The 114,832-nt window shown below is 44.3% G+C and overlaps 2 protein-coding genes across 3 annotated transcripts; both read right to left on the bottom strand.

Moving 5' to 3' along the window:
* Positions 1-1,393: 1,393 nt before the first annotated feature.
* TMEM222 (transmembrane protein 222) lies at positions 1,394-9,723 on the bottom strand. Its single transcript, XM_064281551.1, has 6 exons — positions 9,515-9,723; positions 6,023-6,107; positions 4,709-4,740; positions 3,115-3,211; positions 2,886-3,016; positions 1,394-1,504 (listed from the first exon to the last, which is right to left on the bottom strand). Exons 1-6 carry the CDS (start codon positions 9,706-9,708, stop codon positions 1,417-1,419), a joined length of 627 nt encoding a protein of 208 aa, XP_064137621.1. The 5' UTR covers positions 9,709-9,723; the 3' UTR covers positions 1,394-1,416.
* Positions 9,724-19,699: 9,976 nt separating this feature from the next.
* WDTC1 (WD and tetratricopeptide repeats 1) lies at positions 19,700-90,617 on the bottom strand. 2 transcript variants are annotated; one of them, XM_010595120.3, is made up of 17 exons: positions 90,239-90,617; positions 89,714-89,803; positions 69,793-69,940; positions 68,293-68,376; positions 40,394-40,440; positions 39,853-39,964; positions 36,875-37,062; positions 33,871-34,053; positions 32,955-33,049; positions 32,429-32,544; positions 30,760-30,835; positions 30,048-30,156; positions 29,089-29,262; positions 25,608-25,843; positions 23,967-24,141; positions 22,921-23,113; positions 19,700-21,767 (listed from the first exon to the last, which is right to left on the bottom strand). In XM_010595120.3, the coding sequence occupies exons 3-17, from the start codon at positions 69,838-69,840 to the stop codon at positions 21,570-21,572; spliced, it is 2,034 nt and encodes a 677-aa protein (XP_010593422.1). In that variant the 5' UTR covers positions 69,841-69,940; positions 89,714-89,803; positions 90,239-90,617; the 3' UTR covers positions 19,700-21,569. The 2 variants fall into 2 exon arrangements, with proteins under 2 accessions (XP_010593422.1, XP_010593421.1); XM_010595119.3 differs by lacking the exon at positions 89,714-89,803.
* Between the last annotated feature and the right edge of the window lie 24,215 nt (positions 90,618-114,832).

Raw genomic sequence — 114,832 nt, 5'->3', positions numbered from 1 at the left:
AGATAAAACCACTAGGGGCCAAGGGCTTTGCTTATCTCAGATTGTGCGCTCCTGGATGAGGGCCATGTGCGGGCTCTCTGGTTTGCCCAGTGAAAGCACAGGCTTGCTCAGCCCAACCCCCAATTCTACTGCCATGTTCTTCTTAAGAGGGAACATGGGAAGGGCTTCAATACTCACTTGCCTCAGGAGAAAGCTGTGCAATGGTGGATGGGGAACGAGAATGGTGGGGGATTCCCACAGCCTGGGCACAGGGGCAGGATGTACCTGAGGGATACTGATGTCTCTGAGCTCCAGGCACTGAGCGCAGACTCAACCATGACCCTGGCAACCAGCCCCCTTGCCTGCCAGGGGGTAGAGGTACCTACAAACACCAAGAAGATATACACAGAAGAAGGTAGGGCGCCACAAAGGGAGAAGACGACAGGGCACCATCCGGAGTCAAAACTCTTTATTGCCCCACCCAGGGAACCCCACAAAGGACTCTGGAGCAGGGAGTGTGGTGGGCAGCACAGGCCCCTTTTTGACAACTTGAAGGAGAGCTGTAGTCAGGTGGGCAGAACAGCCCCCTCCAGCTCCCTGATGGCACTGGCTGCTCTGACAGCCTCCCTGCACCTTGGACACAGGGGCGTCATCACCACCGTGAGGCCCACACCTGGGGCTGAGCCAAGTTTACATTACTCTGGCCTACAGGGGTCACTCTGGCACTTGGCAGCTCCACTCACCTCTCTGCCTGCCTGGAGGAGCCCAGGCCCCAAACTGCAGGGGGAGGTGGGCCCAAGGAGCTGGGAGGCCCTGGAGGAGTGGGAAGAGCGGGCTGCATGGGCTGGAAGACGCCAGGACAGAGGCACAAACTACCCCTAGTGCAGCTTCTGGCAAACATTGGGCGGCAAGTGGCATTCAGTCCCCCTTGACCATTTCAGAGGTCAATGGTGAAAGCCCCAGCCAGGGCCGTTTAACTTATGGAGACTGCTTAGTTCTGATCCCACTGCTGCCTTGTTTGGTGGGTCCAAATACCCTCCCCTCCCCGACACCGGGCACTGGGCCCAAGAATGACATCTGATGTGCCAGAGGGGCTGAGGTGGGAGGAGCCCAGCAGGCAGCGGCCCAGCTGGGGCAGAAGGGGCTCTATAGAAGAAGCTAAGGCCTTCCCAACAGACGAACAAGGAGGGTACCTTAAGGGCAGGGGTCACAAGCCCAGGGAGGAGAGGAGCGGCTAGTGAGACATAACAAACATCCCCATCCCATGCTCCTCCTCAGCCCCCATCCCACCCCACCTAGCCTAGAGCCCCTAGAACCCCAAGTCAAAACCAGGAGGCCCATCCCTGCTTTTCAGGGTGAGGAGAAAGATTCTGGAACTAAAAGGGGTGGCAGCTGCCTCCTCAGGAGCCTGGTGGGTCCGGGGCCACTAGGCAGCCATCACCGTAGGTTAAGGACTAGGCTGACGGTTAGGATGATGCCCAGGAGGAGGATGAAGGGCAGCCAGGTCTTCACGAAGGCCCCAAAGCTGACAGAGGAGGGAGGAGAGCATAGGTGGGAAAGGCCAGGTGAGCAGGTGTGCAGCCCCAAGGCCATCCATCCAGAGACCCATGACAGGGTTGCGGGAAGCCCCTGGAACCATTCCCACACCCCTACACTGGGCGGGGCCTGGCACTTACCATGGAGGATCACCAACCATGGTCCTGGGGAAGGGCCATTCCAGGCTCCCAGTGGAGATTTACTGACACTTCTCTGGGTGGTATAGGGGATGTGCTCACCTTTCCGGTCCTCAGTGGCTCCACCTAGAATCACTCCTGCCTCTGGGGAGAGGTCCCCAGCAAGAGGACCAGGAACCCCAGTTTGGGTGTGGAAGCCAGGAGTACCCTCTGCCCAATGCTGGAGCCAATGGGGCTGGAAGCCAGGGGCTCTGCCTAAGTCTCTGTGTGATTAGTTATGCTCTTGTCCTTCTAAACAATGAGGACTTAGGCCAACAAAACCAAACCAAACCCAGTGCCATCGAGTCGATTCCGACTCATAGCGACCCTATAGGACAGAGTAGAACTGCCCCACAGAGTTTCCAAGCAGTGCCTAACGGATCTGAACTGCTGACCCTTTGGTTAGCAGCCATAGCACTTAACCACTACGCCACTTAGGCCAGGGGACCTCTAAAAGCCCCCTAGGACTGAAAAGTCTCCTTTTCAGAAGCTTTTAAGGATGACAGCGGCTAGATGAAAACTTGGAGAAAGGCAGCTGGACCGGCCTGGGTATGAGCTGGCTCCCAAGTCTGGGCTCTGCTGTGGTCATGCTGTGGGGCCATAAGCTAGTCACTCAACCTCTCTGAGCTCTTCTTTACCTGTGAATTGGGACTAATGCCTTTGACCTCACAGGGCTATGGCTGCAAAGGTCCTCCTGGGCCACCACTGGGGTCTACCTGCCCAGAGCCCTGCCTCTGATGAAGGAGGCTTGGGAAGGGATCCCGTGTGGCCATCACCTCAGTGGTTAGATGACCTCACCATCCTGTGAAGACCCAGCTGTTCACTTTACTTGAACCCAGGGCTCTGTAGCTTCACAGCCTCCCTGAGGAGCTGGAATCATTGCCCCATGTTATAGAGGACAGTTTCAACTTAAGAGAGGCCATGCCAGTTACCCAAGAGCTCACAGTGAAAAAGTGACCGAGATGGATTTGGGACCCCAGTGAAGCCGGACTCCAAGTCCAGTGCTCCTTGCTTTCAGCACAGCCACCTCCCACTCTTTGAGGAACCTGGCTTATTGTCTTGGAAACTTCAAGTCTCTGACTGGCACCTGCTTCTTCCCTGCTGGCTGAAGGGCTCCAGAAATGGCCTTGCTTGGACCCTCAGATGAGCGCTCCAGCGGAAGGCAGCAGTGGACGACTGGGCAGGGCAGCTCACCTGACATACTTCCCATAGAGCAGGCAGGAGAAGCAGAGTGTCACCATGTTCCAGTTGGTGCTGTTGTTGTAGCGCATTAGGTTCAGGGCCAATGCCACGTGTGAGTGGCAGTTGTCACAGCAGAGATTGTGCTGGAGGTGCAGGAAGGGTTGGGTCAGGCTGGGCTGCAGGGAAACCTCCCGCCCTGGTTCTGGTTCTCAGGAGTGCCTGCCTGTCCCGGCCCACCTACCATGCGGTGCTTGTACTCCTCAGAGGCATCATGCACGGCCGTGTCCCACGCATTGGGCCCACTAGCGTATACCTGAGCTGGGTCCAACTTCCAGTACCTGAGGGGAGAGAGGGGTTCTGGGCACTACCTCTGCTCCCTTGTGGCCACTCAGTTCCACAAATGTTCCCTGACGCCTGCTCCTGCCAGGCCCCGAGCTCCATGCTGAGGCTGCAGATTAGGGAGAGAGTCACGTAGCAGACCCTGGAGAGGATATGGACCCACTAACTCTGTTGGGGGTTGTGAGAAGCCTTTCTGGAGGTGACACCTGAGTCTAGTCTGAAGGAAGAGGAGTTAGTCAGGCCCAGAGAAGGGGAGGGCAATTGTAGGCAGAGGAAACAGCTTGAATAAAGTGAGAGGCATAAAACTGTGCACTGTGTACCTGAACGTAGTGACTATGGACTACTGGGGGATTCAGAGGAAGAAACAAGGTGATGGAATGTTGGAGGTAAGGCTGGAGGTGCAGGTGGGGGCCGTGTCATAGGGGGACTTGAATGTCACACTAAGGAGTTTATTGTCAGCAAGCCTTCTCCCCAAGGTCTCCCTACAGCTTGTTGGGGTGAGTGGAAGACAAGATGGTAGAGCTAAAGCTCATAAACCTCTAGCTGCCTGAGAACTGCTCTTCTCAGCAACGGAGTGCCCCAAAGGGGCTCAGGCCAGGGAGTGTTGGGGTCAGAGCGCCCTCTGGCTGCTGTGCGGGGAATGGCTTGGCAAAGAAGTCTAGAGACCGGGTAACTGACCCAGTGAGACATGACAGTGGCTTGAACTGGGGCCACTCATAAGCTCCCACCTGGAAATGAGTGACCTTAAAACTGTTCTCAAAAAGCAACCTGGCAGCAAGCACCCAGCCCAGAGGCTCTGCCTGAGGAAGGGAGAGCAGGAATAGGGGTGCCTTCTCCAGGCTGCCTCTGCTACGTGGACACAACTCCTCCTTGGGTCCTGGGATGACATTTCCCTGTCTGTCCCTCCTGAGTGCTGCCACAGGCAAAGAGCACCTGATGCTGATCTGAGCATACTGATGACTGAGGCATTGTCACCAGGCCTGTGGCTGAGGTGGGTCTCCAAGACAGAAAAAATGAAGACCAAAAATCCCAAACCAAATCAGCAATAGCTCCCAGGTCCTCAACTGCTTTTGTGCTCTCCAACTAGAACTTTCCAGCAGAGAGGTCCACACAACCTTATACCCTAAATGGTCTGTTCTCCCCCCTGAGTACCAGGAGGAAGAGTCTAGGTTTTAGAGTGAGACAGACCTGGGTGTGGGTCCCAGCTCCACCACTTCCTAAATGCTGTCTTGACCATGTCGCTCCCCTTTCCTCACTGTTCCAAAGGAGCCAGAGCAAGGCCTAGACGGCCTGTAGGTGGAGGAGCTAGCCCATGGCCTGGCATGTGGTGGGCACTCGGTACAGGGTGGCTATGCTCTGGTGGATCCTAGCTGTTTCTCCCCTCCACACGGGTCCTCAGAGTGCTGACTCCTCCTGGGTCCCAGAAGGTCCTGCCTACTGCTCCAGGCAGGAGAAACCTAGCCCCAGGGCCAGTCACATGCGTGTTCATCACTTACTTGGCAGGTTTTCCAAAGGCCATGTTGTCTTCCTGTGAGGGACAAGAACAAAGGTCAGTGGGGAACCTGCATCCAGCTTGTAACACAGCCCTGGGCCAGTGGCTGAAGTGAAATGACTCAGAAGTGGGCCAGAGGCGTGGGCCCTGCCCTGGGGTTGGCGCTGTACTGAAGTGCCAGTGGCAGCTTTCCTGTGGGAATACAGCTGTGTGAGAGTACACAGGACACTGCACCAGGAGACCAAAGACCTGGGCTCTGGGTTCAGCTGCAACTGACCCTCTGCGTGGGATCCAGGTAATTCTCTGGGCCTTACAGTCTCAAAGTTCTGTGGTCAAGCTTCTCTGGTCTTTGATCACAGTGAGGCAGTTCCCTTTGTGGTGTAAATGCTGACAGCCCTGTGACCTCCCAATCCAACAATGGTGGCCAAGTGGAGCCTGTCTCTACGTTTGGGGTGCAGAAGCTATGTGACTGCCTTCAGAGTGGAACCGGGGGTGCTGGGCCTAGAGAGACTTCCTATGAGGGAGCATTTCGGCCAAGCCCTAGACTTGCCACGGTAAGATCTGGGGTGGCAGGAGCTATGCGGAGACAGATTCTGAGTACAGAATCAGGAAGGTCTTGGTGACAGAGCTGGTCAAAGATGACAGAAAAACAGAGCGCTATACGAAGTGTAATCTCCATTATCATAAAAGCAATGGGCATGAAAGCATTTTTAAGTAGCAAAGTGACAGACTTTGTAGTGTTAAGATGACCATGACGACGATTAACATCAACAGATCAGTGCCACCACACCCTCTGCTTCAGGCTCCGATGAAGATCAAGTGGCAACCTGGAAATGCTCAGGATGCAACACACCCACCTGCAGCAAGCCCACTGACCTCGTCTCAGTCACATCCCTGGGAATGCAAGCTGGCTTATTTTAGAAGCCCCTCCCCCTCCCTCCATGGTCACACCCAGGGAACCCCAGCAGCCTTCCCTTCCCCCAACCTGTGACTCCCACCTTCTGAAGGTCCAGAGATATAGTTCCTGGATGGTCTGACTCTCCACTCTTGCCTCTAACCCCTACCCATGTCTCAGTACCCCAAGGGCGGGGACAAAGGGCTGGGTCAGTTACTTAAGAATCCTGGCCACTCTGCCCTCCTGGCCTGTCCTGGAGGCAAGAGAAGGGGAAAGGGGTCAAACACTGGTGAGGGGAGAGGGACTGAGTGTTATCTGCATTCTCCTGGGTCTGAGGAGACAGGAAACCTGTCTGCAGGCAAGATGGGCCAGTCTTCTACTTAAGCCTTGAGATCCTCCACTGGGGGCAGACTGGGGACTCACCGAGACAAAGTAGGGGCCAGCGAAGTCCCGGATGACTCCTGTGGATGTGCAGATGCCCATGTGGCCAATGATGGGGAAAAACCACCTGTGAGAGGAAAGGGCAGGGGAGGAGCAGAGCTTAGGGGGTCTTTCAGCCTGGCAGACACTGGGGACACGCTATAGGAATATAATCTGGGTAGTGAGTGCTGTGATTACAGTTGGTCAGGGGAGCTGGGGAAGCACAGAAGAGCGTCAATTGCAAATTAACAGCACAATGAGATACCACTAAACTTCCACCAGAATGGCTGTTCCTAAAGGAACTGAGGAAATCTTGGTGGCGTAGCGCTACGATTGCTAACCAAGAGGTGAGCAGTTCATATCCACCAGGCACTCCTTGGAAACTCTACGGGGCAGTTCTACTCTGTCCTATAGCGTTGCTATGAGTTGGAATCGACTCGATGGCAATGGGTAAAGGAACTGAGGAAACCCTCGTGGTGCAGCAGTTAAGTGCTTTGGTCACTATGAGTCAGAACTGACTCGACGGCAATGGGTTTGGTTTTTGGGTTTAAAGGAACTGACAACACCAAGTGGAGGTGAAGATGCAAAGCAACCAGAATTCTCATTCACTCACTGCTGATAGGAGTATAAACTGTTTCTACCACTTCGGAAAAACAACTTGGCAATATACTCTCTGCCTCAGCAATTCCACTTCTGAGTATACAACAGACAGAAATGAGTTCACGTGTCCACCACAGCCATGCACAAGAATGCTCATAGCACCTTTATTCAAATTAGCAAGAAACGACATTTGTCAAAACTCAGTGAACTATACACTTAAAATGTACGTATGTAAATTATCTCAGTAAAGTTGATTAAAAAAATAACTAGAAACCATCCAAATGTCCAGCAACAAACCAAAAACCAAACCTGGTGCCATCGAGTCGATTCCAACTCATAGTGACCCTATAGGACCGAGCAGAACTGCCCCATAGGGTTTCCGGGGCTGTCATCTTTTATGGAAGCAGACTGCCACATCTTTCTCCCGTGAAGCAGTTGGTGGGTTTGGACTGCTGACCTTTTGATTAGCAGCTGAGTGCTTAACCACTGTGCCACCAGGGCTCCTTCTAACAATAAAATGAACAAATAAATTGTGGTACAATCAATGAAATACTACACAACAATGAAAAAGGACAAACTTCTGCACACAGCACGAGCTCTCAAAGACATAAGGCTGAGCGAAAGAAACCTCATGCAGGGGTATATAAGGAATGTTTCTGTTTATATGAAGTTCAGGAGAAGGCAAAACTCATCTCTGGGTTACCTTTGTGGTGGGCCTGACTAGGAAGGACACAGGATGCCCTTGGGGTAGTGGTGACATGAGTGCACACTTATGAAAAACCCACTGAGCTGTACACAAGATTTGTGCACTTTCTGTTACACCTCAAGTGAAAAAAAAAATAAGACGGGGTGGAGGACATTTAAACTAATCTGTGGTGGGGGTGGGGGTGTTCAGGTAAGGCTTGCCTGAGGAAGTGACGAGGAAACGGTATCTGCAAGGGTAGAGATTAGGAAAAAAGCATGATATATTCCAGGAACTAAAAGGTCAACTTATTTAGCATTTAAAAAAAAACAAATCTTAGATGGAGTACAATATGCAAAATACACAGGAACCCCAGATCTGTCGGCAAGGCCTGGGGGCCGCAGACTTGGCTCCAGTACGAAGAGGATTCACAGGGCCAGTCCTGGTCTCAAGGTCAAGAGGGTTGCCTCAGCGCAAGCACAAAGTACCCTGCTAGGGAGGTGAAGGTGGTCAGCAAAGACTTTTAACCTTGACCCTGTGAAAGGACAGGATATCAACAGACAGAAAACAAAACTCTGAAGCAGCCAAGTGTTGTATGTGTCTGGAGAATGGGAACATCTCAGCAACACCTGCACAGAAATGGGGTGTGAACTGCTCCTGGCCCAGCTGACTGGGCATCTTGGTGCTTCCAAGATGAACAGCAGAGGACCACTCCACAGATCTTGTTTTTTGAGTATGGGGAAAGGCCAAAGAGATCTTCACCAACAGGACAGACCGTTAGCAAAACCGATACATTCCTGACCATCCCTACCAGTTTCTATCACGTTAACATTTTATTTTCTTCATAGCAGTAATCACTATCAGAAGTTCTCTTACTAGTTTACTTGTTTACTGTCTACTTTCTTCCACCATGACTTAAACTTTTAAGAGTAAGGACCATATTTGTTTTATTCACCACTGTATATTCTCATCACTTGTAACTACTCTAGACACATAGGAGTCACTTGGCAAATGTGTTAAAAGAACACTAAATGAATTAATGAACTCTCTTTCGTAAAATTTTTATTTTTGAAGGACTCAGACTTGGATGCTGTCAAGAAAATGCATAAGCATTTGAAAACACAATAGAAGTATTTTAACTTAATACAAAAACTAAAATGATTTTAGGATGAGCAACATATAGGGCCAAAAATGATCCCTTCTCCATACCAACTCTTGGCTGTTTTCGATCGAAGGGGTATATTCCATCATGCGAGGAGGAATGAGATGTAGTCAAAAGACTGCAAGTTATGGAGTCAGAAGCCTGAATTTTAGGTGCCTTTGCTTATTTTTTTTTGCTTATTAGCCTTGTGAACCTGGTTAAAACACTTAATGGTACTGAAAGCTCAGCTTCATCAGAGAGAGGCTGTGAAATTAACAGAAAATGGGTGTGAAAGGGGTTGGCAAACCGTCCAGCACTGTAAGAAGTGGTTATTGCTGTCAGCTGTCAAGGATGAAGCAGGAGGGCAAACCAGCTCTCCAACCTGGGAGCTCCTCGCTAAAAGGTGGCAGCAGTACCTGAGTTATCTGCTTTCTCTCCTGACACGGGCTCCTGCCATAGCAAGGACTCTGGCCTGGGGGGGCAGACACCTGGAAGGCAGGTGGCCTAGGAAGCAAACACCCTAAACCCGCTTTGCGACTGAGATGGTGTGTGATTTCCAGCCTCATCAGATCTCTAGGGACCCTTCTAACGTTGACATCCCAGGAGGCCGTGTGGTCCCAACCAAACTCCCGCTCTCACTTCCAGACTCAGCATATGTCCTGCGTATAGTAAGTGATCAGTAAACACCTGCCCAATGAATGGATAAACCGATGAATGAATGAAGATGTCCTCAGTCGGAGGAAAGGGTTCCTCTTTTGTGTGTTCACAGCTCCTGAGCTTCCCTGCCAGCCCCGTTCCCGCCGGTCTACAATTGTCTTTCTCCCCCGCTAGACCAGGTGTCGTGTATGACGGGGAGGAGCGTGTCCCATCCGTCAGCTGAAACTGGCGCCGGGCAGGTGGCAAGGGTTCTGCAGGCTGGGCCGGGCCGGGGCCGGGGCCGGGGCCGGGCCGGGGAGAAGGCCCCCTGCGCGTCGGCGCGGGAGCGTGGCCCGGGGCCGCCCAACGACGCGGTGAGGGCCCCGGCTTTCCCCGGGCCCTCCGCGTCCCCAGGCTGACGTCGGAGGAGACTCACGTGAGCACCGGGATGGGAGTCCACACCACGCAGTAGGGAAAGCGGCTCCGCTCCACGTCCATGGCGCCACTACCCGGGCCGCGGATTTGCTTCATGTCCGTCTCGGCCGCCGTCGGCGCCTCCACTTCCGCCATCCCGGGCGGGAGCGGCGGCGGCGGCAACAGGAGCGGAGAACTCCCTTCCGCTTCCGCCATGGCAGCGCGCGCCCCGCTCAGGCCTGCCTGCTCCGGCGCCGCTCGCTCTGTGGCGTCACTTCCACGAGGTTGGGTCCGCCTCGCTTAGCCTTCCCCCGGGAATTGGAGCCGCGTGCCTTGGGCCCGGCCAGCCTTGCCCCCTCCCTACCCACCTTTAATGCCCCTTCTTAGCGAGGCTGCGGAAGGGTTCCCCTCAGGCAGCTCGCAGTCTAGCGCCGGAGACCGACAAAGAGCTCTTTGTAATTCAGTACGTTGAAGGGTTCTAAGAGGTGTGGTGGTGGTATAGCCGCTATTTATTGAGCGTATCTTGGGCGCCAGGCACTTGACAGGCATTGTCTTTAATCCCCATAAACTGGTTAGACGTGCGAATTAGATAGTTTTTCCAAGTTACAAGTGAAAAACTGAGGCTCAATAGGAGAGATGAGTGGCCATGGCTCAAACCCAAGTCTTCCTATCTCCCTTGCCCCTTTCATCCTGAAATCTCTCACAAGGTAGTGGTAGCAAAAAGGAAGGCCAGACTAAAATATTGTGTGGGTGTGTGTGTAGAATCGGGAGACTTGTCGGAAGATAAGATATTTGAGCTGAGTCTTGATGTTTGCCAGGTGGTGGTGTTGGGGGGAGAAGAGGGGGCTGGGTGCAGCCGTGCAAAGGCAGGAAGGCCCGCCAGAGCACAGTGTGCAGGGAGGTGTGAATATCATCCTGGCTGGAGTTACGCCTTAGATGTGATCCGAGCCCTTCATTGTACAAATGGGAAAACGGAGGCTCAGCGAAGTTAAGTAATTTTCTGAGATCACACACAACAGGCTTATGGAGAAGTCAGGCTTAAATCTTGGAGTCTTTGGGCTTTTTAAAGGATGCCAAGACAGACAAAGAAAATGGGGACCTGCTGGAGTGGGGAGGGGCAATGGTGGAGGCAGGAGGGAAGGCAGCAGGGAAAAATCCGGCCAGAGAAAGGTACAGACAAGTCCACTCAAGAAAGTGAGAGCTGTGTCTTTTATGGGAGGGTCTGTCTTCCATTGAATGAATTATCCTTCCAAAACACTGATTTGGGGAAAGCTGTCCTCTATTTTTGGCACCTAATATTTTAATGCATTTTTTCTTTTTTGGTATGTGTGTGTCTGCTGTGGAACTCTGAGATCCTTGACCTTAGTAGCTAGTACAGTTCCTGATGCAGAGCGTATGCCCACTATGTGTTTATTGATTTATTGAATAAACAAATGAATGGATATTTTATAAAATCTTTCCAGATATCACAGCTAAAAGTGATTCTAACTCACTCAAATTAAGCATGTTTGTACTTCCCCTGTGACTCATGTGTAGAGTGTGTGATCCTTGAAGGGCGGCAGCCAGCAGCCAGCATGGGGCTTGGATTAGATTGATGTATGGTATATATTTGTTGAATGAATAAGTTTCGTTACTTCTAGATTCAATCACTGTACTTATCTAATCTCCTTTTCTGGACCACAGGCTCCTGGGGAGGGCTGTGCCTTAGACATCCCTCTACCATCATTGTCAGCCCATAATTCTAGCACAGGGCAAGTGGGTGCTCGTTAAACAATTGTTATAGGTATGGATGAATAAACAGTCAAAGTAAGTTTCTTTCTCAGGGCCTGCCACAAATTCAGTAGGACTAACACAAATACCACATTTAATCTGATAATTTTCCATGACTTCCCATTGCATTTAGAGTAAAACAGATATCTTTCCATGGTCTACAAGGTCCTGCATCATCTGGACCCTACTCCTTTCTTATATGTTTGCTACACTGCAGCCACCCTGGCCTTTATTCAGTTCCCCTTACGTGCCATGCTTTTTCTCATACCCCAGGGACTTGGCACACACTATTTCCTCTGCCTAGAATGTCTCTCCCCACCTCCTTAAACTGGCTGACTCATCATCCTTCAAGTCTCAGCTTAAATGTCGCTTTCTCAGAGAGCCTTTCACTGCCTCTCAACATAAATTAGAGAGGCCCTGTTAATCTCCCTTTGAGCACCCTGTTCTTTTCCTTCATAGCACATTTGTAGCTGTGTCTTCTTTGACTCCCCCACTAGACTGGAAACTCTTTGAGGGTAGAGACTATATTTGTCTTGTTCGTTTCTGTAAACCCAATACCTAATATAGTGGTATTTGCTTAATATTTGTTAAACTGAATGAATGGCAAATATTTATAGACTTTCATATGGAGCCTTGGTGGTGCGGTGGTTAAGAGAGTGGCTGTTAACCAGAAAGTCGGCAGTTTGAATCCACCAGCCCTGCTTGGAAACCCTATGGAGCAGTTCTACTCTGTCCTGTAGGGTCGCTATGAGTCAGAATCGACTGGACGGCAACGGGTTGTTTCACATGCTGGCTACAGTCAGAGACAAGCAACTTAGCTTGTCACTTGTTAGCTTTAGGTGCCCCAAGCCTTTTTAAAGGACCTGTGGAGGTTGCTGGGCACAGTGCTCAGGCCCAAGGTCTGACTAGAGAGCCCCAGCTCCCCTCCCTATGGCCTGCATCATCCTAACCTTGTTCTGGGCAGCTGCAGAAGTGGGGCCATGAGAAGGGCCAGTTACCTGGAAGCACAAGCCAGCTCCTTCTCTGACTCCTCTGGGGCCTCCTTCCCAGGCTTGTCCCCTACCACAGCCCCTCACAGGAGCCCCTCTCACACACGTATCACCTTGGTTCTTTCACCCAATGTAACAGCCTTTCTGGTCTGTGTCCTTGTCTCCCCTGCTAGTGTTACCTTATCACCTATAAACAGATTGGAAATCTCCATCGAAGACTAACACTTTCTTCTAGCCTCAGAAGCTCACAGCGGGGTCCTGGAAAAAAGCTCCTTTTATGGAGGGCTTCGGGCAGGATTGATAGGGATCAGAGATACCGCCCCCCCCCCGCCCCCAGCACAGACACCAACCTAGAATAGGAATGACCATCTGGATCCACTTATGGGGTTGGAGGAAGGATGGCAGGCCTGGAACTGTCAAGCTGAGAAGGTTTCCTGGGTAAAATGCTTCTTGTTTGAAGGGTGACCCTGGGGCACATTCCCACTTGGTGGAAGTCAAGGTACCCCTCAATGGGCCCTGTGTACTAGTCTTCAGGGCTCACATGCCTCCTGTTTCAAACCATCCCATGCCTCATCTTAGCATTCAAGGCCCCTCATGGTTTGTTCTCACACTGTTTCCAGCCTCATCTGTCCTCGTACCCTGGGGACTTGCTTGGAGGTAGCCTCTCTGAGCTGTTGACCTTCAGAGGACAGGCCCTGCACTTCACACCTCCATGCCTTTGCTCACACCATTCCTTCAGTGGGAATGCCCTTGCCCTATCTGCCTACACCCCCCTCTCAAGGTTTCCAGCAAACGTTCGCTCCTCTTTGCTCTCAGAGCACGAAGCCTGTGTTTTGACCTATTGAATATTCATGTGTACTTGCATTAGCATTAGCTGTTTACATGTCTGTCTTCCTCAGGAGACTGTGAACTCCTTGAGAAGGGGACTGACTGGATCTATTGGTCCTTGTAGCTTGCACGGCACCAGGGAACATTGCTGGAGCTATTTGTTGACCGTAGATGGTCTCCTTGAGGGCTCTAAGGAAGAATTACCTCGATCAATAATCCAGAGAAACAGGGTCAAGCCAGGGACATCAGAGTCACAGGTTAGTGGAACTGCAGCGTGTGCTGAAGTGTGTCACCTTTGGGAGGGCAGTGTCCTGCCTTTCTGCTCAGCTCCCTCAGTATTGCCATCATTACCTTCTCTGGCTCCTGGAGACTGGGCCTCTCTCCACTAAGCCTCCTCTTCCAGGATGGGGTTCCAAAACCTTTCTGTGGTGGGGAGGGGGACCAGAATTGACCTTCTGACTCTTTAGACAACAGTATTCACAAAGCTATTTCCCTCTCCAGTCCCTTTTATAGAGGGGAAAACTTCCCAGGGTCATGGAAAGCACAGCTAGGACTAGAACCTAATTCTCCTATTTAGGAGTGGACAGTAAAGCATGATGGTTAAACATGTGAACTCACGAGTCCGCCAGCCAGTTCAGGGTTTGAACCTTGGCTCTGTCACACCTTGGGAAAGTAACTGACTTGTCAGGGTATCAGTTTCCTCATCTCAGAAATGGAAAATAAATCATACCTTACAGGGTCTTCGTGAGGTTCATTTGATAGGCTACACTTGAACAGAGCCTGGTCCATAATAAACGCTCAATGTTCACTATTATAGCAGTTAAAACCACACATACTATTGCAGGCCCCATCACCGCTCAGAAAGCACTGGTGGACATGATCTCACTGACTTGGAGCCTCATTACGGGGTATCATGACACCCATTTTACAGATGGGGAAAATGAGCCCAGAGAGATTCAGGGACTTCCCTGAAGTTTAAGGATATATTGGAGTACTGAATCCCGACATTGGACTGTCTCTGCTGAGGGCCCTGTTTAGGGCCAGTCTTGTTGTTAGCTGCTGTCAGCCCAACTCATGGCAACCCCATGCATAACAGGGTTGGACCATTGTGATCCACAGGTTTTCATTGCCTTGTATTTTGGAAGTAGACTGGCAGGCCTTTCTTTCAAGTCCACCTGAAGTCTAGAAGCTCCACTGAAACCTGTTCAGCATCATAGCAACACACAAGCCTCTACTATGGGTGGGTGGTGGCTGTGTTTGAGGTGCATTGGCCAGGAAGCGAGCCCAGGTCTCCCATGTGGAAGGCGAGAATTCTACCACTGAACTACCACTGCCCGCTAGGCCAGCCTGAGAGTATGTAAATCACCATATAATAGGTGCAAACTGTAGCCTCCTTGGGACTAAGATCTATTTTATATATATAAAAGAAACGGGCGGGGTGCAGAATGCAGAACAAGAGTGGCTCATACCTGCCATCCTGCCCCTCAGAACGCCTTCCTCCAGCCTGCCTCCCCTGCAAGACAGAGCTGTATCCCTAGGCCCGGCATAGAACCTGGCGCACGGCAGGGCACTCAGTGAATGATGGCAGAATGTACCGGGAAGGACTCAGACGTTTTAAAAATGAAATTCAACATTCAGGAACCATGCACAACCCTCATATTTGCTATTTCACATTCTCCAGACAATCTGGAGGCTCCAGGAGGGCAGAAACTGTGTCTGTTGCATTTTCATTAACCCAGGCCTGGCCTGGTACTTGGTACATACGAAGAACTCAAAAAGTATCATGACTTATTAAAAGAAAATGATTTTTAAAGAATTGGGCTAGGATCTGAGATCAGGGATCCAGTCCTGGCTTTTCCTCTAACTCACTAGGGGGTCCTTACGCAAGCCGATCCCTTTTGCCTGCCCCAGTTTATACAGTGTAGAGATAGGGCTAGACCAGTGGTTTTCAGTTCTGGCTGCACAGGAGAATGAATCTGGGGTGCTTTAAAATTATGGCTGCCTGGGCCCCATCCCAGGCCAATTTAAACAGAATGTCTGGGGTGGGGTTATTGGTAGTTTTTAAAGCATTTCAGGTGATTCTTATGTGCAACCAGGGCTGAGAACCTCTGAGCTACATGGTTCTGAGCTCTCATTGCCTTTTAAGCTCTGCAAACACATCTTAGCATGCTTCTAAATACATACACAGGCAGCAGGGCTCCTGAGGCCACACCTGCCCACCACAAACACAGGGGTCCCAAGTCCTAATGTCTGTTCTGCTACACATTCATTGTGCAGGCTTATCTGAGCCCCGCCCTCTTTATTAGTGGGGCTGGTGAGAGAACATTGGATGAGTCACAAATGTGAAAGTGCTTTAAAAATGGACCACCACTGATCTTTTTGTCTGTGTACCTTTGCCTTTTCTGGAATATCATATAGTTGGAATCACAGAGCATGTAGGCTTTTCGGACTGGCTTGTTTCACTAATATGCATTTATGATTCCTTCATTTTTTTTTGTGACTGGATAGCTCACTTCTTTTTATCACTAAATAATATTCCATTGTATGGGTGTACCAGTTTGTTTATCCATTCAGCTTTTGAAGGACATCTTGGGTACTTGTAGTTTATGTCACTTATGAATAAAGATTCTATAAACGTGTAGGTTTCTTTGTGGACTAATTTTTCAACTCTGGGTAAATACCTAGAAGCGCAACTGATGGATTGTACGGTAAGACATTGTTAAGCTTTGTAAGAAACTGCTAAATTGTCTTCCAAAGTGGCTATACCATTTTCCATTCCCACCAGTAATGCGGTAATGAGTTCCTGTTGCTGCACATCCTTGCTGGCAATAGTATTTGTCAGTTTTTAGTTTTAGCCATTCTAACAGGTGTGTAGGTGGTATCTGTTTTCATTTGCAGTTCCCTAATACACATATTTGCTATGTGTATATCTTCTTTGATGAAGTGTCTGTTCAGATCATTTGCCCATTTTTAAATTGGGGGTTTCTTTTTGGTACACTTTATTGTGCTTTAGGTGAAGGTTTTCAGAGCAAATGAGATTCCCGTTCAATAATTTATATACAAATTGTTCCATGACATTGGTTGTAACCCCTGCAATGTGTCAGCACTCCCCCCATTACCATTCATCTGGTTTTCCTGCCCCTTCCTGCCTTCTCATCTTTGCTTTTGGGCAGATGTTGCCCTTTTGGTCTCATATAGATGATTGTTCTAAAAAGCACTTTCCTCATAGGTGTTGTTTTGATTTTATAGACTTGTCTATTATTTGGGTAAAAGGTGATCTTTGGGAGTGGCTTCAGTTCCAAGTTAGAAAGGTGTCTAAGGGCCACAGTCTCAGGGGTTCCTCCCATCTCCATTGGATCAGTAGTAAGTCTGGTCTTTTTTATGAATTTGAGTTTTATTCTACATTTTTTTCCTCAATCTAACCGGGACCTTCTATGGTGATCCCAGTCAGAGTGGTTGGTAGTGGTTGCTGGGTACCATCTACTTCTATAGGTCCCAGGCTAGTGGAGGTTGTGGCTCCTATTTGTTTGTTTTCATATTGTTGCATTTTAAGAGGTTTATTTTTATTTCTTGGTATATTTTAGAAACAAATCCTTCATCAGATATGTATTTTGCCAATATTTTTTCCTAGTCTGTGGCTTGTATTTTCATTCTCTTAACAGTGTCTTTTGCAGAGCAGAATTTTTAATGACATTCAACTTGTCAATTTTTTCTTTCATGGATTGAGATTTTGGTGTTGTATCTAAAAACTCATTGCCAAACCCAAGTTCATCTAGATTTTCTCCTATATTATCTTCTAGTTTTATAGTTTCTATTTTACATTTAGGTCTATGATCCATTTTGAGTTAATTTTTGTGAAAGGTGAAGTCAGTGTCTAGATACATCTTTTGCATGTGGATGTCCAGTTGTCCTGGCATGATCTGTTGAGAAGACTATCCTTTCTTCGTTGAATTGCCCTTGCTCTTTTGTCAAAGATCAGTTGACCGTGTTTGTGTGGGTCTATTTCTGGACTTTTTATTCCATTCCACTGATTTACTTGTCTCTTTCACCAATACCACACTGTCTTGATTACTGTAGCATTATAGTAAGTCTTGAAGTCAGGCAGTGTCAGTTTCTGACCTGTTTTTCTTCAGTACTGTGTTGGCTATTCTGGGTTTTTGCCTTTGCATATAAACTTTAGAATACCTTTCTTGATAGCCACAAAATAATTTGCTGGCATTTTGATTGGGATTTGCACTGAATCTAGAGATCAAGCTGGAAAGAACTGACATCTTAACAATATTGAGCCTATCCATGGACATGAAATAACTCTCCATTTATTTTGATTTGCTTTGCTTTTTCATCATAGTTGTTTTCCTCATATATACCTTGTACATATTTTGTTAGATTTATTCCTAAGCACTTTTTGGGGGGGGGGTGCTAATGCAGGGATGAGCAGGTGGAGCACAGGGCATTTTTAGGTCAGTGAAACTATTCTGTATGACACTGCAATGGTGGACACATGACATTATGCACTTGTCAAAACCCACAGAACTATACTATACAGAGAATAAGCCCTAATGTAAACTGTGGACTTTAGTTAATAATGTTAATAAGATCAATATTGGTTCATCAGTTGTAACAAACATATTATGCAGGATGCTAAGGAGTCTTGGTGGTGCAGTGGTTAAAGTGTTTGGATGCCAACCAAAAGGTCTGCAGTTCAAATCCACCAGGGAGAAAGACGTGGCAGTCTTCTTCCATAAAGATTTACAGCCTTGGAAACCCTGTGGGGCAGTTCTGCTTTGTCCTATGGGGTCATTATTAGTTAGAATTGACTAGACGGCAATGGGTTTTTGGGTTTTATGCAAGATGTTAACAATAGGGGGAACAGTGAGGAGGAAAGAGAGAGTATATGAGAATGCTGTACTATCTGCTTAATTTTCTGTAAACCTAAAACTGGTTTAAGGTCTGTTAATTAAAAAAAAAAAAAGGCAACACCAACTCCAAATGAAAGGGAGCCTCTGGTGGTCTTACAATGGCTCCTCTGTGCCTGCAGGACCAAATCCATAGGCCATCCCGTCCTTTACAATCCAGCCAAATGGAATCACTCTGGGCCCCTGAAGGAATCCAGGACTTTGCACACACTACTCCCTTGGCCTGGAACATTGTCCCTTCCTTACCTGGTCTGGACATTTCTTGAAGAAGCTTTTTTTTTGCAAAGCTTTTAAGTTCCTTCAGTTTGGGAGCCCAGGTGAACTGTACACAGTAGCCGCTTCATAGCACCACCTATTGTGATTCTGGCAGAGCCTCTTTCCTGTCTGTCTCCTGTCCCGCATGACCACCTAGCTTTTTCCAAAGGTACAGACAGAAGAATCACAAAGTTTCATTAATGAAACTGTACTGAACCACAAGACCGAACCATATTTCCCACACTGTGCATGAAGACACCATAGGGCACCACAGCAAATTCACAGGAGGCACAATACCAAAACCCAAACCCACTGCTGTCGACTCCGACTCATAGTTGGATCCTATAGGACAGAGCAGACCTGCCCCACAGGGTTTCCAAGGAGCAGCTGAGTTCTTAACCACCTGTACCACCAGCGCTCCAGGGGCACAACATGGTATTTTAAATTTGAGAGATACTTAACATCTGCTGGCTACGGAGAGAAGTACTAGCTCAAGGTAGTTCAGTTTCATCATTAGGTTGAGCTACATTCCTTTAGATTATATTCATCTTTGAGAAACTGGGTTTTTGGTGCTGGTTTTGATGACAAGCAAGTGAAAGTCAACATGGCACAGGGAATGAGGGTGGTAGTGTCCGATCTGATTTGTAAGTTTGAGAAACTGTGCGGTGCTCAACAGGTACACAGACCCCATTAGTAAATACTTGTGGTTATTTAAGGATGAAATTAAAATATTGTTTCTTTCAATTTATGTGTATTATTTTTCCAAACAACTAACTTGTTAGGACATAGATACTTATTAAGTGGTTTGGACTTAACTATTTAACACGTGGAACCGTTAGGTATTTCTTTTAGCTTAGGGGCTCCAGGAAAAAATTACTAAGACACTAAGGATGCTGAGAGTTTGGGAACCTCTGGTTTAAGATATCATCTAATCCAAGGCATCAAACTGCAGGTTATGAAATCAATTTAGTGGGTCACAACCAGTATTTTTTTCCCTAATAAAACAAATTGATAAATAGAGCACGTAGTAAGGGTGTTATTGTGTAAAATTTTGGTTCATTATATACATACATATGAGTATCTTGGTTCACAATGTAAAATGTATATTTCTTGCTTGGGTTCTGGTCAAAAAATTTTGAAAAACCACTGAAACTCCAACCCTCTTATTTTACAGATGAGAAAACAGGCCCAGAGAGTGAAGCTGATTATTGCAAATCACAGCCACCAGTGTTGGGCTCTGCACTGGCCCTGGGTGGCCACTGCTCACAGTGATGCTAAAGACAGACCTTCTTCATCCTCTAAGAGGAGAAGGGTGTGGTGACTCAAAGTCACAGAGCTATAGAGGTGAGGGTACAGCGGGCCTCTGCTGAATGGAGCACAGCAGCATGCTCAAGGCTAGGTACCCCCGTCCCAAGACCCATTTGAACCCAACAAATGCCACCAGCCACACCTAGAACAAAATGGTTTTAATCAATTGCGTCACCCTCACTCTCCTGGGAGCAGAGCAACAAAAAGGCTCGGCTCCTGCCCCCAGAGGACAGTAAGGCTTCTGTGTCTCTCCACACTGCAGGGCCCAGGCAGGGCGGGAGGGCGGGAGGGAGGCAGGGTGGGAGGGAGGGAGGGAGGGGTGGGGAGGGAATGGCAGGTGGCTCACACACAGGAAAGCTGAGGGGCTGCGGCTGGTCCCCGGGCCCCAGGACCCAGCCCGACTACTCCCACTCTCTCCTCCCTGGCTAGAGAAAGGTCATGGAGAAGAGACAGGGGAGCACGAACCAGCAGCAGGAGGCAGCAGCAGCAGCTGTTTCCTTCACCAATAAATATACTTCATTACCAAGCGAGAAGGGAGAGGGGTGGGAAGAGAGACTGGGTGGGGAGAATGGAGGAGAAGCTGCCACCTGTGTTGCTAGGATTAAAGCAATAACGAGATGGTGCCAGACCCCCCACCACTACCTTCAAACTCCCCCCGCCACCCCCAGTCTTCTTAAAACTGTGAAAAAGCTTTTAACATAGTCCTCCTGTCTCCAGGGCTGCTCTGAAGCCTGACTGAGAGGAGGCACCTGGCAGAGACTGGGACTGGTGTGGTGGGGAGGGCGGGAAGAAGAGAGGCTGCTTCTCCCCAGAGGCTGCAGCTGGAGGGCTGGAACCGAGTAAGCACTGAGGGGAGGGCGAGGGGAGGAAGAATGAATTCAACTACGACCAGGAGCAGCTCCAGAGCTGAGAGCCAAGGGGGCCGAGAGAAGGGGAGGATTGGTGAGTGGTGGAGTGACCACTGCATCCAGTGTAAAGCTTGGGCTGCTGAGGAGGGAGGGGATCAAGCTGGGGACTTTCCCATCTGTGTGGCTCAGGAGACCCACCCCCCTCCCCCCAGAGCAGCAGGGGACAGAGAAAAGCCATCACTTCTTTGGTCTTTGTGGCGGCTCAGCGTAAGGGGTGGGAGGGAGGGCAGAAAGAGCAGGAAAGGGCCCTTAGCAGGGAGCGCCGCCTCAGCAAGAGTAGGCCTGGCTGGGAGCTCTGGCAGAAAGGTCACAGTGAGGCCGAGGAGCCCCCAGGAGGAGAGTGGCCAGGAAGAGAGTGGCCGTAGTGTGGAAGGGCTGGCATGGATGGGTGGGGTATGATGCAGTGCCCCACCTCTGCCAGGGCCCTTGGGAAAGGCTGAGCCCCCAGAGGTGGCCAGTGAGAGCGGGCGCAGGGCACAGGGCCCAGGGCCAGTGCTAGGGTGCAGGGGTGGGGAGGGCAAGGATGCTCTTCTGGGACCAGGGCAGGTGGTCTGGCCTGGCCCACGCCAGGGCTCCCATGCTCCCTTCTGCTTCCACCCCACACTGGTGGCTCTGGAGGGAGGGTAGGACCCTATCCCTTTTCAGAACCTTCCCTGAAGACCACATGGGAGCAAGCCTTGTCTGCCAGGTGGGGAGGAAGAGCGTCAACAGGTCAAGGCTAGCCCTTCCTGCTGCCAACTGGAGGACAGGGCAGTCCTTGCAGACAGTGTCAGCCCTTGCCTCCCCACCTGAGGCAGAGGGGGTTTTGAGACAGGTCAGAGCCCTCCAGGGACATGGAAGCAGGAGGTGGGGGCCACACGGTGGGGCTTCCTCTCCTGGTCTTCCACTCCAGGCTGACGACAGTCAAGGGGCAATCAGCCCAATCTGAAAGCCAGCAAGTTGTAGTAACCCCCATCCCCAATGCGAAACTAACAAACAAAACAAGGGAAATGAAAAAACTGGGGAGGTGGTGGGGAGACAAACCAAAACAGAACACCCTGACCTCCTGCCCAGGGCAGAGGGTCCAGCCAGTAGCAGGGGCTGGGGACCGGGGCTAGGAGGGTCTAGCTGGGCCGGCACTGCACCTGGCCCTCGGAGCTGTCCTCATCGTCAGAGGCCCCAGCACCCCCACTGCTCAGGCCTGTGATCCGGTAGCCCATGTTGAGCAGCATCACCTCCAGGGGGTCCGCATTCATGCGCCGCTGGTTGGCCTGCGAAGCACCCTCCATGTCCTCCACAACTCGGCCTGTAAGGTCTTCACTCTGTGAGAGTGAGGGGAAGAGAAGGCATGTGGGGGGACACCAGGGCATATGGAGAGGCACACGCGCTGGGATATACTGCGGAGGGGGAACCCAGGCTAGGTGATAAATATGGAGGGGATGTGCACACCAGGGGTGTATATGGGGGGAGAGGAACTCACATACTGGGATATACATCGGGAGACACACCACACCAGGATATCCATGAGGGGGACACACCAAAGGACCACACTGGGTTATAAGTATGGGGGGAACCACACATGGATATATATGAGGGAGAGCACACACAACGGGACACCTCGAGGGCACACATACCAGGATATGTTGAGGGGCGCACATACTGGGATATACGGGATGGGGGGCAACTCGGTTCTGTTGGCACTGTCAAATCCAACTACCTTTTCTTTATTTATTTTTTCCTCTCCCTTCAATGGAGAGTCGTGTAGAATTCTCTTTTTAAAAGTCATGGCAAATTACCTCTGGGATCAGATGCCCACCATCTGACTTCTGTTTTGGCAGCTGAGAAGGGGGATGGGGTAGGACAGAGGCAGTGGAAGGAATCACACTGTTCTGAGTGTCCCTCTGGGTCGGACACTCCATAGCCATCATTTCTTTAATCCTTAAAGCAACCTTTTGAGGTGGTGCTGTCATTTCTACTTCCAGAGTACAGATGATAAACCCGGGTGAGTGAGGGGGTCTGTCAGACCCCAAAGCCTGCATACCGCCCGTATGACTGAGGCACAGCTTCTGGGGGCACACACACAGCATGCGGGGGAAGGGTACCCAAGAGCCTCTGAGGGACCCTTTTCATGAGGCAGTGGTAGAGCTGGTCTGGCTCCCTTCTCTGGCCTCCTGCATCCCTTGTCCTTGCTTATGGTTTCCCAAGTGTGAGTCTCATCTTTACAGCTAGCTCAAGGATATGCTCCCAGAGGGCAGGAGCCCACTCTTGCTCTAGTGCATTTGGAGCTTTCAGAACCTGATAGCTCCCACCATGACACAGCCTGGAGCTCTAGGGTAAGAGCTACTCATGCCAGCAACTTCAAGCCTCTGCCTGACTCATCTCCCTCCCCAGCTCTCACAAGACCAGGCAGAGGCCTTGCACAGGGTCTCTACCCTCCTCTGTGCCTGGCTTCAGCCACCTCGCCTGCACCCTTACCTCTGGCCGGGGATTCCAGAGCCGCACGACAGGGTCAATGCCGCTGGTGGCCAGGAAGCAGTAGCTGGGGTGTGGCTGCAGGCAGTTGACAATGGATTCATCTCCCTGAAGCACGCGGACCAGGTTGGTGGTCTCTTTTTCCCAGATGAAGAAGGAGCCATCGTCAGAGCCACTGATGATGTACTGAGCGTTGCTGGCAGGGGGGCAAAGGGCAAGGAGGTCAGGTGGGGTGGATACTGCCCTACAGCCTCAAGTACAGGCTGCACGGCTTAGGGCAGGGAGGAACAGGGAAGTCTGGAGCCACTCAGGCCCCCATACTCTGGGGTCTTCACTTGACTGAGAACTCCAAAGCACACGATAATCCTCTCCACACTGCAGAGCCCCATTCACTATTCCCTTAAACCCAGGGTCAGGGGCCACCTGGGTCCCTCCAAGATACTCTCCCCCGCCAAAGTACACCATAACCTTGCTGGGTGCCAGGAGCAGGTCTTCCATCTCTTAGGCCTCTGGGAACACCTCATCTAAGCATTCCCTGAGAAGGCCTAGTCTTCCTGGATCCAGACCTCCAAATCCTACTGTACATCTGTCCCACATGCACCGTGACATTTCAAGAGGCCCTTGATTCATGTTCATGTGTCTCATTCACCCAAAGAAAGTCCAAACGTCTACAAAGGAGAGTGGAGGGTGACAGTATCCGAGACACTGAGGGCTTGTGACTTATACCCCTGGCAGAGGCAGGTTCCAAGCATCCAGATAAACCAAGCTCTGGCAAAGGGAGACAGACGGAGGAGGCAGCAAGCACTGTGCTGGATGCTTTACTTTCATTATCTCATTAGTCCTCATTACAGCCCCACAAATGGGTATGGCTAATGGCATTTTACAGGTGAAGAAGCTGAGGCTGACAGAGGTGAAACCATTTGCTTAGGGGCACAGAGGCACAGCTGGGATCTGAGAGTTTTCTAAAAGCACTATACCCCCACACCACACCCTCCAACCTCCTGCTGCCGACTGGGCTGTGCCCCTCCCTCCCTTCCAGGGCCTCATACCTGCCAAAGAAATTGGCCTCCTTGATGTCCGTGGTGGTGTTGCAGTGGCCACAGTAGCGGAACTGATAGTCGTAGCTTCGCTCCCGCAGCACCATTTCATCCTCTGAGATGGAGTCCTTGCGGCTTGTGCTGCGGAGGCGGACCGGGCCACCACCACCAGCTCCCTTCTTCTCTTCTAGAGGCAGAGATCAAGGAAAAGTGAAAGTCCTGTCCCTTGCCCACCCCACCCCCTAACTTCTTCCTGCCCACGTACTCTACTCCTACCCTGGAAAACTAGGAAAAGGGTGTGGGGAAGAAGCATCTTTGGATCTGGCCCCTGAGGATGTTCGGGGGAGCCCTCTAATGCCAGGCGGGCTTTGCTCAGGTTCCTGGGTAAAGGCCCCAGGGCTCCAGGGATGTGTAGGCTCAAGCTGTTTCTGTGGAGGTCAGAGCAGGGAGGGAAGGGTGAGGGACTGGCAGACACAGCCTTGAATGAATGATTTTTTCTAAAAAGAATCATAACTCTTATGGCAGTAAGATCTAAGCCCTTACTTTCTGGAAGACAAGTTGTCATGGATCCCAACTGAAGTACTGACGGTTAAGTGACTTGGGTAAAAACCACACCGCCTTTCTCAGCTCCTTAAAAGTGCCTGCTACTTCCTGCTTCAGGGCCTTTGCACATGCTGGGAACCTCTGGTTCCACTGCTGGGAACTCTACCTCCTACAGCCACACTTTGTACCTAGTTAGCTCTTCGTCCTCATCCTTCAGACCTCAACTTAAATGTCTCTGCCATCAACCCTTCCCCCATATACCTATACTGTCTTAAATCCCCACAGCACTCGTCACACTGTTTTTCCTCCACCTCTCAGGTCCTTCACTAGGCTATAAATTCCATGAACACAGAAATCATGGCTGACTTGTTCACAGCTGTATTCCCAGGGCCCAGCACAGTGCCTGGCATATGGTGAGTACTTGATAACTATTCATTAAACAAACGAATCAATCATGTGGTTAGCAAATTGCAAAGGGGAGAGGTGAGGATCACGTCTGCCATAAGCCACACTACAACTACCCAGCTCTCTGCAACACTACAGAGGTGAGCTGGGGTGAGAGGGGCTTCATATGCTCTTTCTGCAGGTAAGGCAGTGGGTTCAGGGAGGCTGTGCTTTTCTCGAGGTCACACAGCTACCACATGGCAGAACTGAGGCTCTGTGCCCCATGACTGAGGCACTTCTACCACCCTGTGCAGTGCCACTTATGCAAACTAGAACAAGCTTGGTGACCAGCTGCTGCCCCTTACTCAGATGGCCAAGTGAGGGGCCAAGGTTCTGTCGATGCGCAGGTGCAAATGCTCAACTGACACCCACTGTGGCCTGTTTGGGCTCAGCTTCCTCCTATCCTGAGTACCTATCACTATAGCAGGTACTTTAAACATGTTATTGCTAATCCTCAATAGGAACTCTGAATGGGAGGTGCTATCATTCCTCTTTTCAGATGAGGAAAGTAAGTCTTGAAGAGACCAAGTGACTGTCCCAAGAGCACATGGTTTCTGAGTCAGCATCTGAACCTAGGTTTCTCCATTCCCAGAACCATGTTCTCTCCAGAACGTCCGGCAGCACTTCAAATAGAGTGGCAGCAACCCCTCCTCATTGCCCACTCACCACCATCATTTTTGGAGAAGAGGGCAGCCGTGATGTCGCGGCCCAGTGCATCACAAGCACTGCTGTGGGCCTGCTCCGGGAACTTCCCTTTGAAGTCGTCCAGGCACTCCAGGGCCTCAGCCACATACTTGAGCTCAAAGAGGCAGCGGGCCAGGCGGAAATGTGCCTTCAGATGGCACGGGTTTAGGGAGATGGCCTTGAGGCAGTCCCTCAGAGCGTCGTAGTGGTCACCATCCCTAGGAAGGCAGGAGAGCGTGGTTTGGTGTGGAGCCACATGGCAAGCAAGGGGTCCCCACTCAGTCTCCTCTTTTGCCTGTGGTCACCTCAGCCCACCTCTGACAGATCTCAGGGTAAGGGAACTTGGGGATGCAGAGAATCCTGGCTCAGCCCTGGAGTCCTTCCCCAGGAACTACAGAGTGTTAAGGAGGCAAGCCAGGACACTTTAGGGTTTAAACCCGTTGCTGTTGAGTCTATTCTGACTCATAGTGACCCTATAAGAAAGCATAGAACTGCCCCATAGAGTTTCCAAGGAGTGCCTGGTGGATTTGAACTGCTGACCTTTTGGTTAGCAGTCATAGCAGTTAACCACCAGGGTTTCCACTTTAGGGTTTGGGGGCTGGCAAAAACCGGTGTTGGAATGCCCTCTGCTGGGCACAGAGTGCAACTGTGCACTCACTCGCCCCAAGCACACGCAGCTCTGCAGCAGAAGGCCTGGCATCTTGCCCACCTCAGGCTCCCCAAGCCCGCCTTCTCTCTTCCTCCATCCACCTCATCAAATCCCCCCGGCTGGCCTTCAAAGCCATGTCCAAGGCAGGGGGCCCTCATGGACAGTTCTGTGGCCTGGGGAAACCAGAAGTGCCAGGCTGGGGACTCAGGGTCTGACCAGCAGGCAGCAAGCCCTCAGCCAGACCCCCGTCTGTCCTGGCTGACTGATCCACAGCAGCTGTGGCCTCTACCTCCCGGGGCTGGAGCCTGACGTCTGGTAGAGTCGGCTCTCTCGAAGCTGATGGCAAGAGGGGATGTGAAGGCCAGGAGCTCTACTTACTTCTCAACCTCTGGAAGCATGGATGAAGGGAAGGGGGAGTGTTTGTTTTTTTGTGGGGGGTGGGGGGAGTGGGGAGGAGGTCAAAGAAGAAGCCCCTCTTCTCCCACCCTGTGCCAGAATATAGGATACACATTCCCCCAGCACCCCTAGACCGGCCCCTGCCTCTCTTCTGGAGAGCCAGGCAGCTTACAGGAGCCACTTTGGAAACTGATTTCCCTTTGGAAACTCATTTTTTTTGTTTGTTTATTCCTGATGGTTTGGGGGTGGGCCTAAGACCTAACTGTGCCAAGGAGCACTCCCTAGAGCCAATGGTCCTTTCACCAAGGGCACAGGTCACAAGGCCCCTGCATAGCAGGAGTGACATGGCAAAGTTCCTCCTGACCTTCCTTTCCTACAGCATCAGCCCTTGGAGCAGCCATGCTGATACCACGAACAGACAGCTTGGACAGTGTGGGGGCAGGTGGGGCAGAGTGGCTTCAATGGTGTGGGCTGCGTCAGAATGAGTGGCTGTGACGAAGAAGCAGGCGCTGCTTGGAAACCCAATTACTGCTCGCAAGGTGCCCCTCACAGCTCCCGGGGACAGGGAGTCGAGCGGAGACCAGCCAGGAGCCAGGGGTGACAGCTCCCGCTGCGTCCAGGAACAGATGGCAGCCCTGGGGAGGCTGGCCTGGGACAGGATGTGACATTCTAGGGGTCGCTGGCAGGCATGCGGGGATGGTGAGAGAGCAGGCTGGCCCCAGGGCTCACCCATCCTAGACTCGCTGCCAGATCAATCTCCCTGAAAGGACAGGCCTCATCCCAGCCCTCTCCTGTTCAACTCTTCGGTAGCTGCCCGTCATCCGCTGAATCGAGGCCAAACGCCATCGCTCGGCATTCCAAGCCCTTCCCAGGCAGGCCCCGGGCTACCTCACAGACTCATCTCCTGCCAGTCCCTTCCTGAACCCTCTGCTCCAGCCAAATGGATCTGTTGTTCTGCAAACAAGCTCTTCAGTCAGTCCCCCACCCCCATGCCTTTGTTCATACGGTTTCATATCCCTGGAATGTCCCTCCCCCCACAGTCCTCTCCCATCTCGTCTCCTTGTCTAAGCCTGCCCACACTTAAAGCCCATTCAGACACTACATCTTCTTGATGCTTTGCTGATCCCCAGCTAAAGCGACCCAACTTTTCTTAACGCCCACAGCACTCTACCTGAACCACTCACAAGATATACTGCTTCCTGCCTCTTTTATCCTGATTTCTGTCCGTGTCTTTATCCCCTGTCTGCAGGCTGGGTGCTCTGGAGCATAGAAACCCAGAGTGACAGAACTTTGTGTCCCTAGCACATAGCAGGAGTTCAGAGAACACGCACACATGAATTGGGAAATCGTCAGCTTCTCTCAGCAACGATGCAGGAGTGAAGCTGAGCTTGCAGGCTAGAGCCTAGATGAGGATCACACCATTCTAGCCAACTGTTGGGACAGAGAGGCGAAACACTTAAGACGGCCCCAAAGCAGTCATCTCCTGGGTTTGGCTGCACCTGAGCCCTTGGCAAGCTTCTGATGCCTGGGCTAAGGCCTGCAGGGGTAGCATCTTCCCAAACCCCCACCCACTATCCCTGCTGACTTGAGTGGGTTTCTTAAAGCTTCCCTCTTTGGCCTGCCTGGTTGCAGCCAGACGATGGCACACCAGCTGTCCTGTCTGTCTGGGCAGAGCGGACGGATGCCAGACGGAGCAGAAATGGCTGTGGGCCCAGCTCTATCCATCTCTAGTCCTGGCCCTGCCTGGGGGATGGGGGTCTGCCTGCCTGCCTGCCTGCCTGCTGGTGCTGCAGGCAGAAGGGCTGGGGCCCTGATACCCTTCAAAGATGAGGGTCTCTTCAGGATATGAACCCATTCCTTTACCACCAGCCACCACACCCCAGCATGACCCACAGCCAGCTTCAGACCTCGAGGATCTTGTTTGTGCTTGGTCCAAAGTGTCTAAGAGCATGAGAAAGCAAGCCCCAGGGACAAGGAGCTGCAGGATCATTTCAGGTAGATACCAGCTGAATTTCAAACTCCTCATTTCCACCTCGTGAAATTCCGCTACTCCTTCAATGACCAATTTAAGGCCCAATTCTACTACAGCTGGAATTACCAAACATTCACTCAACTCCTACTTCCCAATGGCCTCAGGACCATGTTGGGGCTACTTGTGAACACGTCTCTGTTTCATTTAACTGTGAGCTTCCTCGGTACTTGACACTTTCTGACTAATGGGTTAGGTACCTACCCGCTTCAGCCTGGAGGCAGGAAGGAGGGGCCTGGGCGGGCCCAAGAAACCCTAAGTGGCAGCAGAGTGTTACTGCTACCCTCCCTGGATGCCTCAGCAACTTCAGCTCTATCAGCCCACTGCCTTTTGGTCCAGTAGCTTCAACCCCGTCCTGGGCCTAGGCCTGCTCTGCAGAGTCCACTCACCACTTGCGTTTCATGTAGGCAGCAGCTCGGTTCCCGTAGAGCATGGCGTTGTGAGGGGCCTTCTGCACAGCCTTGCTGTAAAGCTGAATTGCCTGGGTCCACTGCTGGCAAGCAAAAGCCTCATTGGCTTGCTGTTTCACACGCTCCAGATATGGAGGCAGCTCTACCTGGGGGCTGTGGAGGAAGCAGAGCCAAGTTAGGGCAGCTAAGGAAGGTTAGGGTAGCCTGAGCAAGTCTGGAGCCTCTGCCTGAGGGCCATCCAGGTTTTCTTGGCTCTTGGGATCTACACTGCCCTCTAAAAGAGGGGACCACTGCTGTCCCTGGCTTAGGTTACTGTGATAAGTAATAGACATAATTCTAGGTACTCTGGCCAATGGGGCCGGAGAAAAAACAGAGGGGCAGAAATAAAACTGCCTTGGACAAGTTTAAGGCAATTCTTAATCAAACTCCTGGGCATGACAGTAGCTGATACCACCTGTCCCAGCCACCTGCCTCCATGCTGAGCTGAACCTTATGATCACCAACTTTCTCCTATGGGTCTTTCTAGAGAATTCTCTGTTTCTTTCAAGTGCTAGAGAATTTGAGCACTCTGAATCATTCCTATATCCAAAGCCCAGCACAGGGCCTGGCAAGAATATGTGTATGGGATGGAAAATAATACAATGGGGAGGGGGCATCTGTGTGAAACCCCTTTTGGAGAGTGTTCAGAGCTCAGGGGCAGCTAGCCCCTGGGCCCTGACCCTAGCTACTGGTGCCAAGGGACCAGAGCTTCAGTCTGAGAACGACTGGGGTCCTGCCAGGCAGAAGCACATTGGGAGTACTAGTCACTTTCTAGAAGCCTCTCCACTCCCCACCCCCTGGGAGGCGTGCCTAGACAGGGGCTTACAGGACATGCCCCTCTCTCCAATCCATACGGTGTAATTGGAGCCAGGAGGCTGCACAAGTCAGGCTGGCCTCACCTGATATGTCCTCTATTTTCCGGAAGCCGGAAGCCATTGCTGTGAAGGTGCAGGCCATTGGACACACCATTGGATACACCGTTGGTAGACATTTTGCCATTCTGGACTTCTGGCAGAGGGTGAGGAGAAAGGAACAGCAACAGCTCATGAGGAGTCCACACATCCCCCTCGGCAGCCCTCCTGCTTCCATCACAGGGTGTTGGTTCCACTGTAGGGCTATTCTCTATGGGTAAGATCCATTCCCAGAAAGCAGGTTCTGACAATAAGGCGATGGCATAAAGAGAAGCCTGTGCGCCCTCTGCTGGCTGGCAAGGGACACAGCTTCTACTTGTCATTATCCTTAGCTGGGGGTGGGGGGGTGAGGGGGTGCCTAAAATAACTATAGGTCCTAGGAAGAAGTCAGGGAGGAGACTGAGCTGGGCAGAGAAGGGGAAGGGCAACTGCTTCAGGCCCTCAAGAGTAAGCCATGGAAAGAACCTGTCTTTTCAGAGGGAAATGAAAATGGTTGTGATGCAAACCCCTTTGACAGATCTCACTGGCCTGTTATTATCTTCCTTCTTACTGTACAGACAGCGTTGTTTCCGAGAATCTATCCTTTTTTTTAAGATCACAGTCAGAGTTCAGGGTAAGGGGCAGGCTTCTCAGCAGAGGTGGTACACATCCAGGCTCCCCAACCTCACATCAACAAAGATACCCTAAGCCCCAAACTTACCCCCTGACGAGTGGCATTTTCTAGGCAAGAGGAAGGTGTATGGCCGCTGCTTATACGTCAGGTCAAACAAATAGACCTAGAGTTGAGGGGTCAGGAAAAAAGACGGAGGCTGTGAGATAAGAATGTGGTTGGACCACTAGCACAGCTTTGGCGGCTCTTAAGAGCCAGAGTCTTAGAACACAGCAAGTATTGAGCATGGAACCAGGGGCTTCTGGGCCACCAAGGCAGGACAGGAGGGGTTTCCAGGGAGCAAACCTCAGGCAGGAAAACCTTTCCAGCTTCTGGGTATCTGATCTGCCCAAATCCTTGCTTGAAATACCGTCATTAACTAGAATCGCATGTTTAAGTTGGAAAGGTCCTCAGAGGTCACAAAACCAAATGCCTCATTTTACAGATGGGAAAACTGATGCCTCAGAGGGGGAGTGACTTGCCCAAGGTAACACTCCTCATCACTTCTCTCAGTAAATATGTATTATTTATCATGAATTAACATTTATTGAACACTTACTTTGTCCCAAGAGCTGTTAAGTGCTTTATGCAACTTATTTCATCCCAGAAACCACCCCATAGAAAGGCACATTATCTTCACCCACTTTTATAGATAAAGAGTTTAAGTAATTTATCCAGAGTCATAGAAGCAGCATGTGGCACAACCAGGACCCAAACTCAGGTCTGTGTGATACCAGATCCTGGCTCCTGACCACTGTGCTAGGCTGCCTCTCCTCTGATCCCTGTGCTGCCTTCAGACCAGTGGATAGCTCGGCTCGGTGAAGCTGGAACTCTATTCTGAACTCAGGCTCTTATCTATTCTCCAGCCCATTTCTTTCATATATTACACCTTTGTAATGTCACCAACTGTTTCACTTGCCTGGCAGCCTGGGGTAGACCATAGTTCACATTTGTCCCCCTTGTTCAGTCCCAGAGTAAGTGCTCAGTAAGTGTGTGTAAAGTAAACGACTAAATATCCTGACTGAAAGGACACCAGCAGAAGGTTTAGCAACCTCCATTATCCAAGAGCACTTCCCAGAGCTGGTCCTAAACCACAGCCTGGCTACAGGCTTTGAGCCCCAGGGATTCCCTCCTAGGTTCTCTCTCAGCCCTGGGCAATGTCCAGACACAGGAGCTGAAACTCAGATGGTCGGGACTCTCCTGTCCACAGGAAGATGCAGGCGCTTTTATATCAACTCTCCTACGCCTTCTAACTTGGGAGACCTGTACCTGCGTATCTATCACTGTCAGGGGTGTAAAACAAGATTAAAGTCTGCTTTGTTCCGCTTTATTCATAACCACCACTATCAAGTGCTACCATTTAATAAGCACCGAACATATGCCAGGCACTGTATGCTGGGTATGTCACAGACATTTTTTCTCTGATGGTAATACCATTTTAGAGATAAGGAAACTGAGGCTCAGAAAAATAAAGAGACTTGCTCAAAGTCATAGTGCAGAGCTAATAAACAGTAAGCCAGCATTAAAAAAAACAAGACCAGGCCAGGGCAGCTCTCTGGGAATCCCAATAATGCAATGTCACTCCCACATTTCACAGTAATGTGAATGTACAAACCGTTGCTTCTTGTCTACCTCATGGCAGTGGAGGTGGGGTGCATAGCCCTGGGTGCTAGATACAGGTTGGTGGTGAGCCAGAGCCACCCCTGGCAGCCATACCTACCTGCTCCCCTCCCATGTTGACCAGCAGCTCTGTGCCATTGGGGCTGAAGGTCACGTAGGTGGCGACCAGCACTCTCAGACGGTTGTTGTAGTCAGGCAGCTTCACTGGCAGGTGACCTGCAAGGAGCAAGCAGCCCGTCCACCCTACTGTGAGAATCCCAGTCCCCACCAAGGGGCAGAGGGCTGTATGAAGTCAGCTTTATTGATGATGATAGCGATAATCTTGATCACAATAGCAGCTACAAATACTGAGCCCTTATATATGCCCTGGGCCAATTGCTTTACATGTTTTATCTCATTTAGTCATTACAACCCCATTTTACAGAAAAGAAACTAAGGCTTAGCAAAGTTAAGTAATTTGCCAAAGGTCACATAGTTGGTCAATGGCAGAGCCATGATTAAAACTCAGGTCTGTCTGATTGTTTAACCCTTGCTCTTGACCACCATGCTGTGCTGCCTCCCTGAACTGCCCCAGAATGAGTCAAGGATGTAGCCAAGAGTTTGGGGCCAGAGTGGGTGAGCCCTACCTGCTACGTAATACTGGGCTGCACCATCCGGAAGGGGCTTCTGCCGGTCACAGAAGGTGTGCACACCTGCTGAAGGGCTCTGCTTCATGCTCTTTCTGATAGAAAGGTAAACCATATAGGTTACAAACCCTGGCACGACCCCTAGCTAAATAAGACCACACTCCCCAGAGGAAAACCTAAGTTTGTACCCCTGGGAGATAAAGGAGGTACCTTCCTTCTTTACGTGAACAAAGGTCCACTAACTAGACAGCTGTGGACACATACATCACAGTGCTTTACAGAGTAGCTCCTGTAACCTGTCTTGGTCCTCAGGACCACCCTATTATCCCCATTTTACAGATGAGAAAGCTGAGGCTCAATGCCCCCTCCAAGTCATATAGTGTATGAGAGCAGCTGCTGTCCCTCAAAACGCACAAACAAAAGGAAAGCAGGCCAGACATTCCTGCTTCTGTCCCAAGAGTCCATTAAAAGCCCAGGCTGGAGGAGCTGCTCAGTTCTGGGACTTCTGTGGGGATTCTGAGTATGTTCTACTTTTGCTAAAAAAAAAAAAAAAGAATAGAATTAAATATGTGAAAAAACTACATGTGTAACTCTGTACAAACACTCTTAGCACTCACAGCAAAAGGACTAGCTGGATATTTTATACACAGTGATTTCTTTAGGTGATACAATTACACGTAATTTCTTTATTACATTTTTCATACTTTCCAAATCAGAGATTAAATTTTTTTTCTAGTCACGAAATAAAAAATAAATAAAATAAAAAAAAGAAGAGGGCGTGGCAGTGAGGCAAAGGGGCGGCAGACCTCAGTGGCTCACCTCCATGAGTCACTGTCCTGGCCTGGCCCCAGCCCAGTCTCAAGGTGGGAGGCTGCCGCGCGGGAGGCTGCCACACGGGAGGCTGAGCTATTCATACCTGTGGTTATGGATCATGCGAATGTCGTACAGCCTCACGAAGGGCCCACTGGCCCCTACTGCCAGGCAGTTGTTGTCCTGGGGGTTGACGGTGAGACATTTGGCCTCCACAAGCTGGCCACAGTATTCTGTCAGGTCAATAAGCACCTCCGAGTGTTTGCTGTTTTCCCGAAGGTCATACTGGCTGTGAGAGAGGACAGAGTTAAGGAAATTGGTCCTTGGGTAGAAGACAGGGGAGAAGCCAAGGCCTTGTCAAGCAATGGAGGGAGGGGCTTTGGACCTGTTTGTAAGCCCTAAGAAGGTAAAATTCACTCCTATTTCTTGAGTGCGCATTATGTGCCAGAACTGTTTACCTGTTGCCGTTGTGTCAATTCTGACTCATAGCAACCCTACAGGACAGAGTCGAATTGCTCCACAGGGTTTGGAAGGAACAGCTGGTGGATTCGAACTGCTGACACTTTGGTTAGCAACCAAGCTCGTTAACCACTGTGCCACCAGGGCAGGAACTGTATATGGCTTCTCATACATTGTTTTGTCCTCACATAATCCCTTATGGTAGATACTAAACAGATGTCAGTATTATCGCTACTGGTACTACTACTACTATTGATTACCATTTCACTTGGTGAAAACTTGCTTTGTGTCCATTACTGTCCCTGTTTCACATATTATCACCGAATTCAATGGCACACCATCCTTAGGTGCCATCAGAACATCAAGAGTCAAAAAAGTTAAATAACCTGCCCAGGAAGACATAGCTAGTGAGGGCAGAGCTGGGATAGATTCCTGAGACTGCATTTTTAGCCACTCTGCTCTGCTGCTTCCTAATCTAGTTTACGACACAAAGGAAGTATGGAGGTGACAGAAAAGAGAATGTGGAGATCACCCAACAGCACCTAGAAACTCACAGCACCGAGGGAAGCCCAACCATACCTGCTCTCTGACAAGACACAGGCCCATCCAGGTGGTAAAGGTATCGCCACAAAGTCTGACCAGCAGCAGAAGCGGCAAACTGTGAGTCCTGCCACTTTTTTGCTGCCAATACACAGGTACATTCAGAAACGGGGGAAGGCCATCACTCATGCACTCACCCACCTCTTGCCTAGACTTCTGTGATAATCTCTTCTTAAAAAATTTTATTGCGGTGAAATATACATAACAAAACATTTGCCATTTCCACCATTTTAACAATTCAGTGACATTAACTGCTTTCACCACGTTGTGCAACCGTCACCATGATCCGTTTCCAAATTATTTCATCACCCTCAACCAAAACTCTGTACCCCTACTCTGCAATAATCTCTTCACTGTTCACCTTGTCTTTCTCAGTCATCCTCACCAGATTGCTCTTCCTAAAATATTAAAACACTACTCTTTTGCTCAAAAAATTGTAGAGATCCCTCACTACTTTTAGCATGAGGTCCAAACTCCTCAGTCTGGTTTTCAAGGCCTGGTTTCACACATCTCTCCAACCTTATTCCCCAGGTTTCCAAACCTGGGTAATTACAACTACACAGCTTCTTATCCTGTGTATGCCACATTTATCCCTGCCTTCATGAAGTCTGGAGCCCAGGTGGCACAGTGGTGAAGAGCTACGGCTGCTAACCAAAACGTTGGCAGTTCGAATCCACCAGCCACTCCTTGGCAACCCCATGAGGCAATTCTACTCTGTCCTATAGGGTCACTACGAGTCAGAATTGACTTGACGGCAACGGGTTTGGTTTCATTTTGGTTTTACGAACTCTGCTTAATCCAATGAGTCTTCTCTGCTTTCCCTGGCCATCCAAATCCTGACTATTCTGGAAGGCCCACTTTAGGGCCGTCACATTCCACTAGGGTACCTTCCCTGACTGTGCCTAAGTGGTTAGGATCCTACCCAATTCCCTGGATGCTCAGCTTCTACTAGCTGGTCTCGGCACAGTGTGGTCAGTCAAGGTCAACAAGTACAACATACGGTCTGGCCTATCACTGGCCAAGTGCTTTCTGTCTTCTAAGTATTATACTAAGGTTTTACATGTACTATCTCAATTTTAACACTCAAGCCAACGAGGGAGATATTATGATTATTCCCATTTTACAGGTAAAAAAACTGAGATTCTGTGGTTAAGAAACTTTCCCCAGTCAAACACTAAGTGACAAAAGCAAGGACCTGACCCCAGGTTTGTCTGACTCCAGTGCCCTGCTTCTCACTACTGTGTTGTATTTTATAGATAACTTAGATACTTCCCCTATTTCATAATAGGGAAGAGTGTACGAAGTCCTGTGGGACACAAGGGAGGCAATTATAGCAGTTTGGGGAGATAAAGAACAACTTCTAAGGTCACATCTGAAGGTAAACAGAGGCAAAGACGACAGCCCACCTTACCATTTCCAGCTGGCTCTCCCTCTCCCAGGTATATGCCCACTGACCAACTGTATTAAGTGCCTCTATATGCCAGGCACTGTGCTGGGCTCTAAGGATACAAGCAAGAACTAGACAGACATGGAGATGTTCTAAGGGAGTTTACTATCCAGTGGGCAATCAGATAAAAAAGCAAATAAAATAACTATGGATGGTGGTTAGAGTTACAGAGGATATGATTAGTGTGCTGAGACAAAGAATAATGTTGGGTCTGCTTTAAATGGGGTGATCAGAGAAGGTGATTCTGAAGAGATGACTCTCATACTGATATCCTTAGGGTGAAAAAGAGTCAGACATGGGAAGGGCTTGGGGCAGAAAATTACAGGCAGAGGAACAGCAAGTGCGAAAGCCTAGAGGAGGCATTTGAGGTGGTGAGATGGCCAGTGGGCCTGGCTGTAGGGCAGAAGAGAGTAAGAGGGGGAAGGTGAGGGTGGGGTAAGTGTATATTCCCAGCTGAGCTTGTATACAGACAACTGGCCTAGGCAGACAAATGAGACTGGAACTCTGCTGACAGGAAGGAGCCACACCTATAGAAGGAAGTAGTATGGGCAGGTGGGATGGGGCAGCAGGGAACACCGGGCCCACTTGATGCCTTGGCTCTTACCGGATAAGCCCATCCTCAGCGGCACTCCAAAATGTGTTGGGCCACATTGGGGCCGTGGCAATGCGTTTCACCCGGTTTGTGTGGTCTCCAAACATGTGAATCGTCTCCTTTACTGTCAGGTCATGGACATGCACCTTGGAGTCAGCTGCCCCCGTGATCAAGATGCGGTCCCCAGCGTGAGGCAGGAACTGTTCCAGAGATATTAGAGAAGAGATTGGGGGGCAGTAAAGGTAGGGCAGAGCCCCGGTGGTGCAGTGGTTAAGAGCTCGGCTGCTAACCAAAAGGTCAGCAGTTCAAATCCACCAGCCACTCCTTGGAAACCCTATGAGGCAATTCTACTTTGTCCTATAGGGTCACTATGATTTGGAGCTGCCTAGACAGCAATGAGTTTGGTTTTATTTTTAAGGGTAGGGCTGGCCAAGTCAGGAGACTAGCCTGGATATCAGCACCCCCTTTCCCTCTCCATGTCAGATAAGAATATAGGCTCATGTAAGACAATTCGCTAAAAATTCTCTGGACCCTGAACAGTAACCTATAGGCCCAGTGGTCAAAATCAGAGCTTTGCCAGAATGGTCTTGACCTATGCCAAGTTGGACTACCTGAGAAACCCTTTTTCTCTGATTCTTCCTCAAGTAAGAACTGAATGAAGGGTAATCATAGCTGTCACCATTTAGTAAGCATTCACCATGGCTAGACACCAGGGCTGGGTACTTCATCATCTTGATTGTTATACCAATTACCAGTTGCCGTCAATTAAGCTCCAACTCATGGCGACCCCATGTGTGTCAGAGTAAAACTGTGCTCCGTAGAGTTTTCAATGGATAATTTGTTGGTGGTAGATCTGCAGGACTTTCTTCTAAGGCACCTCTGGGTGAACTCAAACCTCCAACTTTTTGGTCAGCAGCTGAGCATGTTAACCATTTGCACCACTCAGGGACTCCTGATACTTAAAACAACCTCATTAAAAACTGAGATTCAGCATTAAGATTCATCAAGGCTGTGTTCAAACCCAAGTCTTTTGGACTGTCATATGCCATGCTGCCTCGCAATGACTATTTAATCATCTGGGGATTAAGTCATAAATTGATCTTAAAAGGAAAAGGACTTTCAGTGTTTTAAGGGAATAAGTGTTTTAAAATGGTTCATATGTTTCTGGAAAACAATCTGGCAGTACATAACAAAGATAAAACTATTTCTATCTTTTGACTTAAAACTCCCACTGCTGAGACTTGTGTCTCAAGGGATAAAATCCAAAAAGAAAAAAGGGACTGGTTAGGAATGCTCAGAGCAGTGCACTGTACACTAGTAAATACTGGAAACAGCCCAAATGTCGGACCTTGAGCAAGGAGAGTTCCTCTCAGTCCACCAGGCTCAGTGGTGGTGGTAGGGCATTATTCTGCATTTAAGCAGCTGACGTCCCATTTGACTTTAAATGTTCGTGCAAGACCAACAATTACTCTTTCCACATATGCTTGTCTAATGGCTCATCAGGAAAAGGGTTGGATAGAATTTAATCATTTTCAGGAATAACCAATAGTCCTATCTGGAAACAGCATATACTGCAGGCACAGCAGAGATAAACAGGTGAGCCACATAGTTGCCACCAGGGGGAGCCTGTGGGTTAAATACATTTGTAGTGCTGTTCTACTGGCTGGAGAGAGATTTCTCCGTATTTTTTTGCAGTAGAGGAGGCCGACAGTCTGTGAATATAACTGCCTCGCCCAAAGTCTTACCATTAGGGAGTATCTAGACCATCGCTAAATGGTGCTCTCTGAACTCAACGTTTTGTGCTGTATTATGCCAAACTGATGACTTAGGTCCTTCCCCAGATCTGACTGTTACAGTCTCAAACTGGGCCTAAAACCTTTTAGGGGCAGAAAGAAGTCTCTGTTGGCCATGAAAGAGGTGAATCAGCATTGTTCTGTTCCTAAAAGGGGACACCTTGTCTTAAGACAAGTTGCAACTGCAGAAATTCTTCTAGGACTGGTCCCTGGAATAGGAGGTGAGAACCTGAGCTTGGGAAAGAGGCAGGGTTTAGGGAAATGAGTAGGTTTTGAGCTCTCTAATCTACCCTCTTGTTCAGGTATCTTGTAGCTCCTCCTGATACTAATTAGGAAAATATTTATTAGATTAATGAGTTTTTCCAAAGGACAGCCTCATTCTCACACACACATCCATTATCAAAATCTCAGAGCTTGAAAGATCCTTAAAGGTCATTTCCTTCAACCTTCCACCTGGTAGATGAAGTTCCCCAGTGGGTGGAACACCTCAGTGCTAGGACCTAGAGGGCCGATTCCACCTTTTTCGAATAACTCTAAGCATTACACAATGCTTTCCTACATCAGGCCTACATTTGCTTCTGTGGACCTAGAGCTACTAGTCTTAGTTCTGTTCTCTGGAACCATAATGGACAAGTCTCATATCACTTCCATCTAATAGGGCTTCAAAGGTCTGAAGATATTTGCTAAGTCTCCTTCCCACCTTTCCTCAGCTCAACTTCCCTCCACCAATAAACCAGCAGACCCGTTTCCTACAGAAAGGTAAAATAGTTAAAAGCACCTGTGCCACGTGCTTTTTTAATCTCAATGGACTGTAATATCAATCTTGTAGAGTGCTACTTCCTTTTTACAAATGAGAAAACAGGCTCAGAGAGGTAGGTGATTTGCCCAGTTCACACAGCTTCCAAGAGGCACATAACAGAGTCAAATCCAAGTCTGCTGTTATCAAAATTCATGCTCAAAACCATAACAACTCCTACCACCACCACCCACATAAATATAAATTCATTTAGAGGTGGCTTCTTGGCTTTGAGGAAACCTAGCACGGAAAACAGATGGGGTTTCAGGAATCACCATCAAATGCTCAGATCCAAAGAGTGTCTGGGACTCCAGGGGGTACATGGGACACACATACACAAACACGACCATGCTCACAGCACGGTCACCCCTTTCATTTGCTCTGTGGCTCATCTTCCTCACCTTGACAGAGAAGATGTTTGCAGTGTGTCCCGTGTGCATGGAGAGCAGCTTCTTGTGGTGCAGCGGGTCCCACACAATCGTGTGCTGGTCGTCAGAACCAGAAGCCAACAAGCTGTAAGCAGATGAGGAGTTCTGGCTTCTCCTCAAGTTCCCCGGCCCCTTCCCCCACTGGTTACTGATAAAAGAGTCAGGCCACAAAGACCTCGAAGGGCAGCAGATGTCACAGAATTTAAGGTTATCTTGTAAACATTAGTTGATTCTTTTCTATTTTGTCCTGGGAATTTCCCAATATTTCTTAAACACAATGGCTTGTCAAAAAAGCAAGGTATGGATAGTCATCCAACCTCCCATCCATCTGGGATTAATTGCTTAACTATGTGTTGAAATTATGGGCTAATCTTAGGAGCACAGGAGAGCAGGGGTCTCTATTCATTTGGGTCCATTCTTTTCTTCAGATGTACTAAGAGGAATGAAAATCCTCTTTTCCCAGCCTCCTCGCTCCCTTCTCCAGCACTCTCGAGGTGTTCTAGCTCATACTTACTCTCCTTTCTCATTCCATTCCAGACAGTTCACACATCCTGAGTGGCCCTGGAGGAGCAAATGGAAGGGACAAGAAAAGAGGTGGTTAAAGCTTTCCCTGGAGAACTCAACATCGAGATGCGGGACTGAATAGCTAAACCAGCCTTTCTATTTCAGTCTTTCCCAGGTGCATATGAGTGACCAGAATTGAATTAAAGTGCCTTGCATCTTCCAATATATAAAGTACTTTCATATTCATGATCTCACTTGATACTGAGCACCTCTGAGCCACACAGGGCAGGTTTCTTTGACTCCATTTTGAAGAAAAGTAAACTGAAGCTCAGACAATAGCAAGTAATGAAAGTAAGGTACCACTAGAGGGCACATCCCCTCAGCCACAGATAAGTTGCCCAGGGGAGCATCTGACCCAAGGGCCACCAATTCACTGGAAGGTTGTCCTATATTTATTTATACGTCTAATGAGCACCCACTGCATGCCAGGCACTATTGGGATGCTGGGGTACAGTAGTACACAAAGCAAAGTCATCATCTGGGGCTTACTTCAAGTAGGTAGAGCCTGGTACAGTAAGTAAGGTAATTGGGCCAGAGTCTTGATCTTGGGGATCTAAATTGAGAAACGATTTAGCAGCAGATGCTGAAGTCAAAAGCATGCACAAAGAGAAATCAGGAAGGCTCACGGCAAAGCTAGAGTTAGAAAGAAACAGAATAAGCAGAAGGTATGAAGGGGCAGAAAGGAGTCTTGCTTGGTTGAAGGAAGGAAAAAGTCCCTAGGCATTTCTACATACTGTTCTTTCTCACTTCTCATCCTCCCTCATTCCTAACAGCATTTTGGTTTTCATTTAATTATTTCCCTGCCCCAAAGCAGACCATGTGTTTCAGGAAGGGAGAACCCACTGTCCCTGCCACAGTGATAGGTTCAGGCCTAGGCCAAATAGAATGTGGCATTCCCTTGGTCACAGGGATAGGTTCAAAAATGAGCCTGTGACCCCAATCAGATGCAAGGGGAATGGTTGCTGAGAGCTTCTGGAAAAGGAGTGTCATTATTCTTAGCAGAGAACCTATGGAAGAGATGTTTTTCTTCCTCTGGATGCTGGGTGTGCAAATGTGACACCTAGAACTGCTGCACACGTTTTGCCACCATGAGAGGAGCCACCCTGAGGGTGAAACTAACACACAGAGGACAGCCCAGCTGAAGGAGTCACGGAAAAATGGACACAGAGTGAGCAGAGTAACTAACCTTGAGGCCTGCCCCATTCCTGGATGTCTAGTTAAGTGAGTCAGTCAGTTCATTATTGCTTAAGGAACTTGAGTTGGGCTGTTGCTGGCAGCCTAAAGCATCTTAACTGATAAACTCCAACTCATTCTTCAGGTCTCAGCTTACAGACACTTCCTCCAGGATGCCTTCCCTGTCCTGCGTGTTTGGGAGGGAGGTGCACGCTTCCTATGGGCTACCACTGTCATACTGTATTATGGCTGTATTGACCTGGCTGCTTTCTTCCATAATAATAGGCCCTGAGAAAGTAGGCTTATGTATTTTGTTTATTGCATCCCCAAGGCCAGGTACAGTGCCTGGTATGTATCTGCTGCCTGAATGAACAAATGAGTCCAGTGGGGCTAGTGGAAGAATTGAGATGTGAACAAATCTAATTGCTCTGTCTAGTCAGAAAAGGTGTTCCCTCTGTCTTGTCCTTCCCTCTTACCCTTTATCCTGTAAAGATTCTCATCTGGATTAAAATTCATTTATTTTCCGGTTCTCCACTTCCATATATTACTGACACACTCACTCTGTTCAAACTTGCCAGATTACTTGCTAACCTGAGGTCTTTCACTTTTCCACGGTACTTGGTTGAAACCCCACAAATGGCTCTAGGTCAAAATCTTTTCTTCCTGCGTCAGAATCTTTTCTGTCCTCAGCTCTCTCATTTTCCCATCAGACTATAAATTACTTGTGCCTAAGGGTTGCATTTTCATCTTGGAATCTCCCGGAACGCTGAGGGCCTTGAATGGTTATCACTTATAGAAGGTTTAAGAAGAGCTACACACAGGGCTAAGCACTTGTGGTAGGCAGAATAATGCCCCCCCAAAGATGTCCATGCCCTAATCCTTGGGACCTGTGAATATGTACCCTTAGGTGGCAAAAGGGACTTTGCAGATGTGATTGAAGTTAAGGACCTTTAGATGGGGAGATTACCCTGGTTATCCATGTGGGCTCAATCTAATCACATGTATTTAAAATTGGGGAACCTTTCGCAGAGAACCAGAGAATGAAAGCATGAAAGAGACTTGACTGTTGTTGCTGGCTTTGGAGATGGAGGAAGGGGGCCATGAGCTAAGGAATATGCGGAGTCTCCAGAAGCTGAGAATGGCAAGGAAATGGATTCTCTCCTACAGCCTCCAGAAGACACACAGCCCTGCCAAAACTTTGACTTTGGCCTGGTGAACCCCCCCGTCAGATTTCTGATCTACAGAATTGTAAGATAACAACTTGGGTTGCTTTAAGCTACTAAATTTGTGATGGAAACTAATACAGCACTCCACATCCATTATCTCATTTAAGAGATAAGTATCACTCATTTCAGAGATAAAAAAAAACAATGTTTAGAGAGGTTGGCACAGTTAATAGTGACAGGACGCAGGATTTTAACTCAGAAACTCAGGCTCTTAAGTACTATCTGAGAACTGCATTAATGCTTCTTGAATGACTGTATTTGTCCACCATATTTGTCCTCAAATCAAGAAGTCAGGGACCACAGTGAACAAATACGATACTTACGATTCATTTTCTCACATGTTAAAAAGTAGCTAAGAGGCAGGTGAGTTGGAGAAAGTATAGAAAGGTCAGACTAGGTTCTACAAAATTACACACAAAGTAACTATTGACAGAAAAGACTAATAAAGGGATTTGCAAGTTAGAACATGTGCTTGGGAACCTATTTTACAAGGAACAGAGTGTTTAAGAGCAACTATTTTGGCTTTGATAAATAAGGCTGACTTGGGTACAGCAGAGGTACACAGTCTATAATTATGCTGAAGAATACAATGGAAGAAAATGTGCTTATGACATATGAGTTAAAAAGTGGGCAGTAAGGAAGGGGAGAAAAGCTCAGACTTCTATGGAACTGAGAGAAGGGACTATTGAGAGGTGGCTCCTAGAGAGGAATACACCTCCTGTGTGTCTCCCCGAAGTCTTGGAAATGTTTTCACTTAGGGTGAGCCTTGTAAACCAGGGAATTGGAGGAAACAGGAAGTGCACGGGAAAGAACCTGCAGTAAAAGCTCCAAATCTCACCGAAGTTCCAAATTAGAACCTAGTCCTCGGTTCCTACTTCATTTTATTAAATATTGATTATAATTACTGTTTATTATAAGTCCCTATAATTTACTAGACAGCATGGTGTATGGAAGGAGCAGACAGCAGGGAGAGGTATCTTATCACTGACATTGCTTAGAACTGTACATGACTTTCCGTTGGTTTAATTACTGCTTTTCAGTGCTTTACAGCCTGCAACACCGTCCTCACCTTGGTATGCCATTGCTAGGTAGAATGCTAGATATTTATATACATGATCTCATTATCGCTCCCTTTTACAGATAGGGCCAAAGCTCAGAGATTAATTAAATAACTTATCCAAGATCACACAAATTGTAAAGACCAGAGCTCAGATGGGAAGCCAGGTCAATATGACTCCAAAGTATTTCTTTGGCTGTGCTAGACTACCTCACATGCCTCCCTTACTCCCCACCCCCTTCAATATTAAAAAGAGATCTCATTGCTACAACTACCTTAGAGAACTGTTTGGCAGTTTCTTATAAGTCTACATGTACCCTATGGCTCAGCAATTCCATTCCTACTTATTTACTCAAGAGAAATGAACGCATTTGTCCATATAAGAATACTCATAAGATTCATATAAGAAATATTTATAGCCGCTTTATTTTAAAAGCCCCAAACTGGAAATAGAATAGTCATCAGCAGCAGAATGGATAAAAAAACTATACTGCATCCAGCCAATGGAATACTACTCAGCAATAAAAAGGAATGGACTACAGACACATGCAACAACATGTATGAAACTCAAAAATATTACTCTCAGCGAAAGAAGCCAGACACAAAATAATATATACTATATAATCCCATTTACACAACTACCAAATCAAACCTGTTGCTGTTGAGTCAATTTCAAATCACAGCGACCCTAGAGGACAGAGTAGCACTACCGCACAGGGTTTCCAAGGAGCAGCTGGTAGATTCAAACCGCCGACCTTCTGGTTAGCAGGCCAACTCTTAACCACTGTGCCACCAGGGCTCCTTACAAGAACAGGCAAAACTAATCTATGGAGATAGAAGCTGGAAATTGGTTGCTCTGGGGTATTTACCGGATTGGAGGATTGGCTGGAAAGGGGCACCATGGGAACTTTCTGGGGGTGATGGAAGTATTTTATATCTTGTTTTGGGTGGTAGTTACACAATTGTCAAAACTCATCTAACTCAATATTTGAGATGTGTAAATTTTATGTAAATTGTACCTCAATAAAGAAAGAAACAACATACAAAAATCAGTTGGATTCCTCTACACTAACAAAGAGAACTCCAAAAATGAAATCAGGAAAACAATGCCATTTAAAATAGCCCCCCAAAAGACAAAATGTTGTTGTTGTTAGGTGCCATCAAGTTGGTTCCGACTCAGAGCGACCCTATGTACAACAGAACAAAACACTGCCCCATCCTGCGCCATCCTCACAATCATTGTTGTGCTTAAGCCCATCGTAGCAGCTCCTGTGTCAATCAAGACAAAATACTTAGGAATAAATCTAACCAGGGACGTAAAAGACTTATACAAAGAAAACTACAAAACACTACTGCAAGAAACCAAGAGAGATCTACATAAATGGAAAAACATACCATGCTCATGGACAGGAAGACTTAGCAATGTGAAAATGTCAATACTACCCAAAGTGATCTGTAGATATAATGCAATCCTGATCCAAATTCCAACAACATTCTTTAAAGAAATGGAAAAACTAATCTCCAACTTTATATGGGAAGGAAAGAGGCCCCAGATAAATACAGCATTATTGAAGAAGAAGAACAAAGTAGGGGGACTCACACTTCCCAAACTCAGAACCTACAATACAACTACAGTAGTCAGGACAGCCTAGTACCGGCACAACGAAAGACATACAGACCAATGGAACAGAATTGAGAACCCTGAAGTAAATCCATTCACCTGTGGACAGCTGATCTTTGATAAAGGGTTGAAATTCATTACATGGGAAAGAGAAAGTCTCTGAAACAAATAGTGCTGGCAAAACTGGATATCCATTTGCAGAAAAATGAAACAGGATCTATACTTCACACCATACACAAAAAGTAACTCAAAATGGATCAAAGATCTAAATGTAAAAAATAAAACTATAAAGTTCATGGAAGAAAAAATAGGGACAAAGCTAGGGGCCCTAATTTATCAACATTAACTAATAGATTATCAAACATTAACTAAAATTACACAAACAGCAGAAGATAAACTAGACAACTGGTACCTCCTAAAAATTAAATACTTATGCTCATTAAAAGGCTTCTCCAAAAGAGTAAAAAGAGAACCTGCAGACTGGGATGAAAATTTTGGCAATATCCGACAAGGGTCTCATCTCTAAATTTATAGTACACTCCAACAACAAAAAGACAATGCAATTAAAAAATGGGCAGAGGACATGAATGGGCACTTCACCAAAGAAGACATTCAGGCAGCTTATGATCATTAGCCATTCCAAACCAAAAACCCAAACCCACTGCCATCGAGTCGATTCCGACTCATAGCGACCCCTTAGGACAGAGTAGAACTGCCCCATAGGGTTTCCAAGGAGCGCCTGGCAGATTTGAACTGCCAACCTCTTGGTTAGCAGCCATAGCACTTAACCACTACACCACCAGGGTTTCCCATTAGCCATTACAGAGATGCAAATCAAAACTACAATGAGATACCATCTCACCCTGGCCATAATGGCAATGATCAAAAAAAACCAGAAAACAACAAATGCTGGTGAGGCTGTGGGGACACTGGAACTCTTATACGCTGCTGGTACAAATGTAAAATGGTATGGTGCTTTCTTAAAAACGTAGAAATAGAAAAACCATTAAGACCCAGCAATTCCACTCCTAAGTATATATCCTAGAGAAATAAGAGCTGTGACATGAATAGACATATGCACACCCATGTTTGCTGCTGCATTATTCACAATAGCAAAGAGATGCAACAACTTAAGTGCCCATAACGGGTGAATGGATAAACAAATTGTGGTACATATACACAATGGAATACTGTGCAACAATAAAGAATAACTGATGAATCCGTGAAACTTCCACAACATGGATGAATCTGGGACATTACACTGACTGAAATAAGTCAATCACAAAAGGGTAAATATTGTATGAGACCACTATATAAAAAATCAAGAAAAGGTTTACACATAGAAAGAAATATTCTTTGATAGTTACCAGGGATGGGAGGAACAGGGAGCAAGAATCACTAATTAGATAGCAGACACGTGTTAATTTTGGTGAAGGGAAAGGCAATATGCAATATGTGGGAACTCAGTACAATGTGACTAAGGCAAAGGAAGACACTGATAGGTATGCAAAAATAAAGAGCTACTATGGTTTTATGGTAAATACTATAGCATATACAATACTGCAACAACAGTAATAACAAACAATAATTTACAAGTAGACATAGGTAGATATATATGCTAAAAATAGATGTGGGAGGTCATACAGGAGTACACTTGTGCCTGTATATAGGTATGGTTGTGAATATTTTTACATTCATATTTATATTTGTCGCATGTATATTCATATATATAATAGAGCACATAGGGGGCAGAGTTATGGAAACTTCTTAGACACCAAAGACCTCGAGGGACTGAGATATGGGGACTGAAGGATAAGGATCATAGTCTCGGGGGATATCTAGGTCAATTGGCATAACATAGTTCATAATGATAATGTTCTACATCCTACTGTGATGAGTATCATCTGGGGTCTTAAAAGCTTGCAAGTGGCCATCTAAGATACAACTATTGGTCTCCTCCTGTCTGGAACAAAAGAGCGTGAAGAAAACCAAAGACTCAAGGAAGCAATTAGTCCAAAGGACTAATAGCCCACATGAACCACAGCCTCCACTAGACTGAGACCAGAAGAACTAGATGGTGCCTGGCTACCACTACCTAATGCTCTGAACAGGAACATAATAGAAGGTCCCAGTTAGAATGGGAGAAAAATGTACAGCAAAATCCAAGTTGATAAAAAAGACCAGACTTATTGGTCTAACAGACCCAAGACTATAGCCCTAAGACACCCTTCTAATGAGGACCTGAAGCCATTTCTGGAATTCACCTTTCAGCCAAATAACAGACAGGGCTATAAAATAAACAACACACCCATGAGGAAGGTACTCCCTAGAACAATCAACTGTATGAGAACTCAAAGGGCAACATTTGCACAAAAGCAAAGATGAGAAGGCAGGAAGGGGCAGGGAAACTGGATGAATGGAAATGGAGAACCCAGGGTAGAAATGGGAAGAGTTGACACATTGTGGGGATTGCAACCAATGTCACGGAACAATTTGTGTATGAACTAATGAATGGGAAACTAATTTACTATGTAAACTTTTACCTAACCCAAACCAAACCAAACCCAGTGCTGTCGAGTCGATTCCGACCCATAGTGACCCTATAGGACAGAGTAGAACTGCCCCATAGAGTTTCCAAGGAGCACCTGGTGGATTCGAACTGCCATTCCTTTGGTTAGCAGCCGTAGCACTTAACCACTACGCCACCAGGGTTTCCACTTTCACCTAAAGCACAATAAAATGTTTTTAAAAAATTAATTTAAAGAAAAAAGAAAGAAAAAAGATCTTAATAATAGGACAGAGCAGAACTGCCCCATAGGGTTTCTAAGGCTGTAATCTTTTTTTTTTTTTTTTATGAAGACTGAGCTTCTTTTTTTTTTTTTAATTAATTTTTATTAAGCTTCAAGTGAACATTTACCATTCCAATCAGTCTGTCACATGTAGGTTTACATACATCTTACTCCCTTTTCCCACCTGCTCTCCCCCTATTGAGTCAGCCCTTTCAGTCTCTCGTTTCGTGCCAATTTTGCCATCTTCCCTCTCTCTCTATCTTCCCATCCCCCCTCCAGTCAAGAGTTGCCAACACACTCTCCAGTGTCCACCTGATTTAATTAGCTCACTCTTCATCAGCATCTCTCTCCCCTTCCCTGACCAGTCCTTTTCATGCCTGATGAGTTGTCTTCGGGGATGGTTCCTGTCCTGTGCCATCAGAAGTTCTGGGGAGCATTGTCTCTGGGATTCCTCTAGTCGCAGTCATACCATTAGGTATGGTCTTTTTATGAGAATTTGGGGTCTGTATCCCATTGGTCTCCTGCTCCCTCAGCAGTTGTCTGTTGTGCTCCCTAACAGGGCAGACATCGATTGTGGCCGGGCACCAACTAGTTCTTCTGGTCTCCGGATAATGTAGGTCTCTGGTTCATGTGGCCCTTTCTGTCTCTTGGGTTCTTAGTTGTCATGTGACCTTGGTGTTCTTTAAGGCTGTAATCTTTATGCGAGCAGACAGAAGCAGACTGCCACATCTTTTTCCTGTGGAGTGGCTGGGGGGTTCAAACAGCCAACCTTTTGGTTAACAGCCAAGCGCTTAACTACTGTACCACCAGGGCTCAGTAATAACAGTAGTAGCTAATGTATGTTGAGTACTATCTTACCATGTGCCAGGAACAATACTGTGCCCCTTACATATGCCTTTAATCAATTCTTTACAACTACCTTAAGGTGGAAACATTATTATTCCCATTTTTCAGATGACGAAGCTGAGGGCAAAAGGTTAATGCACCTAAGGTCCCATACTGAGTTACCAATGGAGCTAGAATATGGACCCATGTTCGACAGACTCCAGGGCCTGGCTCTTAACCATGATGTCACACTGCCTTTTTTTAGTCCATGCTGTCTCTTTTAAAAGTTAAACTTCTGCTATGTGCCAGCACTGTACTGAGCTCAGGGAGGCTCATCTCCTGTCCTCACAAAGTTGACAGCGATTTTGTGGCCTGCTTTTCACCTCTCTTCTCCAAACTTATAACATTAGTTTCCCCTCCCTGTGTTATTATGACCTCCTTATAAGCATCACTTCAAATGGCTACAGAATATTCCTCCAAGGGTTAAACCATATTTATTTACCCCTCCCTTCGTGTTGTACATTTACGTTAGTTCCAATTTGAATGAGTTAGTGTATTTAAAAAGTCCAGCAGGAAAGGAACACTTACAGGTGACTGGGCAGCCCAGGCTAGGCACAATGTCACGTGGTCTTTTGTTTGTTTGCTTTTTTTGGTTTGTTTTGCATTTGACTGGAAATACACCAACTCTGGGTTGTAGCCCAAGGTATAGCCCATGCTGCTCAGGACCTCTGAAGAGCAGTCGTGGTGAAAAAAATTATTTTAAAATGGGACACATTATTAATAAATACAATTTAGTAGACAGTAGTCTATGGGGGAAACGTTCAGTCAGAATGCTCCTTAGAAGCAAGGATAGTGAGACTTCGTCTCACATACTTTGGACATGTTATCAGGAGGGATCAGTACCTGGAGAAGGACATCATGCTTGGTAAAGCAGAGGGTCAGCAAAAAAGAGGAAGACCCTCAACAAGATGGACTGACACAGTGGCTGCAACAATGGGCTCAAGCATAATGATGATTGTGTGAATGGTGTAGGACCGGGCAGTGTTTTGTTCTGTTGTATGTATAGGGTTGCTATGAGTCAGAACCGACTTGACAACACCTAACAACACGGTAACAGCAGGGGAAAGGTAAAGTCATTCTTTCTAGGGGAAAAAGCTGTAATCCACTGCATAACGAAAAAAAAAAAAAAAAAGAGGCTAGAAAGCCTGCAAATAAATGAGTATCCTGGTATAACCACGAGAACTGGAGATCTTTTGTCCACATTTATTTTTACAAGAAGAAACTGAGGATCTGAGAGGCTGGTTAGTGGGAGGCAGAACTGTAAAGTGAAGGAGCCATCTGGGTTCAACTCTGTCTTGGACTCTTTCTAGCTATATGGACAGTCACTTATGATTTCCAGGGCCTCAGATTTTTTATTTCTGAAAAGAAATTCATAATATGGTAATATTATATACAATATATAATAATATGTAACAACAATATGATAATATAATATCAATTTGACAAGATTGCTGTGAAGATCAAATAATGCAAAACAGGTAAGGTACTAGCACGCCTTGGTAAATGCTGGCTCCCATCCCTGGAACTAGTTCTCAGTTGTCTTCTCTCACCAACCTATGTGTGCTTTCCAGATCCTGCTATCAAAGACCCTTCCACGATGGCTAGGATACTCAAAAAGTGCACAACCCTTGAAAAAGTGTATTCCTTCCTATTTATCTACTTTTCCAAAAAGGTTATTTCTGTAGCTATTGAATTGCTACTCCAAGTCCTGTCCAAACAGACAACTCACTAAGAATTTTTTCAGCACCCAATATGTAAATGGTACTGAGAAGAAAGGGAATAAACAGTAGGATAAACACAGACAGGTCCATGTTTATGGCAACATGGGACCAAGTTCCACCATAATAAAGGACAGAGGTACCAAACAAACCCGGAAAAAGAGAGGACATCTGCCTTAGGAACAAGTACTCTCCGGCTTGGAGACAAAGCCCACGGGCCAGTTTACGTAAGTACACGTAAGGACCCTCTCTTAATTGCAATCCAGTGAGGTTCGTCATACATATGTTCAACTTACCTGCTGACTTCAGACCTAAACCTTTGTATAATGAGGCCAAAGGTCAATGCCAAAGAGCATGAGAGTTACAACTGCTCAGTGATGCATTAACAAGAAATGCCAACTAGGAAAGATAGGAAGCAGATGGCTTTGTGCTGCTCTACGACTTCTTAAACAAGAGCATGAACGTGAGTCTGATCAAGCAAGACCTGGATTAAAACCTAACAAGCGTTAACCAAGCACCTCCTATATGCTAAAGTAGGTTCTAAGCTTATGTATCTATTCATGTAAGCTTCACAATACACGTATCAATTAGCATGTTGCTATGGATTGAATTATGTCCCCAAAAATATCTGTGGTAAATCCTAACCTCTATGTTGTGATTATAATCCCATTTGGGAATGGGTTCTTTGTTATGTTAATGAGACAGTATTAGTATAGGGTGTACCTGGAGTTCATCTTTTTTGAGATATAAAAGAGATTAAAGGAAAGCTAGCAAGCTGAGATGGGGGAAGAGAGATGCCAAGCCACATGAAGAATGTCCAGGTATAGAATCTCAGAAGAGACAAGGACCTTCCTTCAGAACTGACAGAGAGAGAAAAGCTTCCTCTAGAGCCAGCCCTCTGAATTCGGACTCCTAAACTATGAGAAAATACATTTCTGTTTGTTAAAGTCATCTACTTGTAGTATTTCTGTTCCAGTAGCACTAGATAGCTAAGACATATGTATGAAGGCTAATTAAGGATAATATTATAACAGAATGGAACAAGTCATGCAGGCAAACAAAAACCCTTTAGAAGTCTTCACTCATTCTCCACTCACTTAATGATTTGATAATTATCTTAAAAACAGAATGGTTTTAATGTCCAGACATCTCCATAAATTTTTATCTTTTGTTCCTTTCTGAATCTAGTTCAGTGGTTTTTCAAACTTCAGTGTGCCTAAGAATTACTATATGGGGCAGTAATAGTACTAATAGCTAAAACTTAGCTCACTATGTGCCAGGCCCTGTTCTAAGCTCTTCACGTAATTGCCCTTGAAAATCCATTAAATTGCTCATAAAGTACAACAAATTTTGTTTCACATGTACAAGCTATGTTTCCTTGAGCAAATTCTTTAATCTTTCTGTGCCTCAGGTTCTACATCTGTAAAAAAGAGATAATAATTATACATGACCTTATAAGGTTGTTGTGGGAAATGAGTCAATATTTGTAAAGCACTTGAAACAGTCACTTTGATAGCTGAGTAGCAGAATTAGAAATCAAATCCAAATATGCTCCTTCCATTGCCCCATTATAACTCAAGACTTCTGGCACAGCCTGATGTGAATTATGACTGTTGGGGAAAGAAAAATTCTCCTAGAAGTCATGAGAAAAGCTATATTAAATATACACTGACTTCTATATGTTTTAGCCAAAAATCTAATCACTAATAAGTCTGGTGGGACAAGTCAACATCTATTATTCATATTAGGAAGCTTTTCCTTATACTAAGCCTATGTTTGCTGTCTATCCCTGCAAGCTCTCTTTATTTGTTTAATCTTTTAACAATTTCTTGACCACCTCTATTTGCTAGGCACTCTTCTATGCGAAGGCTGTTGTGGTCATAGAACATACAGTCAGAGAACTCTAATGGTGGTGGTGGGGAAATAAACATATGCATCAGTAAGATGGGTTCAGATAGTGATAAACGCTATGAAAAAAATAAAACACGGTGGTGGGATAAAGAAACACCTGAGGTGGGGAGATATACTTTAGGTATAAAAAAAAACTGAACCCATTGCTGTCGAGTCAGTTCCGACTTATAGTGACCCTATAGGACAGAGTAGAACTGCCCTACAGGGTTTCCAAGGAGTGGCGGATAGATTTGAACTGCTGACCTTTTGTTTAGCAGCCGAGCTCTTAACCATTGTGCTACCAGGGCTTCACTTTAGGTACAGTGTTCAGAAAATGTTTCTCTGAGGAAGTGACATTTCAGGTGAAATCTGAGTGTGGAGAAGGAACAAGTTATACAAAGATCCGAGGGAAAAGTATTCCAGGCATAGGGAAGAACAAGTTCAAAGATGGGAACAGGCTTGGTATGCTGAAGAAACAGAATGACAGCCAACGTGGCTAAAGCATAGTGATGAAGGGGATGCAGTAGGGCAAGAGGAGATCAGGGAGGTAAGCAGAGGCCAGGAACTGTGTTGGTACGGTTCACTGTTACAGTCATCCCCCAGTGTCTAGAATATTCCTGGAATATAGTGGGCACTTAATATTTGTGAACTCAGGGCATGAATTCACACCATCATCTAAAGCAGAGGTTGGCAAATTTTTTATGTAAAGGGACAGATAGTAAATATTTTAGGCTTTGCAAGCCATATGGTATCTGTCAACTACTCAATTCTGCTGTTGAAGCATGAAAGTAGCCATAGACAATACACATGAACAAATAAATATGACTGTGTTCCAATAAAACATTATTTGTAAAAAAGCATATATGAGATAAACAAATACATAGAAAACAATGATTATTAGTGGTTACCAGGGGTGGGAGGGAGAGGGAAAGGGGAGTTTTTGCTTAGGGAGCACTGAGTGCACGTTAATGGTGGTGGAATAACTCAGAAAAGGGTAGTGATAATGGTTGCACAATACGAAGAATATAGTCAATGTCATCAAATTTTACATGTAGAAATTACTTAATTGGCTAATATTTTGGTGTATATATTTTCACCACAATAAAAAGAAAAAACAAAACAAAAACTAGTAGAAAGATTGCCTAGTGGACACTGAGCTTCTGTTAAGGGTGATGAAAAGATTTAGAAATGAATAATGATGATGGCCGATGAACACAATTAATGTCACTTAACTGTATATGTAAAAAATTGTTAAAATGACTAAAATATATATAAAACTTCAACAGCTTAACAACAGAAGACAAACAACCCAATCATAAAATGGGAAGAAGACTGGAATAGACATTTCACAAGAAGACATTTGAGTGGTCAAAAAACACATAAAAACATGCTCAATGTCATGAGCCATCAGAGAGATGCAAATCAAAACCATAATGAGATACCATTTAACTCCCACAAAAATGGCTAAGGAGCCCTGGTGGTGCAGTGGTTAGCACTCAGCTGCTAACCAAAAGGTCAGTGGTTTGAACCCACGAGCTGCTCTGTGGGAGAAAGACGTGGCAGTTGGCTTTCGTAAAGATTACAGCCTTGGAAACCCTATGGGGCAGTTCTATTCTGTCCTATGGGGTCGCTATGAGTTGGAATCAACTCTACAGCAATGGGTTTGGTTTTAGGATGGCTAAGATTAAAAAAACAAAACAAAGGAAAACAGAAAACAACAAATGTTGGCAAGGATGTGGAGAAATTAGAGCCTTTATCCATTGCTGGTGGGAATGCAAAATGGTATAGCCATTGTGGAAAACGCGTAGAAGTTCCTCAAAAAACTAAAACTAGAACTACCATATGACCCAGCAATTCCACTTCTAGGTATATACCCAAAAGACTTGAAAGCAGAGACTCAAGCAGATACTTGTACACCAGTGCTCACTGCAGCACTATTCACAATAGCCAAAAGGTGGAAACACCCTAAATACCTATCAATGGATGAATGGATAAACAAAATGTGGTAAGCACATATGACGGAATACTACTCAACCAGTAAGAGAAATGAAGTCTTGATACATACCGCAATATGGATGGAGCTTGAAGAAATTATGCTGAATGAAATAAGTCAATCACAAAAGAACAAACATTGTATGAGCTCACTTACATAAAAAGACAAAAAGCAGACAAATGCATAGAAACCAAAGTTTCTTAGTGGTTACCAGGTGTGAAAAGGAGGGGGAAAGGGGGGAGTTATTGCTTATGGAATACTGAGTTTCGGTTTATGGTGATGAAAAAATTGCACTGATTAAGGGTAGGGTTGCACAGCTGATTAATGTAATCACTGTCAATAAGCTGTACATCTGCAAGAAGTTAAATTGACAAAAGTTGTGTGATAGATACACGTACAACAATGGCAAAAAAACAAAAAACAAAAACGGTCGCTGCTGAGGCTGCTTATGTACAACCAAACACCTCATGGGATTTGGTTCTTTGATTTGGAGGCTTAGGGTCTTGGCTTCATGGGACATTCCAGTTAATTGGCCTAATAACATGCTTAGTGCTTCTGTTCTACCTTCTAGTTTGTTGTGTAGTGCCTGGGGTCTTAAAAGCTTGCAAGCAGCCATCCAAGGCAGGACAATTGGCTTCTATTTGCCTAGAGCAACAGCAGAATGAGAGTCAGGAATAGGAGGAGGAAATGGAGTGTGTGCCTAATTGCCTCCATTAACAACTGCCTTCTTTGCTATTAGACCAGAAGAACTGGATGGTACCCGGCTACCATTACTGAATATTTTGATCAAAGATTCTATAGAAGAATCCTGATCAAAAGGAGGAAAATGCAGAACAGAATTTCAAATTCTCATGGACTCCAGGCTTTCTGGAGCCATGGAGGCTGGACAAACCCCTGAAACTATTTCCCTAAAATAACCTTTAAACCTTAAACCTAAAATACCCCCTGAAACAATAAACCAAACAATAGTTTAGTTTAACTAGTAAAGAATATTTGCCTTGAGCATTGTGCTCTTTTAAGATCTGTCTATATGGGATTGAACTGACAACAGCAACTTGAAAGATTAGATAGGAAACTCAAGGGGCAGTGAGCTTATGTTAATGGGAGAGGGATAACACAGAAAAGGAGGTTGAGAATGGTTGCAAAACTCAAAGAATGTAATCAATGTCCTTGAATTGCACAGGTAGAAATTGTTGAATTGGTGTATGTTCTGCTGTGTATATTCTCAACAACAACAACAAGAAATAAAATTATTTTAAAAATGTTAAAATGGCAAAAGTTTTGTTACATATAGATTTACCACACAAAACAAACAGTTGGCAATAGATTCAGTGCAATCCCTATCAAAATCCCAGCTGACTTTTCTGCAGAAATTGAGAAGCTGAATCTAAAATTTTAGGGGTCCAGAATAGCCAAAAGAATCTTGAAAAGGGGGAACAAAATTGGAGGACTCACATTTCCTGATTTTAAAACTTACTATAAAACTACAGGAATCAAGACAGTGTGGTCCTGGCGTAAGGACAGACATTTAGATCAACAGAATAGAACTGACAGTCCATAAATAAATCCTTATGTTTATGGTTAAGCAATTTGACAAGAGTGCCAAGGCAATTCAATAGAGAAAGAATAGTCTTTTTAACAAACGTTTGCTAGGACAACTGGATATTCACATGCAAAAGACAAGTTGGACGCCTCCCTCACACCATACACAAAAACTAACTCAAAATGGATAAAAAGCCTAAATATATGAGCTAAAACTATTAGATGAAAACACAGATATATCTTTATGACCTTGGATGAGGCAACGGTTTCTTATATATGGCACCAAAAGCACAAACAACAAAAGAAAAAAATAGATAAATTACACTTTGCCAAAACTAAAACTTCTGTGTATTAAAGGTGCTATCAAGAAAGTAAAAAGACAACACACAGAATGGGAGAAGATATTTTCAAATCAGACACATATATATATAGATACATATACATACACATATATTATAAAGAACTCTTACAACTCAACAATAAAAAAAAAATACCATTAAAAAATAGGTAAAGGATTTGAATAGACACTCTCCAAAGAAGATATACAAATGGCCAATAAGCACATTAAAAGATGCTCAACATCATTAGTCATTAGGAAAATGCAAATGAAAATCACTTCACACCCACTAGGATGGCTATAATCAAGAAGACAGACAACAAGTGTTGATGAGTATGATGAGACATCGGAACCCCCATAAAAATTTTTTTTTTTAAATAATTTTTATTGTGCTTTAAGTGAAAGTTTACAAATCAAGTCAGTCTCTCACACAAAAACTTATATACACCTTGCTACATACTCCCAATTACTCTCCCCCTAATGAGACAGCCCGCTCTCTCCCTCCATTCTCTCTTTTCGTGGCCATTTCACCGGCTTCTAACCCCCTCCACCCTCTCATCCCCCCTCCAGGCAGGAGATGACAACATAGTCTCAAGTGTCCACCTGATTCAAGAGGTTCACTCCACACCAGCATCCCTCTCCAACCCACTGTCCGGTCCAATCCATGTCTGAAGAGTTGGCTTCGGGAATGGATCCTGTCCTGGGCCAACAGAAGGTCTGGGGGCCATGACCACCGTGGTCCTTCTAGTCTCAGTCAGACCATTAAGTCTGGTCTTTTTATGAAATTCTTTTTTTTTTTTTTCATTTTTTTATTGTGCTTTAGGTGAAAGTTTACAGAGCAAATTAGTTTCTCATTCAACAGTTCATACACAAATTGTTTTGTGACATTGATTGCAATCCCCACGATGTGTCAACACTCTTCTCTTCCACACTCCAATTCTCCATTTCCACCCATCCATTTCTCCTGTCCCTTCCTGCCTTCTTGTCATTGCTTTTGGGCAGGTGTTACCCTTTTGGTCTCGTATACAAGAGTGAACAAAGAAGCATGTGCCTCACGTGTGTTATTTTTTGTTTTATAGACCTGTCTAATCTTCAGCTGAAGGGTGAACTTTGAGAGTAGCTTCAGTTCTGTGTTAAAAGGGTGTCTGGGGGCCCTCCTACAATTCTTGTGGGAATGTAAAATGTACAGCTGCTTCGGAAAACAGTCTGGCAGTTTTTCAAAAAATTAAACACGTTACCATGTTGTTGTTACATGCTGTAGATTTCAACTCAAAGCAACTCCATGTGACAGAGGAGAACTAGAGTTTTCTAGGCCGTAATCTTTTTTTTTTTTAATTTTTATTGAGCTTCAAGTGAATGTTTATAAATCAAGTCGGTCTGTCACATATAAGTTTATATACACCTTACTCCATACTCCCACTTGCTCTCCCCCTAATAAGTCAACCCTTCCAGTCTCTCCTTTCGTGACAATTTTGCCAGCTTCCAACCCTCTCTATCCTCCCATCCCCCTCCTAGGCTGTAATCTTTATGGGAGAAGACAGCCAGGTTGTCTTTCTCCTGTGGAGTCACTGGGTGGGTTCAAATTGTCCACCTTATTTTTGGTTAGCAGCTGATTGCTTGACCATTGTGCTGGCAGGACACCCTAGTTACCATATGACCAGCAATTCCATTCCCAGATATATATCGAAAAGTAGTGGAAACATACATCTACACAAAAACATGTATATGAATGTTCACAGAAGCATTATTCATAATAGCCAAAAAGTAGAAGTCCATCAACCGTTGAATGGATAAAACTGTGGTATATTCATATGATGGAATATTATTCAGCTGCAAAAAGTAATGGAGTACTGATTGATGCTTACAACATGGGTCAAACTTGAAAACATCACATTACGTGAAAAAAGCCAGACATAAAAATCATACTCTATGATTACATTTATGTGAAACATCTAGAAGAGGCAATCCAGAGAGACAAAAAGTAGATGGATTACACTTCAACATAAAGAAAACAAAAATCCTCACAACTGGACCAATGAGCAACATCATGATAAATGGAGAAAAGACTGAAGTTGCCAAGGATTTCATTTTACTTGGATCCACAATCAACAGCCATGGAAGCAGTAGTCAAGAAATAAAAAAACGCATTGCATTGGGCAAATCTGCTGCAAAAGACCTCTTTAAAGTGTTAAAAAGCAAAGATGTCACTTTGGAGACTAAGGTGCACCTGATCCAAGCCATGGTTTTTCAATCTCCTCATACGCATGTGAAAGCTAGACAATGAATAAGGAAGACTGAAGAAGAATTGATGCCTTTGAATTTTGGTGTTGGCAAAGAATACTGAATACACCATGGATTGCCAGAAGAACCAACAAATCTGTCCTGGAGGAAGTGCAGCTAGAATGCTCCTTAGAAGTGAAGATGGCAAGACTTCATCTCACATACTTTGGACATGTTATCAGGAGGGATCAATCCCTGGAGAAGGACACCATGCTTGGTAAAATGGAGAGTCAATGAAGAAAAGGAAGGCCCTTGGCAAGATGGATTGACACAGTGGCTACAAGAATGGGTTCAAGTATAACAAGAATCATGAGGATGGTGCAGGACCTGGCAGTGTTTCGTTCTGTTGTACACACGGTCGCTATGAGTCGGAACCAATTCGACAGCACCTAACAACAACAAAGGGCAGGGAGGAGGTGGGAATGGGGAGCGACAGCTAATGAGTACAGGGTTTCTTTTTGGGGTGATGAAACTGTTTTGGAATTAGATAATAGTGATGGCTGTATAACTTTGGGAATATACTAATAACCACTGAGTTGTACACTGAAAACAAAACTTAAAAACAAACAGGTGGCAGGCTAGATCTAGTCCACAAGCTGTAACTTTGCTGATTCTTGATCTAAAGAACAGCCCTTGAAATCTCTGACAAAGCCAGATCTCCCCTCCTTCTTTTTCTTTGAATGTGGCTGTTCAATGAACTTGGTATCTAGTTGATAAAAATTTTAATTAGCCAATATTTTACCTTCTCCTCTAAAATCATACTGTAAAAAATTATGACAAACTTTGTTAGAAACAGGCTATTCTGTGCCTATCCAACTGCTCTGGTCTACCAACTCTATGCAAAAAAGAAATCAATCTAGTTTGATATGACTTGTTTTCAGTGAATTCATGCTCAAATTACACAAGAAACAAAATGGAAAAAAAAAAAAAAAAAGTCAGGCCAGATTGTGAAGGTGAGATATATAATGTTTGTAACTTTTTAAGGAGAGCATTAAGAAAAATAATAAGGTGAGAGAATAAAGCTACTAAGCCAAGAACTATTCATTAAGACTTTTTAAAAAGAAGACATATGGATGAAGTAGAAAGAATAGGGACTCTGGAGCCAGACAGGCCTGATATGAATCTTATTAATCTTATTTCCATCACTTACGTGACCTTAGAAAGGCTCAGTTTTACTCTCCTTATTTGTGAGTTTCCTTTCCTCCTCCTCACCTTACCACATGTCTAGCACGATGCCAAGAAAACCCACAAGTGAACTAAACAGGATGGATCAACGTGTGACCTGAACTCTAAGGGAGACTTGGAAGATTGGTGATGTAACCAGAAATGAAAGCACGCGCCCCCTCAAAAAGCGCGTGTTGTAGGCCATGAGCTAGATATGCCCCTGGCACAAGATGTTATAGGCTCATCTTGTACTTTCTCTGTCCCAGCCCTGGAACCAGTCATTTCTCCAAGGGCCCCTGGCTCCTTTTAGTGGGGAATGGTATTTAGAAACCAGTAACTCATTGCTGCTGAGATGTCACTGCTCACATGCTAGGAATTGGAAATAATACATATTTATATACATGTGTGTATTTTTAAAATCATAACTTCATACTAATACCTCTAATTCTAATCCAGTATCTCAGAGTTCTTCTGTGACTTTTCCTGTTCCATACTTGAATCTCCCTTCTCCCACAGTGAGAACTCCGGCTTCCAACAACACTCATATATTTACTCATTTGCTCAACTCTATGACACACACAAAATAGTTACAGAATTGCTACAGCAATATCACTGTACATGACGAATCTACTATGTAGACTTCAAGATTTCTTTGCAGTTCATTTTGCCTTTACACTGAGAATATATATAGTCAAAGTACTGTGTTCAAAAATTACTTGGATTAGATGTCATCCCTTCCTCATCCTCAGTGATTTACTTTTTAATATGAAAAACCTTAACACAGTTCTAAAATAAAGACTCTACAAAAAAGTAGTCAGAGAAGGATTACTCCCCTTCCTCTATCCATCTACCATATACCTCCTACTCTCTAAAAAAACAAACCAAACTCATTGTTGTGGAGTCGATTCTTACTCATAGTAACTCTATGGGGCAAAGTAGAACTGCCCTCATAGGGTTTCCGAGGAGCAGCTGGTGGATTCAACCTGCCCGCCCTTTGGTTAGTAGCTGAGCTCTTAAGTACTATGCCACCAGGGCTCCTCCTACCCTCTAAAAAAATTTTTTTTTCTATAGAGGTGACCAATTTCATTAGTTTCTGCTTATCCTTCCTATGCTTTTGTTTGCAAAAATACATAGATACATATATAAATTCTTAACCATCCCTTGTTATGCCAAAATTGGCAAAAATTATATTAAAATGGCTCTTCAAACATATGGAAAAGATATTCAACTTTACTCATAAGAGAAACGTAACTTAAAACTATATTGAAATACCATTTTTCGCCTATCAGAATGGTAAAAATTTCAAAAGCTTCACCACACCGTATGTCGGGAGCTAGAGAAACAGGCACTCTCACACGTTGCTAGCGGGATGTCAAAATGGTGTAACCCCCGTGAAGGGAAATCTGGCAATATCTAAGAAAACTACACATATATTTACCCTTTGATCAGCACTCCCACTTCTAGGATTTTACCCTGAAGATACATCTCCAGCCATACTAAAATACATTTGTACAAGATTATTCCTTATGGTATTATTTATAATTACAAACTATTAGAAACAACTCTAAGGGTTCATACATGGAAAATTTATTGAATAAATCTTGGTATATCTACAGAAGAGTGCTGTGCAACTGTAAAAAATAAGGAAGAACTCTATGAACTGATGTGGAGTGATTTACAAGATATATTGGTAAGTGAAAAAAGCAAAGTACTAGAAAACATATACATATATATCATACCCCAGTGTTTCTTCATCCTCAACAAGACCTCCAGGGCCAGTCAGCAAATCTTTCTACTCTCTCTTTACACACTACCTCATGTCTTCACTACCTTCTCTCACAGCTTGAAATCCATGGTTCATCACTTCAGTCACTCCCTTGCAACATTCGTCTGACTAAACGCCAAGTCTGGATGATCACTTTGCTTTTCTGTATCTTTAACTTCTCTATCAATTCTTCTTCCTTAGGATTAATCATACTCAAATTTCTCCAACCTAAAAAAGTCTTTTCTTTTTCCTTTTTTTAATTTTGCTTTAGATGAAGGTTTACAGCAAATTAGTTCCTTATTAAACAATTAATACACATATTGTTTTGTGACAGTGGTTGTCAACCATGTGACGTGTCAACGTTCTCCCCTTCTCGACTTAAAGAGTTTTTTCTTGATGCTAAATCCTTTAGTCTTTCCCTTCATAGACTGAAAGAGTATTCTATACTCTATATTTTCACTTCCTAATAATTCCTCAACCCACTTCTATCTATCTATACCACACTGCACAGAAATGGCTCTTGCCAAGGTTACTATCATAGCTTTCTTACCCTAAATCAGTGGACACTTCTCAGTCCTTATCTTACGTGACCCTGCACAGTATTTAATAGTGCTATCTACTTTCTCCTCAATGAAACTCTTCTTCTGGGTTCTGTAACACCACCCTCTCTGTTTTCCTTCCTAGCCTCTGAGTGCTCCCCCTTGGTACCCTTTTGCATATCCTTCTTTCTTCACCTGGCTCTTAAATGGTGGTCTTCTTTGTGGCTCTAAGCAAGACTTTCTTCTCACTCTACACATTCCCCAAGCGCAATCACAACTCACTTTCCTGGCTTCAATCTATATGCTGTTCACTACTTCCAAATCAACATCTCTAGTCTGTACCTCTATACTGAGCTCAAACCCAAATATTCCAAGTACCTATCCAGACAGCTCTAGTTGGATAACCGATGGCCAGCAGCTCCACATCCATCATCACCTTTCCCCTCAAACCTATTCCTTATCTAGGGTTCCCTAACTCGGCAAATGACACCACCATCTACTAAAAAAGCCAGAAACCTCACCTCTTTCATGGCCTGTCTTTTTTTCCTAACTTTCCACATTCAATCACTGAATTTTGTTGATTCTACTCCTTAAATGTCTCTCAAATCCACTGACTTCTCTTCATCTAAATTACCACTACCTTAGTTCAGGCAACCTATCATCTCTTCCTAAATCACTGCCACGGTCTCTTAAATTGTCTGGGCTACTTCCAGTTTAAACTCCTGCAATCTATTCATTTTGTAGCCAACGCTAATTTTTTTTTTTTTTTTAAAAGCATAACTCTGATCATGTTGCTCCCATGCTAAAAAGCATTAATGGTTCTCCACTGCCCTCAGGATAAGGTCCACAGTCTTCAACATCCCTTACAAGGTCCTTCATTATCAGTACCCTGCTCCCACTCATCTCACCAACCTCATCTGTCATCCCTCTTCTGCTGGTGTTCTTTGACTACTCTAATTTCTTGAAATAAGTACCCACTACTCTCTCTTGCACTGCTCACATACTGTTCCCTCAGCCTGGGTCACTCTTTCTTTCTCTATCCTCCCGCACCCTGGTCTAGCTAGCTCCTCCCATCCATGTTTCAGGTGCAACCTAGATTACAGTTCTCTCAGGAAGCCGAGCTGAGATATCCTTGGCCCACCATGTTTCACTCATCTATACATTTCTCAGAATAATGATGGACACATGGGGAAGAAGAAACTGGGGTTGGTGAGAGAACAAACATTTGTTGAGCATTATTTTTGATACGCCATTAAGGAGGGTGGTGGGAGCATAAATTGGTGCAAAATCCATGAAAGACAATTTTGGTGATATTTGGTATCAAAATTACAGATGCCTATACCTTCTGATCTACTAATTCCACCCCTAGGTATTTATTCCATAAATATATGCCCACGTGTGCCAAATGATGTTACATACAAAAAAACTAGATGAAATCTGTATGTCCATCAGTAAGAGCAGTTTAAATAAATTATCATAGATTCACACAACAGAACACTCTAAAGCCATGAAAGAATTAGAAATTAGAATAATCTTTATGCACTGATATGAAAAAGGGATATTTTTAAATTCAAAAAGTAAGGTACAAAATAATAAATATGTTAAGCTAACATTTGTGAAAAAGTAAGAATTCTACACATAAAATTTTTCTGGAAGGACACTAAAAACCTGATTACATTAGTTGAGACCAGGGAAGTGAATTAGGTGGCTGGGGAAGAGTGGGAAGGAGGCAACCTTTTAAACTTTTAAAAATTTAGGACCGTATGAATGTTTACCTATCCAAAAATAATAAGTAAATAAAAAAGGAAAAGGTCTGACAGTCAGATGACAGAATAAAGAAGAAAATGTTTAAGAGGTATCATTCATGCCATGCATCCAACCCTTCAGATCAAAGCAGAGATGCCAGTAAAATCTTTGACTCAGCTACAATGAGCAGCTTTGGATCATGATTTCGTTTAAAGGTGGGGAAGGTATTTACCTACATAGATGTGTCTGTGAGAAAAGCTGTTCTACAAATGATACTGATTAACCAAATTCTTTTAAGAGTACCAAGCACAAAGGACAATTTCCTAACATAAAAGACAGACGGATGCAATGGGACAGATGCACGTCTTGATTCAGATCTTCTTTAGGAAGAAAGAACTAGGAACAAAATAATTAAAGACCTAAAGGTGGATGGATGAAAACTCATGGCAGCAAACCAGAAGACAGCAACTTTCAGGAAAAAAGTCTGAAAAATAAAAAAATCAGAAAAGAAAATAAAGAAAAACAGATTTTCAGAGGCTTAGGAAACCAGTAGGATGAAACATATTATAAAGAATATTTAAGAAACAAAGTACTTCAGGTTACCTTGGATGCTTTTTAAATAGGCAGCTCTGTGGGCACAAATTCTACCAACACGCAGGAAGGGCAACAATATACCAGACTGGATAAACTCTGAACTTCAAAGTTACATAAAATGCAAATTAGAAAGTCAACACAATCAAGCCAGGTTATTAAGTCAGAAGGTAGAGAAATAGCATGGTTGAACAGAGATGAGGTTAAGAAAGCTAACCCTAATACAGGAAATCAAAAAAAGCCAGCACTACGCCATAAGAGTTCTCTTTTTAGTTTCCTTTTTTGTTTTTCAAAAGCATACAAAGTAGTAAATCAGGAGAATCCAGGAAAACATTTTTTTGCCCAGATAACTGCTACTATAGGTCCTGGCCAAGGTGGCCTTTAAGGATGTGCAAGTTGAAACAGTTCACCTTAACATCATTTTATACTTGAGTTTCAGACTCTGAGAAACAATAGAACGAATCCTGCTTTGTGTTTAACAAAGTTTCCAAGTCTATTCTGGACAAAGGTATCCAACCAGGAAGAAATGGTAGAGATAAGATTTGGGCTAAGTGGAGGGACACTGACAGAAGAAGCCCAGCCAGCCAGGAGTCCCCATCTACTCAGCATCCACTAGAGCAGTTTCTTGACTCTGGCAAACTGACATTTGTTGTCCTACGCATCGTAGGATGTTTAGCAGCATCCCTGGCCTCTAGAGGCCAGTAGCATTCTCATAGTTTTGGCAACCAGAAATGTTTCCAGACATTGTCAAATGTCCCCTCGGCACCAGAAAGAGATACTTTATGTCCCTGAAGGAAATGATATGCTCCACCCATCTAGAAGAAACTAAATAATAAAACATATTATATTTTGAAAGAATTTTTAGGGCTATGGGAAAACAATCATAATATAAAAGTGTAAAAGGCCTTATCAAACTGTTTATATTGTATAAGTAAAATTTTGTAGGGAAAAAAATGTTTATAAGCTTGGAAAAAAACTTGAAGACTGAAGAATCATAATTGTTATTTATTTAGCTAGCTTATTTATTTATTTATTGACCAAGCACTATAACAAGCCCTTCACACAAATCTTCTCACTTAATCATCACAGTGATTCCACGTTATTGCTCCATTTTACAGGTCAGGAAAGTAGGAGCAACTTGGACAAGGTTGTACAGCTAGTAAGTGGAGAAAACAGGTCTTGAAACTAAATGTATCTGGCTCCCGTGCCCAGTCTCCTAATCAGAATTCTGGTTCCTAATACACAAAGGCAATATACCAAATGTTAACAATGTTTATCTCTATGTAGAAAAATTAAGAGTGATTTTGTTTTCTTCTCTATACATTTTTGTCTGTTCTATATTTTCTAATATGATATTTATTGCTTCTTATAGTCAGAAAAAAATTCAAGTGAAAGCTGTGAAGACTACTTGGTAACATGGGGAAAAAGATTGTAAGTTAACTCGAAAACAGATACAAAATTCAATGTGAAGTATGATTGTGTTGTTGTCGAGTGCCATCAAGTCAACCCCAACTCAGAGCAACTATACTGTACGGAGCAGAGCTGCCCTGTAGGGTTCCCTCAGCGATAATCTTTACAGAGGAGATCTCCAGGTCTTTCTCTGGTGGAGTTACCAATGGGTTAGAACCACGGACCTCTTGCTTAGCAGTCGAGCGATTAACCACCGTGCCGTGAAGGATCCTTAAAGCATGACTACAATTATGTAAAAATACAGAGGAGATAAAAAGAAGTATACAAAATTTTAATTGTAGTTGTATTAGGGAGTGATTTTCTCTCATGTTTTCTATATTACTATTAGTTATATTTTGTAATGGATAAAAGTTGGAAACCCTGGTGGCGTAGTGGTTAAGTGCTACGCCTGCTAACCAAAGGGTCGGCAGTTCAAACCAGCCAGGCGCTCCTTGGAAACGCTACGGGGCAGTTCTACTCTGTCCTACAGGGTTGCTATGAGTCGGAATTGACTCGAAGGCACTGGGTTTGGTTTTGGGTTGGATAAAAGTTTATAATTAAAGAAAGCAATAACATAATCTCACTACCTGAAAATAACCAGTTAGACTTCAACACATTTCTTTCTAGTCCTTTCCTAAGATCAATATGATCACTTACAAACGTTAGCCCGAAAAAAAGAGAATTCTTACTCAAACTGCAGATAACACTGTTGGGTAGAGTAGCTAATAGCTGGATTCAAAACACGATCTTGAGGAAGGGAAGGGACTACAGCTAACATTTATGGAGTATTTCTGTGTCAGATACAATGAAAATGCTGAACTTATGGACTGAAGGTCTGGGCCCTCCACAGGCTGGTCAAAGCAACCCTAGACAAGGTGTTCGGCCTTTCTGAACCTGTTTCTTTATACCTATTACCTGTCTTGGAAATCCTGGTGGCGTAGTGGTTAAGTGCTATGGCTGGTAACCAAAAGTTGGCAGTTCGAATCCACCAGGTGCTCCTTGGAAACTCTATGGGGCACTTCTACTCTGTCTATGGGGTCACTATGGGTCAGGATTGACTCGATGGCAATGGGTTTTCGTTATTACCTATCTGGAGCTCTGGTGGCATAGTGGTTAAAGAGGTTGGCTGCTAACCAAAATGTCAGCAGTTCGAACCCACCAGCCACTCCTTGGAAACCTTCTGGGGCAGTTCTCTGTCCTATAGGGTTCCTATGAGTCAGAATCGGCTCGATGACAATGGTTTTGGTTTTTGGTTTATTACCTGTCTACCTTACTACAGCATTGTTTTGAGGCTAAAAAGAGAAAGTATATATATGTATGTATGTATATTACAATCATATATATGTGTTTGTGCATATGTATGTTATAATATACATACATACACATATATGACACAGTGGTTAAGAGCTTGCCTGCTAACCAAAAGGCTGGCAATTTGAACCCACCAGCTGCTCCTTGGAAACTCTATGGGGCACAGTTCTACTCTCTCCTATAAGGTCGGTATAAGTCCGAATTGACTTGATAGCAATGGGTACGCCTATATAAAGGTAAGAATCATTACTGTACATGACAATAGCAAAAACCAAAAAAAACCAGTTGCTGCTGAGTTGATTTTGACTCATTGCAACTCCATGTGTATCAGGGTAGAGCTGTGCTCCATAGAGTTTTCAATGGCTGTGATCTTTTGGAAGTAGATTGCCAGGCCTTTCTTCTGAGGTGCCTCTGGGTGCATCTGAACTGCCGATTTTTTGGTCAGTAGCCAAGCACAACCATTTGAGTCACCCAAGGACTCCTATAGTAAAAACAGTGGTATATAATTTAACAAACTTTTTCCAAGAACAAACCAATGCATAAGTAAAATAATATGACCAAAAAATAATTTCTAGGTGACCAGGTCAATCTTGGTTCAGATGTACCTGAACCTAACCTTGACTCAAATGTACCTGCCTAACAAAACTGCTGAAAATGAGAGATAATCTTTAGGTATGATCTGCAGAGAAAAACTTGTTTATGCCTTGAATAAAGTCAAGAGACGGGAGGGAGAGCAGGCCATCTGTATCTAGGGTGCAAACTGGGTCTCTTACCTGCAGCTCTGCTTCCAGGCCTAGCCGCCGGATAAAGGGGTCAGTGACATGGTAGCGTCTCTCAAAGCTCAGAGCACCCCTCTCCTGTGGAACAGAAATAAACTCATGGTTTAATTGATTCAATTAAACATGATTTCTATGTGGCTACTATATGTTCAGCACTGTGCTGGGCACCACAGGAGCTAGAAAAGATAACAAGAAATTGGGTCTGCAGGAATTTGTACTCTGTCTGGGCAAGGACAGGGGATCGTAGAAGACAATATAAACCTAAGCACTAAATTGTGGGCTGTTGGGTTAAAAAAAAAAAAGGAAAAAGAAAGAAAGTAAAATTGGAAACAACAAATAGGGGAATGTTTTCACGTTTAGGTTGGAAAGAGTGGGCATCTTCACTTTTAGGACACAGATTATAGGGGATGCAGGGTACACAAAGGAAAAAAGTAACCTGCACCATACTTCCCATGCTGATTCCGTGCCTCTAGGAAACATTCCCTGTCCTTGAGGGCCACCTAGTCTAATGAAATCATACACACACACACACACACACAAACCGAACAAATAGACAAAGCTCTAAAAGGATTCAGGGATACATAAAAAAATCCTTTTGGATGGTGACTACAATTTACACTGCATGGCACTTAATTTTTTTTTTAGCACTTAACCTCTTCAAAGAACTTTCTCATTCTCTCTCAGGTTTCATTCTCAAGACCAGCCCCGCAGGCAGGCAGACATTAGTATCATTTAGCAGACAGAAAACTGAGACACAGCGGGGTGAAATGACTAAAGACTTATAAGTAGTTAATTAGGGCAGGAGTGGGATTAAGCTTCGGACCTCAGTTTGGGGTTCCTACTGTAGAAGCACATCATGCCTTGGCCGAATCTCCATTAAACCTCTTACTCCTTACCCAGGACTTCCCTGACCAAGCCCGGGGCTACCTCACTAACTGAATGTGACTGCCCAGTCATCCACTCATCCCACAGGTACTGGAGTGTCTTCTATGTACAAACTAAAGGGGTCAGGTGCAGGATTTAGCAGAGAAGACCCTCGAAGTAGAGAAGAAAGAACTTTCACAGGTTCTAGTATATATATAACTTAGTAACTGGAGCAACATGAAGAAGCTTTATCTACTCCTGCTGCCTTACTGACACACTGGCCCTTTCTAATTCTCTCTCTCTCTCTCTCTCTCTCTCTCACACACACACACACACACACACACGAATACGTATAACACACTGCTGGCTCTCCTCCCTCACCAGCCCCTCCTATAATAATCTCAGGAGCCCAGGCACAAGCACTTGGACAGAGCAGTTCCCATGAATTCCATATTCTTGGGTAAAAGGAGATGGAGAGTCAAGAAACTCTGATTCTAGTCCTGGGTCACTAACGAGATATGTCACTGTTGGTAAATCACAAAACTCTAGACCTCAGTTTCTTCCTCTGTAAAATGTATCGGGGGGAAAGAAAGGACCTCCCGTTCTGGTTCAGAGGTCTGGGTTGCTTACCTTGATCTGCCTATGGATGATGTCTCTAGTTATGTTGACTTTTGCCATCTTTTCTTAATGGGTTCAACAGAAGGGAGCTATAGAAGGATCTTCAGGACCCTTGTGCATTCCAGCCAAGCCCAGGTCCACAAGAAATACATTTAATTACCTACAGGGGGAGAAAAGTCATTAACTTTGGAGGATGGAACAGGTGGTTTCAGAGTCCTGATTCCACCCCTAAAACAGCCCACCAGCCCATTCAGTGAACTGGCTATTGCCTGTGACTCATGGCATGGTGGGCCAGCCCTGCTCCATAGTGTTGAAGAACCTCTGGAATGGACGAGGGGAGAAGCAGTGACTCAGAGCTACATGAAGAACTGAAACAAACACTGATGCGGCCATGTATGCCTCACCAGAAAATGGGAATTCGGATGTCAGTATGAAGGAAGATGGTAGCATATCCTGAAAGTATGGACAAGGCACATAGCTAGAAAGGTGTCAGGTTTCACTTGCTCAGTATGGATCTGCAGTGTCAGTCTGAAACTTTTAATTATGCTTCAAATCCCTGACTCTCAGCTTGGCTCTCCCCAAAATCAAATTAGTATCACAGCAGAATACTCAACCCTCTAGCAGATCCACAGAATCAAAAAGTAGAAAGGAAATGTAATGGTAACCATGTCCAAGGTTTAGCCTGATAAAGAAATCCCTCTCCAATATCCTGACAGGTAGGCACTCAATCTCACCACTTCTTGAGAACAACCTATTCCTTTGTTATACAACTCCAAGGGTTAGAGAGACCTAGTTATCCTGTTTCTGAAAATTTACCATATGAAAACTCAAAATGAGAAAAAAGCTTCAAACCCAAGCATATTCATCACAGATTTCATAAGTGCAAAAACATTAAAACTACCCAAGTTTCCAGTAATAGAAGAATGGTTAAATAATGTACAGCCATATGAATATTACTCAGACATTAGAAATGCTAATTATGAAGGAAAAATGCTTATTTCGTAAAATAATATCTATATAATAACATGCTGCTTTTTTAATAAACACTATTATCACAGCCAAGTTGACACACAAGGTGAGTCCCATTTTTAAATGCAACTTATCTCTGGGAGAATTATTCACATCTTACAGAAACTTACTTTAGTGAAAATAAACTATTGGTGGAACATTTCATTGTGGCCCCTTGGCAGTTTGTCAGTTTCTATTGCTGCTTACCCCCATGTGTCTGTCAGTTTGGTTTGCGTGTTGCTGTGATGCTGGAAGCTATGCCACCGGTATTCAGAAACCAGCAGGGTCACCCATGGAGGACAGGTTTCAGGTGAGCTTCCAGACTAAAACAGACTAGCAAGAAGGACCCGGCAGTCTACTTCTGAAAAGCATTAGCCAGCGAAAACCTTATGAATAGCAGCAGAACATTGTCTGATATAGTGCTGGAAGATGAGCCCCTCAGGTTGGCAGGCACTCAAAAGATGACTGGGGAAGAGCTGCCTCCTCAAAGTAGAGTCAACCTTAATGACGTGGATAGAGTAAAGCTTTCGGGACCTTCATGTGCTGATGTGGCATGACTCAAAATGAGAAGAAACAGCTGCAAACATCCATTAATAATCGGAACCTAGCATAAATCTAGGAAAATTGGAAATCGTCAAAAATGGAATGGAACGCATAAACATCGATATCCTACGCATTAGTGAGCTGAAATGGACTGGTATTGGCCATTTTGCAACAGACAATCATATAGTCTACTATGCTGGGAATGACAACTCGAAGAGGAATGGTGCTGCCTTCATCGTCAAAAAGAATGTTTCAAGATCTATCCTGAAGTACAACGCTGTCAGTGATAGGATAACATCCATACACCTACAAGGAAGACCAGTAAATACGACTATTATTCAAATTTACGCACCAACCACAAGGGCCAAAGATGAAGAAATAGGAGATTTTTATCAGCTGCTGCAGTCTGAAATTGATTGAACATGCAATCAAGATGCATTGATAATTATTGGCAATTGGAATGCAAAATTTGGAAACAAAGAAGAAGGATGAGTAGTTGGAAAATATGGCCTTAGTGATAGAAACAATGCTGGAGATCGAATGATAGAATTTTGCAAGACCAACGACTTCTTCATTGCAAATACCTCCTCTCACCAACATAAATGGCGACTATACACATGGACCTCACCAGATGGAATACACAGAAATCAAATTGACTACATCTGTGGAAAGAGACAATGGAAAAGCTCGATATGATCAGTCAGAACAAGGCCAGGGGCCGACTGGAACAGACCATCAATTACTCATATGCAAGTTCAAGCTGAAACTGAAGAAAATCAGAGCAAGTCCACGAGAGCCAAAATATGACCTTGAGTATATCCCACCTGAATTTAGAGACCATCTCAAGAATAGATTTGACGCATTGAACACTAGTGACCGAAGACCAGACGAGTTGTGGACTGACATCAAGGACATCATGCATGAAGAAAGCAAGAGGTCACTGAAAAGACAGGAAAGAACGAAAAGACCAAGATGGATGTCAGAGGAGACTCTGAAACTTGGCCTTTAGCATCGAGCAGCTAAAGCAAAAGGAAGAATTGATGAAGTAGAAGAACTGAACAGAAGATTTCAAAGGGTGGCTGGAGAAGACAAGGTAAAGTATTATAATGACATGTGCAAAGAGCTGGAGATGGAAAACCAAAAGGGAAGAACATGCTTGGCATTTCTCAAGCCGAAAGAACTGAAGAAAAAATTCAAGCCTCTAGTTGCAATAGTGAAGGATTCCACGGAGAAAATATTAAATGACGCAGGAAGCATCAAAAGAAGATGGAAGGAATACACAGAGTCATTATACCAAAAAGAATTAGTCGATATTCAACCATTTCAAGAGGTGGAATATGATCAGGAACCAATGGTACTGAAGGAAGAAGTCCAAGCTGCTCTGAAGGCACTGGTGAAAAACAAGGCTCCAGGAACTGATGGAATATCAATTGAGATGTTTCAACAAACAGATGCAGCGCTGGAGGTGCTCACTCGTCTATGTCTGGAAATATGAAGACAGCTTCCTGGCCAACTGACTGGAAGAGATCCATATTTATGCCTATCCCCAAGAAAGGTGATCCAAACAAATGTGGAAATTATAGGACAATATCACTAATATCACACGCAAGCAAAATTTTACTGACGATCATTCAAAAACGGCTGCAGCAGTATATTGACAGGGAACTGCCAGAAATTCAGGCCGGTTTCAGAAGAGGACGTGGAACCAGGGATATCATTGCTGATGTCAGATGGATCCTGGCTGAAAGCAGAGAATACCAGAAGGATGTTTACCTGTGTTTTATTGACTATGCAAAGGCATTCGACTGTGTGGATCATAACAAACTATGGATAACACTGCAAAGAATGGGAATTCCAGAACACTTAATTGTGCTCGTGAGGAACCTTTACATAAATCAAGAGGCAGTTCTTCGGATGGTACAAGGGGATACTGATTGGTTTAAAGTCAGGAAAGGTGTGCGGCAGGGTTCTATTCTTTCACCATACCTATTTAATCTGTATGCTGAACAAATAATCCGAGAAGCTGGACTATATGAAGAAGAATGGGGCATCAGGATTGGAGGAAGACTCATTAACAACCTGCGTTATGCAGACGACACAACCTTGCTTGCTCAAAGTGAAGAGGACTTGAAGCACTTACTCATGAAGATCAAAGACCACAGCCTTCAGTATGGATTACACTTCAACATAAAGAAAACAAAAATCCTCACAACTGGACCAATGAGCAACATCATGATAAATGGACGAAAGATTGAAGTTGTCAAGGATTTCATTTTACTTGGATCCACAATGAACAGCCATGGAAGCAGCAGTCAAGAAACCAAAAGACGCATTGCATTGGGTAAATCTGCTGCAAAGGACCTCTTCAAAGTGTTGAAGAGCAAAGATGCCACCCTGAAGACTAAGGTGCGCCTGACCCAAGCCATGGTATATTCAATCAAATCATATGCATGTGAAAGCTGGGCAATGAATAAGGAAGACCAAAGAGGAATTGATGCCTTTGAATTGTTGTGTTGACGAAGAATATTGATTATACCATACCATGGACTGCCAAAAGAATGAACAAGTCTGTCTTGGAAGAAGTGCGGCCAGAATACTCCTTAGAGGCAAGGACAGCAAGACTGCGTCTTACATACTTTGGACATGTTGTCAGGAGGGATGAGTCCCTGGAGAAAGACATCATGCTCGACAGAGTACAGGGTCAGCGGAAAAGAGGAAGACCCTCAAGGAGGTGCACTGGCACAGTGGCTGCAACAATGAGCTCAAGCATAACAATGATTGTAAGGATGGCGCAGGACCAGGCAGTGTTTTGTTCTGTTGTGCATAGGGTCGCTATGAGTCAGAATTGACTTGACTGCACCTAACAACAACAAATCATCACAGCTAGGACACCCTGGTGGTACAGTGGTTAAGCACTTGGCCGCTAACTGAAAGGTCAGAAATCTGAAGCCACCTGCCATTCTGTGGGAGAAAGATGTGGCAATCTGCTTTTATGACGGTTTACAGTCTCAGAAACCCTATGGGGCAGTTCTCCTCTGTCCTACAGTGATGGGGGTATTATCATAGCTATGTTAAAAACAAGAAATATTAAAAAAATTAATCATAGCTGTCTTTCAGTAATAGTATGACTGATTTTTTTTCCTTCCACTAATTTTTTTTTTAAAAAAGAAAGTTCCGCCTCCTGTTATTGCGACCTTTTGGTCCTGGTTCTCCAGGAGCCACTCAGAAGTCTACATTCTTTCTTCCCCATGATGGCCCTTCAGCTCTCAGAGCTCACCAGGCCTCCCTGCTAACCCTCCCAGCCAACCCGATCTCCTGAGGCTGCTTCTGGACCTCCTGGCCCTGGCCTTCACACCAGCCAGCCTCTCTGCAGCTTCCTATCACACCCTCCTGAGATCACATCTTCTCCATATGACCTGTAAGCAGACTCCTTCCTTTCCTTTGGCATTTAACCCAAAAGGAAACTCTGTTATTGCAGACATATATACACCCAACAAACCTAGTGCCGTCGAGTCTATATATATACATATTTTCCCCCCCTTTAGTGCTAGGCACAGAGTAGGACAATAAAAAACTTGCTGATTAGATGTTCCCATTCAGCCTGGGTTCTTTGGGGCCAATAATATTTCCGTGATCTATTTTGGGATCATAAGCTCTTAAAAGGGAAACAATCTTCCCTTAAAACTTGGAAGCCATCCAGCATTGCATCTTAGTGAGCATTATCAGGGAGATACGGAAGTTGCTGGCATATCTATCATGGCACTATTTAGGGCCACAAATCCTGCAAGCACCAAGAACATCCAGGGATGCCAGCTGAGAACAGCTACAATTTCATGATGGTTTTTCCAGGGGCCTCTGGCCACCAAATTAAAAATGCGAATTTGAACAAATTAATATAAGTTAAACACTGTTCTGTGACTGTGTGTGTGTGCTCTGTTTTGGTCAAAGCCAAAACAACAGCAACAATCTCTCCACAATCACCGAGAATTTGGATGGGCTTAATACAAAAAAAAAAAAATGTTTTTTTAATATAATAGAAAGAACACCAAAGCCAATGAGTGTATCTGATATTAAGGAAGAATTTTTTTTTAGTTGTGTGATCTTAGTCAAGTCTCTTAATCTATTCATTAACCTCTCAGAGCCACAGGAAGCACTGGAGCAAACACTTGAAGGCGCCATATATACTTCACCAGAAAACGGCTCATTCCTTACCCCTAACATCCTCCTCTTTGGAGGACTGCAGTGAAGGTCAAATGAAATAACCTAAGTGAAAAGTCTTTTAATTTTTTCTTTAAAAAATGTGTTATAATGTGCTAAGAAATAGTAAGTTGCCAAATATTATGCACTACTGTGTGTCAGGCATTGTGCTAAGTGCTTTATAGTCATTCATTTATTCATTCATTCAACAAATGAGTACAAGACGCTCCTACTATATGCTGGGTACTATTCCAGGCCCATGGGATATAGCAATGAACAGAACAGACCAAGTCTTTGCTCTTGTGGTACTTACATTCTAGCAGGAGGGGATATATAATGAACTGCTGTTGTTGTTGTTAGGCGCCATTGAGTAGGTTCCGACTCATAGTGACCCCATATACAACACAGCGAAACACTGCCCTGTTCTGAGCCATCTCCACAATTGTTATGCTTGAACCCATTGCTGCAGTCACTGTGTCAAGTCATCTAGTTGAGGGTTTTCCTCTTTTTCACTGATCCCCTACTTTACGAACCAAGATATCCTTTTCCAGGGACTGATCCCTCCAGATAACATGTCCACAGTGTTTGAGACAAAATCTCACCACCCTTGCTTCCAAGGAGCATTCTGGTTGTACTTCTTCCAAGACAAATTTGTTCGTTCTTTTGGCAGCCCATGATATATTCAATATTCTTTGCCAGCACTATAATTCAAAGGCGTCAATTCTTCTTTGGCCTACCTTACTCATTGTCCAGCTTTTGCATGCTTATGAAGTGACTGAAAACACCATGGCTTGGATTAGGTGCACTGTAGCCTTCAAGGAGACATCTTTGCTTTTTAACACTTTAAAGAGGTCCTTTGCAGCAGATTTGCCCAATGTAATGCATTGTTCGATTTCTTGACTGCTGCTTCCATGGGTGTTGATTGTGGATCCAAGTAAAATGAAACCTCTGACAACTTCAATCTTTTCTCCATTTATCATGATGTTGCTTACTGGCCCAGTTGTGAGGGTTTTTGTTTTCTATATGTTGAGATGTAATCCATACTGAAGGCCGTGGTCTTTGATCTTCATCAGTAAGTGCTTTAAGTCCTCTTCACTTTCAGCAAGCAAGGTTGTGTCATCTGCATAACGCAGGTTGTTAGTAAATCTTCCTCCAATCCTGATGCCCCATTCTTTTTCATATAGAACAGCTTCTCGGATTATTTACTCAGCATACAGATTGAATAAATACGGTGACAGGATACAACTCTTACGCACACCTTTCCTGACTTTAAACCACGCAGTATCCCCTTGTTCTGTTCGAATGACTGCCTCTTGATCTGTGTACAAGTTCTTCACGAGCATAATTAAGTGTTCCGGATTCCCATTCTTCGCAATGTTATCCATAATTTGTTATGATCCACACAGTCAAATGCCTTTGCATAGTCAATAAAACACAGGTAAACATCTTTCTGGTATGATGAACTAATACAAATAAAATAAGAAAATATCTAGTAGTGAAAAGTACTATGGTGAGAATGAAACAAGTTGATATGAGAGTAAGTGGGGGTCTACTTTTTAGACTTGAGGCCAAAAAAGATATAGTGAACATTTGCGGAGTTTTCTGGCTGCTCAGCATTTGAACTCCTGCCTGTATTTCGGGAATTTCCCATCTTATGAGTCTGCTGGGAGGCAGAGCTCCCTACCACCATGAAGTGAAAATGCTGAATATTTAGATTTTTTTTCTGAGGATCCTTTGCATCTATGGTATGCACGTATGGCCCAGGCTATGCCAATCAGAGGTATTAGCTTCATACCTTGACTTGGGACCTTGTGTCACAGAGTCAGAGGATCATGGAGAGTCCATGCTAGTAGCCAGGGGTGGCTACAGTGGCCATTAAGGTCCAGTACAGCTGGTAGTGGTGGTTTTACGCTGTGTAAGTGGTAGTGGCAGCAGTGCCTTCTGTGACTGACTTGGCCGTGGTCCTGGTAGCTGCTCAGTTTCCCTTGTTCGAGCCCCTTCTTCAAGCTTGGCTCTGTTGCCTTCCCAGATGTTTTGTGACTTTCCTTAAATATCCTTTCAATAATCAGTCACAGTTGGTTTCTGTTGCTTACAACAATGAATCCTGTCTGATAGTGAGGAACTTGCCAAGAAAATGACATTTAAGTTGAAACATGAATAATAAAAAGTAGCAGAGACCTGGAGGAAGACACTTTGGGAGAAATAGAACAACTACTACTGAGGCCCTAGAAGAAAAGTGGTTCAAAAAGTTTGCGTGGTAGATGCTGTTATTATCACCATTTTATAGATTAGGAAACAGGTTCATGGACTTAAAGCAATTTTCCCAATATCATACCACTAATAAACTGGAGCTAGAAAAGGGACTCAAACCCAGGGCTGTATGATTCCAAAGCCCATGCTCTGAACGACAATGCTATGTAACCACGGAATTTCCTACGGTAGTGATCACTATGGGCACACACCACCAAACGAGCCAACTGAATTGCCACTATTCATTCATTAACTTTTCTTAAAACATTAACTGAGTGTTTTCTAGGTACCAATGTGTTAGACATGGAGGAATACTGAGATGAAAGAGATAGGTAGCTATACTAAAAGAGCTCAGAATCAAAGGCAAGGGGCTTTACCTAAGATTGGTGTATGGCTTAGAAATACTAAAAGGAATGAGACGTAAAAAATACAGAGAAACCAGACAAAGAAACTACTATAATTCAGGTAAATGGTAAAATGGAGATTGGGATTTAAAGCAAAATTAGACTGGTAGGCAGAGGTATAAAATAAACAAATGAAAATAAAAGAATTTTCAAATTTAATACAAGTACTGCCCAGTCAGCATTTTGGTGAGTATTTCTCTTCCCTTCCTTAGAAGAAGTGATAGCACACTGGCTGTCTGGGAGCACAGCCCCACCTCTTTCCCTTGCAAGGAAACAGGGATTCTGTGCCTTTTTGCAAACCTTTACAGGCAGAAGGCATAACTGGAATATTTCTAAGTAGAAACTATTTAAAAAGTTCACATCAGAAGGGAGACATCCCCAAATCTACCAGGGGCATACCTAGTTTCATACTTCAGCTCAAAAGTCTCTCAAACATGAATATTCAGATCAAGAAATCAATAGTTATTTGATTTCAAGATGAGATTTAATCATGGCCAAACTTTAAAAATTACTTTAAGTGCTCTGAATAGCAATTCTATAGAGTAAAACACTCATAGATATGGAATTGACACAAGGAAGTTACACATATGACTAAACACTAAACAAGGCTACCTCAAGGGGATTTCTCTCTCTAGTGTAGTACGTAAGTTACATAATGTTCAGTTCAGCCCAGAAGTAAAATGGTTGAAATAAGTGACCTCAAGAATTGATAAATTAAAATTGTAATGCCTTTTATGCCAGGTGGTAACGCCCTGGGTGATGCAAATGATAAGGCACTCAACTACTCTTAGAAAAATTGGCATTTCAAACACACCCAGAGGCACCATGGAAGACAGTCCTGGTGATCTGCTTCCGGAAGGTCACAGCCTTCAAAATCCTATGGAGCAGTTCTATGCACTTATGGGGTTGCCATGAGTCGGAACTGACTCAACAGCAACTAGCATCAACATTATGCCAAGCACTGTGCTAGACTTTGAAAACACAGCAGAGAACAAGCCAATCACAGACCCTTCCCTTCAAGAGCACACAATATAGTTGCCATTAACTGAATTCCAGTGGCACCAAGGCTGTTGTAATTACAGCACCATAAACCAAAAAAACCAAACCCACTGCCGTTGAGTCGATTCCGACTCCTAGCAACCCTAGTGGATAGGGTAGAACTGCCCCATAGAGTTTCCAAGGAGCACCTGGCGGATTCGAACTGCTGACCTTTTTGGTTGGCAGCCATAGCACTTAACCACTATGCCACCAGGGTTTCTACAGCACCATAGAGGAACTAAAATACATATTAGCTCCAGTAACTTAACTGGGTGATCAAAATGAATAGACAGGACAGTAAATTTAGAAGGAACAACATGGAATAATAATTCAAATATTGTTTTTTTTTTTTAAAAAAAACATTGCCTTCAAGTCAATTCCAACTCATAGTGACCCTATAGGTCAGAGCAGAATTGCCCCATAGGGTTTCCAAGGAATAGCTGGTAGATTCAAACTGCTAACCTTTGGTTAGCAGCTGAGCTCTTAAGCATTGTGCCACCAGGGCTTCAAATCTTGTTTATACTCGTCTATACTCATTTATTCATACATCTTAGAAGAAAGAATAAAAATGATGGTGAGGGAAACAAATGAAGCATTTGAGAACAAATAAGAAACAAAGACAATTTGGAAATCACTAATGGGAAATGGGGACTGTAGCAGATCACAAACTTTAATGCGTATTCTTCATTCTAAAAAGAGTACAGTTAACTAAATATACACTGATTTCTACACTTAAAGTTCTAATAAAATTGAGCACAAATTTGTTTGCAGAACATGAAAGCGCAATAAGAACTTTGCTGGCTAGAGTACAAAGGTTTAAGAATGGCATCTACTGTAATTTAGGATATTGCAGCTCTAATAGATACTCAATGAAAAGGAGAAGGAAGCAGATTTCTGGGAGATACGAATATGAAAAATATAAAAAGACCTAAGGCACAGAGGAAAACATATGACAGAGTGTTATAAAGGAAATATAAGCTGCTATGCAGATGTTACACCTCCCAAAAGGTATTCTATTCCTGGAGATCTAAAATGCCTAGCATGCCACCATTTAACCCCATCCCTTCCACCAACTTTTAACTTAGGCTACTATGAGCATATCTCTGGTATTATGAAGGAAGCTAATAAGAAAACAAAACTCAAAATTAATGGCACGATTTGGAGGAATTAATCTACTTCATAATGCAAAGGGTACCAGTAATATGACAGCCTGAGGTCAAGAAGCCTTAGAACAAAGTACATCTACAAAGATTACTCATTTGGAACCAAAGATTGAATGACAACATCCAAACGAGGAACCACCTATTTCACGTGTGCCACAGAGCCCTGGTGGCACAGTGGTTAAGAGCTCGGCTGCTAACCAAAAGGTCGGAAGTTCGAATCCACCAGTTGCGCTCCTTGGAAACCCTACGGGGCAGTTCTCTGTCTTATATAGTCACTGTGAGCTCGAATCCACGTGACAGAAATGGGTTTTGTTTTCTGTTTTATAGAGCCCTGGCAGCATAGTGGTTAAGAGCTTGGCTGCTAACCAAAAGGCTAGCAGTTCAAATCCACCAACTGCTCCTTGGAAACCCTATACGGCAGTTCTACTCTGTCCTGTTGGGTTTCTATGAGTCAAAATTGACTCAAAGGCAATGGGTTTTAATGGCTATAGTCCTTGTATGGGCTTTGGATAATGTAGCAGAGAGAGAAGCTGACTTAAAACATTTAGGCACCTGGCTCTGAATTCTAGCCTGTCAATCAACCAGTACTTGCTTGAGCAAGTTGCTTAGCCTTTCTGAGTTTCAATTTTCTCATATGTAAAATGCGGATGGAGCCCTGGTGCCGCAGTGGTTAAGATATCAGCTGCTAATCAAAAGGTCAGCAGTTCAAATCCACCAGCTGCTCCTTGGAAACCCTATAGAGCAGTTCTACTCTGTCCCATAGGGTTGCTATGAGTTGGAATCAACTGGACAGCAACGGGTTTAAGATGGAGATGATAATATCTACCTCGATGGGTTGTTGTGAGCAATAAATGATAAAATGTATATAAAAGTACATTAATAGTACCTGGATCACTGTAGATACTCAACAAATGTTAGCCAAATCTAAATTCTACTAAGACTTGATTATATATGCTCAGTGCATGGATTACAGTATTTCTTCCTTATTTCCCTCCAAGAAGACACAGCTGATGTTACAGATTTCATTGTAGGATGTTGTGGCACAGAGAGTAGGATGTCTCTATCACCTCTGCTAGCTTCAAAACGTAAAATCAGAAGAAAAGCAGTGACTTTGTTAAAGACAAAGGGATGCCATACAAAACCTTGTACATGAATGTTTATAACAGCATTATTCGTAATAGCCAAAAGATGGAAACAACCCAAATGCCCATTAATTGATGAATGGATAAGTAAGACATGGTATATCTATAAATAGAATAATATTCAGCCATAAAAATGAAGGAAGTACTCGTATATACTACAATATGGATGAATCTTGGAAACATGCTAAATGAAAGAAGTCAGTCACAAAAGACCACATATTGTTGGTTCCATTTATATGAATGCCCAAAATAGACAAGTCTATAGAAATAGAAAGTAGATTACTAGATACTTATTAAAGTTTGAGAGGATGAGGGAATAAAGAGGTTACAGATAACAAATGTGAGCTTCTGTCTTCAAATTGAGGGTGAAATTCACATAACATCAAGTTAACCATTTTCAAGTGTACAATTCAGTAGTATTCAGCACAGTCACAATGTTGTGCAATCACCACCTCTTTCTAGCTCCAAAATATTTTCATCACCCCAGAAAAAACTCTGTACCCATTAAGCAGTCAATCCCCACCCCCCACCAGCACAGCAATCACCAATTTGCCGTCTTCAAGGGTTTACCTGTTTAGATATTTCACATAAATGGAATCAGAAAATACGTCTGGCATCTTTCACTTACCATAATGTTTTCAATTTTAATCCATGTTGTAGTATATATCAGTACTTCATTATTTTTTATGGCTGGATAATAGTCTAATACCCAAAAGATGCATTGCATTGGACAAATCTGCTGCAAAGGACCTCTTTAAAGTGTTGAAAAGCAAAGATGTCACCTTGAAGACTAAGGTGCACCTGACCTAAGCCATGGTATTTTCAACCACATCATAAGTATGTGAAAGCTGGACAATGAATAAGGAAGACCAAAGAGGAATTGACGCCTTTGAATTGTGGTGTTGGCGAAGAATATTGAATATACCATGGACTGCCAAAAGAACGAACGAATTTGTCTTGGAAGAAGTACAACCAGAATGCTCATTAGAAGCAAGGATGGCGAGACTGCATCTTACATACTTTGGACATGTTGTCAGGAGGGATCAGTCCCTGGAGAAGGACATCATGCTTGGCAGAGTACAGGGTCAGCGGAAAAGAGGAAGGCCCTCAACAATATGGATTGACACAGTGGCTGCAACAATGGGCTCAAGCATAACAACGACTGCAAGGATGGTGCAGGACTGGCCAATGTTTCGTTCTCTTGTGCACAGCGTCACTATGAATAGGAACCAACTCGATGGCACCTAACAACAACAACAATAGTCTAATGTATGTATATACCACACTGTGTTTATTTATCCTGTGATGAATACTTGGGTTGTTTCCACCTTTCAGCTATCGTGAATAGTGTTGCTATTAACATTTTTGTACAAGTACTGTGTTGTTAGGTGCCATCAAGTCAGTTCCAATTCATAGTGACCCTATGTACAACAGGACTAAACACTGCCCGGTCCTGCACCATCCTCACAGTCATTGCTATGTTTGAACCCACTGTTGCAGCCACTGTGTTAATTCATCTTGTTGCTGACCCTCTACTTTACCAGTCATGATGTCCTTCTCTAGGGACTGGTTCCTCCTGATAACATGCCCAAAGAACATCAGATGAGACGAAGTCTCACCATCCTCACTTCTAAGGGGCATTCTGGCCGTACTTCTTCCAAGACAGATGTGTTTGTTCTTCTGGCAGTCCATGGTATATGCAATATTCTTCACCAACACCATAATTCAAATGTATCAATTCTTCTTCAGTCTTCCTTGTCCAGGTCTCCCATGCATATGACGTGATTGAAAATACCATGGCTTGGGTCAGGCGAACCTTAGTTCTCAAGGTGACAACTTGAAAGTTATTACAGGCAGTCCCCGATTTAGAACGTATTTAAGCTATGACAAACTGCACTTATGACGTCATTTTTTTTGTACGTCTTATCATTAGTAATATGTACTACATACAATGTTGTAGCACGTAATTTGCTGATGCTATCATTCTCATGCCAACCCCCAAAGACAAATAAAGATTGGATTTATAAAGATACTGACAATATAAGGCAATAATGAAGACTAAAAAAAAAAAAAAATGAGATCTTCGACTTGTATCAGAATTGACTTATGAAAGAGCTGTCAAAATGGAACTCCGTCCTAAGTAAGAGGCTACCTGTATTACTCCTATTTAACAAGGGTAACTGAAGTACAACGCTATGTGCTACTGAGGAAGAAGACTGGGATCTAGGGTCCTGTGTTCCAGCCCAGGCTCTGCTTCTAACTGGCTATATGATCCTGAATGAGGCCTTTCACTCTGTCAGCCGATTTCCCCATCTGTAAAATGAGAGGTTGATTCTGAGATGAGCTACAAAACCTCTTCCAATGCCACTATCTATGATTCTAAGGATACACTGTTGATTAGCAGTACAGCAGACCTGGAACCCAAGTCATCTGTATTCTTTCTCCTCTCGATATGCTGCCTCCCCCTGCATGGAGGTACCCCCTGCCAGGGTGACAACTGACCCCCTTTCGACATTCTGAATTATGCAAAAGATATATGCAAGTTTCCTTTTACTCTGTTTGTTGTGGTTTTCCTACTGGAGCAATCCTACAGAAAAGAATAATGAAAGTGGAGCTGAGCTGCACTTCCAATGAATACAGTTGATTTGAACCTGCATAATTAAATGAAAAAAGTTGAATTGTGGAGTCTGACGATCTAAAGTTGACACTCCAGCTCTACCACCTACTATCTGTGTGACTTAACATCTCTAGACCTCAGTTTCCTAATCTGTAAAAGGGATTTCCAGGATAGTACCTACTTTGCAGGGTGATTAGGAATGGAAGTGCTACACATGTAAAATGCTTGGCCCTGAGACTGGTAAATAATATTTATCGAACATTCTAAGCATTTTATAAGTGTTATATCATTGACTCCTCACAACAACCTCATGTTTCAGATGCTGTTATTATCCTCATTTTCAGGATGAAGGATCTGAGGCATAAAGAAGTGAATTTGCCAAAAGTAACATAGCTTTTAATAGAGAGTCAGCCTAGATAGTATGACTCCAGAACTCAGGCCTTTGGCCCCTAAAAAATGATTATTACTATCTTTAATCAGACCATGTCCAAGCAGTTTTGCCTAAAAGAAACTCTGTCTCTTACGGTCAAGATAAGGGATCAAAATCAGCTTGACTCTGTTGATCTCAAGCAGCAAATTTAAAGGGTGCCATTTCAAGCTGATGGACTAAGTCATCCCAGGAATAGCATCTAGGAAAGATGTGACTGATTAGACAGGCACACTGTCCTATCAGTAAAGCATCTTTGGAAAAGTCCTTCGCCACCTTTGAGGTTCCTGTTCAAATGATCCCATATGGGGCTGACTGAAGTTTTCTCTGTGCAAGTCCAGTCTAAGAAATGCTTCACTTTCTGGGGGGTTCTCGATGAAAATTCACCTTGACGTCTCCTCTGGGTCTCTGTATTGTCATTTGAGCTTTGTGAAAAATTTTCTTTGATGTTTTCAGAACTTTGGTTTTCAGTGACAGCAGCTAGCTTACCTGCCTTCTCCTAGGCTCACAATTACCTTAAGGCAGTGGAAGGGAGCCGAGAGAAAAAGGGTAACATATTTCAACAATGCTGTCCTCTTTCACTGTGTTTAAGAGCATCTGCCATCTTGGATTTTGCCCTTAACTTGTATCTTCCGAATCCTGCTGCAATTCAAAGTACCTCTCATAGGGAGCCTTTGAAGTTTTACCCTGTACCCCTACTTCTAGCAAAAAGGCCAAGGAAAATTAAGCCAATCAATTTGGAAATGCTTCCTTTATACCTCATTGCAGCTGTGCTACATCCAGATGTCTGACTCTAGGAGAAACCAGGTGAGCCACCGGCACCACTCAAGCCTCAATTGATAATGCTCCCTGACCAGGAATGCCTTGCTCACATTCTGAGAAAGACTCGCTACAAGGTTCCGGGATAAACAGTTTTATACTTTACGAAAATGGAATCCGGGGGTTATGAAGAAGGGCAAAATTTTATCGAAGTCCTGATCCTAACGCTGCCTCTGGAGAGACCCCAGATACTTGTTCTTTTCCCCTCCCCTGCCTGCCCCAAGGAAATGGGGTTAATACCTCCCCAGATGGCTATAGGGAGGATTAAAGGTCATTATTCTTGGTATCCAGCTCTGTTACAGTTCTAGCAATTGTGACCTTGTTCATTCTAAAATAAGACATAGAAAATACAAAAGCAAACGGTGATCCCTGAACGTGACTCTACAGAAAAAGAGCAAGAAGTTTCCTTTGCAAATGGCCTTTGACACTGCCTCCTATATTTCAACCTGTTGGCTGCAACCTCCCCTTATTCAGGCCTCAAGTTTTTAAGGTATTAGTCACTAATGCCACAGAGGCCTCTGAGGAGTCGGCAGCTATTACTAATAGCACAAAGAATGAGCCCCAGAACTCTCAGGGTTTCAGTCATGCCTGAATTCACTCTTAGGAAGCCAGCAAAGTGGTACCCCTTTATCCCCAATCCCGGCTCTCGAGGACAATCAGTGAGGTCTAGTGAAAAGCATATATTCATCTAGTCATTTAGTCCTCATAAATCTCTTGTAAAGAGGTTATAAGCCTCATTTTACAGTCAAGGAAACTGCAGCTCAGAGAGGACATGTGATTTACCCTGGGTCACACAGCTAAGAAGAGGAAGACATGGGTTATGGCACCAGAAAGACCTGGATTCAAATAACAGCCCTGTCACTACTAGCTGTATAACCTCCAGCACATTTTTTAACTTTCTGGAGCCTCAGTTTCCTCATTTGTAAGATGAGGATAAATAAGGTAGTACCTACTTTTTTTTACTTCATAGGGAATTTCTGAGGATTAAAGGCGTAGTGGTTGAGAGCTACAGATGCTAACCAAAAGCCTGGCAATTTGAATCCACCAGGTGCCCCTCGGAAGCTCTGTGGGGCAGTTCCACTCTGTCCTGCAGGATTGCTACGAGTCAGAATTGACTCAACGGCAACAGGTTTGGTTTGGTTTGGAAGGAAAAGTGGCTAAAAAGCGCCCGGCACAGTAAGTATTCAGTACATGTTAGTTTTGCACAGATCAAAAATGACAGGGAGTTTTATGTCGTTTTCGTAGAATCACCAAACCTACTGCTGTTGAGTCAATTCTGACTCGTAGCGACTCCATAGGGTTTCCAAGGATGTAAATCTCTATGGAAGCAGACTGCCACATCTTTCTCCTGTGGAGCCACTGGTGGTTTCAAACCACTGACCCTTCAGTTACCAATTGACTGCTTTAACCACTGTGCCACCAGGGCTCCTCATAAAACCAGAGTTTTAAAAACTAAAAGATCACTTAGTCCCATTACCTATGTAAGTATGGATCCCTCTACCATATCCTGGATAAGTAGCGACCCTATAGGACAGAGTAGAGCTGCTCCATAGGGTTTCCAAGGAGCAGCTGGTGGATTCAAACTGCCAACCTTTTGGTTAGCAGCCAAGCTCTTAACCACTGTGCCACCAGGGCCCCAAAAAGTAGCAAGGCCTCTGCTTAAATACCTCCAATGATGGGTAACTCATTCCCTCACAAGGCAACATATTTCATTTTTAGAAAGCCAAACTTTCTCCTATCAAGCCAAAATCTATCCTCTTGGAACTTCCTTCCTTTGATTCTAGTCTGCCTTCTAGAATCACAAAGTGAAAGTCCAGTTCCCTTTCCGACAGCTCTTCAAGTATTTGAAGGCAGGTATCATCTTCCCCCCCAGCTCTTAGCTTTGGTCCTTTCAACTCTTCACTGCCACAGTCCCAGAGGCAGGTCAATATCACAGAGCAGACAGACATGGGTTTAAATTCCAGTTCTTCCACTTACTAGCTGTGTGACCTTAAGCAATTTACTTAACTTCTCTGAACCTATTTCCTCATATATATTAGAGGGATAATGATTCTCACCTCATAGGACAATCATGAGGATTAAATATAGATAAAGTAAAAACACTACTAGCATAGAGCCCAACAATATACCAGATCATCAACAAACATCAGTCACTTTTTTAGGATATATCTCCATTGGCAAATATTGCTCAAAGTATACTAACCAGAATTGAACATAACACCAAGGGACTGGTTTCTAATGGCAACTGCCAGGGCTTGAGTTTTTAAGAAGTGATAGCTAACGAGAAAGCACAGCCTAGAAGTCTTCTTAAAACCAAGCAATAGTTTAACTTAACTCGTAAAGAACCTCTGCCTTAAGCATTACACTCTTTTTAAGAACTATCTATATGGGATCAAACTGACAACAGCAACTCGAAAGGTTGGATTGGAACCTTAGGGGGCGGTGAGTTTATGTTAATGGAGAAGGAATAACTCAGAAAAAGATGAGAATGGTTATACAACTTGAAGAATGTAATCGATGTCACTGAATTGTATATGTAGAAACTGTTGATTTGGTGTACGTTTTGCTGTGTATATTCTCAATATACAGGGTCAGCAGAAAAGAGGAAGACCCTCAACGAGGTGGACTGACACAGTGGCTGCAACAATAAGCCCAAGCATGACGACGATTGTAAGGACGGCGCAGGACAGGGCAGTGTTTCTTTCTGTTGTGCATAGGGTCGCTATGAGCGGAACTGACTCGACGGCACCTACCAACAACAACAACAACAGCATTCTCGATAAATAAATAAAGCACGGCCTTGGGGCTCTGTGGGTTCAGCAATCTGCAGTGGTACCCAAAGACGCAGTGGATGATCTAGGAAGGTGAGGACGAAAGAAAAAATAAAATAAGACAGATCATTACACCATGACCCAAGAGAAAAGGCAAGTATCACTGTATTACTTGTTGTCTATGACTCCTGCTCTGAGGCCCAGTGACTGCACATTTGGGTGATTACTGTCGAATCGATTCTGACTCATAGCAACCCTATAGGACAGAGTAGAACTACGCCATAGGATTTCCAAGGAGTGACTGGTGCCTATTTTAAAAGGAAAAAAAATTAAAGAACAAGTCACAGTTCTGGCTCTTCCTCAGTAGTTGGCCTCTCAAGATCCACAGACGTTCATTTGGCAGTGGGCTTCAAGGTCTTCAGTTGTATGCTTTCAGATCCTGAAGCCTACATGCGTGAAAATATCCTACATGAGACATTCAATGAGTGAGACTGAGTTGTGTGACAACTCTAAAACATCAAACGGGCAAATGGTAACACCATTACTATATTCTCTCTTTCCCTAAGTGACGCCAAGGGAAGGAGTCCCAGGCAGAAAAGTGGATTGTTGCCCAATTATTCTGCAGAACTGACCCAAAAGCATAACTTCTACAAATTGGCAATGTGACTTGAATTTAAGTGTCCCCAAATAGGTCAAAAAAAAAAAGGTCAAAAGGACAGCTGAATCCCAGAATTAAAGCAACACAACCACAAACTATGGTGGAAAAAGTTGGTTACCGCCTGCCAATGAAATACAACAACCTACACTGAAGAAATCCATTGAGAGCCTCAGACTCAGCTCAAAACAACCCCACTACTTACTCTCTGGTCTGTTATAGAGAATATGGTTACTATACTCAACAGCAAAGATTCAATTCAATGCCTCTAAAAACATAAGAATTACAATGAATAAGCCAGAACTCAAACCTGAAATAGCCTTAAATAGTTCACCTTTGCACGCAGAAACTGGCCACTCAAGGAGGACCTTAGGGTACAGAAAAGCCTAGCACAGGCCAGGTGGGGATTTCATAATGCCTTTGAGTCAGGAGGTGTCCTCAGAATAGTTTTCTTCTCAAGACTGTTTCAGGCGTTGTTAACAGGGATGCTTAACTGCCATTTTATTCTGATCATTCACCCCATTTTTGAGAAGAATGGGGAAGATACAGCCACTCTACTATGCCTCTAAATTCACTTTAAAGTTGCCCTACCACTACCTCAGGAAATTAAAGAAAGCCACAGAAGGAAACAACTTTGGGGAAACAATCAAATTAGACTGTTAATCTGTGATCATAACCCCTGTAACTCTTTTCTAGAGCCCCTGGTAGTACACCTGCAGAGGAGAGGCAGAGGGCAGGAATCAAATTCAACCCGGCTGGCAAGGGGGCGTCCCACTGCAGCTTTCAGTAACAAGAATTGGATTCTGCTGGCTCGCAGTCTCCCTTCTATTTTCCCACTTCCCATTTACCCTTTGAAGTGGGTACTGGATAGCCCATTCCCAAGCAAAGGCCCTACGTACAGGCGCTACAGGCGTCCGGCGGCAACACCTTAGCAGAGTTCAGTTTGATGCCAGGATGGGCCACTGAAGGCATCTGCGGTTGCCAGAAGCCTGGACACACACAGAGAGAAAGGAAATAGAGTGCAGGTCAGGTCAACGTTGCCCTCCCGCACTTCCACCTGCCCTCTTCTTCCTGAGACCGGCGCCAGATCAGATGTCAAACAAAAACTCCACAAAAAAGTCCCGTGATGGGACGACTTCCACCTCTCCCTTGGCAGAGTCCCCCGGATTCCCACAGCCGTCCATGCACAGTCTGGCCGGCCCTCCGTCCCTATCCCATCCCCGGCCCACTCTCCCCCCTGCCCCAACGAGGCCTGCCCCCTCCCGGGACAGCCCGGGGCCCCGAGGCGGGTGGGTGGGCGACCTCAGGCCCCCAGGCCGGCAAGGCTGGGGCCCGCCCGGAGTTGGCGGCCCGTGTGCTGGGACTACGGGACCCGGTGTCTGCCTCGGCGCCCGCGGAGGGCAGGGGGCAGCGGCGACCCGTACCTGTCAGGCCTCTTCCTCAGACCGGCAGCGGCGCAACTTCAGGAGCCCATGTCCGTCCGGGGGGCCCGGCCCCTCTCCCGGGAGTGGGGGCGCGGATCCCGGGGAGGGGGCTGGGGGACCCGGGCAGCTCTAGCCCCTTCCCATGCTCTCCGCCCGGCGCCTGGCCGGGGCCGGACAGCGCCTCCGCCCGCCCCTGCGCACCGCCTCACACCCGCGCTCACACACACTCACACTTCCTCGCGCGCTCTCACACACGCACTCCCCTCCCTCCACCTCCTCTGTTTATCTCCTCCAGCTGTCTGGGAACCCAGGAGAAGCCGGCACTGCGCCTGCGCTACGCAGTCTCCGCCCCCGCTCCTCGCCTCACAGCCAGAGGCTACGCTACGGAGACAGCGCCCAGCCTTTTCCAGAATGGCGGCGCCCCCCTCCCGCGCCCGGTTAACGTCTGCCTCCCGGCGGCGCCTACTAACCTGCTAGTGGGGGAGTCCCACGCCGCCTCAGCCAATCTGCTTCGCCGCTTGCCGGCCCGGCAGCCAGTGGGCGGGCGGGAAGGTCGGGCGGAGCCCCGGGGCATGCCGGGAGTCGTAGTTTTCCTTCGTCTAGGAGCTACTGCGGAGTGAGCACACCCCGCCTGGTTGTCATTAGTTACCCCGACGCAGCCTCGCACCCCTTATTTCTGTAAAGTGTTCCCTCACCATCAATTCTGAGACTCCTCCACTTGTTATTGTCCCGCCGCCCCCAGGTCCCCACTCAGCCCTCTGGGAGCCTCCTCAAGACTTCTTAGAGCCCTGAATTGCAGGGCCCCTCAGACTGCACCCAAGGCCCACTCCCCTTCCTTCCGCAACACCACCCACCCACCCTCTGCCCCACAGTACCGACCCTCAGGCTATTCTTTCCTGCTCTGAGGGCTGCTGAAGTGGCATGTTCCTTACTTTTGCCTCCCGAACCTGGAGGAAAAGGATAAATGAGAACTAAAGTCCTACACTGGGTGATCTGGAAGGAAACCAATAGGTCAGGCAAGTTCTGAGAACTCTCGGGCTGGTGGGAGAGACAAGGTCCATCTGAGGCTGCTGGAGCCAGTGCTGTTGCCACTCTCTGAGGAAGAGAGGTAGTTCCAGCCTTGTGAAGTCTCAAGTCTGATGGAGAAGACACTCTCTTCTTTAAGGAAGTTCCCAAAATGATGAGGGAGGCACTAGGCCTAACTTCTAAAGGCAGGGACTAGGCCCCAACCATGAGGAGTCCCCAGTCACCCTCTGAGAAGAAAAACTTGCCACTTACCCAAAGGGTGCCATTTGTCAGATAGTAATAATAATTTGCTTTTATTGAACATTTACTATATGTCAGGCACTGTGTTGGGCATAGTTCCTTAAAACCAAACCAAACCCATTACCACTGAGTCAATAGGACAGAGCAGAACTGCCCCCATAGTTTCCAAGGAGCTGCTGGTGGATTCAAACTGCTGAACTTTTGGTTAGCAGCTGAGGTCTTAACCATGGTGCCACCTTGTTCTTGTTGTAAGGTGCCTTCAAATTGGTATTCCTTAGATATTTCTTAGATAGGTATTAATACTAACTGCATTTTACAGAAGGGGAAGCTAGAGCATAAAGGGATTAAAAGTAATTTGCCTACGGTCACATAGTCGAAAAGGAACCAAGTTGGAATTCACACCTAGATCTGACTCCAGATCTGTCTAAGTGTTTGAATATTCCCTGTCCCTCATGTGAGAATCAGGTAGCCCACCCTCAAAAAAAAAACCATTGCCATCAAGGTGATCCTGACTCATAGTGATCCTATAAGACAGAGTAGAACTGCCCCACAGGGTTTCCAAGGAGCACCTGGTGGATTTGAACTGCTGACCTTTTGATTAGCAGCTATAGCACTTAACCACTACACCACCAGGGTTTCTGAAAGAGCGAATATACAAATTTTACAATTGTAGTGTTTGTCTTATGTTTACCTCTCCATGAACTACTTGGTTTTTTTTCCTGCTTTTGCACATATCACGATTATGAGTTAGTCTATGAGCTCCCACGGGGTGGTTCCTCCACGTTTGGAAAAATAAGAACTTACCCTTGTGAATTCAGCTTTGTAACATGCCTTTCTATTCAAAATATTATGGGTTATCCCTCCTGACCTCTCCCCCACAGTTGTTCCACTGAGTATAGAAAAGCATAGACTTTGGGACCAGGAGAAAGCTTTGAGATCATCTATCCATAGCTCCCCAGTTTAGGCTGCAACCCTGAATTAAAGAACAGGTAACATTTCTTGAACACTTACTGTGGGAGATAAGTGCTTACCATTGAATAAAATAATGCTCTCACAATCACACAGCTGGGAAGTAGTTACAGTTCGGATTAAAAGCCAAATTATTTGAATCCAGAGCCCACATTTTAAACCCTTGTTCTATGCTGTCAATGTCACAGAGGATTTGAGAAAAAGCAACAGAAGAATGCATGGTATTTCTGTGATTTCTAGCACAGTCTCCAGCATATAGCAGACACTCAGTAAATATTTGTTGTTAGAGTGAACTTTTGTTGATAGGGAGTGGATGACAGGAAGACTAAATAGAATAGCTGCATCTACTATTTATTAATTATTTTCTACTCACTCTCGTTCTCTTTTGTGTGTATGTATATACGCATTTGATTCTCACAACTACCTTTATGAATTAGGTATTATTCTCATTCTAGATATGAAGAAACAGAGACTCAAAAGAAAGCAAAGTTCAGAGTCAGAAATGTCTCCCAGCCATATATGTTTTGAGCTCAATTTAAGAAAGAATTTCCTAACCAGTTGATCTGGGATACTTTGGAAGGTTGTGAGCTCCCTATCTATGGTGGTATTCAAGTACAGGCTGTATCATCATGTGTTTAGGATACTGTAGAATCAGTTATTGTATTGATTAATATCATTAAGTGACCAACTCTAATGTTCTCTGATCTGCATTTTGTAAATAGGCGAAGATTATTCAAGTAAGGCTTGTGGCAATGAATGCATCTCCTTGGTAAAATAAAAGGACTAACTGAAATCAGTGGGTCTCAACCTTTTCTCATGGTGACCTGGATTGTACTCCCAAGAGGCTTTTCAGCTAGAAGTCCTGAAGGAAGTAGAAGCAGATAGTACCTGTTTTTTAAAAACAGTGAAACTTCTATATGATAATAATTTCCACAATGTGGAAATAGACCTTTTAACTTTTAGGGAGGCCTGGTGCTTGTGTCAAGTTGGATTTTTTTTCCCCACTTGTATCTTTAAATTTTTTAAAGTGTTTAATTACAAAATATCTCAAACATTCAAAAAACTAGGTCATAATATAACTACTCGGAAACCCTGGTGGCGTAGTGGTTAAATGCTACAGCTGCTAACCAAAAGGTCAGCAGTTTGGATCCACCAGGCGCTCCTTGGAAACTCTATGGGGCAGTTCTACTCTGTCCTATAGGGTTGCTATAAGTCGGAATCAACTCGACAGCAGCAGGTTTTTTGGTTATAACTACCAAGATAAAAGCAATGTTTAATATTTTACTACATTTGCTTCTAATCTTTTTTTTTTTTTAAGAAATAAAATGTTACAAATACAGCTAACACTCCATCTCCTATTGTCTTTGTCAGGATTCTCTAGAGAAACTTAACTACTAATTATCCATCTATCTATGGAGAGAACTGATTTACTTTGAGGAATTGGCTCACACAATTGTGGGAGGCTAGCAAGTCCAAAATCCATAGGTCAGGAGACAGGAAGGGTAAAGAGTGAATCCTGGCAAAATGTCTATTTATAATTTGGAGGTAGAACACACTGTAGGAAAACCCCTTTTTGCTCTCAAGGCCTTCAGCTGATCAGTCGAGGCCCACCCACATTATGGAAGGTAATCAGCTTTATTTAAGGCCATGATTTAATCACATGTAACTACTTCCTAACAGCAACTAGATTGGTGTTTGACAACTGAGCACCATTGCCTAGCCAAGTTGACACATAAAATTAACCATCACACCCATCCTTCTTTCTTCTATTTTCTAAGAGGTAACCAATCAGTCTCTCAAAATTGCTGTGTGTCTTTCCTGTTTAAGTTTTTATAGTTTTACTACATATATCAGTACCTATAAACATATGGTATTGTTTACAGGCAATTCAGGGAGGAAGAACAGCATAAGCAAAAGTCTGTTTCTAGGACAGAGTTTGGCAGACAGGATCTAATGAGGAGACTGTCCTGACTACAGCCAAGGTTCTAGAGGGGATTGGTTTGGATAGGTGAGATAAGGCCTAATGGTGGAGAATTGGAAAACCCATATCGGGAGTTTAGACTATATTCCCACAGACATTAGGGAGCCTTTGAAATTTTTGATCAAAGGAAATAGAGATTCGGTCATCAGAGATTCACTAAACACAATGCATTAAGCACTGAACTGGGTAGCCATCAGGCTTATAAAGACCTGTTTACAGATGCTAGATACAGAAGAGTGAGAAAGATAAATATATCCATGTTCAAAGCAATACAGTCAGTAAATTTTGTAGAGGTTTATGAAGAGTTTAAGGAGCATGGGGGCTAAGCGGTTAAGTGCTTGGCTGCTAACCAAAAGGTCGGGGGTTTGAACCCACCAGCTACTCCGAGGGAGAAGATATGACAGTCTGTTTCCTTAAAGATTACAGCCTTGGAAACCCACTGAGGCAGTTCTACTCTGTCCTATAGGGTCCCTATGAGTCGAAATCGAATCGATGGCAATGGTTATATAGAGTTTGCCCAAAGAAAGAAGCAACGAACTGGGTTTTGGCAGGGAGGAAGCCAGGGAGGGCTTTGGAAGCAAGGCTGGAGTTTGACAGGTGGAAAAGTTTAGGGATGATGTGAAATCCTAGACTCTGAGAGCTAAAATTCAAGAAATGGCCACTCCCAAGCAAGGAGGTGTGAGGGAGGGGAGTAAGGGAAGAAGATTTTCTTTTCCCTGTGTATGTCTTAGTCGGGGTGGATTAACCAGTAAGCAAGGTCACTGGCTTACAGTAAGCAAGGTACGATGTGGTGAAAACCAGGTGAAATTGTGCACTACAGATTAGTAAATAAACACAAGTAAGCCCGTGCATACCTTGCTTGTTGGGCAATCCATCCCTATTTTTAGTACTTTTGAATTGTGCACATATATTAGTAGATTGCCCAAGGTCCTACAACAAGGTCCATGTAACTCCAATCCCATGCTCTTAATCATTACACTAGACTACCTCTCAGATGATGATTCCAGGCCTTGTCCACTTGGAAAGGAGAGGAAGAGAGGTAGGTGAGATGTGGTGGCAGTGGCTCTGATGGATGAAGGAGACAGAGCTGAAACAGGATTCTTTGTTTAAGTTTTGGGTCAATGAAGGAGGATCGTGTCAATGACCAAAACCAAAGCCCTATGAAGATCTATCGGTTTGGGGAGGAAGATGATGAGCTTGTTTTTGAAAAGAATGAGTTAAAAATTTGGCAGAAACATTTAAACAGAAATATCCCGTAGACTAATGCCCAAGATACTTTCAGGGGTTCTGCAAATTCAAAACAATTGTCATAGTAATACTAAGAGGTCATTTGCCTTCTCTACTGTCATTCTCTCACAGCGCAATTTTCCAGAGGCTACTAGATTTTTTTTTTTTTTTTACTAGATGCATGATGATGAGATCAAATGACATGTGTGCTTGTGTATTCCTATGATTTAAAAATTTCTCAGTTTTAATTTGTAATATGGTAAATATCAATAGATGTGACCCACATGAACAAAAGTTTTCGGGAGTTCTCAATAATTTTTAATACTGCAAAGGGGTCCTGTTATGAAAAAGTTTGATGCCTTCTGCTGGTCCATGGCTTTCACATTTTTAACAAGGTCTCACAAATTGAAATCCATTTTATGTCATGACCCATATCTATATATATCTATATGGATTGAATCAGAGCTTCACCAATCAGTACTCTTCTGCATACACTGTGCTTTCTACTTCGTTAAAAAATTAAAATGCTGGTAATAGCCCACTAATTTCATGACCCACAAATGGATAATAACCTGCAACTTGAAAAACACTGCTCTGGAGTCTAGATGATTGGATATATGGAAAGAAGCTAGAGTGTTGGTAGGAACCAATCTCAGTAGTAGGTGGTATGCCCTGAATATTTGCTGAGCGGGTAAATGGAGTGAATGCATTGTTCTTCAAGCTTCTGGTTCTTCAGCTGCGTAACATTTGGGTAAAGAAGTTGTTGTGAGAATCAACTAAGAAAAATGTAGGTGAACTCTCTTTGTAAACTGTAAAGTACTACAGAGATAGAAGGGTTTGCTGTTGAAAGAAGTTAGTGGAAAAGATCACTGGCCTTAGAATTAGAAAATTTACGCTCAAATCCCAGCTGGGCCACTTACTCTGTGACTTGGGTATAACTAATAATAACTAATATTTATTGAGGACTTACTGTATGCCAGGTATGGTGCTAAAAAAAAAACAAAAAAATACAAACCTGTTGCTGTTGAGTTGATTCTGACTCATAGTAACCCTATAGGACAGGATAGAGCTGCCCCATAGGTTTTCCAAGGAGTGCCTGGTGGATTCAAACTGCTGACCTTTTGGTTGGCAGCCAAATGCTTAACCACTGTGCCACCATGGTCTGGTGCTAAGCTTTATTAAATGTTTATGTCATTTAATCCTTACCATGGCTTAACTCTGTGGGCACTGTCATGCATCGTTCCCTGTCTATATGCGTGGTAACTAAGGGTCAGAGAGCTTAGATGATTTACGAGATTATTTAGTATAGCAGACTTTTTATTTTCCTTTGTCACTTACTTATCTAGCATCTCTCTTAGTTGCCCTGTAACAAAAATACCACAAGTTTGTGGCTTTAAAGAACAGAAATTTATTTTCTTACAGTTAGGAGGCCGGAAGTCCAAATTCCGGGCACCAGCTCTAGAGAAAGCCTCTCTTCTGTCGGGCTCTGGGGGAAGATCCTTGTCTCTTCCAGCATTCCTCAGTTCCATGGCTACCTTCATGTGCATTTTTCTCCTCCACCTCTTTGTGCTTCCTTGTCTCTGAGTCTCTGCTGCTCTTTATAACTTCAGTGATTAGGTTTAGGACACGCCGTACACTGATACAGTTCATTAACATAACAAAAGAAAATCGTATCCTAAATGGGATTACTTCCACAGGTTAGGATTCTAACACATATTTTTTGGGAGGCACAGTTCAGTCTATAACAGCATCTAGCCCCCCTTCTTTGAAGAGCACCTTGGTTTTCCTTAAGGAACCACCCCTCCCACATATTTAATCCATGTGATTTGGGAGAGCCTGGTTCCTCCCCTTCGATCAGGACTGCACGCATAACTTAAAAAACCAAACCTGCTTTGATGTAGTCGATTCCAACTCATAGCAACCCAATAGGACAGAGTAGAACTGCCCCATAGGGTTTCCAAAGAGTGCCTGGTAGATTCGAACTGCTGACCTTTTAGTTAGTAGCAGAGCTCTTAACCACTACACCACCAGGGTTTCCAGCACACATAACTAGGCTGGTCAAACACTATATTCCTTCCTATTTTTTTTTAATTGGCCGTGGTGATTGGCTGAGGGCTAGGTATGTGACTCAAATAAAGCCAATCAAAGCGAATACAAATGCTTTTCCTACAACAATGGCAAGGAAGTGTCTCTTTCCTCTGGACTGGTAGCTGTGAGACTGTAACCCCGGAGCTGCAGTGGCCACCTTGCCACCACTGGGTGAGAGGTAGCCTGAGGATGAATCAACACAGAGCAAAGCAGAGCTGAGATGTGGAAAGAGAGACAAAGACAGATAAGGAGAAAAGTGAGAGAGGGAACTAATGATACAAGCTGAGCCCCTAGATCCAGCTGTGCCTGAAGACAAATAGTCATGAACTTTTCAATTACAAGAGCCAATACAATCCCTTTTATGCTTAAGCCAGTTACTTTAATTTAGTTATTTAACAAGCACTTATATAGCACTTATTATGTGCCAGGAACTATTCTAAGCACTTTATAAATATTAACTAATTTACTCTTCACGACAACCCTATGACGGGAGGTAATATAATTATCCTCATTTTACAGATGAGAAAACTGAGACATAAGGAGACTAAGTAGCTTGGCAAGGTCACATAACTAGTAAGTGGTAGAGCTGGCATTTGATTTGGCTCCAGATCCCATACACTTAATCTTTTGCCAGTATTTCCCAAACTCTTGTCATTTACCTTCCATCTTTACCATTTTGCCATATTCGCAAACTCTCTGTATGATTATTTATTCAACACTTTTCATTAGATCCACTTTAAATCGATTCCCTTCTTTTACTTGCTCCAAGCTGTAATATCGATGAAAACATGAGTATAATGTCCTAGTCATATTTTTCTATGAAAAAAGATGTAACTATTAAGATGCAACTGTTTATCACCGTATCACTGTCCCTCCTACATCGTCCCCCCACTTTACGTCACTGATGTTTAGTTTCTTCATTTGTAAAAAAGGGCTAATAATATGTTCTTTGTAGGATTGTTGTTTGAAATGAATGACAAAATAACTGAAACTGCTTTGTTGCTTGTAAAGAACTAAACAGAAAGGAGGCACTATGGCTCTTATGGAGCCCTGGCGGCGCAGTAGTGAAGAGCTCAGGCTGCTCACCAAAAGGTCAGCAGTTTGAATCTACCAGCTGCTCCTTGGAAACCCTATGAGGCAGCTCTACTCTATTCTATAGGGTCGGTATGAGTTGGAATTGACTTGACAGCAATGGGTTTGGTTATTTGGTTTTATGGCTCTTAGGATGATAAGCTTTTCAAGGGCCAGGGTGAGGTTTTTGGTTTTCCATGTCTTAAGGCTTATCTTATACCAGTCTCTTTCTTGTGGCTTTTTTTTTTTTTCCTATAGCCTTTTTTTTTTTTTTTCCAGTTACTATTGCAACTAGAAAAAATTGAGTTGAGTTCTGACTCATGATGTCCCCATGTGCTGCAGGGGAGAGCTGTGCTTCATAGAGTTTTCATGGTTGTGACCTTTTAGAAGCAGATCGCCAGGCCTTTCTTCTGGGTCATCTCTGGGTGGGTTCAAAATACCAACCTTTTGGTTAGTAGCCAAGTGTTTAACCATTTGTTCCACCCAGGGACTCCTTCACTACAGCGTTACTAGCCTACTTTTATGTCCTCGGATAGGGGCTCAGCCTTTCCTCATTGGAGGACCTTTGTTCAAGCATTCTCTCATGTTGAAATACTCTCCTTCCCTCTCCGCTACCCCCATAGCAGATTGTGTTTTCCAAAAATGGCCATAGCAATATTTCTGGTCCCACATGCTCTTCCAGAACCTCCATCAAGAGATGGAGGCTATTTTCCCTGCCTTGGAAATTGAGTGGCACTTTTGGACTGCAGCAAATAGAATACAGTAGAAGTGATGCTGAGTGACTTCTGAAGTTGGGTCACAAAAGGTGATACAACCTCTGCCTGACTCTCTTTTTTGAGATGTCTGGTCTTGGAACTAGCCACCATGCTGTGAGGAAGCCCAAACTAGCTCAAGTGGAGAGCCCACATGGAGAGAGCGATGTGAAGAGGTGCTGAGGCCCCTGGCCGACAGCCTGCATCAACCATGCTAGATATATGTAAGAGCATGAGCCTTCAGTTGGCTCCATCTCTAAGCCTTTAAGTCCTCCAGCTGAGGTCCCAGACATTGTAGCACACAGTCAAGCCATCCTCTGGTGCGCCCTGTCTGAACTCATGATCAGAATAAATGGTTGTTTTACACCAATAAATTTTGGGGAAATTTCATATGCAGCCATAAGTAACTAGAACACCTCTCTTTGCCTGGCTAACTCCTACTTACCCCTCAGCTTTCAGCTGAAATGCTTCTCCTTTAGGAAGGCGTTCCGTGAACAAGTCTATGTTAAGTCCTTGAATTTAAGCTCCCGTAGCACTCTTTACTTCCTCTTTTGTAACACCACACCGGTCATGGTTTATTCACTCTCAACTTCTGCCATACTGTGACTCTGGTGAAGGTAGGGATCATACCTGCCTGCAGAATCTCCAGCAACTAGCCTGGTGGATACCTGTGCACAGGATGCTGTCAATAAATATGTGTTGAGTGAATGGATGGATACTATCCCTCACAGTGCCTGACACAAACACTGGGCATGAGGATTTGGGAATTACTTTTTGCAACCATCCTATGTGGCACTCCAGCCAGTGGTCTTCAATTTTGGCCAGAGTAGCCTCGAATTGCTATGCAAATCCTTTACTACTGCCACACAGGTAAGTTCAAGATATATTGTTCAGTGAAAAAAATAAGTTTCAAGGAAGTTTACAGGCTTCCTTCATAGGCCTCCACTTCTACTTGGGATGAAGAAAGCATCCCACCCTAACAACAAGAAAAAGGCAGATAATCTACAAAATCATAATTTTTCTTGAACTCATCAGAGAGCTGAGATTACAAGGTGTCATGGATTGAATTATGTCCCCCAAAAATGTGTATATCTACTTGCTTAGGCCACGCTTCCCAGTATTGAGTGGTTGTCCTCCATTTTGTGATTATAATTTTATGTTAAAAGGATTAAGGTGGGACTGTAACACCACCCTTACTCAGGTCACCCCCCTGATCCAAGGTAAAGGGAGTTTCCCTGGTGTGTGGCATGTACCACCTTTAATCCCTCAAGAGAGGAAAAGGAAAGGAAATCAAGCAGAGAGTTGGGGACCTCATACCACCAAGAAAGCAGTACCAGGAGCACAGCGTGTTGTTTGGACCCAGGGTTCCTGCACCTGAGAAGCTCCTCGACCACGGGAAGACTGATGACATGGACCTACCCCCAGAACCAACAGAGAGAGAAAGCCTTCCCCTGGAGTTGGCACCCTGAATTTGGACTTGTAACCCGCTAGGCTGTGAGAAAATAAATTTCTCTTTGTTAAAGGCATCCACTTATGATATTTCTGTTGGAGCAGTACTAGATAACTAAGACACAAGGCAACCAAATAAACTGAATTCTAGAGAGGGACATGCCTCTAAAAGGAGAGATGGGACACACCTTTGTCAGAGCGCAGGAGAAAAAGGTGACTGCCATATAAGCAGGTAAGAAGAAATCAGAGTTTTAAATGTAGGATAGCACATGGTTTGGAATACATTGGGACCGCAAGTATAAGGGGAGTTTTTGGTCACTCTCAAGACTTTTCCATGGGTCTCAGGGGGCAGGACAGGATACCAGAGAGAGCCTCCTTAGTGGCACAGGTGTGGAGATAATGGGGCTGCTGCTCAGGGGTGACCATAAAGTCCAGCATGCTTTACTAGACTCTTCCTTTTCTTCAGTAAAGCAGGAACCTAATGGGGCAGGGGAAGTAAACTCATACCCAGGTCAGAGTAAAGATCCATTGCTTCCAGGGGAGAAACCCTGGTGGCGTAGTGGTTAAGTGCTACGGCTGCTAACCAAAGGGTCGGCAGCTTGAATCCACCAGGCGCTCCTTGGAAACTCTGTGGGGCAGTTCTACCCTGTCCTATAGGGTCGACGGCACTGAGTGGTTTTTGGTTTGCTGGGGGAGGAGTAGGAAACACTCTTGTCCCTACAACACAAGCAAAGATCCACTGCAGCTGGGGGAAGGGTAAAAGCAAAAACCTTTGGAGAAGGGGTAGGTTTCCTCTTGGAGGAATCACAGGTCTGCTAACACTGGGGGAGGGACAGGAAACTCCTCCCCAAGACCAACCAGAAATACAAGGCAGAAGTTTACTGCCTCCAGGAAGAAGGATAGGAATGCTGAGAAGTCTCCACTCTGAGGGTCTGCCTAAGACCGAGACTAGACACATTCCTTGCCACCATGACAAGCACAGTACCAAGTAACAAATGATGTCAGCCTACCACAGGAGGAGTGGCAAGAGCATGGAAAAGAACCCCCTCTGTGGTATAGGTATACAGGGATGGTTGAAAGCTGAGGGGGCAACAGGAACACTAGTCATAGTAGTCTACTGCTAGAGGAATTTGAAAATTGTGGCACACTAAAAGTAAAGGCAAAAACAAAACAAGAAAACCTGTTGCCATCGAGTTGATTCTGACTCATAGAGACCCCATAGGACTGAGTAGAACTGTCCCATAGGGTTTCCAAGGAGAAGCTGGTGGATTCAAACTGCCGACCTTTTGGTTAGCAGCCAAACTCTTAACCACTGTGGCAAAAGCAAAGACAGTAACAACAAAACCAAACCCAGCTCAACACCTGACTAGAATGATTCGACAATACACACTGAATAAATATGTCCATTTTTAAGAGTGAATACTGTTTTCTTTGGTCTCCACTGTTTTTCTACGTGTGATCTCTGGAATTCAATAGAAAATCATGACATATGCACATATACATACACACTAAAAGCAAGAAAAAAAAATCCATTGTTAACAGATAAAGCAATCAATAGAACCAGACTCAGAAATGACCCAGATGTTGGAACTATCAGACAGGAACTTTAAAATAACTATGACAAATACACTGAGGGTTAGAGAAAAAGAGGAAGACCCTCAATGAGATGGATTGACACAATGGCTGCAACAAGGGGCTTAAACATAGTCACAATTGTGAGAATGGTACAGGACTGGACAATGTTTCATTCTGCTGTACATAGGGTCACTATGAGTCAGAATCGACTCAACGGCACCTAACAACAACAATGCATTTAGAGATCTATGCATGAACAGATGGAGAATTTCAGCAGAGAGATGGAAACTATAAGAAAAAGTGAAACAAAATACTAGATATAAAAAACACAACATCCAAGATGAAAAATTCCTTCAACAGGCTTACCAGTAAACTGGACACAGATAAGAAAAAAATCAATGGATTTTTTGACATTCAGTAGAAATTATCTAAACTTAAACACAAAGAAAAAAAGAGTAAAAATTAAAAAAGGGCATCTAAAAGCTGTAGGCCAGTATAAAATTGTCTAACGTATAATTAGAATCACAGAAGGAAAAAGGAGAGAAAAAGAAATATTTGAAGAGATAATGACTAAAAATTTTTTATTCAACTACAGATCCAAGAAACTCAGAGAACCCCCAATATAAGAAATTACAAGAAAAGCACACCTTAACATATCACAGTCAAACTGCTGAAAACTAAAGATAAAGAGAAAATTTTGAAAGCAACCAGGAGATCAGTAGATTCAATGCTATTCCAACCAAAATCCCAACAGGACTTTTAAAATAGAAATTGATAAACCAATTCTAAAATTTATATGAAAAGGCAAAGGAACCAGAGTAGCCAAATATTTTTGAAAAATAATTAAGACTCACATTACTTGGTTTCAAGACTTAGTATAAAGTTACAGTAATCAAGACAGTGTGGTATTAATGAAATGGAACAGAAAGGCCTTCCTAACCTAGCATTGAGAATCAGGAAATTTGAACCCAGGCCTCCCAGGGAGATCTGCAATATAAACACATTATTTTAGTGTGAGTTATTTCACACACACCCATCTTGTCTTGCCATGAAACTCTCTGAATCCTTACTTGCTACTTGCTCTGGGACCAACAGCATTGGGATCAACAAGGAACTTTTTAGAAATGGGCCCCGCCCCAGAGCTACTGAATCAGAATCTGCATTTTAACTGGAACCCTATGTGATTTATATGCATATTAAAGTTTAGGACACACTGCTCTAAGCTACCATGATAGTAGGAACTGTGGTTTTTGCACTCAGTGCTTTAGGCCCCTTAGAATGTCAACTCCATTTGACAAAGAGTATTTTTACCCATCAGTCCTAGAATGGTACGTGGCACATAGTAGGTGATCAATAAATATTTGTTGAATGGAGAGTAAATACTCCAGTAATATATACCATCCTGATAATAAAACTTAACAATTACGCAGCAAGTACTATATAGTACGCCATGCTAAGTACTTTACCTGTGTTATTTATCTTCTTAACAGCCTTAAGTTGTTGTTGTTGTTAGGTGATGTCGAGTTGGTTCCGACTCGTAGTGACCCTATGTACAACAGAACAAAACACTGCCCGGTCCTGCGCCATCCTTACAATCGTTGTCATGCTTGAGCCCATTGTTGCAGCCACTGATGTCTTATTATTATTATCATTTTACAGATGCGGAAACTGAAGCTTTGAGAAGTAAATCAATTTGCCTAAGATCATACAGCTTTTAAGTAGTGGAAATGGTTATGAACTTAAGCTGGGAGCTGTAAAACTTTATACATTTAATCTCTACATCCCCCAATGCTCACACAGGGGATCCATAGGCTACTAAAGCTGGGTGGATATTAAATACCACCCAGTGTTGTCCAATAGATCTATTTTCGATGATGAAAATATTTTATATTTGTGCTGTCCAATATGATAGCTACTAGCCACATTTGTCTACTGAGCACTTCAAATGTGGCTAGTGTGACTGATAACTGAATTTTTTATATTATTTAGTTTTAGTAATATAAATAATCATGTGTGACTAAAACCAAAGAAATCCATCGCCATGGAGTCCGTTCCAACTTATAGTCACACTATAGGACAGAGCACAACTGCCCTATAGGGTTTCCAAGCAGACTGCCACATCTTTCTTCAAGCTTTCAGTTTGCAGCCGAAAGCTTAACCACTGCACCACCAGGGTTCCTCACATGTGGTTAGAATCTTCCATATTGACAGCCCAGCTCTAGAGTAATCCTCTTACCTACAGACAGGAAGACCAAGGCCCAGAAATATGTTAATGACTTGAGTAAGGCCACATGTAAGTGGATAAGAATCTGCAAATGTGATTTAATGAATGTGCAATTTTGGCAATGTTCAAGCATAGCAATGATTGTGAGGTTGGTGCAGGGCCAGGCAGCATTTCGTTCTGTTGTACATAGGGTTGCTTTGAGTCAGAACTTGCTCAACGGCACCTAACAACAACAAAGGTTAAGTAAGGAGGCCTGGTGGCCCAAACAGTTAAGCCCCCGGCTGCTAACAAAGGATTGGCGGTTAAACCCACTCCTTGGCTCCACAGGAGAAAACACCTGTTGACCTGCTCTCATAAATTTTACAGCAAAGAAAACCCTATGGGCGGTTCTACTCCGTCACATGGCATCGCTGTGAGTCAGAATCAACTCCACGGCACCTAACAACCATAAAGGTTAAGTGCACTGGACTGGACTTGGAAAGAGACTTGGGTGACTGGTACTGGCTCAGCCACAAAACTGGGCAACTTAGATAACTTCTCTGGGCCTCATATTGCTTCTGAAAAGAGGAGGAATGTGCTTTACATTTTCTTGCTCTAAAATCCGTTTCTAGTTCTTTAGGTTTAGAGGGCTTACTTTGGTCCTTGGGTGGCGTAAACAGTTAACGTGCTTGGCTACTAAATTGAAGAAATTCCTGGTGATTTTCCTCCAAAAAATCGTACATCGAAACCCCTATAGGGCACAGTTGTATTCTGACACACATGAGGTTGCCATGAGTCAGAATCGACTTGTCTGCAAGTAGTGTTTTTGTTAGGTTTGACCCCATATGACTAAGAAAAACTGCCCCATAGGATTTTTGGCTGTAATCTTTACAGAAGCAGATGGCCAGGTCTTTCTCCAATGGAGCTGCTGGGTGGTTTCAAACTGCCCATCTCTCAGTTGTCAGCCAAACACTTAACTATTTGCACCACGAGGGATCTTGCCCACAACTGGTACTGGTTTTAATCCGGTGATTTACGCGCTTTCCTATCACAGCGCCACCTGCTGGTGCGCTATATACCCTGCATCTTCTCGTCCTGGATCAAATTCTTGCTCAATGTTAGAAACTCGGTTAACAGCTGACACCCCCTTACTGCGAGTGATTTGGCCGTTAGATTCCACACCAATCTACCTTCCTCACATAAAATGTGGGCAGCAGTTCAGTGTTGACGCTACTAGAAGACGTGCCAGGGCTTTTCCTGACCATCTTTCGTGACAGCACTCCCTCAGCCCCCGTGTCCACAGAACCAGGGCTTTGTGACAGTGTGGAGCCATACCTTAACTTACATTTCAAAAGTCCACCATCCCTGTGTCTGGTCCATGGCGCGGCGGCCACTCCTGTCAAGCCCTCAGTTTGATTTATTTTCTCTTCTCTTTCTCTGGACACAGCTCTGCTAATGACCAACCCTGAGCAGGTGGAAAGCCACTCTTAACCAAACCAAAATCCACTTCTGTCAAGTCAATTCCAACTCATAGTGACCCTGTAAGACAGATTAGAACTGCCCCACAGAGTTTCCAAGGAGTACCTGGTGGATTCAAACTACTGACCCTTTGGTTAGCTGCTGTAGGTCTTAACCACTACACCAAGCCCCTTAACATCAACCTGGAAAAAAGGCCAGAAAGATTCAAGTTCCCTGACTCCAAGATCTTAACAGATCTGTGTGCTTGGACAAGATATTTAATTTTTCTGACCCTCAGTTTGCATTGTTGTTGTTGTTGTTAATTGCTGTTGAGTCAATCCTGACTCATGGCCACCCGCTGTGTTACAGAGTAGAACTGCTCCATAGGATTTTATTGGCTATAATCTTAATGGAAGCAGATTGACCGGTCTTAGCAGATCGCTAAGTGAATTTGAAATGCCAACATTTAGGTTAGCAGTCAAGCATAAGCCGTTTGTGCCCCTTGGGACCTTTCCGTTTGCATGTTGTTGTTAGTTAACTTCGAGTCGATTCCAACTCATGGCAACTCCATACATGCAGAGTAGATCTGCTTCACAGGGCTTTCAAGGTTGCAAAAACCAAAACCAAGCCCACTGCTGTCGAGTCGATTCTGACTCAGCGATCCTATAGCAAGCTTTCGGAAACAGATCGCCAGGCCTGTCTTCCGAGGTGCCTCTGGATGGGTTTGAACCACAGGCTCCCCTTCCTCTACCCATCTCTCTCTCTCTCCCTTTTTTTATTGTGGAAAATACATGTATAACAAAACATTTGCGATTTCAACATTCTTCACATGTTCAGTTCAGCGACATTAACTTACATTCACCATGTTGTTCGACTGTCATCCTTACCCATTCCCAAATTTTTCCATCATCTTGGGCAGTTTTGAGAATTAGAAATAATGTATGTAGTACATAACAGGTGATCAATAAAGAGTAGTTGATAACAATCACAGTAAAAACATACACCTATTTACTCAGCAGAGATCTCTGGACTCTAGGGGATGCAGAAGATGTGATGCCAGCTGGCTTCCACACCGGTTGTAAAGAGTAGGCTAACGCACAGGGCAGATTGTTGGAGGCAGGGTATAATTAAGTGCAAAATGATGGGTCATGGCCTGTGAGTGCTGCAGGAACACAGTGCCAGGAAAGATAATAGTCATCTCCATGTCTGCCTAACACTTCACTGTCTACACTGTCCTTCAACATCTGTAATTTTACTTATAACAACCTAGGGGTAGATGTTAATACTATCATCCTCATTTTACAGAAGGAACTCAGGCTCCCAGAGACAAAGTGACATGCCCAAGATCTGACCACTAGTAAGTGGCAGAAATGGGACTTGAGCTAAGGGGATCCTGTCAGAGGCTGCCTTCTTGTTACGCCCCAGAAGGCTTTCTGTATGAGTCCAAATTTCAGATGGGTCTTGAATTGTGGGAGGTGTTGGAGAAGAGAAGGCTATTTAAGCAGTGATACCCATCACGGATGCAAAAGACAAGGATAGGAAATGGGACCAGGTGACCACTGGTCCCTGATTCTATATAGCACAGGTTCCTGACCCAGCTTGGTGGGACTGGGGGAGGTCAAGAAGGGCTTCCTGGAGAAAGAGGCATCTAGGCTATGACTTCAATGATGAGCAGGAGTTAGCCAGAGCTCCTAAGCAGAAGAAAGATCACGAGCACATTTGGAGAACTGTAAGTGGTTCAAGGAGTAAAGTGTTATTAAAAATGAGGCTGTGGACAGATGGGGCAGGGCTTTGTAAGCCACATTAAGACCTTGGATTTTATCTCAGGCCACTGAGGACTCAATGGGATGTTTACCCAGAGGATTTGAGCTTTTAGATCCATCACTGTGATTGCAATGTGGAGGCTGAATGGCAAGGGCCAAACTGGAGGCAAGGAGATAGGTGAGGAAGCTGATGCAGTAACCCAGGCATGAGAGGAGGGTTGCCTGGTGAGGGAGTTTAGCAGGAATTAGGAGACATGGGCAGATTTGGGAGACCTTTAAGAGGTGGAATGGATTGTTGTTGTTAAGTGCTGTCAAGTCAGTTCTGACTCATAACAACCCTATGTACAACAGAAGGAAACCCCCACTGCTCAGTCCTGCACCATCTTTACAATCGTTGCTGTGCTTGAGCCCATTGTCGAAGCCACTGTGTCAATCCATCTCATCAAGGGTCTTCCTCTTTTTCACTGACCCTCTGCTTTACCAAGCATGATGTCCTTCTCCAGGGACTGGTCCCTCCTGATAACATGTCCAACGTATGTGAGACGAAGTCTTGCCATCCTCACTTCCAAGACAGACTTGTTTGTTCTTCTGGAAGTCCATGGTACATTCAATATTCTTCACCAACACCGTAATTCAAAGGCATCAACTCTCCTTTGGTCTTTCTTACTCATTGTTCAGCTTTCCCATGCATATGAGGCAATTGAAGATACCATGCATGGTTTGAGTCAGGCACACCTTAGTTCTCAAAGTGACATCTTCGGTTTCTAACACTTTATAGATGCCTTTTGCAGCAGATTTGCCCAATGCAATCTGTCTCTGTCATTTGATTTCTTGACTGCTGCTTCCATGGACATTGATTGTGGATCCAAGATGAAATTCTTAATAACTTCAGTCTTTTCTCCATTTATCATGATGTTGCTTATTAGTCCAATTGTGAGGATTTTTGTTTTCTTTATGTAGAGGTATAATTCATACTGAAGGCTGTAATCTTTGATCATCATTAAGTACTTCAAGTCCTCTTCACGTTCAGGAAGCGATTTGTGTCATCTGCATATTGAAGGTTATCAGTGAGTCTTCCTCCAATCCAGATGCCACATTCTTCTTCATATAGGCCAGCTTCTCAGATTATTTGCTTAGCATACAGATTGAATAAATATGGTGAAACGTTACAACTCTGACGAATGCCTTTTCTGATTTTAAACCACGCAGGCGTAATGGTTAAGAGCTCTGGCTGCTAATCATAAAGGTCAGCAGTTCAAATCCACCAGGTGCTCATTGGAAACCCTATGGGGCAGTTCTACTTTGTCATATAGGGTCGCTATGAATCAGAATCGACTGGACGGCAGCAAGCTTAGTTTTTAGTTCGGTTTAGTATCCCCTTGTTCTGTTCAAATGACTGCCTCTTGGCCTATGTACAGGTTCTGCTTGAGTACAATTAAGTGTCCTGGAATTCCCATTCTTCAAAATGTTATCCATAATTTGTTATGATCCATACAGTCCAATGCCTTTGCATAGTCAATAAAACACAGGTAAACATCTTTCTGATATTCTTTGCTTTCAGCCAAGATCCTTCTGACATTAGCAATGATATCGCTCCTTCCATGTCCTCTTCTGAACTCAGCTTGAATTTCTGGCAATTCCCTGTCAATGTACTGCTGTGATCGTTTTTGAATTGTCTTCAGCAAAATTTTACTTGCATGTAATGTTAATGATATTGTTTGATAACTTCCACATTCTGTTGGATCAATTTTCTTTGGAATGGGTGCAAATATGAATCTTTTCTAGTCAGTTGGCCAGGTAGCTGTCTTCCAAATTTCTTGGGACTGAATGGACTGGAGTTTGTGATTGATTGGACACAGGGAATAGGAGGAGGGAGAGGGAGAAATTGAGGATGATTCCCAGTTTTCTGACTAGAGCAGCTGGGTAGGTGGCTGCGTCAATACGTGGGCTGGTGAAGATGGAGGGAAGGCATCCCTGAAGGGAGGGCAAAGGAACAACGCTTTGAAGGGGGAGGGGGATTTAGCAGCTGATTTGGGAGGGGTAGTGTCAAGTTTCTTAGTGTAAGAAAGTGGAATTTTCCCATTTGATTTATTCAACACATATTTATTACTATGTCAGGTACTGTTCCAGGTACTGGGTACATAAAAAAAAAAAAAAAAGGTACATAGCAGTGAACAAACAGACCTTGCCCTTGTACCCATAGAGTTTATATTCTAATACATGTAGACATAATACAAGCAAAGAAGTAAGTATATAAATATGTCAAGATGTGGTAGGTGCTCTGAAGAAAAATAAGACAGAATAAGGCTGTGGGAATGATAGAAGCTGCTGTTGGGATGCAGTGATCAGGAAAGCTTCTCTGATTTTTGAGCAGAGACTGGAATGAAGTGCTGGTATGGAGAGAAGGGAGGGTGGTGAGATGCTTCTGGGTAGAAAGAAGGGCAAAGCTTTGAGGGGAGAGGTTCACCACATGTTGTAGCCACTCTGGCCATGGGAGGTGAAATCAGAAAGGAAGCTGAAGACCCTAGAAGGAATTTGGATTTCGCCAGGAAGCCATTTCCTCCTCCTCCAGGAAGTGAAATTCCCCAAGATCAGTTTCAAGCCCATGCAGTCTTCTAAAGATTTGAACAGATTTTGAACTCTCCCAGCTCTGCCACTTACCAGATGCATACGTAACCTTGGGCACATCACTCTCTGAGCCTGTTTCCTCATCTATAAAGTGAGTATACTAATACAGCCTCACAGAGTTGTGAAGACGAAATGAGCTTATGCACACAGTGTCTGTCACAGAGCAGATAGCTTAATAAGATGCCTTTTGGTTTTGTTAAGCATTAAAAAAAAACACTAAAAAACATTGCCACCAAGTTGATTCCCTATAGGGCAGAATAGAACCACGCCATAGAGTTTCCAAGGAGTGCCTGGTGGATTTAAACTGCCAACCTTTTAGTTAGCAGCCATAGCACTTAACCACTACACTGCCAGGGTTTCCATTAGGCACAGAGGGAGAAAAGATACAGGATGGAGAAAACTGGTTTAATTGGAGTATGACAAGAATCTTATTAATTCTAGCATTAAATTCTCATTGCTACTATAGCTGGCAGAAAAAGTGTACACCAGTAAATTCCTTCCCCTTCTTTTTTTCTCCCCACTTTCCTTCCCTTCAGCTCTAACCTGGACATATTTGTGGTTCCAAGTGGGTCCTCTGAAGAAACAGCGATGATGGACGATTTTCCTGGTGAAACAACGTCCTAGCTTCTGCCCTGAAGCCCTCTCCTCTTCTGCCCACAAGCCCCCTTCTCCCACTCATGAATTGGATTGATTTCACTGTAGGGGAAGGGAGTGAGCAGATGGGGCGTGGAAGAAACTGCTCACTCTGGATCTTGGGCTTTTTACATAAAGCTCCACCCTGCAACTCCCTGCCCAGGGGTCTCTCCCAAGGGTGGATTGAAAGGTGGCTCAGGGCCATTACTAGGTGTAGAATATTGAGATTTCTGACATGCCGTAAGACCTTAAAGGCCACTGAACCAGGTCGAGCATGAGGTGGTAGGTGCAGCTGAGTGAGATGGGCATCCCTGTACTCCAGAACCCAGTGCTGTCGAGTCGATTCCAACTCATAGCGACCCTATAGGACAGAGTAGAACTACCCCATATAGTTTCCAAGGAGTGCCTGGAACAGGATTTCCATCCCTGTACTAGTGACTTAAATTCATGCCACATCTAGATTCCTGTAGGCAAAGAAAGAAGCAGCTCTGGACAGGGAGAGGAGGTTGTAAGGGCCCTCAGGAAGCTGAACTGTGTGACTTTGGCTGAGTGACTGTGTAATCAGGCCACACCCTTGCTCCATACCCTTCAATGGCTCCCAACTATCACAGGATAAAGTCCCAAAGGCTTAGCCTTGACCCAACCTACAGCTCCAGTTGGGCCTGCCACTCCACTCCACTCCCAAGCTCCTTGCAGTACAGCCTCATCAGAGGTCTCTTCCTGGAATAAGGATAATATATCCATATAAAAATTTTTTTGGCTGGGGTATGTATATGTTGTCATTGTTAGTTGCTGTCAAGTTAATTTTGACTCATGGTGGCCCCATGTGTATAGAGTAGAACTGCTCTGTAGGGTTTTCAGTGGCTGATTTTTCAAGACATAGATTACCAGCCTTTCTTCTGAGGTGCCTCTTTTGGTTAACAGCCACACGCTTAGCTGTTTGCACCACCATTTGCTCGATGTGTATATATATATTTCCAGATCTACGTTTTTGTTTTAATAAACTTTTTTTTTGGATTAGTTTTAGATTTATAGAAAAGTTGCAAAAATAGTCAGGAGAGTTCTCACCTACCCATCCCCTAGTTTCCTCTAGTGTTAACATCTTCTGTCACTATGGTACGTTTGTCAAAACTAAGAATCAACATTGCTACATTATTACTAATTAAACTCCAGACTTAGTTGTATTTCACCAATTTTTCCACTAGTGTCCTTTTTCTGTTCAAAGATTCCTTCTAGGATACCACATTGCATTAGTCGGTCATCATGTCTCCTTAGTCTTGTGACAGTTTCTCAGTTCTTTTCTTTTTCCTATGACCTTGACAGTCTTAAGAAGTACTGGTCAGGTATTTTGTAGAATGTCCTGCAAATTGGGTTTGTCTGATGTTTCCCTCATGACTAGACTAGTTTTTGGAAAGAATACTCAGAGGTGCAATGTCCTTCTCATCACGTCGTATTAGGAGGTACATGATATCCAAGTGATTTATCACTGGTGATGTTACGCTTGATCTTTCGGTTAAGGTGATGTTTGCCAGTCTCTCCACTGGAAAGATACTTCCACCCAGTTTCACCTCCCCTTTCATACTGTATTCTTTGACAGTAAGTCACTAATTCCAGTCTCATCTATGGGGGTGGGGTGGGATTAAACTCCATCTTTCAGAGAGGTGAGCATTCATGTAAATTATTTGGAAATTTTTATAAAGACTTGCCTCTTCTCCCCTATTTATTTATTTATTCAGTCATTTATATCAGTATGGACTCAGGTATATCTATTTTATACTTTGGGTTATAAACCAATGCTACATTATTTATTTTGTTGCTCAAATTGTCCCAGCTTTGGCCGTTGGGAGCTCTTTCATGTTGGCTCCTATGTTCTTTTGACATGCCCCATCCTTTTATTTTTGAGCATGTCCTTACTTTCTGGCACTAACTACAAGGTGCTCTGAGCTCATCTTGCCTTTTTTCTGCCCCAGCCCTAGAATCAGCCATTTCTCCAAAAAGCATTGGTTCCTTTTATTGAAATGGTACTTAGAAACCAAAATATGGGTGCTCGGTGTGCTTATTGCTACTAGGGAATAAACCTGTTTTTAAATTATGAAATATACATACAGAAGAGTACATAAAACCTATAAAAGCTGTTTAAAGAATAATTATAAACTGAATGCAATCAAATCTGTTCTCAGCATTATGTTCACTATTTTGTATCTCCCTCCTGAAACCCTCCCAGGACCTACAAGGCCAGGGTTGGGTGCCCCTCATAGAAACACCTATAGCACCTAGTACTTTTTCCTACCCCGATTATGCATAAATACATTGTTCATGGTAAACAAGTTGGAAGATGCAGAAAAGTTTCAAGAAGAAATCAAGTCAGCATTATCTTACCACCCAAGGGAAAACTTTCCAACTACCAGAGTGGTCTTTGGATGTAATGAATTTCCCCTAGATTCGTGCTTCATTCATGAGCCACATGGGAATATTGAGCACATGGCTGGTCTGTGTTGAAATAATTTTGTACCAAAAAAAAAAAAAAAAAGTGAAATATGTCATTAATATTTTGTATTGATCACATGTTGAAAGTATAATATTTTGGATATATTAAAAATATATATTGGGTTAAATAAAATATATTATTAAAGTTAATTTTACCTGTTTTTCTTTTTGCCTCTTTTGGGTAGCTACTAAAACCAAACCCATTGCCATCGAGTCAATTCTGACTCACAGTGATTTCCAAAGCAGTAATCTTTATGGAAGCAGCTTGGTGGGTTTGAAATGCCAACATTTTGGTTAGCAGTTGAATGCTTAATTAACTATCGTGCTACCAGGGCTCCTTGGGTAGTTACTAGAAAATTTAAATTATATGTGTGGCTCACATTATATTTCTATTGCACGGAGGTGCTCTATAGAAAGTGAGCTCCTGTGACCAGATATATTTCAGCACCAAGTAGATTTTGGTGGGGGTGGTCGTAGGAGTGGAGTTTAGATTAAAAAAAAAAAACCTAAACCCGTTGCGGTCAAGTCAATTCTGACTCATAGAGACCCTGTAGGTCAGAGTAGAACCGCCCTATAGAGTTTCCAAGGAGTGCCTGGTGGATTCGAACTGCCGACCTTTTGGTTAGGAGACGCAGTGCTTAGTCACTACACCATCAGGATTTCTGGAGGTTGGATTGAGTGATCTTTAAGCAAGATTTTAGCCTCTAGAACTCATGATTTTATGTCCCCAGCCTTTTCTCCATCTTTGCTTATGTGTACCTTCTACTTCCACCAAATTGTTCTAATTCCCCAAACATGATCTTTGGTTTCTTGTCTCTGAGTCTTTGTTCATGCAGTACTCTCCATTTGGAATGCCCTCTCTGCTATCTTTTCTGTCAAAATCCTACCCAACCTGAAAAGCAGCTCACATACTGCCTCATTCACGCGGCCTTTGCGGACCCACAGCCGGAATTAAACTCTCTGAATACCTGTAACACTACTCACCAGCTCCCAGTACTTTTTTTTTTTTACATTGTGGTAAAAATATATGTAAAAAAAAAAAAA

This window comes from Loxodonta africana, chromosome 3 (genome assembly GCF_030014295.1).
Source record: "Loxodonta africana isolate mLoxAfr1 chromosome 3, mLoxAfr1.hap2, whole genome shotgun sequence".
NCBI lineage: Eukaryota > Metazoa > Chordata > Mammalia > Proboscidea > Elephantidae > Loxodonta > Loxodonta africana.
This window is presented reverse-complemented; position numbering and strand designations above follow the sequence as displayed.

Excerpts from the sequence above, each read along its gene's own strand:
- TMEM222 (XM_064281551.1), bottom strand. The coding sequence starts at position 9,708 with ATGGCGGAAGCGGAAGGGAGTTCTCCGCTCCTGTTGCCGCCGCCGCCG. Across the intron at positions 3,017-3,114 it reads AGGAGTACAAGCACCGCATG|CACAATCTCTGCTGTGACAA; the intron begins GTAGGTGGGCCG and ends CTGCACCTCCAG. Across the intron at positions 1,505-2,885 it reads CTCTATGGGAAGTATGTCAG|CTTTGGGGCCTTCGTGAAGA; the intron begins GTGAGCTGCCCT and ends CTCCTCTGTCAG.
- WDTC1 (XM_010595120.3), bottom strand. The coding sequence starts at position 69,840 with ATGGCAAAAGTCAACATAACTAGAGACATCATCCATAGGCAGATCAAG. Across the intron at positions 29,263-30,047 it reads GAAAATAGAGGACATATCAG|CCCCCAGGTAGAGCTGCCTC; the intron begins GTGAGGCCAGCC and ends CTTCCTCCACAG. Across the intron at positions 23,114-23,966 it reads GAGGCCAATTTCTTTGGCAG|CAACGCTCAGTACATCATCA; the intron begins GTATGAGGCCCT and ends CCCCCCTGCCAG.